Here is a 121896-nt window from a genome sequence, read left to right on the forward strand (position 1 = left end):
TTATATATATATTTTTATCTCCATGTATCAGCTATCCATATCTATCTATCCATCCATCCAGTGGCATAACAAAAGGGCTCCAGGCCCCCTGAAAAAAAAAAGAAATCTTTGGAGGGCCCAGTGTGCACAGCTGTTCCCACCTGCACTGCCCTGCCTGCTCACGCAGTGACACACACAAATATTTAAAGAAGAAAAGCAGCTGGGATGGGGGAAATGTTATGCTATAGAGGAAGCTGACCCAGACGTCCAGACCCCCCTATCCCCCAGGCCACCCCACAACTGTGAGATCTGCTCTGCTTCCTCTATAGTTATGCCACTGTTTGTATTTATCTATCAATACTGAAATTAGGTCCCTTTTGTGTAGAACTAATCCCAGCATTCTTTGTCATACAAATAAAAACAAAACTGCCTGGGTTTGTGTCCCTATCAGACAGCAGCCAAGTATCTCCCATACTAGGGGAGTTCATAGTGTTTGTTGTCAGGGACTGGGGCAAAAGAGCTTCTGTGGGGACCAATACTTTTTAAAGCAACTCTGCTGTTGTAAATGAAGTACAACTCCCAGCATCCCCAACAGCCATAATCTGTCATTGAATTCTGAGATTTGCAGTTCAGCCACATCAGGCTCTGCTCTCTGGTGCCAACAAAGAGTGATGCATGGAGGGGGCTCAGTTTAGCCCTGTCCCAAGATAGCTCTTTACCCATTTAGCCACAGTCTTTATCTCCCACCCCTGAGGAATTATGTGCCGTGTTCTAATCCACACTATAGGAAATCTCAGGATCAAGTATTATAGAAAGTGTTTGCTCCCTCCTTTTTCATTTGCGCAAATTTTCAGCTATGAGAGCATGAGTAGAGTCAAATCCCTTCCTAAACATTTCCCTGAGGATGGTCAGCATTATCCTCTATGTCATACGGATCAGCAAAGATTTGCATTCTCTGCCCCTCTGTAAAAGAAAGAAAACAAGCCGGATTACATCAAGTCTCGATTCCTGCATCTAGAACTCACCAGATAAGCCCACTCTTATCCCCCATAGTTTGCATGCTAATGCACTGAACAACACATTAACATATTTGTAATTTCAGAAGCCTTAATTAACCTCCGTTATCTTGGTGCATCTTGTCTCAGCTATTATGTGCTGCATGCAATGCCACTTTTTAATCTTTCTTTAATTTGCCGAAAAATCATACTATTAATATGATTACAGTCCCCCATAGTAATTTTCATACAGAGTTGATCAAACCCTAAAGTGCAAAATACACCAAGAACATGAAAAGAGATGCATTACATCGATTACAATGAAATGTAATGAACTTGGGGAGAGTACAGCACTGCAGTTAGAGTATATGGGACCATGATAGTTGCAGTGTCAGTACCCACACTTGTTGTTGTCTATATGTGTTTTGTGGTCACAACCTCAATGCTCCCCCGCCTAATGGTTTAAAATTTAGTGGTTGAGCACAACTTTCCCCTTTTTTGCTATACTTTATACAGGAGCAGTGGCCGGCTCCATGTTGTAGCTCTCACCCTTCCCAGCTACAGTCAGGTGATCCCAGTGGAGCTAATAAAAGGGCAACCATTTGGGGGTTTTAACCTTGAAAGCAAGAAAGTTGCAGGTAAAACTTAGTCCCTTTGCTAAACATATATTGAAGCAGTAGAATTCTTAATGAATCACATAAGTCAGTGGCTGGCCAGAAGGGATGACTTTGACATAGTTGGCCAGCTTGAAGTAAATTGCAATGTATGGACAAACAATCCCTGTTTTGTTTAAAGGGGAGGGCATTTCTTAGTAGCTTAATGCACATAATGTCTTAAAGTCCTATATATTGATAATGGGTGAGTGCAGAGGATCTCTTGTTGTTGTCTATATGTATTTTGTGGTCACAACCTCATTGCACCCCCGCCTAATGGTTTATAGGCAGTTGGGGGATGTTCTTTTTTCCCATAAAAACAATCAACGCACCAGAGGTCACCCCTTTAGATTAGAGGAAAGGAGCTTCCATTTGAAGCAGCGTAGGTGGTTTTTCACGGTGAGGGCAGTTAGGTTGTGGAATGCCCTTCCTAGTGATGTGGTAATGGCAGATTCTGTTAATGCCTTTAAGAGGGGCCTGGATGAGTTCTTGATCAATCAGAATATCCAAGGCTATTGTGATACTGATATCTACAGTTAGTACTAGTGGTTGTAATTATAGTTTATGTATGTGAGTGTATAGATTGGTAGGTGTGGGTTGGGTGTGCTGGGTTTACTTGGATGGGTTGAACTTGATGGACACTGGTCTTTTTTCAACCCTATGTAACTATGTAAAATGTAGTGGTTGAGCACAACTTTCCCCTTCAGTACCCACAGTACCTTCCCTCTTTTTATACCCCACCCAATGACTGAACACTGAGCCACACTTGGGAAGAGACTAATGTATTAACATTCCCTTTAACATAACATGTATAAATCCCATGACTTATTGTTACAAAACCGTCTTTACTACAAACATTAAAAAATCCTTAATAATTCACCAATCTTCCAGGAGTACTGACCCTGGGCCAGGTTATGAAGCCTGTGTCCTGCCTTCTCTCCAAGATACCCTCCAAGATTATCCACCTTCCTCCAAAACCCCAGGCCTACCAATTTACCCCTTACCAACTTGCCGTTTTAATTACTCATGTGGCTCAGAGTCAAGCCACCCTATGCCTACTGCAACATAGGTCAACTCTGCATCTTGTAGGGAGGAGGGAGGGACATTGTTTCCCTGCCATTTGTCCCGCAACCTTGGAGGAATTGGTAAGATCAACTTCCCACCACCCTTAGGTACTTGTGCCAGGAATCCCACGGCCAGTCCTATTCTGCAAAAGAGAAAACAACTAATGGGTGGAGGGCCCTGCCTTCTAGCACTCTCATGCCCTGCTTTCCTCCTTTGCTCATTGGACCCCACTAATAGTAAAGGAAAGCTGGGGTCCCCATACACTAGGGGAATAGGGAAAATATCTTACAATATAATCATTTTATTTTCTAGTTACGCTTAGGGCCCTTGACAACTACCCTGTATCAGTAATGAGTTTGCAGATAAATACAAGGTTATACAAAAATAGAAAAAATCCGTAGCTGCAGTGCAAGAAGGGAATCCCTGCTCTGAAGGCCAAGTGATTGGCTAAGTGATGAATAAATGAAATTTACAAGGATAAAAGTGGTTAATGGGTTTTGATCATGACTACAGGTCCATTAGGGGCAGAAGACTTGTTGCCTTAGTCATTAGTGGCTACAGGGTCAGGTTATTGCATCCTATTTGTGAGTAGCCATGTATACGAAGAGTCAAAGTTTCCAGGAATGTATGGGTGCTCTTTGTAACCCCTTGTAGGACAGGTGCCTGTAGAGTAACATAGAGCTTTGTGCAGGGGATTGTACAAGGTTTGACTCTATAACCCATAGCAGCCAATTTACAGATAGATAACAATGGTTTAGTAAAGTCAAAATGCAGAAAACAAATATCTGATTGGTTGGCTTTGGCCACTGAACCAAAACACATTTTCCCATTTATTAAACAATAGACAAATATCTCTGTGGTATCTTATTGGAAATGATGCTCATCTGTTTGGAATATGATATAGAATGATTTATCTCTCTCTTTGTTATATGATTGATGCTGATGGCTCTCTATTATCCTGTCAGTTGTTAGCTGAGAGCTGGTGACTGCTCTGTGTTTCTTGTTCACATCAGGTTAAGATATTCAGTTACCCTTGTATTTAATGACAAATGATAGCTGTTTGTCATAATGGCTGGTGATGAGAGCCAGAAGCTTTTTCTTTCCCAAACAGGTAAGTGGTCACCTACATCCTCCGTTGTTGTACTATAACCTGCAGCAACCATCACAAAAGCAGCTGCTGAGAGCTGTAGCTGAGCAACATCTGGAGTCCCACCACATAGCCATCACTGCCTAATAATCCAGCTAAAATCTGCGCAAGAGGATTGTACAAGATTAGCAAAAAGAATAAAACATAAGTAGAAGGCGGCTTCTCTTTTCTTTAAAACAAATGTTTTCATAAGATTCTTTTCCCTCGGTATAATCATATTGCATGAGTGCTGCTCAGCATTTGCAAATGTTATTAGTTTTTCCATATTTTACATAGCCCCATGCCACGGTCGACTTGATCTAATAAAACAAAGCAGTGCTGTCACTTTGTTGTGCGCCTTCCAACCAAGGCAGAAGTAAACAGGCATCAGTTAATGTACACAGAATGAAATGTGTGGCTAAAGGTTGCTCTTCTTCTTGGTGGAATGTGCGTGCAGTCTAGGGCAATGGAACACTGGGGCAATTCAGGGCATTTGTTCCTGCAGTGATGTCCAGCTCTTCTGGTAGGTGTCACATTACTTGCATTTGTCCCTCATTTATTCCAGTAGCAATTGCCTGGACCTCTGGGTGCAGCAGTGGGTCTGGCAACTGTTGATCAAAAAAGTGTAGTTGTAATTTTTTGGGCAACAATTAAGGGTGCAGTGAGAGGTCTGGTAGTGATTCTCACCAGCTGAATGACATTTGCTTGGGTAACAAAACTCCCTGGATTGTCCCTTGTGCCATTGCCTTTAAAGAGTAAAGTACGGTTTATCTGGAATGAAAGGTACCCCTTTCTATAATATGGAGCACGATACCTTCTGGTACTAAAGCATTTAACTGTTTAAAAATAGAATTGTTTAGCCATCAGCATGGATTCCTGCTAGATTGGCCAAGTATAAGTTACAGTACTGTCTCATTACAGCAAAAGGCAAATCAATCAAAAACATTAAATCATTTGTTTAACTAGGACACTATGGGAAAATGCGGCTGGTTCTATGGATAATCCCATACCTGTACAACTGATGGAAAATTATTATTCTCTAGAGCTCTGTACATGGAAGAAGTGCTCTTTTAAGGTGACCACACACGTGGAGATTTTTGATCTTTCGTGCGACCATCGGGCTGAATCGTCAGATATGGAGGTAGAAACAATAGGATTTCTACCTCCTGCCGATTCAGCCCTGAAGGTAGATTTTGCTCAGGCACCTTTAATGGCGCCCGATCAAAATCTTTTAACCCCCCCAATCAGCGAGTCGTCCGATATCCACAGCCTTTTGCGATATTGGCCGCCTCGCCGAGTTATCATACACATAAACTTGCTAAGATCATGTAGAAGTCAATGGCTGATGTCTCTTCCCTTCCCTGGAGGATCCTTCTATTGTTTTGAAACTTTAGAGATTTCAGATTTTTGACTCTGTTTTTTTGTGCAACAATTCGAAAAAATCTCAGGCAATGTCAGATGTTCGTGGAAATGAGTATTCAAAATTTTTAAAATAAAAAAAATGAGAAATGTTAGTTAATGTGCCTCTTATGCTATCCCTGCCACTTTGTAGAGCATTACAGTATCTTATACCAGTATGGGATCCATTATCCAGGAACCCCTTATCCAGAAAGCTCTAAATTACGGGAAGGCCATGTCATATAGACTCCATTTTAATCAAATAATTAAATTTTTTTTTTTAATGATTTCCTAATCCTATGTATTGGGGGCAAAACAATTCTATTGGTTTTATTTAATGTTTAAATGACTTTTTAGTAGGTGTAAGTCATGGAGATCCAAATTATAGAAAGATCCCTTATCCAGAAAACCCCAGGTCCAGAGCATTATAGTTAACAGGTCCCATACCTGCATAGATAGATGATTCTTTTTTATGACAATGACTTATAGCACTTTATCTATGTTAGTCAAGCAGTTGATAGAAAACTGTATCTCTGAGGGTATGACATTGAATGTCTCCTGATGGTATTTTCTTCCTTGAATGTTAGTTATGACTTTTTTTATGACTTGAATGTTAGTTATGTTAGAATGACTTCTAACTTCAAGATAATCAGCAGCAACAGGACTACAATGCCCAGCACCCTGCAGTAGTCAGAAGTACAAGGTTCATCTTAGCATTAGCCGGAGTGCCCAAGGATATAATCCAGATAAAAGTTGTGAGAGAGGATTGAACAAGATTATAGAAAAAAGAAAATTAATCAGTTTAGGATAAGATACATTTCCTTTATAAAAAAAACAAACTGGAATTCACTCACGTGTTCTTGTTGTAACCCATATAATTCTGGTTTACCATAATAAACATACCAACATGCTCTGCATGTATGTATATTCTATATTGCCCCAATAGTGGGTAAGGACAGGTAAGAACTGCAAGCTACAAAAAATAAAAGCTTCTCACCTTGTTGTTTGACATTAAGGACAGCTGATGAAACACGGGTTTAGTACATTGATAAAAAGAAAAATCTGATTACTTGATATGAGTTACCAGACTGAGGAAATCCCAGAAGAAGCCAAGTGGAATCCCAAGGGATCATGGGACAATCTATAGACATCCTCTCCAGGGTGGTCCTACATGCTCAGATCAGCAGGCAATACCAATGCTGTGTATGTGTAGATATTATACAATGGAATGCTTATGTTGATACAGGTATGGGATCCCTTATCCGGAAACCTGTTATCCAGAAAGTTCTGAATTACGTAAAGGCTATCTTCCATAGACTCCGTTATAAGCAAATAATTCTAATTTTTAAAAAAGATTTCCTTTTTCTCTGTAACAATAACACAGTACCTGTACTTGATCCCAACTGTGATAGAATTAATCCTTATTAGAGGCAAAAGAATCATTTTGGGTTTAAATGATGTTTAAATGACTTTTTAGTAGACTTAAAGTATGGAGATCCAAATTACGGAAAGATCCCTTATCCGGAAAGCCCCAGGTCCTGAGTATTCTGGATAACATGTCCTATACCTGTATTATTTATGGTATCTGTCTGCACAGGCTGTGAAAAACCAAGAGGTAGGATTTTACAGCCCTATTTGGCTGGCAATGCCCCTAACACAATAAGAGAGCTTGAGGCTAAAATAGTAATATACTGTATTCATCTGTTAATGACAACTACAAAGTGAAAATAAAAAACAGCATCACTAACAGTCCTATAAAAGTGCCCATGGGATTACAAGAAGTGCATAAAAGGAAATAAGCAGCATTATTAATCTAATGTAACACCGAAAACAAAGCTCAGACCATGGATATATGTATTGATTAGCGCTAGCAAGTCTTTGCACAATGAGCTGTTTACGCTAGCTATGTAAGTAGGTTTGTACTTATATCCTTTGTTTATACATGCCTAGTAACCTTTGATTTTAGTCAAGTTCCCACATAAATAAATATACTTTATAAATAGTAGGGTGAGTAATAGGAACGTAATATATTAATAATATACTATGGATAGGTTGCTCAGAAAAATGTATATCTGTATTGATTAGCGCTAGCAAGTCTTTGCACAATGAGCTGACTGTTTACACTAACTGTGTAAGGAGGTTTGTATTTATATCCTTTGTTTATACATGCCTAGTAACGTTTGATTTTAGTCAAGTTCCCGCATAAATAAATATACCTTATAAATAGTAGGGCGAGTAATAGGAACGTAATATATTAATAACATACTATGGATAGGTTGCTCAGAAAAATGTACAGAGAAAATCCCAAATGTTTCACTAAAGTAGTGTTGGGATTAAAAGATGGCTTTAATAAGGAAAAGAGTTATAACCCCTTTCTCCCCTTGCATGTATTTTGTGCTGCCCCAATGCCTTCTACTTCTTTCCAGCAATGGGATTCTAACTGACTGTATAACAGGAAGGGAAAAAAATAATATTCTCACTTTGCAAGTTTTATTGCTTCCTAGGGGGAAAAGTAGTCTATTGTGCTCCATAATGAACTATGAAATGTATTTCTAGTCAGGCAGCAGCACCTAGCAATGTCCTAGTATGACATAAACCCATGGCTACTACAGTGCTGCAGCTCAATGCATTTCGTACTCTTATTGTGTTGTGTGCATTTCTGTTAATTAAGTTAATTAAGTGATCCAATGTTCATAAAAACATTCTGAGCGTCCCTGCTCTGGTCTATCCTTCCACTACACGATGGCTAATAGAACTGAGCAGAGATGTATCAAGAGACACTTCCTGCATCTATAAAACCCAGCTTTTGCATTTCTGTCTGGCCCAGGTTAAACAGCAGGAGGCGCTAATGTTGCGCAGTGTAAAACTACTAATATAATGAAAAAAAAAATGTAAAATTGTAAAGTGCTCAGAAGAGCATTCTGAACAATTTACATAAAATTACATGTTTGGGTCCCTACCTCCTACTTTATGTTACCCTTGTCTTAAAGGGGACCTGTCTCTCATATAAAAAGCTGTATGATAAAAGTCCTTTTTTAAATTAAACATGAAACACAAATTCTTTTTTTGGGTTTCAAGGCAGGGCAGGCAGTTACTTTTACTTTCCATTCAGCACTTCCTAGATATCACTGCATTCCTTGCATTCCCTGTCCCTTCTCACTGTCTAATTGTGTAGCCTGCGCATGGACATAGACTTCAGGTTCAGTGCATACACAAGATTTTGGGATAATACAAAGCGTGTCTTAATAATAATGTTCACAGAATGGAGCCTGCCTATTTGTTGTAACTGTGAATCTTAAGACTGAAGGAAATAAGATTTATATCATTTATATAAAGTAAGAAAGTATCATATATATTATATAGAGTATGTTTATTCAGCCTGGCTAGCACAACAGAAAAGAATGTATCCATAATGAGGAGTTTCTTATACATGGACTTACTTACAAGTCCATGCATAAGGAACAATGAAAATAATGGCAGACTGGGTGTACTTTTTGCTTCTTCCTACAGTGATATCCTATGATAAGTTCAAGTATGAGAAGCACAATATTCTAGATTACTTTCTAAAAGGAACACTGCTGAGTTTCTGTAGGAAAAAACTGTGGGTCCTGAGCTACCCCCAGTAGTTGCATACAGTTGTAGCAATAGTCCAACTGCCTTAGACTGAGATGGAAATGGTGTAGGGCTGTATTGTCCAACTTATTACATGTAGAAGGCCAATTAAATTAATATGATGATGTCATAAAGTTAATTCTATGGACTCTTTTGAAAAGAGTGGGGACCATAAAAATCCTTTGGAAAGCCACATTCTGGCCCATGAGCCTCCAGTTGGACAGCCCTGGTGTAAGGCATTATAGTTTGGGTCGTTGTCATGAGGTTTTCTTTAATTATAGCATATAAAGATGTAGGTTTGTACGTTTATACTATCATGGCTCTCCCAAGGAACCTCTGGTATCATTAACACTAGCAGTGGGGGTATAGTAGAAATGCCCTGCTGCTTTTTTTTCCCACTCTAAATACAGCAAATTCCTCAGCTGAGCACTAAAGGTTATGAAACTACAAATATATCAAGCCGTCTATAGATAGTCACAAATACATTAATGCTTTTAGGGCCAGAAATATACATCACACAATGATGCAGAATCTACCACTGGGAAAATGCATTACTGTATGGAACAGTTGCCACCAGGGGTATGGCATATAGGGATGGTTACAATGGTTAGATATAGCTGCATGTACAAATATAACTACCGCCTAATGGATATATTATAGCCCCCTTAATAAGGGTCTAAGTAATAACTGTACCAAAGTATGCTGTTAAGCAGGCAGGCACACAGAGGATGGCTTAGAACATGTTATAGATAAACATACAACCTTTAGCTGTTGTGGTGAGGGCTTTCAATGACTTTGCAATGGAACAAAAGCTCAGTTTGATGGTGAAGCAAATAAAACTTAGAAATGCACAGACATGTTTTGACCACTGACATTTTTACATTTAAAAATATGGGCTTCGACAACAGGCAGGCAATATGTGGCCCTTGATATGCTGCTGAGCTACAAGCATCCAACCAACCAACAGTATAACAAATAAGAAATGTGCCCTAACTACAGTAAATAGCACCCTCTGCGCAATGTGCACCCTCGCAGTGAGATCTGTACCAGTAGAGATGTAATGATTGGACCAAGGCAGCCATAACAGAATAAGGTCAGGTTCTGCCCTCTCAGGTGGTAGAATGGTCTGTAATAAAGAGTAAGATCCACCTAACTCTGAGTGGTTTACAAGCCATGTAGATGTAATTATGTCCATAACTAGTATAATAGTAAGTAGCAGGCTAACCACAATGCTCAGCATAACCAACTATGTTATTATCACCTTCACTAAGAAGCCAGTAGTTAGTGAGCCCCATATGTATGCCTATATGCTCCTGCTACTGCCCAGTATACTGGGTAAATCAGGTGATATTATGGGCAAAGAATAAGAAGTTTTAGTGTAATTAGTAACCTCATGAATAATTAATTCATATAGGGTATGCAATATCACTTCCTGTAAGAAAGAATGAATGCTTTACTCTACTAACATATTTATTCTGTATTTTAGAGATAATATGTAGGCTTAGCATTAGCCTTTCAATGTTCCACTGGAGACAGTTCTTCCACTGGAAACAGCTCATATTGGCACTGCGATGACAGCAAAAGCAACAACAAGTTAATCATTCCCAATATATTACTCTGGCATAAAGAGCTGTTTACTAAAGTACAGAATGCTCAGAGCACGTCCATGCCATTTTATGATGTAATAGTTGCCAGTGCACAAAATTACTGTCTAATTGGCATAAGCCATGGACACGTTTCATGTTAAGTGGTGTTATTGATATTTTTTTATTCAATATATGTTAACACCACTTAACACTTCTGGACTCAAGGCATTATTGATGCCCATTACAGAGTTGCTGTCCTCTAAAGAGCTAAATTACTTCTGCTGAAATAAGATCTTGAAGGAAAAAGCAAGATCTACTGTACGTCCAAGGACTAAGAAGACCAAGAGCTAAAATATTTTAGAATCTAAACAAGGTACAGCTCTTCATGTAGTTTTATATGAACACTGGACCTACAGTATAGGTAATACGGAGACTGTCCAAGTTTAAAAACAATGTCCACCATATATTGTATGCTATTGACTGTAATTAGCTCTTCTTGGCTATTAGGGCTAAAAATATTGACAGTATAAAGTGCACACCTAATCTTTTGTAGGTTATTCCTATTTCAGTTCTGCAGGGAGTCGGATACCCTTAGTGCAATGTATATATTGGGTGGGTGCCAGATAACACCTAGCTTAATCGGGTGCAGGCAGGGCTTGGGTCCTGGTTTTTGCAGATCACATCTTGTAGACCAGCTTTTTCAGTTGCCCTCTAGCCTTCCTTTGGGTGAGGCCACTTCTATGTTTATGATGATGCTACATCTGTGTATCAGGGAGAGAAGGGAGTAGTGGGTAAAGTAAAGGGTCCAAGTAAGTATGGGTGTAGCTTGTGGCGGACCCATGTCACCATTTGCTTTAGGAATAGGAGATGTTAAATACAGATTTACAGGTTGACAAGATTATTACTATTTGGGGATTTAGCCTAATCCTGAATAATTTATGAAGCATTCTGCTGAATCCTAAACTGAATCTGAACCCTAATTTGCATAGGCAAAAAGGACAAGGAAGAGTTAAAAAGAACTGTGCATAGCACATTGAAAAAAATTATCAAAAAATCACCAAAAGTCACACAAAAATGAAATCATTTTTAAAAAATTAGATTTATTTAACTAAAATGGAGGCTATGCAAGAGGACCTACCCATAATTTTGGAGCTTTCAAGATAACAGGTTTCCAGCTAACAGATCCCAAACCTGTACTTTAAAGCCAACAGGCTTTTTTTTCTGCTGTGTTTTTTTGGGGGGCAAAATACATTGAAGTCAATAACTGTTTTTTTGCATTTTTTTTCCACGCAACATCCATTGAAGTCAATGGGCATTCTTTCTTAATGTCTTTTTTCTTACCAGGCTGTTTTCCTGGCAATGGCAAAATACAGAATTTCCCTGCAAATCCATACCTGATAAAACACTTCACCAATCACTAGTACTCAGGCCACAAAGGCCCGGGCCTAGGGCAGCATAAATTTTGGGGAAAAATTACTCACATATGGAGCACAGGTGACGGGGCGTGCAAAAATCCCTCCGAATGTGAGTGAAAAGAATGGGGCGGCCTTTGGGTACCTCAAACTGAAATCTAGCACTGCTAGTACTCACTATGCTACTTTAATAAATGGCCCTTTATATCTTCCAGCAAAATAAAATGAGGATGTTTATCCCCGTCGGCTTTTATACAATCGCTTGCCTGTTCCAGAGTTATACACACACTTCCATATTATTATCTAAAGACGGAAAGAAACTTGGATTAACTCCTGTTAATTAGCAATCATAGTCATGCATGCATACTTTAAATTGCAAACATCATTAATCTCATGGAGCAAATGGTACTTGTACTTTTCCCCAAAGCAGTAAGATTCTATGTGCTGCTCCTTCAGAATTACATGGCTCATCCAACATCTTAACAACAGGGAGAGAAAGGCATGAAAACAAACATACACTTAATATACCATATAGTGCAAATTTGAGCTTATATTTTTATAGCATAAAATATACGTGAGATCTTACCCTAGATTGTGAGTCCTGTTATAGTTGTAGGATAAAACTCTGCAATCCTGGAAGACCGGAGATTTGTGAAGACAAAGTCAATATATACGTATATAATACACAAGATGAATATCCTATAAATGATATCCTTATAAACGGTGCTTAATGTCATCAGTTATAATCAATGCTTAGTGATGTCATTTCTATCATGTGACTCGTTTAAACTTTTTAATTATAATAAATAAAGTACCCCCTGTTATAGGAGGAAATATGAGGATCTTAAAAGTCACCTTGGAGTGCCATGAACATGAACTTGGATTTTTATATAAAGAACTTATATAAAGAACTTATATTAAATATCCTAATTTTCCTATAGGAGGAACTCAAATTACTATATACATACATATATACATACATACACACACACACGTTTGCCCTCTGAATAATTATTTTGTCTGCATAGGAATTATGAAAGGACATGTGGTACAGTTTTCCTCACTGAATTGGTTTATTGTCATATTATCAGTAATCTTTTCTAACCTGGTCTGCAACTTTGCACCACTGACAGCCCCAAACCCCTTTCATAATCTGAGTAACAGGGCAATGCAGACAACAGAATACAACAGAGATATATAACCTTTTATTTAAAAGAAGGTCCTCAAAACCTGCCACTGTTGCTGGGAATATGCACTCCTCCACCATGTATATTTGCTTGGATTAACCTCAAAAGAGCAGTCGTGGCTTCTCAAATTCTCAGTTTGTAGATTCAACTTTAGTGATTACGAGTCAAGAGGATACATTAGCATTAAAGTTAGCAAATCCTCTCAAAGCAACTGACAGCAGCAGCTTTCCGCATGTTTCCTCATTGCACAGTCAATCTCACAGAAGGAAAAAAAACGCAGTTATACAAGATGTATCTGTGACATGGCAGCTGGTTTAAAAGATAAACTTTACGGGGTGCATTAGAAGGCTGTGCTTCAATCTGACATTAAAACGGGAAAAGCGTAATTCACTTGCTCAGTGTTTCAAGTGTGCATTTAAAGAGTAAGCTTACTTTGTCTGGGATTTAATAATCAAACTGGTAATGGCGCGATGTACACGCAATAAACATATGTGGGATCTATCTGTCAAGGTCAAACTCTACTAAAGATGATGTATTAGGTGCATGGGATGATAAGTGCATCAAAGTAAAAAATCCTATTGGTTTCAGCTTAGCCCTCTTTTCATTATTTCACAAATTTATCGGCCAAGCAATACCTTACAGAATGTGTTTTGTACAAGATAAAAACTGTTTAGATCATTTTTGCAGAAAATGTCACCCTGTTTATTGACCCAAATGAGGTCTGAAATAAAAAAGGGTTTGTTCATAGATTCAAAGGAGAAGACTCTCTTTGTAAACTTCCCTTCTCAAGAATTTTACCATGTAAAAGGTTTTGTTCAGAGACTCGAAAAAGAAGAATTTCAGGAAAGTTCTTGATAAGAGAAGTTTACAAACAGGGTTGGGTTGTAGGCAGCTATGCTGCAAGAGGGGAGGGTGTGCAATTAGGAGAGAGCAGGAGCAAGGGATGTTTTTACAGGGAAGGTTTAGCTCATACATGTAAAGGAGAAGACTAATAGTACCGAGAAGGGATGTTTTCAATCAGCAGAGGTAGTTACCTAGGGCAAAAGAGGGGAGGGCACAAATGAGAGAGAGAGAACAAAGAACATGTACAATGGAACAGTTTTGCTCAGAGACTCAAAGGAGAAGACTCTCCTAGTAAAATTCTTGAGAAGAGATGGTTACAATGGAAAGGTTTTTGCTCAGAGACTCAAAGGAGAAGACTCTCCTAGTAAAATTCTTGAGAAGAGATGGTTACAATGGAAAGGTTTTTGCTCAGACACTCAAAGGAGAAGACTCTCCTAGTAAAATTCTTGAGAAGAGATGGTTACAATGGAAAGGTTTTTGCTCAGAGACTCAAAGGAGAAGACTCTCCTAGTAAAATTCTTGAGAAGAGATGGTTACAATGGAAAGCTTTTTGCTCAGAGACTCAAAGGAGAAGACTCTCCTAGTAAAATTCTTGAGAAGAGATGGTTACAATGGAAAGGTTTTTGCTCAGAGACTCAAAGGAGAAGACTCTCCTAGTAAAATTCTTGAGAAGAGATGGTTACAATGGCAAGGTTTTTGCTCAGGGACTCAAAGGAGAAGACTCTTCTAGTAAAATTCTTGATGTTTACAATGGAAAGGTTTTTGCTCAGGGACTCAAAGGAAAAACGGTTTCAGGGCTGAAACGAAGGGTAAGCAGCAAAGGCAGTTGCCCAGGGTACAAGAGGTATGGTGTGTAATAATAAGAGGAAGGGAGCAAATTAAATTTACAGTGAATCAAAGGAGAAGACTCTTAGTAAAATTATTGAGATTGTATGTTAATGATAGAAATGTTTTTATTCAGGGATTCAAAGGGAAAATCCCCAACCATTGGCTCCTTGGTTGCTCCCCAACCCCTTGGATGTTGCTCTCAGTGCCCCCAAAGCAGGTAGTTATTTTTGAATTCCTGACTTGAAGGCAAGTTTTGGTTGAATAAAAACAAAATTTACTACCAAATAAAGCCCCCTGTAAGCTGATAGTGTGCATAGAGGCTCCCTAATAGCCAATCTTAGCCCTTATTTGGCTCCTCCATGAACTTTTATGGTGCTTGTGTTGCTCTGCAAGTATTTTTACATTTGACTGTGGCTCATGAGTAAGAAAAGTTGGAGCCCTGGTTTTTATTAATTACTAATCAGTCTTATATCATGACATTTATATTCTGTATATACAGTATATTTTGCATTGGTCTCTTAAGTCAGTAAGCAGCACAGAGCATGAGCAGTGAATCAGCAGAAAAGAAGATGGGGAGCCCTGGGGGTATCTTGGGGGCACAGATCTTCCCTGCTAAAGAGCTGTGGGTGCCTTGGGCTGGTACAGAAGCACAAAACATTATGTGCAACATTTCTGCCCTACCTCTTCAGTTAAATTTTAGTTTGCCTTTAAGGGCATCAGTGGAAACCATGATTCTGTAAACGTAGTGGCCCTCCAAGCATTCTCAGCCATATACTAAATATATATCATTTTGGCTGACCTACAGTCATATAAAAAAGCTACAGGGATGAGAGAGAAAACAACAGAAGTATGCACCTTAAAGGCATATTTAATAAAGTGCGTATTAATGCCAAAAAGCGTGAAATTAAATACATTTTACAAAAGCTGTGACATTTAAATCAGAAAGCCTATGGGTGCACTATACACCATAAAGAAAGCAAATTCCATTGCAGTGTAGGGGGAAAAAGAGGCTCAAGGGTAGAAAAATCTAATAAAGTTGCAAAAGAATTTGTGAACCATCACTTATCAACAATCTATTTAACCTCTGCTGTTGTTTGCTAATCTGTTTCACAAATATCTTTTAATCTTTTCTTACAGTTGTCTGCATATTTACCAGTGGATCTGGGAGTTCCACAACCAATATTCCATCTCCAAACAACGCACTCATGCTGTGAGTCACTGTCAGATTTCCCCTGCTCTAATTGGCTGATTCCAGCATGTGTCAGCAAGTTACAGTGCACTACTGATGCACAGCATGGCTGAAGCACAAAAATAAGTTAGGGTGAGGAAGCACTCTCATAAACAATTTATGTTTCTTTTTCTCAAGAAAACCTTCTTGTGAAAAAAGATTATTGCGCATACGCTATAGTTTAGTGCTTTTTTATAACAGCAACAGTTCCTTTAATATATTTCCTCTGCTTTTTTACATAAACTTTTATTTGCAGCTTTGCAGCTGTTTCAAAGTGTACTGAACATCCTGTGTTTAAACAGCGATGGTAAAAAGTAGAAAATTGTATTTTAATTAGAGCTTCATAAAGCGGAGTCCCTAGCGAGAATGCATTATGGTAGGGTTCTCAGTTGCACACCTTTATAACTAGCCAAGATATTGCTCCATGCATTAGAGATCTATTACAGCTGTGACAGAGGACAGTGTTATACTAAAGGGTTTTTCTTTAGGTGTGAAAATGATTCCTGCATCTGAGCAGCCAAAGGGCTGAGAGTTATGTATCAACCTCCAGTACATAAGCCCCCAAGCCATGTCCCTTTAAAAGTATATCATGAGGGTGTCTTGTCTGTCTATCTGCTCAAGTCAGATAAAAGCTGCTGCACTGGAATTTAATAAGATTACATTGATTTTTCAAAAATAAAAACTGCCAGAAATCTTTCAAACTAGTCTGACTGACATGAATAGACCTGATTAAAGTCTGCATTGTATGTGATGCCTATGCCTATGGTTTGCCCACCACCATAAACCCCCAGTTAACACGCTACACCCACTAATTACACCCCCCCCAATTGCACCCAAGAAACCTGCCTCTTTTGCCTACCCCTAGTTCTGGCCCTACTAAGGGCTGCTGATATGGCCTGCTAAGCTGGTCAATGACTTCTGCAGTCTGCAATCTGTAAGAGAAATTAAAAAAATATTTATAAAAATAACCCCTGTTCTTTGAATGCTGCCTACACACTTTTAGTGAGATCCTTTACTACAACGGAGACCCTTGTGGACTACCACTAAGAACAAGCAGAAATGTTTGGGACACCCAAACATTTGTACTTTTTGGGGGGTTGCTTAGCTTCCTGGCTTTACTCTCAATCAGTCCCTCAGTCAATCTCATAGTAGCTCCTTCTTCTCTTTGTTATGGCAAACTGTGTCCTCAGCAATTCTAAGGGCAAAGACACACAGCGCCACTTGTAGCATCTACTTGTTGTGGCTACTAAAATAGACAATGCTGATCATTTACTGATACTTGTCTCTACGGGTGTTTTAGCAGAGGCAATTATAAGTATTGACTATGGCAGGGTATTTTCTGGAGTTTAGTAGCCTTGAAAAAGTAGCTACTACTAGTAGCCCAGTGTGTCTTCACCCTAAGACCCTAGGAGTCCTACCACAGGCAAGTAGCCTTCCTACTCTGTATCATACTCAGAAAGGTAATATAAAACTTCTAATTATGGTTAATTACAGCCTTTCTGTGAAAAGTCAGGTCCAATCTCTTAGCCTGACCAGTGGAATGGCGTGTCTGACCCATCAGTTCCTTCCATAACACTCCAGCTTTCAGGGCCCAGCAGCAAAGTCCTTTTCAGAGAAAATGTTCTCAATTTAGTAGCATTTACTTTACACAATGTTTTACTCACCTTTTTGTTATCCTGAGTCAATGGAAGGAACCTGAATACATTTTCACTTGATAAAAATAAGCAGCATTCTTTATTAAGAAGCAAAACTCTTATACTGTGAGTCAGTGGGAGATGTGAAACACAGCAACCACACATTGACCAAGGCAGGTCACAATAACAATAAGCTCAAAAATGGCAATAAAACATGAAGTAGACAAAGCAGAAAGGTTGAACTCTGATCAGCTATAAGTCATATCCTTCAGCTTCTACCCACAATATGAAATAAAATATCTTGACCCCACTGAGTTCCTCTTTAAGGCAAAGCGTAACATTAATGATTTCAGAAAAACCAAGGGTCAGAAAAGAACATAAGGAATGTGAAGAAAACATTGATTTTATGATGTCTAAAGAATGCAACCAGAAGTAGTATGGGTAGAAAAAATACCATGTAAATCATTCTATTCTAGTGCTATTCCACTATAGAGGCCTAACAAATCATACATTTTGAAACCTTTCTTTATAGAAGCATATTGTGGGCATTCTGTCTGAAGTGTTCTGTTGATCCAATTTGTACTCTACCTTAAATCCGTTGTTTGTTATATAAGAAGCTTTGTCATTTCCTGAATAGGTACTTACAGCCTCAGAACATCAAGATCGGCTCTTGTGGAACTTTTCTTTGGCCTTGGGACTATTTAGATATTCTCCAAGTGATTGAAATGGCATCTATAAAGAAAAGTGGGACTTGGATGTTGCTCCAAAGTACTTGGATTAGACGTTGCTCCAATATAGGAACATATTTGCACTCTCTCAGTCTGTTATTAATCAGCTTTTCAGGACACTCAACCAATAACCTAGACCTCAGGCTTGTGCTCTTTGGCATATTCATTTTATGCCTTTGGCCAGAATTCTGTGCTGCTTTTATCAAGGGGCCACAATGTTCTTGCAGAACTGTGCTCAGTACAAGGAATGTGTGTGCTGATATAACTTTATCTCATCTCTCCTAAAACAACTACAGGCAGCTGGCACTTCCCCAGTCTTGTCATACATACAAACCCCTGAAACATTTTGGTCAGATTATGACATTTTTGCAATGTTGCCATAGCAATGTAGTTGCACAGACAGCGATATGTTTCCAATCTCAGAAAGAAAATGGCAATTTGGGATTTGTACAACAACCATTTCAAATGTCAAAATATAGTTAGGATGGATGTATTCATTTGAGACGGGCCACTCTGGAAATTAGAGAGCTTTAATAAGGCTGGAGATGATGTATCATAACTAACCTTCACAGTACCGAATATGTATATTGCTGGTCGTTTTGATTGCAGAGAAGATGCGTTATGGTTTAATGTTGCCAAAGTGCATATTAAACAAAGTGAACATCACGTTTTATCGGCTGATTCATGTTTATTACCTTTGGTTTAAGGCCCATTTGAATGCAGTTCAGCACTTGGACAAGCAAAGTGTCTAATACATTCTATCACAATTCATGGACTGAAATGAACAACAATATTAATTATGAGCCAAAGACACATATCACATGGAAATTTAGCAATGACACATTTTAGATAATACACCTTATGAACTCTTTTACAAAGGCCAGAAACATCCCAACTGGGGTTGCATGAACTGGAGGCGGGACTGGAACTGTATATTAACAAAAGAGTCAAGAAATGTCAGGCAATGCTTGTGCCTAAGGTCCCCATCACACTGACACATACTAGGGTACATTTCATGAGAAGCCAATTTACTAGTCTGTATGTTTCCAAACTTTGCTTAAATAATATATTGTTTAATAGAAGATACTGTAGTATCTGACAAAGCCACTGTGCCAGAGAAGCCAGCGCTCCAGTACCATTTCCCCATAGGAGTATGGTAGGTCAGTGTATTACCTATTGATCTGCGTGTCCCTAGATGACTCCTACAGCTCAGTTCATTCACATTCCGGAGGAACCTCCATTATCAAATCTCACCCATAGGTCGGTATAATGAATAGAATACAGGAGGGGCGCCAGAGTGAGCAGAAGAGTAATGCAAAGGTGGCATTTTTACAGCAGAAAGAAAAAAATTATTATAAAGAAAACAAAATAAGGGAAAAATGAAGGTTTTATTATAGTCATACAATGCCGCTTACAGGGCCAAAGGGTTCTGACCTAGCTATATTGGGGCCCAGATCTTGTAGAAAATATATGTTATTTAAGGATGTCCAACCTGCATGTCTATAATTAAATGTGGGGGTGGTCTTGTGATTCTGACTGGGAAATGTTCTCTAAATCTGTCCCTGGCAGCATTAATATGTGCAGTGTTATTCATTATTCTTGTGATGAATCGGTGATGACGATGATAGTGATGAAACTTCATTGCATTCCTTTAAGTAAACAAGCAGATATTTCCTCCATATTTCCCACCTCCCCCGCCCGCCACTTCTGTAGCACTCGCTATCACGATGAGCAGTTCATGTATCACAGCTATTAGATCATTTTTAAAGTCATAAACTTGAGTTCCTATAAGTGGAACTTAGCAGAGGGTTTGATTAATAAGTCTAATTACTCCGCAGCTCCATAACTGTTTCATTGCTTCTACGTGAAGAGACGAAGTTGAGAAGCCTGAAAGTGCGGCTCTAAACCAGCCAATTGCAAGGGAAAACTGGCTTACATACCTTTCTCTCCTCCAACTGTCCTCCAAGAATACAATGGGGCTTATTTATCAACTCTGGGCAAATCTGCACCTACGCAGTAAACCATAGCAACCAGTAATTAGCCGTAGGTAGAACCACTGTTTGACTGGTTACTGTGGGTCTATTAATGTGGCTGAATTACTAGGTTCTTAATTGCATAAGTGCAGTTTGCCCGCAGCCAGTTAGAAAGTAGCTTTGATCTACTGTATCTACTACTAAGTGAGAAAATTAAAGTAACAATATGATTGGTTGTTATGTTTAACTATACTATATCAGTTTAGCACATATATCAGTAAAACAGCCCTACCATCTCTTTTACTGGGGTCAGTGTTTACCTGAGAGCATGCTGTTACCCAGTCTCAGTGGGGCAAATGAGCCCAGCTCTGGTGCAGTTACCCATGGCAACCAATCAGCAATTAGTTTTAACCAGTCTACTGCAAGTGATACTAATTTTCTCTTTCTGTGGGTTACTGTATAGGTACAAATATGCCCAATGTTCTTAATGAGACCTACCGTTGCAGGATTAAAAGTTCTTAAAGTCTGCTATAGGAAGGAAAATGCAAGAAAATCTGATTGGTTGCAATGGGTTTCTGTAAAGGGGCAACTTTAAGTATCAACTACAGTACCTCACAGAAGGTTAATGATCAAATTAAGGAATATTGGCCTAGAACATAATATTTGTAATTGGATAGAGAACTGGCTGAAGGATAGAGTACAAAGAGTGGTGGTAAATGGAACATTTTCTAATTGGACCAGTGTGGTTAGTGGAGTACCGCAGGGGTCAGTCCTTGGTCCTTTGCTTTTTAACTTGTTTATTAATGACCTTGAGGTGGGCATAGACAGTACTGTTTCTATTTTTGCTGATGACACAAAATTGTGCAAAACTATAAGTTCCATGCAGGATGCTGCTGCTTTGCAGAGCGATTTGACAAAATTAGATAACTGGGCAGCAAACTGGAAAATGAGGTTCAATGTTGATAAGTGCAAAGTTATGCACTTTGGTAGAAATAATATAAACGCAAACTATCTACTGAATGGTAGTGTGTTGGAGGCATCCTTAATGGAGAAGGATCTAGGGGTTTTTGTTGATAACAAGTTGTCTAATGCCAGGCAGTGTCATTCTGTGGCTACTAAAGCAAATAAAGTGCTGTCTTGTATAAAAAAGGGCATTGACTCAAGGGATGAGAACATAATTTTGCCCCTTTATAGGTCCCTGGTAAGGCCTCACCTTGAGTATGCAGTGCAGTTTTGGGCTCCAGTCCTTAAGAAGGATATTAATGAGCTGGAGAGAGTGCAGAGACTGCAACTAAACTGGTTAAGGGGATGGAAGATTTTAACTATGAGGTGAGACTGTCAAGGTTGGGGTTGTTCTCTCTGGAAAAGAGGCGCTTGCGAGGGGACATGATTACTCTGTACAAGTACATTAGAGGGGATTATAGGCAGTTGGGGGATGTTCTTTTTTCCCATAAAAACAATCAGCGCACCAGAGGTCACCCCTTTAGATTAGAGGAAAGGAGCTTCCATATGAAGCAGCGTAGGTGGTTTTTCACGGTGAGGGCAGTGAGGTTGTGGAATGCCCTTCCTAGTGATGTGGTAATGGCAGATTCTGTTAATGCCTTTAAGAGGGGCCTGGATGAGTTCTTGATCAATCAGAATATCCAAGGCTATTGTGATACTAATATCTACAGTTAGTACTAGTGGTTGTATATATAGTTTATGTATGTGAGTGTATAGATTGGTAGGTGTGGGTTAAGTGTGCTGGGTTTACTTGGATGGGTTGAACTTGATGGACACTGGTCTTTTTTCAACCCTATGTAACTATGTAACTATGTAACTACTATGTAACTACCCATTCTTAGATCTCCTAAACAAAAATATTACTTCCCTCCTCAGCTTTGGATCCCATGCTTCCTAAATTCAATTTTTTGGATAACTTTGGTAATACCAACACCTTTCTTGGATATCCAAAATATAGATTATTATCTACCATTAGACCCTGAGCTGGTAGTCAGCAAGATGTCAACTTACCCCGTGTTGTTAGGTTGAAAATGATCCAGTCCTGGATTTTTTAAAAAACTTTAATTTCTCTTCGATAAAATGCCCATAGTGGATTATTATCACTTTAATGACATAGTTAGTTGATATCGCTGAGCCAATACATCACAGCAGCCCAGCAGACAAAGCATTGTCTGCCCCCCTCACCTCTTTACCTGGTCCTTAAAAACCTCTGGACAGAAAGACTGTAGCAATGAGACAATAGGTACAGTATTTATGTATATCAGAGTAAGGACACAGAAATGTCTCCCAGCTTTGAAGAAACCAAGTTTTGCCAAGATGTATAGTGGGGTTTATGAATGGTATACAATTATCTACTGTATTTGTTATAAGTGCATAATACTGGTCATCTTCCCATGTTTTGGGTCATAGAAAGATTCTGCTGGTTAGCCAGTATCCTCTACAGAACCCATTGGACCATGCAATATGACTGAACCACCTCTGGCTGCAACCTATGGTGACCTGTTATGAGCAAAAGCCGACGCTCTCGGATACTGCAGTGAAGCAACTGTGAGTTCTGATTGATTCTGGGAATCAAAGATCCTGTTTCTGAGCAAAATGCCAATAAATATGAAGTTTGCAGTCAAGTGATGATAATAATGCACCTTGATTATATTGTGTAAGCCGAGCTGCCTCCAGCCTGCCTCTTTCATTCAGAACATGACACCAATCTCCAGACATTAATGAATATACCAATATCCTCCCGTACCATTAAAGCATCTTTCTGAAGTTCCAGAGGTAGCTTTGGTGCAAAACACAGCAATAGATCCTGCTATATTATACAATAGGGAAGCGTTAAATATGCTGCAACTGCAAATAAAAATAAATAGACCCCCCCCCAACTAAGCCTCCCCTTCCAATATCTCCCCCTGCATTGCCCATTTCTATAGTTCGCCTACTAATTACAGATGCATAATCTGCAATCAGGACGCGTCATGACAAAACGCAGCTCTAATGAAGGCATTTATCTTGCGCCAGCTGCCATTTTGGTGACTCATTGCATCCTACTAATCCCCATAACACTTTGGTATTTTTTTTCCCAGACAGGGGCAGCATCCACACAATTAGCGGGGTGATAAATATTCCAGGGAAGGACAGACTGTGTTCTCCATAGCTTCTCCAGACAGACTCAGAACAAGTGACCCCTGGAGATACAAGTTTTTCTTTCCCCTCCGGCACAAGATTGGCTTTTAATAGCACATGAAGGTAGGAATATTGCTGTTCCAGATAACTCTGCAGCTGTCACAATAGAGAAGACTCGTCTGACAGGGAATTATCAGCACTTACAGTATCATGTAATCACATCAAAAGGAGATTCGCCTGCACCTTAGCTCCCCATTCCAGACCTCTCCTGCTATAATAATGGGGCAGTGCTTCTGAGAGCACAGATTAGTGAGAATAGCGCAGCCTGCCCAAATACACAGCTATAGCTCTAAATCCACCCTGAGGCATCGGCATTACACCAACGCACGCCCTGACCTGAAATGCCGTGTTAGACTGCACATCTCACAGACCAATTAACCCCTTCTCTCTTCATATCCTGTCTTTGAAAAGTATACAGATGCTGCCCTTGATCCAAAATGTATAATGCCACAATCACATCAAAGATAAAGCAGGTCTTAAACTCTAAAGCTGGCCATACACGTGGCGATCTGACGATGTTTCGTGCGACCATCGGTCGCACGAAACATTGTCAGATCCGCCACACACCATTCAGGGCTGAATCGGCAGGTAAGGAGGTAGAAACAATAGGATTTCTACCTCCTTCTGCCGATTCAGCGCTGAAGGGAGATTTTGGTCAGGCGCCTTCTATGGCGCCCGATCAAAATTTTCAAACGGGTCCGATCGGCGAGTCGGCCAATATCAGCAGCCTCCTGCGATATCGGTCGACTCGCCGACATTCCATACACGCACCGAATATCGTACGAAACGAGGTTTCGTACGATATTATCGGTGCGTGTATGGCCACCTTAAGTCAAAGATCTTCTGTTGAGGACTTTAAAAATCAAGTACTTTAATTTGAAGAGACACTTTCATCAATATGCCAAGATGCGGTATTATTTGTGTCTGAAAAACCTGCATTATACTAAATAAATTGTAAATTACAGCATCAAATCAACAAACAAACGGTATTGCGTGACAACATTGTATAATAAAGCAGTAGAATTCTTAAAGGGGTTGTAAATCCAACTATAACACTGTCCCACTGTCCCTATAATTGCTATAGAAGTTGCTAGAAAACTTAATTATAGATGCAAGAAAATTTACCAATGAGAATTCTACGGATCAAAAAACTTCACTATAAATGCAAAATAATCTGCCATTGAGAATGCTGATTCCCAGCACTATGTCGGGCATCTTGCTGTTATCTTACATATAGAGAGAATTATGTCATTTTTTTTTCTTCATTATATTACAATGGAATCAGACATGGGGATAAAGGAGAGACTTGTTCAGTGCTGGGAAACTGTACTTAATGCTCCCAACTCCAATTGCAGGAACAGAGAACAGGGAGCCAGATTTATACAAATCACCTGCGATTCTCATTGGAGGACTTTTTGCATCTTAAGAAGTCGCTGGCCCTGAAGATTTGGGAAAAAGTTTTGAAAACGTTTTATTGTCCAATATTGCTTTAAGAATACAAGAATTCTCATTGAAGGATATTTTGCATTTTGCAATGTCTTAAATCAGAAAGAAAGGTATAAACTAAGTAAGCTTTATCAGAAAGGTCTATGTAAATACAGCCATAAGCAGAAATGCTGCACTGACTTCTCTATGAAAAGATTTCTTGTGTTTGTAATTCCTGTGCCAGAGACACGCAGCTCTCTGCTGTCTCCTCTCTCCTGCTCCCCCCTCCCTCAAGAATGCTAAGAACTCACTCCCCCCCTTAGCAATGTGGATCTGAGCCAATCAGCAGAAGCTGACTCATAGTCTTACTAACTAAGCATGTTCACTTGGTCTGACTGTCTGTGCAAGAGTGAGGCATTATGGGAACTTTCTTTACACAGCTCAGCATTTTTTCTTCCTGTTTGGCTTCTGATCTTCTGAACAGGTGAAATATGGGGAGACTTAAGGGCACTATTGAGACAACTGAAGGTATGCCTGCAGCTTCGGATTAACTCTTTATTAGCCTTTCCTTCTCCTTTAATGTCCTATATATATTGATAATGGAGAAACTCTTGTCTCTGTCTTCATGAGTTTTTTTGTCACAGCCTCATTGCACCCCTGCCTAAAGGTGAGCACAACATTTTGCTATGGGAAAATCTTTACCTGAAAAACTTTTCCAGGATTCACATTTGAACAAAAGGGCACATTTAACCCTTTGCCTAGGAAAAACAGAATGAATGTCCCAGCCACTAAAAATGCAGAGTGTCAAAAAAGGTGAAATTCCCCTTTGGGGTTAAATGTAAATCTAAGTGAAAGTATTAATAGCAAAGTTTAACATATACCTGTACCCATAGCAACCAATCAGGCATCTGCTCTCAGAGGAAAAATCTACTCTAAAAATTCAGTCAGATAGGCAGTGATGGAAGCGGCGTGTCATGCCTGGATACACTCCCTTTAACCACCTGATCCCTATACATTTGTTCATTTCTACTCATTAAAATGACTTGGAAAGATACTATCATATAAAAGTGTTGGATTTGGCTGTATACAGTGTGCTTGGCAGGGCTGGATTTTGGGTCCTTACTGCCCTAGGGAATTGCCTGACTTTGGCTATTGGCGCAGGTGTGCTCTATTGGCTGCAATTTTTTTGTTTTGCATTTTATTTTCGTTTTACTTATAGGCACCCGAGGGCCACTCAAAGCTGGAAAGAGAATAGAGTTAGAAAAACTATAATTACATTTTGGAAACATTATGACTACTTGAATGCTGGAAATACTTTACTCTAGTACTCTAGTACACATGGGCAGTGCCGGATTTCTTATTCGGGAGCCCCGAGGCCGCCCACATTTGTCGCCCGCCGCCGCACATGCGCATACGGGGGGCGTTCACGAATGCACCTGTGCGGCGGGCGAAAAAAAGCCACCTGCATGTGCGACATTTAAACTCACATACGGAGCAGTGGAAAGAGGTCCCCATTGTTCCGTATGGGAGCAAAATTTCAAAATTTTGGTGCGGTGGGGCTTGCTGCCCCTAAATTAGGGCCTTGCCACAAATCCGGGCCTGCACATGGGCCTAGCCACAAGGATTCAGTCATGTGATTCTAACTCAGGCTCAAAAAAACTTTTGTGTTTGGTCCATGTGAGGTATACATAGTTACATAGGGTTGAAAAAAGACCAGTGTCCATCAAGTTCAACCCATCCAAGTAAACCCAGCACACACAACCAATCTATACACTCACATACATAAACTATATATACAACCACTAGTACTAACTGTAGAAATTAGTATCACAATAGCCTTGGATATTCTGATTGTTCAAGAACTCATCTAGGCCCCTCTTAAGGCATTAACAGAATCTGCCATTACCCCATCACTATGAAGGGCATTCCACAACCTCACTGCCCTCACCGTGAAAAACCACCTACACTGCTTCAAATGGAAGCCCCGTTCCTCTAATCTATAGGGGTGACCTCTGGTGCGTTGATTGTTTTTATGGGAAAAAAGAACATCCCCCATCTGCCTATAATCCCCTCTAATGTACTTGTACAGAGTAATCATGTCCCCTCGCAAGCGCCTCTTTTCCAAAGAAAACAACCCCAACCTCGACAGTCTAACCTCATAGCTTAAATCTTCCATCCCCTTAACCAGTTTAGTTGCACGTCTCTGCACTCTCTCCAGCTCATTAATATCCTTCTTAAGGACTGGAGCCCAAAACTGCACCGCATACTCAAGGTGAGGCCTTACCAGGGACCTAGAAAGAGGCAAAATTATGTTTTCATCCCTTGAGTCAATGCCCTTTTTTATACAAGACAGCACTTTATTTGCTGTAGTAGCCACAGAATGACACTGCCTGGAATTAGACAACTTGTTATCTACAAAAACCCCTAGATCCTTCTCCATTAAGGATGCCCCCAACACACTACCATTCAGTAGATAGTTCTCATTTATATTATTTCTACCAAAGTGCATAACTTTGCACTTATCAACATTGAACCTCATTTTCCAGTCTGCTGCCCAGTTATCTAATTTTGTCAAATCGCTCTGCAAAGCGGCAGCATCCTGCATGGAACTTATAGTTTTGCACAATTTTGTGTCATCAGCAAAAATAGAAACAGTACTGTCTATGCCCACCTCAAGGTCATTAATAAACAAGTTAAAAAGCAAAGGCCCAAGGACTGACCCCTGCGGTACTCCACTAACCACACTGGCCCAATTAGAAAATGTTCCATTTACAACCACTCTTTGTACTCTATCCTTCAGCCAGTTCTCTATCCAATTACAAATATTATGTTCTAGGCCAATATTCCTTAATTTGATTATTAACCTTCTGTGATAGGTAGATAATCAAAAGACCATTAAAAAAAACTCTTTGATCCTTCATGATTGTTTCGTTCCACAGATAAGCAGGGCAAAAAGCATAGATTTTTTTATGATTAAGACAACTAGCAAAAGTATGTTCAACACAAGCCCTATTCATTGAGCTCATAAACAGGGGGGTATACTGCCCCTATAATTTTTTGCTACCCTGTACAGAAACATACCATAAAATGATGCCAGCATACATATTTCCACAGGTGATCACTATAGTAGGGTATATCATCCCTTTAAAAGGACACTAAAACAACATTAAGCTTCAAAATATTGTTGGTTCTATTTTCCCTCTAGATAGGAAAGAAACTGCTGGAGTATTTTTCCACATGGAGAGTATTTTGTTGACTGATTTTTATTTACTATGTATGTCAAACAATATACATATCTGTGATATATAGCTAGACTACAAAGCCATTATCCCTTGTGTTACAAATACATGATTGCCTTATCAGCACAGTAGCACATATGGCACCTCCATAGATCTCACTGTGTTTAAGACAATGCGGAAGGTGTAGGCAAAACTGGGAATATTCATCACAAGTGTGATCACCGGCGATAATGACAGTGGACTGAATGTGGCCCACAGATATAAATGCTCCAAACCGTAATGTCTAACAGATACAAATCTCTGAAAAAAAATCAGACTAGGGTTAAATGAAACTAAAATCTCTTCTTTCAGTTATGTTTTTTCCAGGCATTATACCTAATGGCCTATACTGGGCATGGTACTGGAAAATATATATTAATATATATATATTAGTTAAAACCTTTAAAAGCAGTAGTTGCAGCAGGTTGTATTGAGGAAGGCTAACAAATCCATACTTTAGTTTACTTAATGCAGATAGGAGGCTGAGTGGACCTTGGGGCTGAGGACTGAGAAGGCATCACAAAAACAGAACTAGGGCAACATAAAATGTAAATAAAGCACTTTCTGTGCCTTAGTCAGGACTGAAGGATGCGTGGATGGAATGTATTGATGGCATGCTATGGTGTAATGCATGCACAGTAATGCATCCTTCAATATACTGTCAGAGGGATAGAGAAGGTCACAGAGCCAATCCCTTGGGGATCATGTATTTCCAGTAATTATTAAAATTTGCATACTCATATGGGTACTTCATTAATTGTGTTTTTGTAAGTACTTATTCAAAAGTGGAGAATGCAGGCATGATTTTTCTGGGGAACATTTTTAATTCTGCAGAATCAGAATCTTTAGGCAGATGATTCACAGTTACGCAAGAAACAATGTACTTCTTGAATGAATAGATAGATAGATAGATAGATAGATAGATAGATAGATAGATAGATAGATAGACAGATAGATAGATAGACAGATAGATAGATGATTGATAGATAGATAGATAGATGATTGATAGATAGATAGATAGATAGATAGATGAGATAGATAGACAGATAGATAGATGATAGATAGATAGATAGATAGATGAGATAGATAGACAGATAGATAGATGATAGACAGATAGATAGATAGAGATAGATAGATAGATAGATAGATAGATGATAGACAGATAGATAGATAGATAGATAAATAGACAGATAGATAGATGATAGATAGCTAGATAGATAGATAGACATAGATAGATAGACACAGATAGATAGATAGATATTTAAGATCTACAGTTAGTTAGTTGGTATAGATATTGGTATATATGAGCATATAGATAGGTTTGTATGAGTGTGTATGTATATATATGTGCACTGTGTACATTTGGAGGGGTTAAACTAAATGGATAATTCAATATCTTACATGGAAACCTAGTATCAAAAAAAACTCAACTATTGGAAGGCCATTTCCCATAGAGTCCAATTGAAGCAAATAATTTAAATTCTTAAATTGATTGCCTTTTCTCGGTAATAAATAATAAAACTTGTTCTTGATGGTAACTAAGCTGCATGAATCCTATTGGGTTTATTTAATACTAAACTATTTGTTAGCAGACTTGGTGATTTGGTATGGTGATCCAAATAACGGAAAGATCCCTTATCTGGGAAACCCCAGGTCCCATGCATTCCAAATAATAGATTCCACACCTGTATATAGATTGGTGTGATTTTGGTGTGCCCTCTGTGTGCTATCCTTATTGAGAGCCCCGGCTGTATTCAGTATTTAAATGACAGTGATTATATAGTCTAGTTATCCTTCAGCAATCGAGCCTGTCCCACCTCCTAATCACTGCTTCTACTCACCCTTCTGTGCTCTTCTCCTTCTTTCTTATCTCTTGACAGTGACACACAGTGAAATTCAGCATTGCACAGCCAAATGTTTCAGACTAAATTACATGGCTGCTTGGTTTTTCTGCATATATACACAATATTATTAATATTTAGCCACATACACAGCCCTTTGCAGAAGCATAAAATGTAAGAGGATAATGTATTGCAAAGACAAATATTCAGTTTTTATTGCCAAGTTGAAAACACATTTCTGCCCCAGGAGATGTAATGTATTTAATAACATAGTAATATTTGTATGAAATTTCGTAGTAAGGTTTAAATGAGAACTAAAGTTAGCATCACTGGCAGGGTGGGCCAATTTGTTGAAGCAGGCACAAAAATGCCAGCTTGGAACTCTGCCATCTTAGTCCCTACTTTAATGTAGCCCATGGGGAGCTCCAAATGGGTAAATGTGCAATATAGTAATTTGTTGGACCTTCCTGTATCTGGGACCATGGAGGAAGATGGCGGTGTGGCAGATTTTCTGACTTTCTTTCTCCAGACTTTGCACTGCATTGAGAATGCTTAGTGCCTATTCTTTTAATGAAGAGAGTACTACGGCTGGGTAATTTCTTGCTCTAAAGAGGAAAACCCTGAAACTAAATTTACTTTCTGGAAGTTAAAAAAACAGGTATGACCAGAATCTCTAGGACCATAATGATTGAATGCAATAAACTTGTTATAAAGTAGCATCTTTTACCCATGTCTGCTGTGTGTAATGAGATAGGGATAAACTTTGCTCATGTTACTATATAAACCCCTTTATAACTTCTTAGATACGAAATGGAACTACCACTGGTCTTATCTACTGTGGGGACCAGTTTGGACCATTTTGGTGGGTATTGCTGCCCGACAGGTCATGGGTTCCTGGGGGCTGGGGAGGAAAATGATGCCCCTCTATCTCTCCTGCTGCAGCAGCTGCACATATAATATATATACAATATAGTTTTATCTTGCAAGGCTGTGCCAAACAGTCTGGAGGGGGAAAGTCGGAGCTGGGAAGTACCACTGTGCTGGGCCCCTGTGGGCAGGCAGCCTGATTGGGCCTAATAGGTTTAATCTGCCAAAGGCTAAGTAAGACCTTCCCAGCTAGCTTCGCCCCTTTTGGGGTCCACAAAGTGAGACTGTTCCAGCTATATTGGAACATTTGGGGGTTATGTTAAAGTAAAGTCTTTGCTGCTGTTACACACACACTGCTATATATAAACAGGGTAAAGAATTTAGCGCAACAAGAGTTTCTGTATTTTATTTGCTGTTAGCATCCTGTGTAGCTTATGCAATAAAAATTTTAATTAATCTACATTAATCTATTTAAAATGTATTCAGGAGGGGGCAGTACAGATAGACCCTGCACTACAGCAGCATTAGACAGAGCACGTATTTAAGAGCCATGTGCAATGGACATATGCTGAACGCATTTACATGTTTGTTTGTATTCCAAGCCTTTTGGCTTACTTGCATCCTATGTATCAAGCAGCAAATTTCAAACAAAGTTATGGCTGAGATTTGTAAAATAACAACGGATACAGGTCTCTGTCTCCTAATATTCCCTAGGGGGCTCGTTGCCTTGGGAATCATATGTAAAACCAACAAATAACAAATTAGCATCGGGGCATAATGACTAGTCAGCGTAACTTCCAACAACTACACCATGGCTACAGCTCTCCTGGGGAAGTTTGCTCTTTCCAGTGATCTATTTACCATTGGCACCACCTGTGGTCCTGGCACTTTGTCATTACTTGCACTTCCTGGAATGAAGCAACTGCTGGCTCATTGCCCCATGCTCGGCGCTAGCATTCTCTATGCCATCTTGCCATTGCAGCCATGTCGGAAAGGCATAAGCACAGTATTCCTGACACTGAAATATCCAATATCCCATCTTAAGGTTTCCTGGTTATTTCCCCATCACATTACAAACTACATTACCCTTTATGTTTTTTTTGTTATTCTCTTATCCAAAAAGACATTAGGTTCGTCTATTGGGGGGTTGACAAAATCTTGTCATTTAGTTACAGGGAGCACCCAATATTTCACCCTATGTCTTTGCACCAGTACAGCAACATAAGCGTAAGGGACCATCTTAGCACCTATGAACTGCGTGTGCAGCAACATAATTGTAAGAGGCCCCTGAACCGTTCCTGCCATTTTCTTCCTTAACCCTCCCGGGGCTCTGCAGCAGCACACATATGGGGCATATTTATTAAAATTGGAGACAAACATCACTGATGATGTTTCTCATAGCAACCAATCAGATCTTTGATTTTGTTTTTTTAAATGTAGGTGACCGTTCAAATCTAATTGCTGATTTGTTGCTATGGGCAATATCCCCAGTGATGTTTGTCTCCAGTGTTAATAAATACACCCCACAGTGTACAAAAGGAACACCCATAGTGGCATACGTCTTCAATAGTGGTGAAAATGTACCCCTGTATTGTGCAACGATTGTACCTAGCGGAGAGCAGTAAGCCTCCAAACTTCATTGTGGCTAAAAAAAAAGGCAAATTGCATAGATTAAAGCACAGTTCCTATTTGCAGCTTCTATTCCCCCGTGTCCTGAGACTGCAAGCACACAGCTGAAAAGTAAGTGTGAAAAATACTCTGGAGGGGAATTATGGAATCCTTTCAAATATTTATCAGCTAGAATCCGATTCTAAAACTGATAATCTCTGAAATGAGTCTGGGAGATGGCTTTATGCGATAGTAAATACTAGGGCCTCCATAGTTAATTGCCCTTAGTGAGTTAACTTGCATTGCCTTCGTGCTTTATATCGCTATGTTTCCTTTTAAGGGTCCGCCAATCTGTTATGTATAAATAGTAACCATAGAGCGCCTCGCTGCTCAGATTCATGGAGAACATACACCGTATGGAAATGTTCAAATTGTACTAGATATGGGGGTTACAGGCATTATCGCTATTTATCTTGAAATATGTTATTTTTATCTCAGATCCTAAGAGCATGATCAACAAGCACCATTACTATTATAGTTATTACTGCTTCCGAGGCTTGTTCTGTATATCTAGCTATAAACAGGGGCATAGTCTATGGAAAGCGGATATTTTAAGACCACTGCATACACGGACACAGAGATAATGAAGGGAGTTTATCACGGTTATTGCTATGTTTAGAATGCAAGGACCATTTAAATGTTAGTATGATCCATATCTTGTTTCTTCGCTGATGCCTAATTTGGAAAAGAGCACTGTGTACCTGAGCAGTTTTAAATCTACTTGTAATTGGAATAATTAAGATTTTAGCCCTTGTAGATGTGTGTGATTTGTGGTGCAACCTATCTTGTGCTGCAGCAAGTTCCAGATTATAATGGCTCTGCTGCTGCAGCCAATAGCTTTAGTTTTGTTTTAGCAATAGGTTTGTTTTACATGTAATATTTAGTTATTAATTAGGCCACCTTAAACTCTGGGGGTCATTTAACAATGCCCTAAAGGCACTCATTTAGCTGCACCTAGGGTTGCCACATTTTTTGTGGCCCCTTTCCAGCTGATGATGTAAGGTGGGGCAGGGCTGACAAATGGGCAGGGCTATAAGGCAGAGGGATCAGAGCTTTGAAACTATCAGTAAAACTGGAGGGAGCTGCAGGGGAAGCATTAATGAGCAGGAAGGAAGGGGAGTGGGGAAGTGGGATGGAGGAGAGTGGGGATGGAAATTGGGCGGGCCACAGGCAGAACATAACGGGATTATAAATTTACCGGCAAGTACATTTGTAATACCAGCCCCGGCCGACGCACCATAGGGTCACAAGACACAAGACAATTTTAGTGTAGGAGAATACTGGATGATATGCTGTGGGTGGGCTGTAAAATGGGATGTTGACATCAGTGGGTGGATTGAAGGTGTTCATAGGAGAGTGATGACGTCAACATGTGAAATCATGACGTCTGCGGGTGAACCGTGGGGCAGAATTTCAGTGTATCACATTGTTGGTAAATTTGTAATACCTGCCCCAGCCTTTGTAGGTGTTTTACTGTCATCAATAGGCCCAGCAGCCCTTGATTCAGAAAAGGAGGCAGAAGAAAAGTCGCAGGGCCAAGTGCAAATATACAGAAGTGCACAAAGCACATATTGATGCAAGTACCTTTAATAAATGGTGTTTTACATGCAACTGACTGTGGGGAATTTTATGGGCCTGTAACTGCACTTGCCGTTGTAAATTGAAACTGACTTGCACCTAATAAATCGCACGCTAACATGAACATCAGCTTGCTGGAAATAATGCAATTCCCACACATACTGATGCCAGAAAAGCACTACCAGCTGGAAAGAGTCCAGAGACGAGCCACTAGATGGGTAATATCAAGGTTGGGGTTGTTTTCTCTGGAGAAATGGCTCTAGCGAGGGGACATGATTACTCTGTACAAGTACATTAGAGGGGATTATAGACAGATAAGGGGTGCACTTTTTTCCCATAAAAATGATCAACGCACCAGAGGTCACCCCTATAGATTAGAGGAACGGAGCTTCCATTTGAAGCAGCGTAGGTGGTTTTTCACGGTGAGGGCAGTGAGGTTGGGGAATACCCTTCCTAGAGATGTGGTAATGGCAGACTCTGTTAATGCCTATAAGAGGGGCACAAGCATTATGTACAATGTAACAGGCAACGTATATACAGGTGTAGGACCTGTTATCCAGAATACTGGACCTGAGGACCTGAGATTTTAAGGTCTTTGATAAGGGGTCTTTCCATAATTTGGATCTCCTTACCTTAAATCTACTGAAAAATTATTTAAACATAAAATACACCCAACAGGGTTGTTTTTTTTCCAATAAAGATTAATTACAGTATATCTTAGCTGGGATCAAGTACAAGGTACTGTTTTATTATTACAGAGAAAAATCATTTTCAAGAATTTGAATTATTTGATTATAATAGAGTCTGTGGGAGATAGCCTTAAAGTAATTTGCAGCTTTCTGGATAATGGGTTTCCGGATAACGGGTCCCATACCATATTTTTTTTTTTTTTACGTAGACGAGTATAATGATATGTCTGTATTACAAAAGTAGCATTTAAGAAGACCAGGATATGATTCAGGAACACAACATGCCCTTTATCAAACCACAAAAAAATTAGAAAAAGGCCAACAAAACCACATTCTTTCTATGGAGAGTAGCAGGAAATGACTTCATAGCAAATCTCCTAAAAGGGGTGAAATGCATATAATATACTCATGTGCCAAGTGAAGTTATATTTTTTGCATGTTACAGGTACCATTCTAAAAGAGATGAAATACATATAATATACATGTTTTGACCTCTGTAAATCACACGTAAGTTGTGGTAAATGCGATTTAATGGGAGCCCACTATTATATAATTCAGGAAGGAGGAGGGCTGCATTGTGGGTAAATAAAATGGCCTTTTGCGTTCATTTTTATCAGTGATGGTTGAATCTATTCTGTTTTTGGTTTGCCAAATGTTCATGAAACAGTGAAAATTTGTGAAAGACATTGAAGTCAAGAGGCGTTTTTTCACGGTTAAGCTGCAGTGACTTTTTTTCAGCGCACACTTTGGAGTCAGGGGCGTTTTTTTCCAGCAAAACCAGGCGAAAAACTTTGCTCATCACTAATCTTTATAACTAGCGCATTGTACTTGTGTTCATAAACCAGTCCAATGGTGATTGCCATGCTGAAATCACTGAAAAAAATGACTCTCGATATGTGACAGTGGGTTTCAGAGGGCATAGTAGTTTTGTTATAGTGACTCTGCAAGCAGAAAGCTTCTACCAGTACTTCAAAACAGATAGAGAGGAATGCCAATGCACAAAATGCCTTTTTACTATCTGAGAAAACATATAAACAGAATATAAACAGTATCTGCTTATAAAGTTTGCCTCTATACCATCTTACTAGCTCTACCAGATGCTGTGTGTTGCAGTTTAATAGAATCACAGGTTGAGTATTCCTGTATAAAACACTGGACTTTTTTTTCTATCCCTGAGTTGGTTCTCTGCTGCCTGTGAATTGTGCCTTTATTTTCCAGAAGAATAAAGTGCCGTCCGCTGTGTTGAGATACAGAAATAATAGGGGCATTTGGCGATGTGAACTCTGCTGTAATGAATACACTAATATAGTGATTATGGTTTCCAGTCCCAGTCTTTTCTAATTTAATTGTGTGGAGGAAGAATACACGTTCTAGTGAATGATCTCCCAGTTCACTGGACTATTATAATGGAAACGGCGCTTTCAAACCTCAGCGACCAGGAAAAAAAAAAAGAGAATGTTAAATAGGCTTCATAAAGACAGAACTCCCTTGAATTGTTTTATGCAATCAAAAGAATGATGAATAGGCTAATCGCAGCGTGAGGAAAGTAGAGAATGTACGTACCTCAGCCATGGAAAAATTAAAAAAAAGCCTAAGTCTGTGATTTACATTTTCTGCCTTGTTTTGTCTGAACATTTTTTTAAGCATTTTGAACATGTAAATTAGCCTGACTGTATGCCAGGGATTGGGCCAAGTCACCTGACTGCTGCATGGTGTATATATACACACACAGGGCTTGGAAATGTGCAGAACAATCGGATCCGCTGAGAATACTCCAGAGTTCAAAGGAGCACATTTACATACTGCAGAACCGCGCGGTGGAACCTTGTCACATTGCAAATACTGACACATCTGAGCAGGGAACAAAAAGAACTTTCAGCTGCTCCATAACTTGGGGTCACCGATCCCCAGCCTGGTATGGTTAGCAGAACCTAACTGCTGACATTTCACTCTGCTAAATTAAATAAAAGTAGAAAGGTGCTCCTCATACCGAGGCTTGTTTGGCTGCCAGGACTCATTTACTAACATGGACAAAGTGCATTGACCGGGGTGCAACCCAATCAGAGATTTGTTTACATTGTTCTGCAGTACATAAAGCAAAGCATATGCCTGATTGGTGGTTATGGTTATTGCACTGAAGCAAATGAGACACTACAGGTTAATAGTAGGGAGACTATGTAGTCACAAACTTACTTACTGTAGGGGCAGTTATTAACCGCACTGTACTTACAGCTCTGCAAAGTTACCTATGGCCAGTTCACTAAAACTCACATTTATTAAAGGTACTTGCATCAACATGTGCTCCTGTTCTGAATTAAGAGCAGTTGCTCCTATTGATGCAGGATATAGCTCCAGGTTTCCTACAGCATCCCGCATAAATTTCCGCAGTGCAGTTCTGCCTAAAAATATCCATAAAATCTACCCCAATATTTAATAAAAGTCACAAAGTTTGCCCGAGTGCAGTAACCCATAGCAGCCATTCAGATGACCAAGTAATGTTACCTGCTAATTGGTTGCTATGGGCACCTGGGCAAACTTGTGTTATTAGGGACCAAGTAATTCAACTGCTGCCAGAATAGATCTGCTGGTTATTCTATGGTTCCCCCAGCAGGTTACCTCCATGGATGCATCTAACTTTATAAATGAGCCCCACTCTATTCTAGGGTATATGCAGTATGCCCTAGTGCAGTGATCCCCAAACAGTGGCTCAGGGCCAACATGTTTCTCCCCAACCCCTTGGATGTTGCTCTCACTGCCCCCAAACCAGGTAGTTATTTTTGAATTCCTGACTTGGGGGCAAATTTTGGTTGAATAAAAAGATTTACTACCAAATAAAGCCTCCTGTAAGCTGATAGTGTGCATAGAGGCTGCCTAATAGCCAATCACAGCCCTTATTTGGCACCTCTATGAACTTTTATGATGCTTGTGTTGCTCTCCAAGTCTTATTACTAGTGATGAGCGAATCTGTCCCGTTTCGCTTCACCATAAAAAAAGTGCTCCCAAACCAGGTAATTATTTTTGAATTCCTGACTTGGTGGCAAGTTTTGGTTGAATAAAAACATGATTTCCTACCAAATAAAGCCCCTGTAAGCTGATAGGGTGCATAGAGGCTCCCTAATAGCCAATCTTAGCCCTTATTTGGCACCTCCATGAACTTTTATGATGCTTGTGTTGCTCTCCAAGTCTTTTTACATTTGAATGTGGCTCTCGAATAAGAAACGTTGGGGACCCCTGCCCTAGTTAGTAATGCTGCCATTCCCAGACAAGGATTAAAATGACTCCAGTGTGTGCCCTGGATCAGGGACGGACTGGGGGGTGCAGGGCCCACTGGAGCTCCTGCCCCAGGGGCCCTAAAGGTGCCCCCACTGGCCACGTCCCCTAACCCCCCCTCGCAGGGGCCCCCACCTGGCGTCCTCCCCGACCGTGCGTAAATTTAACGCGTCGGGAGGAACGGTCGGACAGAGGGAGTGCAGCAAGGGTCGGGTCTGGGCCACGGGGGCCCACTAGTGCCGGGGCCCACCGGGATTTTTCCCGGTGTCCCGGCGGCCCAGTCCGACCCTGCCCTGGATCACCAGAATCATGAAAGGGATCCCCAGAACCATAAAGCCGGTTACTCGGTTCAGCCTAAAAGCACATCTGAGTATATATTTTGTTTTCATTTGACCCTGGTGCAAAATCTATCCATGGACCATGACTTAGTGTAAGCATTTATCCGCCAGAGATCCAGCATTGTACTTGAAAACAACATACTTCAGGGCATTATATAATTGCAAACATTTCTACCTTGACCACATTTCTCATTTGTGAAGCTAAAATGGAAAAGAGCTATAGTACAATATGAATAACACAGAGATATAAAGAACCATTATTGTAAAAATAAATAAATAAGAAATGAAAAGGTTATACAAACTGTCACCTGGCATATTCATCCATAATCAAACCCATCTCCGTTACACCGCAGTCACCTCTACCATGGCAACATCATTAACCTTTGTGCAAAATTCTAAATGAAAGAGGAGGTCTCTTCTTCCCATCAGATCAGTAACACGGCGCTTCCCTGTGTTAACCATTCAATGGGTGATCCCTGATTTGTAGAGTAGACAATGGGCTGGCGGCTTCGCACTGTAAATGAAAAAGGGATCAGGCAGCCGAAAGCTTCAGAGAGGCAAAGTCAGAGAGGCTATAGCAGGGTCTTTGGGGCTTCATTTATTTGTTCACATATTTAAAAAAAAAAAGCACTGAAGTAAAGGTCACCTGCCTCAGAATTTCAATGTGAATGTTAGTTTCAGAGTTGCATTTAAACATATGATCGATATCCAAACGTTTGTCAGAAGAAGACTAAAATCTGACCGTGTATGGCCAGCTTTAGCTAATCTTAAACTACATTACTTCACACTCCATATTCTCTTCTGAACTTCACCTCACCTCTCGCCCCCCCCATCTCATTCCATTCCTTCTTCTCTAGAGCTTCATCTCTGAAATCCCCTATCGCAACCTTTCAGTCTCTTCTCTCTTAACTGTCAAATGCTCCCTAAATACCCACCTATTTAAAGGATCCCTATTGACGTACCCTGGATTATGAGACGTCAGCAAAACATATAGAATGATCTACTGTCACCAATTCTTTTCAACAACCTTGTGTCAGTTATTCTACATCCCTTTAATTGTAAGTTCTTGTGAGCAGCAACCTCTAATTTAACTATTGTATTTTGGTACATTATTGTAAGTTTGCTATAAACCTAGGTTCCATATACCCTGACTCTATAGACATAAATCATACTGATGGAAATTCCACCAATTCACCAGGTTATTGTGAAAAGCTTTACTGAGACTCAACTCAACTTAGGGGTGAAATGACGCAGCCACAACTTTGGTGTGAATCGGGGCGAAATCATGTACAACTGCATGCAAAATTGTAGTACCGTATATACTCGAGTATAAGCCTAGTTTTCCAGCACTCAAAATGTGCTTAAAAAGGAATCCTCGGCTTATACTCGAGCCCCCGCCCCATGTGTCGCCCGAACACTCTCACTCTTAATCCCACCAACTAGTACCGCTGCATGCAGGCGTGCTTATGCCAAACCCCCCCCCCTGCGTCGACAGGCATCCCCGTGCGTCGCCGGAACACTTTCGGTTGTGCACGCATGTACGCATGTTTTTTCTTTGCAATTTTGCACAGTTTATGGTGGATACACCAGAGGGGGTAAGTGTGACATGATGTCAGCTGGCTGTGGTAGACTACTGCCAGGCAGCAATGGAGCCCTAATACAGGTATGGGATAACTTATCCAGAAACCTGTTATCCAGAAAGTTTTGAATTACGGAAAGGCCATCTCCCATAGACTCCATTATAAACAAATAATTCAATTCAAATGACTGAAAGATCCCTTATCCAGAAAACCCCAGATCCCGAGCATTCTGGATAACAGGTCCCATACTACTTTTCAAGCCACATGGGTGCAGAACCCTTTTTATGTAGCCATACCACAGGTTTGAGGAGAAATACATCCCTTCTTAAAGGACAAGGAAAGGTGGATGCACTTGGGGTGCCAACATGTCAGGCCATACACAGTAGAAATTAGAATTAATAGAGGTGGTACCCGCATTTAACTCACCTTTGCTTGTCCATTAAAAAGGGAAATATACTGTATATGACCTTTTAAATGGTTGTAGTATGGCTACATAAAGAGTTTTGCACCTGTATTGTTTAAGTAGAATTGGGACTCATGAACATGAAGCCTCACTCGGTTGTGCCCCTGGGGCAAGTGTGCACACAGTTTTAGTCTCCGATACGAGAATCAAATCAAAACTTTACACACCAGGCTTGTTTAATGTCACATAGTAAGGTGCGATATACATCGATAATGTTCAGCGCCAGAAAAACGCAATAGCAGGTTTACTAAAGTACAAGCACTTTTATCATTGCAAATTTTCTGGTGCACATATATATTATCGCCTATTATTGCATTAATGCTGTGTAAATTGTCTCGCAAGGTTAACTAAAGATTATAGCCAGAATTGTTGCCAAATATAGACAATATAGTCACCAATTTTTATGCCCACTGGTGTTATGTGAAACAAAGCCAGAAATTGTATATTGGGAAAGTTAGTAGAAAATGTGTGATTGCACTGGGGAAGATTGATACTTATAAATGTATTACTAGTGAATTATCTAAGAATTATTAATATAATGTAAAAATAATTGCTTCCTGATATTACTTCATTGGCTATAATTATATTTAATGTTACATTCATAAATTTCTAATAAATATTATTTTATATAAACTATATATTAGTGTGGCCACTGCCAGTGGTGCCAAAAAATCTGCAAGATTTAAAGCAAATGATGCAGTTAAAATAAATGAGCGCCACAAATCTCACAACTCCAGAAATAACAGTGAAACTAACTGCTCGGCTCGCATAAATAACACCACTTATCACAAGACAAAGTTGTCACATCGCACTTTAGTAAACATGAGAGTGGCTTTATTTTTGTTGGAAGAAGATTCACAGCAATAATAGACAATTATAGACAATTTTTACAAATTTTAGTAAATGGACACCATCATTTCCTACATCCTCACTATGCCAAACCCTGTCAGAAACTACACCAAACTACACAAACCCCAACACCAAATCATTCTCATTGTCTCAGTGTTTTCTTCTGGTATAGGAAACACAATAAATATCATTCCATCCTTTGTAAGTCGTAATTTCAGGGCTGGATTTACACAAAGGCCAAAGATCCCATAGCTTACTGAAGCAGTTATTACTTTCGACATTTCCTAACATTACATTTAATATTTTATGTCAGTACATGTCAAATTAATTTTCTGTGGGAATGACTGCAGTGCATGACTTGGGAAAGACTGTAAAGCTGATAACAAAGGTAGCATTTCTGTAAATTGTGCTTTGTTAAGGGTAATATAGCCAACTGCTCAGAGGTAAATCTGTCCGTGCCTAAGTTCAGACGCTGTACAGACTGGAACAACAGTCCCTGGCAGCTCCCACAGTACACAGTCTCCTTAGATTACTAGGAATAAAATGGAGCCAAATTATGCAGTGGGTTTATCTGTAGAAACTTCTATTCAGGAGAGACCATAGAATTGTGTTCTCTGCTGCTGGGAATGCTGCTTTTTTGAATCAACTTCTAAAAAAAATAATTTCTGATAAATCACCCTCCTATGGCAGTGGCCAAAGAAGACATAAAAGAAAGTAGCAGAGCCGCCTGATTTAAAGTATTTACGCCATTCAATATTTATGCTGTAAAATAGGAAAATGGATAGCGTTTGCATGAAAGGAGAACAGGGCCTGTGTGTTGGTACATAAATAAGCTATCACACTCCGAGCGGTGTATATAGAGTTTGCTGAAACTAGTCATTTGGTTGTAAAACCAAGGCTAAAAAACATCATCGGGGAAAGGCACTCGGAATGACAGGGGCTGCAGTTTTCCCATTAATAAATATGCAATTTATGCAGGTTTTAAAGGAAGCGCGGTGCGACGCCGGGGTATAAATATGGCCCATTTCTATCACAGGAATAAAATGTCACAGTGAGCAAAATATAAACAGAGAGCGAACATGGCAATGAACATGAGCCCCTCAAATAGTGAAGGAGTCGGTGTGATGTGACTCATAAACCCTTCATGGCTGCTTTTACAGATGACTTGGCATAAAATTAATGGTGAGCAAAGGTGATAATGCACACAATTTATTTCTTTGACTGCAAAGGTATATATATTTCCATTTTTCCGAAAGGGGAGCAGACTGAGTGCCGATCCATCTACAAAGAAAGTCAACCTGTATCGGAATGTTATTTTATTTTACAATGTTGTATTAGAGGGTACTTTATGCATGGCATTGCCAGTGTGTGAATGACATTTAATGAATGAATTTAAATGAATTTCTAAAGATGTCCCTGGTGGCATTTCATACACGATGTATAGAGGTGCACAGTCTGGAAGTGACACCAAGGGATTTAGCCATAGGAGCTTCATAAACTCAGATTTTTTGGTAAAATTCTGTCCCCTCAATATTTGACTCAATATTTGGACCTCTATTTGGAAAAAGTTGAACAATGATGCTTTAGGAAATAGAGTGCAGTTAGGCACTACAGATCTCTATGTTTCATCACATGCTGTTTATGATGGGGTAAAGATTAAGTATAAGTATGTAAGTATAACTTTATTTATAAAGCACTACAAGGATATGCAGAGCTGTACAATCTTCCAGTGTACAAAAGTATATACAGGGAAGACATGTATAATAATAAATACAATAAATAAGTATAAATACAGCCAAACAGAGCTTACTGTTTAAATGAGTTTAATGTTCTTCCCCTACAAGTGCTATTAATCTAGTTAATAGGCAGAAGCCTTTTTGAATCTAATTGAATCTTATTTACATAGCTTTTTAGTGGCCCATGTAAGTAACTTCCTGTTAAACTTTAATATAGTGATTAGAAAGAGGTGGTAGTTCTTCTTTGACCTTCATCTTCTGACCCAGGAGGACCCTAGTGTCAACATGGCCCAGTAAAGAGTTCTTCTCTAGAGAGACAACACTTCCAGAGTAGGTTGGGGAACAGGGACCCTGTGAATGAGGTTTAGTCGGATAACAGGACTAGCATTTATCAAGAGTAAGTTATAGCTAGAAAGAGCAGCTTTGTGCTCCACCAAAAGATTGTAGCTGGAGGTTACTCTCCACATTAGTGGACATTAGTGGCCTAAAGTGAAGGGACCACAGTACTGAATTTAGATTTAGGGGCAAACTTATTATAGTGTGTAAGCTTATATCCAACATTGACCCGGTGCCATTCTGTGCCAACACAAGGTGTGTTCTGAACCATTCACCCTTAAAAATTTCTCTGTTGGCTTGGGACAAATGCTACTCAAGGACCCATAAGTAAATTTGTGGTTCAAGGCAGGGACTTAACCACAAAATAACTCCCAGTTAACTCAAGGATACTGTATTGGTTCATCTGGGGTCCATATCTAAAATGTTATTTAGGGGGCTGTTTTTTATCTTTATTGTAATGGTTGCTAGGATCAATCAGATGCAGCTGAAATTCTGTGTCCCAGTTTTAATGGAAAGGTATGGGTTAGCCATGTGTTCCAAACCCTTTCCTTTTTGCTTTTTGTGGTTAGTATTCGATGCTCAGGAACATTGAAGGAGGAATTGCAGGCTTGTCGTACAATAAGTGCCATGCCACCAGGACAAACAAAAGAGAAGTTCTGATCTAAACACTGTAATTAATCTTTTAGCTATGAGAATGACCACATAATTAAATGAGTACTGGAGCACTGTGCTATATTTAAAAATAGATGAAAAACAAGCCCTTAATATGGGAGAAGTTGACAGGGTCTTAAGTCCGCGCTTGTACAGAAAATGCAGCCCAAGCTCCCTGAAGTAATGTTGCACTAGACAAATTATAACAATTCTTAAGGAATAGGCCATTTTCTGTTTAATCAAGGACATCCCTCGTGAAACCTCCTTCACATTATGAGTAGTAATTAGGATAAATTGTCTCAATTAGAAGGTACAGAAATTTTTGCTGGGAGATATTTTCGTCCCTTTTACATTTTGCTTTTATACGAAGCATTAGATTGTCTGGGCCATTCAGTTCAAGTATCTTCCCTGTCATTAGGCAGAGAAGAAGTGCTGCCTGATATTGCCACTTAATTCCAGTCTTGCATTAGGGCATGACTCTGAAGTTGCTTTGAGGCTGTGAGCTGAGGGATGTGGCCTTTACCCATGCTTGAGTGGAGATACAAATAGCAACTCCAAGCTCTACACACACACACCAGCGTATATGGGGAGGATGAGCAGAAAATAACACTTTGGAACGCCTGTGGGTTTCAGGAACATAAGCACAAAGATAAAGATTTCCTGTGTAAGTGAAAGGTTTGAAATTCAAAAATAACCCTAGACAGACCTTTTCATCCCCTTAGGCATCTACTTATAAACACCCTTACATATAAACAGGCTTGGGTACACTTACACAGTACCATTTGATTTGTTAGTCAAAAAGAAAATGGGCTCAGATTAAGGCTCCTACATAGTCTATTCAATAGAAAAAAAATGTAATCCAAAATTGAAGGCCATAGGGGATTTATCACAGAATTTAGCTACATTATGAGAGCCATTTTCGTTACTAGTGGACCAAATATCATATATACCAATTGTTTTGGGGGCATATTCTTTTTTAAATGGTTATGGTAAATACGAAATAGAATATGCCTCTACGCAGTCTGGGTGGCCACAAAAATGTCTAGGAGGGTCACATACTCCTTATGGATTTAAGTGAGCAACAGTGCTCTATAGAAATACAATTAGAAGTAATTTATAGACTACAATGAAACAATAAGCCCGTTTGGCCATATTATTATGACATATGGTGAAACATGTGTTTGTTTTAGACATGGTAGAATCCTTGCACACCATGCACATTGATAAATTTATATCCGGATGTCCTTTTATATTTGTGTGTGCACTGGAGTTTGCTGTGTATACCCAATACATCAGAAATGCTGTCAATATGCCATAATGTCAGGAATAGTCGTGATAGCAGTAATAATATGAAAATTAAATAGTGATTCTTCTGAGAATAACACATATAAAAAGGCCACCATTGCACTGTCCATGCAGATTCATGCCACCAGCACCAGGTATTCACCCTGCCCTATGACAGAAATGTCCTTGTTTGCACAAATGCTCATATGCATGTTCTAATTTGTACCTTTTAGGCTCCAATTTAGATAAACACTTAAGATGTTACAGATACAGAGCAACTTTTTAAGTGGTCTTCATATTTTTGGCTTTCAGATTATTAGACTTCATTCTTTCTCTCTCTCTGGCACCTGTTAAAATAAAAACAAAGTAGCTGAAAACAATTGTCAAAACCTGGGACACAGACTGAATCTATGGCATCTATTATGCAGAATGCTTGGGGCCCACACTTTTCCAGATAAGGGGTGATTTTTATCTCTATACCTTAAGTCTCATAAAAGTCACTTACAAACATTAAATAAACCCAATAGGATTTGCTTTGCCACCAATATTCATGCAGCTTAGTTATCATCACGTATAATGTACTGTTTTATTATTACAGAGAAAATGGAAATAGTTCAAAAGAAATAGAACTGTTTTATTAAAATAAAAACTGACAGATGGCTTCCTGTATTTCACACTTTTCTGGATATCGGGTTTCCAGATTAGAGATCCCGTACCTGTACCAGGTCTTAGGTTCAAACCCAGCAACGAACAAAGTTGGTAATGCCTAACAAAGATATTCCATATAAGGGAATTAATCTTCAATTTATTGCACAGTAAGGTGCTAAATCTAATCCACAGAAACAGCTTTTGTATTTTGGTCCTCTCCAAAGTGTCTATTTTGACTGAAAACTAAAAAAAAAAAAGTTTTTCCATCCCCGCTTTATAAGGTGTACCTGCCATCCTAGAAAAGGAAGAGCTATATTTAGACATTTGAGAAATGGAAAATACAAGGCTTGTGCTAAATTAAGCACATCCATATTGGAGAACATATAAAATGTGATAATACTCAGAGGGTTCTTGGAAAGCAATTACACACGTGCTGAGTGAAGTTCGTTTGTTGAGATGTGCCTGGCAGGCCCTGGAAACACATGCCAACCTCTATGTATATGCTTGCCATGTGTTTCTATGAAGCAACTTATAAACATGCTGAATGTGGAAACAAGTGGCGCTTCTTTAACCCCCAAGAGCCTCACACACATATGTACATGGCACCAGAAACACCACTGGACAGTTCCAGAGTTCTTGTGCTGGTTTCAAGGGGGCCACGCATGCCACCAATGTCCCACATATATCACTGCATGATCCACCTCCTGCCCGCTCCCAGCACTCACACCCTGATGCCCTTGCCCCACTGCTCCCTGATGCTCAGTTATCACTCTACCCCTGACCATCATCACCTTGTGAACACATACACATGGGGTGGAGTGAGGGACTGGCCAGTTTTCCTGGGTGCCCAGCTGGCCTTGCCTGGCACTAAATAAAAGCTGCAAAGTTTGCACCAGGACTAGTAAGCCAACCATGCCACCTGTTTACAAGGAAGGTCCAAATGATTGTTATAAGTTAATAGACCCGTTACAAAGGTTATTGCATCGTTTTGCTCAATACGTAGCTACGTTTCTATTTATATATATCTACCATATTACTGAGCCTTTTGTTCATCACTGAAATGCCACATCTAAATGTTTTTGATACTTTAATCTAATGATTCCCTGCAAAGCGCTTTTTTATTCTGTTTTCATTACATGCCAGATGACACTATTTGAATAGAATTGCACTAGCGGCTCCATGCTCTGAGCATTTATTTCAGTGGCTGAGCAAATAATCACCCTGGATCACAGATTGATACAATGCATATAGAAAGGTGTGCACAAAAACAACTGCACATTTGCATGCTTATAAATATTTATGCAGTGATATCTTATTCCTAAACAGAACGGTTACAGCTATTGATGGATGAGTAGATCTTCCATTTCATTGCCCATTGTATACATAAGACACTTATCCACTACAGTTAATATACCTGCTCATTCAGCGCTGAAGCCTTATTGCCTCTGACTGGTTAAGCAAGTTAATATGCCTAGTAATATAATTTGTGTGCATAATGGGTTCAGTTTAATTCATGCATGTATGGGGGTGAGCAGGAAAGGGAGTTTTACTGCTAATTAAAAGAACCTTTCCTGAAGTCAATTAGAAGGTACAAAGTATCAGTTGAATATCTAAGGCTGTATTTTTTAATTATTATTATCATCATGATAAAGTATTATCCCCTATTGCTAGGGACCTGGGGATTTCTGCAATTTGGATAACCAGGCTACTTAAAATATTTAAACATTTGAAAACTAAATAGGATTGCTTTGCCATTAACATGGATTTATACTTGCTTAGTTCAGTACAAGGTACTGGGCATCATTTACAGAAGGGGACCCAACCTTTTTAACCTGTGAGCAACATATAAATAAAAAAAAAAGTCAGGGAGCAACACAAGCATGAAAGTTCCTGGTGGTGACCAAAAAGGCTGTAATTGGTTATTCTGTAGCCCCTATGTGGAGAGGCAAACTACAGGAGGCCCTGTTTGGTAGTACCCATGGTCTTTATGCCTCCAAGTTAGAAATTCAAGAATGAAGACCTGCTTTGAGGCCACTGGGAGCAACATCAAAAAGGGTGGTGAGCAACATGTTGCTCACGAGCCACGTTGGGGATCACTGATTTGCAGACACCCCGACACAAGTACCAGACAACTATGTGGCACAAGAGCACACCCCTAAGTGCTTGTTTAAAAATCTTCTTGCCTCTGGGGTTTCACTGTGCTTTGACTCTTGCGGATAGAAAATCCCCCTTCTCAGGTGCAGAGCACAGTGTCGTCCAGAGCCATAAAGTAATGCTGCCCAGGGCATGCCCCCACCCCAGATTTACCACTCCGCTCATCTCCGGCAAAACTCTCACTCTTTCCCCTCCTTCATCCTCCACCCTTGCTCCTACCAAAATGTTCGTAACCAATCCTGCCCCTGCTTCCCCCTTACCTGCAGGAGCGTCAGAACCAGGTGTAGCCGTGCAGAAGAGATATGTGCCTATCCCCCCCCCCATCACCATTGCACCCTAGGTATGTGCCTCTTCCGCCCACCCTTAGTTCCAGCCCTGGTGTCATCATCAGCATCTGAATGATGCAGATTGTGACCCTTTTTTTGCATTTTGTACCTTGCGCTGCACATAGTAAATGACATCTATTATCTTATTATTATAGACATAAAATTCAGTAAAAAAATAGGAATATGTTTTATAATATGTTCAGTTAATCATGCTGAAGATCATCTGGCACTGCAATTGTGCAGGCAGTGGCATATCTTCATTTTGCTGGGCCCCCCTCCAAGTCATGTTACTGCAACCCCCTCCTCCCACTCCCATGAGTAAATAGATCTGGCAGAATGGTTGCAGGTAGGAGGGAGGGTGCCTGTGGCATGCAGGTCCTTTCTGGGCCCCTATTCCACCCTGTCTCCTTGCAGGTTAATGTTCACACCAAGAGCTTAGATGGCCCTCCATACAGCTAAGAGCCAGCAGCTGCTTATAAATGCTTTAGCCTCCTCATAGACACAGAACAAGAATATAATACATTTGGCAAACTCTTCACAAAGAGCTTAAGTGCTTTTCTAGAAAAAAAAAAATCTTGTAACAGGCAATATTATTCCTCACAGCGAGGGACCTGATGATATTTAGAAAAGGTAAAAAAAAAAAAAGAAATAAAAGCAGTAACAGTTAATTTGTAGATGTTGAAACCAACTGATCTAAGCACCAGTTATGTTATCTGTGAAAGCTGTCATTTTAATGGCAATAGAAGCTCCTCCAATTACTATGTCGATACACCGGGGAGACGAGGAATTAGAATAAAATGCCTCAAAGAAGGCAAAAAGAAAAGGATATTCTCCGCCTCTGAATCTAGGATGTAAATAACTCGTTATGTAATAACGTTCGACACTGTTAAGGAAAACACATTACATTTGCTCCACTCTTAGATTTTGCTGTTAACCGCTTTCTATCTAAAACAATAACTTCCCTGCCACCCACATAGCGTATGATGCGGAACAAATGTAGGAGTGTGTCCCTTTAAATGCACCGGTGTCATGGAAACCTTGGTTAAATTTATTTCAGGGATTATACAACATATGCTAAAAAGATTTTTGAAAAAAAAGCTTCAGCATTCTAAAGGCAGGTGCATTATTCAAAGTGAGATATTGTTTGTCACTTTGAAAGGATTTATTATTCATTACACTTCATTGGACTTTTAAATAGGGTCTGTCCCTGCCCTAAGGTCCTCAACTGACTAGGATTTAGGAATTTAGGACTGGGATGTCGAGGTTTAGATATGGGATCTGTTATCCGGAAACCCATTATCCAGAAAGCTCAGAATTATGAATAGATCTCTGCTATCGTGGGCAACTAACTGCTCCAAAGTGGCTTTCCACCGGCAACAATTGGTCGCAAAGTCGCGCAAAGTTTCCTCCTGCAGGCAACTTCGAGTGACTTCGGAAAACAAAGCATTGTGAAGGGTTTGCCACCGGGTGACTATTGTTGCCAGTGGAAAGCCATTTTGGAGCATTTAGTTGCCCACGACTGAACCACTCTGTGGGTCCTTACCCTTAAACAGTTCCTTGTATTTGATTCCAACTAAGATATAATTAATCAATTATTGGAGGCAAAACAATCCTGTTGGGTTTATTCAATGTTTTATTGTTTTTTTTTTCAGACTTAAGGTATAGCGATCAAAATTACGGAAAGACCCTTTATCCAGAACACCCTAGGTCCCAAGCATTCTGGATAATAGATCATATGCCTGTATTTACAAAGATAACTGCTCATAACTAAAGGTAAATCCAATTTCTTGCCAAGTATACCTTTCCCTGCTCCTGACCCTATCACCCCACTGGCCCCTTCTCAATATCCAAGTATGGTGTACTTTTTTGACTTGCAATATGGCAAAACATTTTGGGGGGAAAATACATGTTGATTTTGTACAATAATAAATAAACTTCTCTCCCAGTAAGAGGAGTATTCATGGACATCTCATGGCCTTATATTCCAGTACACACAGACACTATTTGGCTGGTGTTTTTCTTACTACGGCTCCTGCTTAAGCTTTACATTTTGCTCTTACAAGGGCTGCTTTACACACATAGGTTGGCTGGTTGACTTCTCTAATTGCAGCCTGCTTTGACCCTTTGTCAGATCATCCTATGATTTACAGACTTAGGTGCTAAATTGTCCAAATGCAGTTACCAAGAGCAACCAATCAGGAACTTACTTTCCTTGTCCAACATTTAGCAGACTGATCAAAACTACAACATTGTAATAACTGATTGGTAGGTATTAGAATAAGAACTTGTGCTATTTTATTTGTGCTGGTCCATCCAGGTCATGATATACCAGCGTTCCCCAACCAGTGGCTCGTGAGCAACATGTTGCTCCCCAACCCCTTGGATGTTGCTCCCAGTGGCCTCAAAGCAGGTGCTTATTTTTGAATTTCTGGTAAGGAGGCAAGTTTTGGTTGCATAAAAACCAAGTATAATGCCAAACAGAGCCTTCGGTAGGCTGCCAGTCCACATAGGGGCTATTAAGTAGCCAATTAATGCTTTTATTGGCACCACCAGGAACCTTTTTCATGCTTGTGTTGCTCCCCAACACTTTTTCCCTTTAAATGTGGCTCACGGTATAAAAGGTTGAGGATCCCTGTGATATACACGATCTAGTAATGATAAGTCTAAGGGCAATGGCACTTGAGATCGGAGATTGGCACAGAAGCTCCTAAAAATACCTTTCAATCCAGATTAGTTATAATTGCTTTACTTAACAGGCGCGTGTTAAGTTCATCCTCACTTGTAGCATTATTTTCTAGACTTCCTTACCCTAATCAGTCTGTTAAGTATCAAAGGTTTATTCATCCTAAGACCCCTGCAGAGGCCCCTTTACCTTCTTTGAACTCACACCACCCACACTGGCCCCTGATCATGGTAGTTATGTGCAGGTCAGGATAAACTCAACCAGCAATGACCCTTAACCCACAAACGTTTAACCCACTCCCAACCATAACTTGCAAAGCCTTATCCTGCACCCAATGCAAACCATAACCTCTGTGCACTTCTCTGGTTCCAAGGCTATTTTCCTTGCAGAGGAGGGGTGTACTTCCCATGTCTGAATTGCGCCCAAACCATACCCGAAGTGGTCTCCCAAATTTCAACTCAAAAGCGCAGTCCCAAGTGTTTTGGGTCAACCTACACATCACTAGTCCATGGCTCACAATTTGGAGCTGACAATTAGGAGCTCGTTCGGCTGAAGCCAATATGGTCCTGTCTTCTACTGCGCATACGTCAGCAATCGCTGCAATTCAAATAATTCTTGCAGTGTGCAAAAAATTTTTCCTTTGTGCAAATGAAATGTATCCTTTGCAAACATGCAAAATTAGCAGCCCATCCACTAGCAGAAATTTTTTTTGGCAGTCCAGATTGTATGTAATAAAAGTTCTTACCAACAAAGTAGTTGTGTTGATCAATCTGATCAAAGAGTTTGAGCTCACATAGAAGGCATATTTGATCAATTTCCCAGTTTCCAATAGGCTGCAAATACACACGCTACCTTGCTTGCTCTGGGACCATCACATATGCAGTACAATAAAATATCTGACTTTGCTCTCCTGCACATGTCCTTGTCAAGGACCATTGTAATGAACCCCTAAGAAACTGATCATACATGGCGGCACAGACACTTTATGTAGGAGGTACCCCAGAAGAGTTTTTCACCAAGAGACACCCCCTGGTGAATATGCCTTTCCTTGTCCTTTAAAAGGTCTTTACAAATGTGCTATGTGCAATTAAAATTGCCAATGTATTAACTGCCTAATGAAAAATATTATACTGCAAAATGCAAATTTTAATTTTTATTAATGCAAGTATTTTTTCGATTTCTGATTTTTATTACATTTCCCCACTGGCCTGTTCCAAAGGGAAGGAGCCTTTAAGGGATGACATTTTACCGCCGTGCAGTTTTCCACTGAGCTCAAAAAGAGACAAAAATAATATCACCGGCAAAGCAATTAGGATGATTTACATCTAACGAGCTTGGATTTACTTTCACAGCAAAGTGAAAAACGATTACAGAATGTTGTTTAATGGAAGGCTTTTTATTACTACTCCAATTACCCTTAATAAAAGTTGGAAAATAACTGATTATGTGGGGTCATTATAAGAAAAATGCATATTGGGGCAAGTAATATATAGATTTACTACAATGGGAATAACGCCCGCACTCACACATTAGTATTAACTGTGTATTGAAATGTGACATAATGCACTGGTTCTAAGTGAAGCCGATATCTAAAGGTCCCCATACACGGGCTGACTATATCGTGTATGGGCAGAACAGAGCAGCCTGGCCAACCGATATCTGGCCTGAAATTGGCCAGATCTCGATCGGGCAGGTTAGAAAATCCAGTCGGATCGGGGACCGCATCGGCTCGTTGATGCGGTCCCCGAACCGACTGCCCCATAACCACAAATGTAATCCGATCGTTTGGCCCTGGGGATTATTTTTTTTTAAGTTTCTTGCTACCCGATATCGCCCACCCGTAGGTGGGGATATCGGGTGAAGATCCGCTCGTTTGGCGACATCGCCAAGCAAGCGCATCTTATAGTGTATGGGCCCCTTAACCCTGAGATGCAATCAGCCCCCATCATTCCAAGTGTTTCACATAAGCTGCCCTCATTATCAACTGAACAGGGCTCTGCTGATTTAGGCACCCAAGTGGCCAAAACACTTATTAGTTGCTATAGGACTGCTCCTGGGCAAACTTGAATGACTAAATACTTACCCCCATATGTAATAAAAAGCACTAACCTTTTATTACGTATGGGGTATTTAGTCAGGTTGTGATCCTGTAGCTGGGGCAGCCATTCAGGTGGCCACTCAGGTCTTTGTCTGCTTGGGAAAAGGATGTAGACTGACCTACTATCCAATATAGTGGTTATACTGCAAATGTATGCATAATGTAGAATTTATGTACTGCAACTCCAATACAGTTTGTGGTGTTTTAAATCAGAAAGACTATCTCCCATATGTAATAAAAGACACAAGTTTGCCCAGTATCAGTCACCCAGAGCAACCAATAAGATGTTTGCTTTTAAACAAGTGACCAGTAATTGCTAAGGCTAATTGGTAGCTATGGGTTACTGCTCCTGGGCAAACTTAGTGACTTTTATTACATAAACTCCTATAGGAGATGCAGTGTGTAAAGTGCACTTCCAAACACAATCACCATATTTTTTACCCATACTGCAATGTTTTTTCCTCTGGAATTCCAGCATTGTTGCGGTCACCAGGGGGAGCTGTGTCTGATGCAACTGTGGGCAATGTGTCAAAACGGATGCAGTTTTGCTGGCACTTCAAAGCAAATTGGATGCAATTGTGTTGGCAAAGTCATTTCCAGTTTTCGGCGTGAGAGTGATGTGTGTGCCTGATCCTTTTGGCGCATCTGCGCTGTGCCTATTGATGCCACTGATCACTGGGACCCTGAGGCCATTGCCTGGATCAGAGGTGCTGGTAGCCCCAGAGTTCCACTACATCAATAGGCCAACAGCACTTCATTTGGAACAGAGGGCAGGCAATGGTGTTGAGGCAACTATACGAAAGTGAAAGTAGCATTTACTGAGTACCTTTACTGATTGGGATTTTTTATGTGAGGGACTGATTTTTATACTACTAGGGATTCTGCAGCTCAGCAACACTCTTCAAGGGTAAGGGTGTCAGCGACCCTATTTGTCTATACATTTTCTATGCACTTCCTGGGTACACTTAACCCTGGTGTTGCTGATTTTCAGTTGAGCCAAAAGCCTGCCATTAAGTCTTAATTAAAAATATTGAAAAACAAAATAGAAAATAGATACCCTTTCATTCCTTAATTAACTATGGAACAACTTACAGTGTACTTTGTTTCCCTAATTTACTCTGTTATCCTGTGTATTAGCTGTAGCTATGCTGTGGTATAGTGATGTGCCTGGCCCTTCAGCAATGTGATTATGTACAATACAGGGAGAACCACAAGTTATATGGGTACAGGGGCACAGGGGAAATCTGCCTCGGCTCAGTGAGATGCTTTAAGACAGATGTTAGTGTAAGGTAGAAAGTTGCTGATATCAGGAGCAGTATGAGAACTGGGCCTAAAGTGAGATGAAGCAGAAGAACAGAGAATGGCTGATAGATCACAGGGGACATAAAGCTTGCGGAACAGAAGAGGAAAAGACAAGATTAAAGTGGATAAAAGAGAACAAGTACAGTAGATGAGGGCACAGCCTTGAAGCTGAGGGTGACTGTGGGTTATTCATTATAAAGGTATGGTAAGACACAGACAGGGAATATGAGATTTTGGAAAGCCATTAAGGTTAGTGTTCCAACAGAACCCTCTGTTTAAGAGTTAAGCCAGAGGCAAATATTTCAGAAAAAGGGAGAAATGTTAGTGACATATAAAATACAGAGATGGCTTGTACTGCTCTTGGTTGCTGTGGAAGGCAACGGAAGGGTATGAGGTGCAAGCACTTAGATAGACAGACAGTAATAAATAGATAGATAGATAGATAGATAGATAGATAGATAGATAGATAGATTAGTTGCCATGATTTTTAAAAATTCAATCATGGCGACTAATAGCAGTGGTTCCAAGTCCTATTTGGAAAGTACAAGTCACTTCGATGGAAATATGCAATACAGCCCATACTGCTATTGTTCACGCTGTGGTGATTAATTGGGTTCGGGATCAGTTCCACTGAACACTTTGGACATCGGAAAATTCTAATCCTGCAAACAATGCTGCAATTCAGTTAAAAATTCTGTATTCAGTATGGATCATTTACAAACACATCGACAGTGTTGGTGCTCTAAAATGGACACAATAAAAAGTATATATTGCAACTAAAATATAAATACAAACATGCTCCTGCACTTTCTACATGGTTGCCAATGTGTCCATCCTCTCTGGATGAATGGTGCACAATTGTGCCTATTGACACAAGGAACCACTGGAACTACTACCACCCTGATCAAGGAGGTAACTTCAGTGAATCAGATGTAACTGCTGTTTTGAAGATGTCCTCTGGTACAATGACAATCTGTCTAACCAGACAAAATTTGTTCTGCTGATGCCTATCCTCAGCACATGGCAGCCCCCAGTCTTGCATAAAACTGTACGAAAAAAATGCCTTCTATATACAGTATAAAGCTAAGCATAGGCATGATAAAATCAACTCAATTTGCATGGATGCCAAACAAGTAGAGCTTTGCCCAATGTTACCATCTACATGCTGTGCCCAATAGGGCTAATCCAATAGTTTAGCTGCTTTTGGGAAAGGTTATGATAAGCAGATGTTATAAACAGGGCATCATTTCACTGTGCAAGGAACACTGGCTTGGAAAAAAAAATGTTGGGTCTCATTTAAAAAAGGTGTGATTTTGTTGCTTTTTTGAGTGCTCAGTTGCTATCTTCATGCTTTCGCTATCAATATTGCCAAAATTAGCAAACGAAGAAATGTTCGACACAATGCACACAAAAGAAATGAAGTAATTTGCCACTTCAGATATTATCAGCTTGTGTACACAATTAATTACTGCACCTCAAGATGTGTTTTACAAAGCAAATAAAGCTGTTTTTTGTTCATACTGGCAACAGTTTATAGAATGAATAGAATATTCCCCTTTTACTAGAGAAGACATGCTTTTCTGACCTGGGTGTGAATTCATCTCAATACATACAGTATAGCCACTTCATCCCTAGTTGTGACTGGTGCTGACAAGATTTGGATATCTATCTATCTATCTATCTATCTATCATCTATCTATCTATGGTATCTATCTATCTATATCATTTTTCATGCACAATGATTGTCATTTATGTATAGGATGTAAAGCTTTACAGTCCTATAAAATAAGGACCAGTTTTTGACCTGTTATCCAGAAACCTATTATCTAAAATGCTCAAAAAGACGGCAATGCCATTTCTTTAGTTTCCTATTAAATAGAAAAAAACAATATTCATTTTTAGGAGATTCGTTTTTCCTCTGTAATAGCAAGACAATTGTGAATGCAAGTGCAGTGTGCAAGTGTAATTTTGCACTCAAATATAATTTTTTTTTTTGATAAAGGTGCGTTTTCCATATAATTCCAGTATAACTGTGCCATTACTCTGTCCCTGCCACAAACATCCTTGAACCATGGGCAAATTGAATCTAGCACTTTTAGAGACTGATTTACTGGGCACACCTGTGAATCTATTGCCACAACCCACTAGGGGAACCCTGGGTTCTTTAACATCATCAGAGGAGGCAAAATGGACACATGTGGAATAACCCACTAGAACCCTTGAGCTACTACCAGGTCCAGGGCAGTGGTAGTTCCAGGGTTACCCAGCAGCATCAGAAGAGGCAGAATGGACATGTGGAAGTGCAGGAGTGTGTTTTGACAAAAAAAAAATCCTATTGGTTTCCCAATGTATAAATGGTGCTTCACAGAAAGACACCTTATCCAAAAACCTCCAGGTCCTGAGTATTCCAGATAACAGATCCTATACATCTGCAATTGTTGACCAAATACCAAAAGAGTTAATTCTGGTTTATGGAAGAGTAATATATATTTTTTCATATTCTTCTTTCTAGCACATTATCCAGTGACTAGGGGCAATCTATGTGTATAGTGCAGATCCAAAACACTCCCGAACAGACCCCAGTATTCTACTGCCAAAAGCAATTTCGTAAGATTTTAATGGAATTTCTAACAAGAAAACATTTCTAAGCTCAAGCAAATTTTCCAAGATATCCAGAGTCAAAACCATAATTTTATGCAGACTGGCACATACATTGATCTGTAGACAGCAATATATTTATGCTAAGTTAGAAGTAAAGAATGTAATAAAACTCCCTTGAAGATGACTATGGACTATTCAGAATAAAACTCCCCCAGGCAAGTGGATACTGCATGCAAATTTCAGCGTGTGATGAAATGGGTGGGAAAGCAAGTCTGGGTACCCCTGAGTACATAGGATCCCCTAAGAGAAATTAGTTCATTAGATATGGAAGTATGATTTTTGTACTGTGAATAATTAGTATATTACACTACAAATTCTGCAGACTTGGAATATCTTTTTTTAGATTTCTCTGGAAAGTAAAGTCAAATGCAGAAAAATGAGCACGGAGGATTCCCAAGAGGAACATTAGCAAGCATCACAACAAACACAAACGGACAGCTGATAGATGTAAATAGAATTGCAGAATTCCCCAGAGGAGGCATCAAAGGCACCAAGGAAGGGGAGTCCTTAATAGAAATGAGAAGGCAACATATGTAGAGTGTTGCCTGTATTTACTGGCCTAGTGAGCATGAAGTACACAGCAAAGATACCGCATAGGAAGGAAGGACTCAAGTGAACAACTCAAAAGGGTAAAGATCAGAAGAACACTCAAGCAAATTGACAGTTCTGCATGGCGTGGACATTTCTGAAGAACTATATCATGCTCCATAGGTTACAGAAATAGACAGTGTTGCAGTTGATATGTGTCTTGAATACTGGAGGCCGATGCATTTGTAATGGCACACTGCAACCATTTTTAATGCAAAGGACAAGGTGCCAAGATGACACAAGCGTTAAGGTCTACGTTTGCTGCTCTAGGGATGTACTAGTGTTGGGCCCCCTGTGCTAGTAGTTGCAGAGAGTATAGATGGGGTGCCTACCTTTGGGTGTTCCACACTGCCCGATGTAGTGGGAGAGTTAGCATAGACTCATTAGTAATATCTACTAATAAGGGGGCTGTATTTAGGCTCCCCCTCAAGAAAATCGTGGGATGAAGGTCCAGAGACTGAGATCCAGTAGAGTAGGATTAGCCAGTGCTACAGATAGATCTTATTTTGATCTTTTGATTTTGATCCTTACATACAGGTTAACAGGCCCCTGATAATACTGGCCATAATGTGTGTTAAGACGGCCATACACGGGCCGATTTGGCAGCTTATCTGCCTGTGTATGGGCACCAACGATGGGCCTCCCCGACTGACATCTGACCTGAAATCGGGCAGATCTTGATTGGGCAGGTTTGATTTTTCCATTGGATTGGGGACCGCATTGACTTGTTCAGTTGGACCCCGAATCGATGGCGCCTATGGACCTTTGGCCAAACAATATAATTAGCCTGATATCGTCCAGTCATAGGTGGGCATATCGGGAGAAGATCCGCTTGCTAGTCAAACGAGCAGATCTTACAGTGTATGGCCACCTTTAAAGGGGAAGGAAAGGCAAAGTCACTTGGGGGTGCCAAAATGTTAAGCACCCCCAAGTGACTTTAACCGCTTACCTTGTACCCCGGGCTGGTGCCCCTGTTAGGAGAAAATAGCACCAGCCCGGGGTACCTGGAGCGCAGCACTTCCTCCTTCCGCCTTCCACTTCCTAAACTGCCGGTGGCCGGGCATGCACAGTAGAGCGAAAAAGCCGACTTAAATGTTTAAGTTCGGCTTTTCACTCTACTGCGCATGCGCGCGCAGCGAAGCCGGAAGGAGGAAGCGCCGGCAGCTACCCCGGGCTGGTGCTGTTTTCTCCTGACAGCGGCACCAGCCCGGGGTAAAAGTTAGGCGGTTAAAGTCACTTGGGGGTGCCTAACATTTTGGCACCCCCAAGTGACTTTACCTTTCTTTTTCCTTTAATGTAATAGGTACCTTAGGCACTGGGGCAAGCACTGATACAGGAGCTTCAGAAGATCATTGTGCCCAGGGGACACATATAGGCCACTGCCTTCAGACTGATATATCTTTATTCTTTTACAACACAGATTTCCCTACACTGCAGAGCATAGTAGCACAGGTAATGTCCCAGTGCAACCAGCATTGTTTATAAATGTAATGCTACTGTTGCACATCTGGGGAGGGGTGGGAGCAAAATAAAGTTATATTTTTGAAAAGTGATAGGTATAGCACTTATTAGCAGTTACATGATAGGTACAGGCTTGCTTTTCTAATGTAGCACTCTCAGTAAAACACGTTAGGATTGATGCAAGCTCTGTAAACAAAGGGAGATACGCCTGCAAATCCAATTATTATTGCAATCAAATCCCAGGTTAAATTCACAACAGAGCATTACTATTTAGCGTTTGATACATGCTGTAATCAATAGCTGTATATGTTGCCATAGCCTGGGGATAGATCTTGTTTTGGACTTTATTACACCACTGAATATCCATGCCTATCAAAAGGAATCAATGCCTCTTATTTTACCCAGCACAAGGTTATTTAAACATTACTGGCCCACTCCGACTGGGTATATAAAGCACTGGCTGATGGGTAGCACTGGCAGTTTAGCTACATACAGCAGTAGTCACAGCTTGCACTCTAAGAACCCCTGACAGCTTCATTGCCCTGTGACTAATGAGTTTGCCTGAAGGCTGTTCTAAACAAGGTGCACTGGAGTTTTTCTGGCCTGTGTTATTTAGATTAGGGAGACTCATTAGAAATATGGTTTTGGAGCAATATATTACACTGGGGTTTCATTGCAGCTCTATAATATCACTGTCGATATGGCTACTGAGGAATGTGCCCAGTTCACTTTCATAAAAATAAATCACTGATCAGAATTAAAAAAATTATATATCCTTATCTACAATTTATTTTTGGGGTAACAAAAAGGGGACATATTCTTGTGTTCTCCACATTTGCGTTTATATATATCACTGGAAGCTGCCATATAGTTTTCCCTGCCAGAAGCATTCACCAAAGAACAGAAAAGAAGGACTAATCTAACAATGATACTCCCTTGAGGGCCACTCAATTCCAAAGTAATTACATGGTCAAATGAAGCAAGAATTCTGTCTTTGGCCACTGAAAGATGCAGTTTTGCTACCAGGGAGCAGTTTGGAAGTCAGAATACAAGAGGAATAGTAAAGGGCTTGAATGTGGTCTTTTCCCAATATTCTGAATTGGTCTTCTTTTTGATCCAAGGACCAATCGGATCAGCCCATAGCTGGGGACATAGCCAAACAAGCAGACAATTTATATTTTATGTATAACTTCTGCTATAAAGGACCAATGATAGTACCTTTGATTTTGAACCTTGCTGATACTTCTTCTCCCCCCTCCCATTTATTAAAGAGTTAAGGTCCCCATACACGGACCGATCCGCTCGCTTGACGATGTCAGGCGGATCTTCTCCTGATATCCCCACCTACGGGTGGGCGATATCGGGAGAATCCAGGATAATTCGATCGTTTGGCCCTGGGGCCAAACGATCGAATTATAACGATGGATATAGGAAAAGACGGTCCAGGGACCGCATTAACGAGCCGATGCGGTCCCCAATCCAACTACATTTTTTAACCTGCCCGATCGAGATCTGGCCGATTTCGGGCCAGATATCGGTCAAGCAGGCCCATCGGTAGTGCCCATACATGGGCTGATTAGCTGCCGAATTGGTCTAAGGGACAGCTAGAATTGACCCGTGTATGGGGACCTATTATGAGCCTAATTATCATCTTTCTTGCAGATAAAAAGGAGATCAATAACTGCTCCCACAATTGCTCTGAACAACCAAGGAGGCAGAATCAAGTATAAAAGGACAGTTGCCTCTAGTCTAATTGAATGGGAACAGTAAAGAGGGTGCATAGTTCAGAGTTTATGTGGAATATGGGTATATACTGCCCACCGGAAACAGAAAAGAAAAAAGCTGAATATAATGTAATCGGTGCTGTAGTTTTTGTTATATGGTGAAGCTCCTCTTCACTATTGGCTGTTCTGATTGTTTTGGCTATCTGCCTAAATGAGCAGAAATAAGAAAGGCGCCCGTACTAAGTACAGGCAAGTAGGCAGCCCCTCAGGGTGTAACTTACAGTGTTGCTGTTAACAGGAAGAATAGCACCCAAAAGTTCCAACTGTATTCTAAAAGCTAAATCTGTGCCCAAACTGGGCTAACAGCAATATATTACTACCCTACCAATTACATTGTATCTTTGTTTATAGTTGAAGCTTTTTAAGACTGGCGATACAGAGCTTAGTCAGTAAACAGCCATAGGAACACTTGGGAACCATTTGGTTTAAATGAGGAATTTAATATGTGTTTCCTGTTAGAATGTTCTTGTCCCATTATACATTCTCTGCAATGAGCATTTTTTATAACATATTAATAGCCTTAGGTTTTTATGTGTCGCTCTCTTTAGACAGGTGGAATTCTGAACTGAAAAAGACCAGGGACGGGTAACTTACTCCCTTATTTCCTTAACAATAGGGTTAGAAAGCTTGAACTGAATTTATGTACGTTTTTCTTAAAGGGGTTGTTCACCTTTGACTTAACTTTTAGTATAATAGAAAGTAATATTCTGAGGCAATTTGCACTTGGTCTTCATTTTTTATATGTGGTATTTTAATTAGTATACTTTTGGTTCAGCAACTCTCCAGTTTGGCATTTTAGAAGCTATCTGGTTACTAGGGTCCAAATTACCTTAGCAACGAGGGAGCCTGAATATAAAGATAAGTCATAAACTAGTAAATAACAATAACACTGCAATTGTAGTAAGACAGGGGCCTCTAGTCTGATGGTTATCTGGCTTCACGGAGCAAGTTTTTTGGCTGCAGGGGTCAGTGGCCCCCACTTGGAACCTGTAAAGTGTGAAGGCGGCAAATAATTAAAAAAATGATAAGAAATAAATAAAGACCAACTGAAAAGATGTTTAGAACAGGCCATTCTATAGCATAGTAAAAGTTAACCTAAAGGTAAACCACACCTTTAACCCTATTAGTTACAATTGTATTTCAAATTATTATCTTCCTACAGCTAGCAAGGGACCTTGGTACAGGGCTGATAATTAAATTCCGATGTTAATTGCACTGGTTTCTGAGCTGCCACGTAGCTACTGTTTGTATTAATTACTAATCAGCCTTATATTGTGACATTTATAGTCTACATATACAGTATATTGTGCATCGGTCCCTAAGAAGATGGGAACCTATTGGCAGCATCTTCAGAGGCACAGATCTTCCCTTCAAAAAAGGGTTTCAAGGAGCTGGATAAGTACCGGTAAGTGAAGGAATACAGGGTTATGGGCAATTGCTCTTAGTACAAGTTGATCCAGGGACTGGTCCAATTGCCATCCAAATTAGAGAGGCTTCAGAAAGGTTTTTTGTCTTCCTCTTGATCAAATAGCAGTTAGGTAGGTTATGTATATAGGCTTATAAGGTTGAGCTTGATGGAAGTGTCTTTTGTTCAACCTTACTTACTTTGTTACTATGCTGTGGTTGCCCTGGGCTTGTACAGAAGCACAAAACATAATGAACATTTCTGCCTTACTTCTTTACTTAGGCTTTCATTTTCCTTTAAAGCTTTTGTATCTTATTTAGTCCAAAGCCACCATTGCTGACACAGGTGCTGCTAGAGCCTACAATAACATTCTTGACAACTCTGTGCTTTCTACTTTGTAGCAACAGATTGAAGAAGGGTAATAACTTTGTATAGAAAGGATGGTCCATGCAGAATTGGTAAGCAAAAATGAGAAACCCAACTTGCCTGCATACAGCCCTGACCTTCACCCAACTCAACCCCTGAGAGATGAATTTGAATGTCAACTGCAAGCCAGACCTGAGCCCCAACATCAGCAACTAACCTCTTATGTATAAATGGAAACAAATCCCACAATGTTCCAACGCCTAGTAGAAAGTATTCCCCAGAGTAGGTATATCTAACAGCAGAGAGAGAACCAATTTCACATACTATTCCCCATACAGTCTATGTGAGTGCCACCAGGAATTGATTGCAAGTCTCGCTCTCAATGTGTTATCAGTGAAGTAATAAACTAGTGCCATTGTGCTTCCACCAATGACAAGCTTTACAAGTGCCTGCTGACAGCACAAAACAGGCGTGATCATGATTTAAAAAGATCAGAATACAATGGACTTGACGTTCTACAGAGATGTGGGTTTATACATTGAAACTTTACTTATGAAGGGGAATAAGTTTTTCCAGCCTATGTGCCCTGCACTATGAACTGGAATAAATGCTTGATGCCATCTGGTAGCAGATGTAGCTCTAAAGGTGGCAAGCAGCTTTGGCAAGTATTTAGATGAAAGCAGATTACAGAAAGGAAAAAGATTGCCCCACGCTCTACATCTATCTCATAATCACACATCTTATTGCATACAGTTTTATTTTTTTTCAAGCATTATGACAAAATCTCTTTAGAGGGTCGGGGAAGAAGCCTTCCAATCCGGCTGCTAAAAGAGAGAAGAAAAAAAAAAAGAAGGCTTCAAAGACACAGGAAATCTGTTTATTTTGTAAAATAAAACCTCCCGCTGAAGGAAAAAGCTGCGTGTTCCCCCTGTTCCTCCGGCCCATCTTCCCTTTTAGACAGCATATTAATTTCTAAGTCAATAACAGTGGCTTTCATTAGTGTATTGAATAGCAGAATCAATAGTATTTACCCTCCTTAACAACAGACTCCTCTGGCAGAAAGCGAAGCACTTGAGCCCTGGCAGTTCATGAAGTCAGAATAGGGCACAAGAGACCAACAAAGCTGTTACAGAAAGCATAACATTATAACCAGAGCAGTCAGACAGACAGACACCAGGTTAAGCGTTTTATACTTCTATGATTTGGCAAACTGAGACAGAAAAAGGGATCAAAACTTAGCATGAAAGGCCTGGTATTTTTAATTGCCATATTATTTTATCATAGAACGCTAATCGCAGCAGAACTGCTTTGTAAACTCCGCCACGACAAATAATGTAAAATTCAGCAAGCACCAAGCTTAAACACTGGGAAGGAATCTCAGCTACAAAGGGTTTCCCCTGCTGAATAGCGAGATGCACAGACAGCTGCAGTTAATGTACACCGCCGTTATCTGCAGAAACAATACTGTAAAGGGCATTGGCAGAGATTATTCCAGCCTATCAGCCGGAGCTTCCACTGGAAAGTGGAAAAGCATGATATTTACCCATCGCATTCTTTCCCAGCAATTTCCAACAGAAAAAGCCTGGACAACAAGACATTGCTTTCTTATCAGGGGTTGCATAAGGCAACCTGCGAAATGGCGCTTAGGCAGGTCAGTTTGCCTTTAAATCAGATTTCCATTACCAGGCAACGATGAGGCTTTAGGCACAAAACATTACACATTTATTTATCTCAGACGTGTTACAATAAAAGGCAACATTTAAGGAGATTCTAGTTAAAAATGTGGTTAATAAAAATGAGCCTTAAATAATTGAGCAGCTTTGTAATAACGTCGTAGGCATAATGGGATGAGACATGTTCGGCAATAGATGTGATAAAGTTTTAGCACTGGGCACTAATTTAGAAGGCATGACTAAGTAGGCAGTGGGGGGTGTATGGGGACTTCGGTATGTTGGATAAGCAGGGCAAGGCATGCCATCCTTCTCTTGGGACAAAGCTGTCACAGTTGCCACATGTCCCCGCCAATTCCAGTGCAAATTGGAGGTTGGAAGGATTAGAAATAAAAAAGGTGGGTTACACTAACACAAAGACTGATGGCTGCTTTTCAACCTATAATTTGTCAGTCTAACAGAGTGGCGTGTATGAGTGTGCGGCGTGCGCTTCTCAGCAAGGTCAGAACAGGAGACTTCCCAGCAAGGCACCAGCCGGAGGAGGAAAAGGGTGGAGGGAAACCCTCTCACTGCCTCCAAATAAAATTAAAAAAGCTATGGATGCTGTTTCAAGAGCACAAGCAGCTAAGAGGGATGCCGGGAGTTTGCGAAAGTGCAGATTCGACCTCAGACTCAGCTCTGTGAACTGCAGAGAAGAAGAAAGGAGAAATTCTCCTCTGAACATCAGACATACTCTTCCATAGAACACTCTGTTCAAAGCTCATCTCGATCAGATAGACAAAGATTATATTTACTCCGTCGCACTTCAAAGCCTTGTCACATGTGCCAACGTATATTGGATCCGTTATTAGGGAAAAGCACTTAGCCTTTTAGCGACTGTCCCACCACTGCCACATTTATCATTTTCATTTATATTAACTTTGCAAATGCATGCCCAGAAAGCCAAAGTTCCATAACAAAGGGCACAGAATACAATGCATTTCTCCTAGGGGCAAATTATAGCAGCAATATCATTACTGTTTGCAATGAAGGACAATGCTGTGAACAAAAGAAAATCAAAATGATAAGATACTAGCTCCCTCTCATGCCAGAGCATGTAATTAATATGGCAAATAGTAAGTCTGGGGAAACCAGAATACGTTTGGAGTTGTCATAAACAAACATCTAAAAACATATACTTTGCCTTGATTCTCTTTTATGGGAATATTTTATTTGTAATGACTTGATGATGAGACATGGCTGGCGGGTAACAGAGCAGCAAGTAGGAGACGTCATAGAGCTTTCCTTGCTCAAGGTTAATGCCTTCACTACTTACATTGTAATTTAGTGTGTAACCAGGCTTGCCTACTGTGCTAGTATAATGGCTTTGGAATATACAGGTACTTGTGCCATTTATATGGCACAGTAGTCAGTGGCTAAAATGTGTAAATGTATTTTGTAGAAGAATTTTCAATGCACTTTAGATTGCAAACTTTTGGAAACAGGGCCCTTAGAGCATATTTTTATTGCAACCCTTGTTTGTAAAATCAACTTAAAGTTGAAGGTATGAAAATGGCAGTATGCATATCACCTAGCAAAAGCCATAAAGGCGCTAATAAAGGCACCAGCCTCAGGTCTCACTGACTTGGGAATGCACTGAACCATTTATTTGCATGCTGTCTGAGTGCATTCTCACATAGGCCACTGGCAGTGAGCAGCATGTACACACACCACCACCAGGTTCTACAGATTCATGCCCTTTGCTCTTATTTTAGGGAACTTCTGCCTTGTTCACACAGTCCTGACAATCTTGTTGTTCCTTGCTTAAATCAAAAGGGACCTTTTCCTCATGTATTTAAACTTAACTAGAACCATGAACCAACAGGTAACATTATATTTTGCTTGGTAGCAAGGGCAACTAAACCTGTTTAGTGGTGTCTAGTTTGTACAAGAGAACCCAAACCATCAACCTTTCATTGGATCAACACTTAAAAAATATATATTAAAGGAGAAGTAAAGGTTAAACTATAGGTTGGTGCCAATGCGTTGGATATCCCCTAGGGAGTGAAACAGCTAGTGGCTCAGGGCAGTGCACACTTCCCATAAAAATAACACTGGCCTAGGTTACTTTCTTGAAGAATGCCATACTGAATTCACATTACCAAAATGTTTAGGTGCATACACAGTATAGTACTTTTGGTGAGTTTATTATACTTTGCATTCACCTGCCTAGTGCAAATGAATTTCCATATTGGCTACAGACATTATTATTGCTATACAAACAGCTGAAAAATGTACAGTAGTATAGAAAGGCTGTCCTAGCCTATACTCACTGTTGCTTTTTTTTTTTTTTTGCCCTATTTAACTTGAATTACTGCCCCCAGGGCTATACTGCAGCTAATTTATATAAACCATCTAGTTATTTCCAAAGAAAAAACAATTCTTGCAAAGTAACAGCACATTATATTTATACGCATGTCAAACTCTTTCATTTTTGGTGTTAACCCAAGATTTTGACAAGCCCTACCATACTGATCAAAAGATATAATAGAGACAGGCTTGGACTGGGATTTAAAGTAGGCCCCGGCTTTTAAAGTACACATAGACCCAAACAGGCATCTTACAGCAGCACCACTGGCATTTGCCAGAATACAGATTGCCAGTCTGGGCCTGAATACAGAGCATGCTATTGAATATAAATATCGTATTTCCCCTATACACCCTGCTGTAAGGAATAATTTGGCCTCTGATGAAAGACCCTTGCATGGGGCTGAAACACACTGAGTTAGCGCTTACGTTTGGATTAAAACCATTTTAGGATTTGAGAGTTCTTTGCAACATATCCCTAGGACTAACACACGGCAAAAGACCATTTTTTGAGGCAGCAAATGTACCAATTTGTTACTGTTTTCTACATCTTAATGAAAACGGTGGGTGACATTTGGAAAGCTGTTTCAGTTGTAAATTCTGTGCCGCCAAGGAAGGCCAGGGGAAAAAAAGCTAAATGACGGTAGTACAGACTTGGATTCTTTAGAACACTGATTTCTGTAGCAGATAAGTTATCCAAAGGAAGAAGACATGCAGTGAATATAATGAAGCCCTCACTGGGGCAGCACAGAGCTCCTAATGCATCCCACCAGCAGAATTACAGTTTTCTAGGCAAATTCTAAATCCTTCCTGCTTTCCAAGGGCTCTGCACATGTCAATAAAAGCATGCAAAAATGCTGTCTCAGCTCTTTAAAACCAGTGAAAGTCAAGAATCCTATCTGAGCAAAGCAAATGGTAATAATGCCTGGGAAATATCAGCATTTCTCACCTTATTCCACCAAGAAAATATTAATTGCTCTCCAGTAGAAACAGGGTTATACAAAGGCAAACACACATGCAAAATTAAACTTTTTCTTTTAATTTTGTTTAGGGGATAAAAGGAAACCCCTTTCTTTGCATTATAACTACAGCGATTAATTCAGTCATTGAGAAAAGAAAAAAAAAATAGCAAAGTAGTTTAAGTGTAGGAGAAGCAGTAAATGTACAAACGGCAAACTTTGGCAATTACACACTGTCAAGAAAAGGGGAGAGTAAGAAAGCAAAATATTAATTTAAATGAAAAATAAAGCAAAGCTTTGTAGTTGGCCAGATTTCCCCAGGGGGCAGAGAGTCAATGCTTATCAGAGCTCCTCAGAAGAGAGAATTTTGATTAATATCAGGGCCATCTGACTCAGTCTATTAAACCCCGAAGGAAAGTCTTCAGATAGAAAAGATAGGTCTTTGATTAATAATTCTTCCATATTGTCATTCCAAGCGTTAGCAAACAGTATGGCACATCCATCCGGCTGATGCAGAAACTTGCAGAGGAGGTTGGGAGCCCCAGGTCTTTTACAGGAAGACAGGGAGTCCCCAAACAATATACTACTCATGGCACCTAAAGCCAAAAGAAAGGAAGCCTTCCTTAAAGGTAACTACATACTTGCACAAAAGGAAGGGCACTCACAAATTATGCATTCAAAATTAAAATGAAGCAAACAAATGTCCAATCCAGTTCTTCCATTACCTCCTCTGCATCTGGGATACATACAGAATTAAACAGTAAGCAATGACAAATGCAAATGACCACCCCCCCTTGGGGATTCTGCTGGGGGCCTTTTCTCATCCATGAGAGCAGTAGAGAACGCTTTGCTTTGTTGATGAGAGTTTTAAGGAAAGCAGAATGAAAAGAATGTATGCTTATATCTATTCCGGCTCACTTGGTCTAGCTGGACACTCTGGGGAGCAAGTGCTAATGGTTATATCATTTTGAAGATGATGCAGTTTAAGCTTCAGTGCTTTAGTATTGGTCCATCCATGAAACATTTTATTTTCGTTCCCATATCTTTTAAGTGATTTATCACGGTCTTTATGGCAAATCAGACACCTTGAGCTGCCATTTTCCTAATGTTCATAATCAGCCTTCTAGAGTATTCTTTGTGGTCAACGGGCTTCACATCCATTGCTGTGGCCTTTATACGAGATTCATCCTTTTAAACAAAAATACACTGGTTAAAGACTAAAAATGAAGACATTTAAAGACCAACTTAAAGCTTTACAAAAAAAAATAAGCTAGAAAACAAGGGTTCCTATCGGCTCATAACAAGGTCAGAGTAAAACAAACATTATACATTCAGCAATAGTTATAAGAATATCTGCAAAGATCGTTTTTCACTCTGTCTTAGCCTAATTAACCTTGAACATTTTCTTCTAGGTGTATCTAAAAGAGCAAATAGACATACTCCTCCAAATCTCCCCAGGTCACTGTTCTAGGCCACCATTACAATATGGTACGGTAACCAGCTTAAAGTTATAGCAGTCCCCCGACAGAGTCATGCCTCAATAGGTCACTGTGTGGAATAGAGTAAGGGTCATTTCCCTGCTGCTGCATCCCCACTAAACCCACTTTTTCCCAAGGGTTCTGCCTTGAGTCAAACACAACACAGCATTGTGCTCCTTTGATGTACCACAGTCGGTGTCAGTGTAGAGATAAAAGCTAACACACATCATGCCTCCACCTGTTTTTGCAGGAGGTGGAATCTGCTCCACCAATTTAATCTGAAATTTTACACAAGCAATACAGCAAGTCATCCAAAGAAGCAAAGTTCCTGGTTTCTTGCACTCTGCCAGCTCATGCGCTTTCTTCTGTTCAGACGGTTTAGTATCTGTCAAGCCTTGGAATATATTTACTGTCTCCAAAATTCCTGCTTGGATTAATAAACTTAGGAGACGTTAAGTACCTATTAACCTAATATCTTAAAACTTTAGCATATTCTGCATTATGCATGCTGAATAAAATGCAGTCTAGTACCTTCTGACTTCTTAATGTTGTACAATTTATTAATCAAATTTTATGATTCTTTAGAAATGTAATAAATACTCAAGGCCACTTTACACCCACATAGAATTCTGCCACTACCACACAGGAGTTAAATTAACTGAGCACATCCTTAGAAGGACAAGGAAAGTCTTAATAACTGGTCTCCAGTTGTTAAACATCCTTAAACGATTAGAACCACTAATCTCAGAGCCCAGGCTGGTTCCACTGTTGGCTTAAAAAATTCCCTGACCCAGGGAACTACTCTAGTAAGTAACATGCAACCATCTTGTTTCCCGCAAATATGTGCAGCAGAGCAGAGTTCAGTGTATAACTTCCAAATTTTCAAGGTGCAGAATATAAGGCATTTTGTTTATTTGCTAGATTTATTGTTGAGGTATGGAATTACCCAGATTTTTGTGGAACCTGGGGTTTTTTCAGATAAGGGGGATCACCTAACCTTAAGTCAACTAAAAAAAAGCATTTCAACATTAAACAAACTCAATAGTACTGTTCTGCCACAAATGTATGGAGTTTAAACAGTATCTTCTGCTTCTTGGTAACTAATTAGTATAGCATAGCAATAAGTATCAAAAACATTATTTGCTTAAAATGGACCATGATATAAGGCCTTCTCTCATGGTTCCTTCTTGTAATTTGCAGTTTTGTATACCTGTAGAAGCAAAGGCCATCAATACAATATATTGGGAAAGGGGTCTAAATCAAAGGATCAATATGTAAGCCTTTGGACTATTTCATTATTTTAGATAATTAAAAAATGCCAACATATTCCATAGAGACAAACAGAACATAATGGATATGAGAACACAGTTTATGAGAGCTTACAACCTTGCAGTTGAGGCATAATAGTACCTATGCAATTGTTTAGGTGCTTCCATGCATCCAACACAAAATGCTCTGACATTTCTTCCAGTATGTGGTTGCTGGTGAATCAGAAGACATGCTGTCTGTACTGCATTTTACCATAAGTTGCTGTCCTATGGTTACTCAAGCAAAGCATCATAAAGTGCAAAAACACAAAAATAAAATGAAGCCTCCAAAATGAGTGAGTGCAGCAAAGACCACTGAGGGAATGTTTGGTTATTACAAGTAAACTAAAAGGGAGTGAACAGTATAAGTAGAATATACTTACATTGTATGTCTCTAGCTTAACTCGAATCCTAAACGTGTAAGAACGGAAGTTGGCATTCTGAAACACCTCATCATAGGCTTGCTCGTTCTGCAAGTAGAGCAGAGAAATGTTTCCGTTAAAGGACATATCAGCCAGCAGAAAGCTCCCTCAGTCCGGGACCTAATTGCACCTTTAAACTTGTCAAAATAGCTCAGCAGTCATGAGAAAAAAAAAAAAAGTCCTTTCCTCTCTCCCCAGAAGGAATTTATTCAACAAAGAATGTGCTCGCTGTAAGTGTGGACACCCACAGACTACTTTTAAATGAAAAGCAGCAGAGAGCATTTTTTTTGCTGGAGAGATGAGGAAAAGCAGTTAGCATTCTGATAAATAGAGACAAAACCTTCAAGATGTGAAAAAGGCTTGTTAGAATCACTTATACTCAATAGCCTCTGCTTGCTTCTATAAACAGATATTCATGCTATAAACTGGGCTCTAGTCCTTACACAGCAACGGAACAAGGCATCTGTCTGGGTTTTTACACAAGATTGTTTATCAACAAATATGGTGGAGCAGTGAAGGTAACTTCAGAAACCTTTGCTTTCCCAACACAATTGCCTTTTAATCTGCATCTATCTACATACAGAGAAGGGTGACAAAAATAAAACCCCATCTGCATTCATCTTTTACATTTTAATAGCTGATTCAGCAAAATTTTAAATTCTAATAGGCGATTAAAAAAAGAAAAATCATAATGCATTAGACTCCTGTTACAATCAGAGTGCAGTGCCTTCTCTAAAGAAGACAAATTGCGAACAAGCCTTTCTATTGCAGACATGTTTATGTACTTTTAGTACAATGCATTAGAAAAGGCTCTGAATCCACCTTTGTACAGGTATGGGATCCCTTATCTGGAAATTGTTATCCAGAAAGCAGGAATTTCAGGAAGGCCATATTCCACAGAATCTATTTTGAGCACATAATTATAATGGCTTTGATTTTTTTTTTCTATAATATTAAAGCTCCAGGAAAGCATATTGCTGGCAAAACAATCCAATTGGGTTCATGTTTAAATGTTTTTTTAGTGGACTTAAAGGAATACTGTAAAATACAAAAGCTTCTCCAGCAGAATCCTGCATTAAAAATCTGTTTTTTAAAAAAATGCAAACAGATTTTTTTTTATTTAATTTTGAAATTTCACATGATGCTTGTCATATTTTTCATTTCCCAGGGCGCCGCAGCCATGTGACCTGCGCTCTGATAAACTTCAGTTACACTTTACTGCTGCGCTGCAAAAGTTGGAGTGATATCACCCTCCTCCCAGCAGCCGATCAGCAGAACAATGGGAAGGGAGCAAGATAGCAGCTCCCAGTAGGTATCAGAATAGCACTCAATAGTAAGAAATCCAAGTCTGGCTTGGGACTCCTCCAGTTACATGGGAGTAGGAGAAAGAATAGGTTATCTGAAAAGAGTTCTAATGTGTAGCGCCGGCTCCTCCTAAAAGCTCAGACTCAGACACAATGCACTGAGATGGCTACACACCAATATTACAACTAAAAAGAAATACATTTGTTGGTTTAAGAACACCATTTTAAATGGTAGAGTGAATTATTTTCTTTGCCATGACGACATTATCCCTTTAATGTATGAACCACAATTATAGACCCCTTTATCCAAAGTATTCTAGATAATAGATCCCATACTTGTAGCTGCGCAAATTGAAGTTTTAAGATGGAAAGGAATGCCCGTCCTGGCCATAAATATTGCACAGTACTAGGTTAGCAGAAGTTCATCATTTGACAGTGTTTACCCTTTATACTGTGGATAAGCCTCATGTCCCATAAACCCTAACAGGAAAACCTGAAGCCCTTCAGTTGGGGCTCAAATAAATCAGCTGAGGGGTTGTTGTGGTAGGACAGGATTTGCCAGAGAACATTATTTAGTACAAATCACTTTTGGTGGAACATCTACCTAACAGGCCTGAGTCCATACAGACACAGTGAAGAATTAGGTGCAGTTTGCATTACCCGATACAGATGTTCTAGAGGCTGCACCATAGAAAACTGCAGTGTTTTGAAAAATATAAAAAGGCGTTGTCCTCTGGATATGCTGAAAATGACAGGCAACAGTTGCTTAAATTGAGTTATGTTTTCCTTTTAACGGTGAAGACAAAGTGAAAAACTGCACACGCAATTAGTTGCAGAGACTAACACAGTTCTCTATGGTGGGAAAGTCGCTGCAATTAGTCGCCACAACAGACTTTTAAAAAAAAAAAAAGTCAAGGCGACTAATCGCCCCATGTGTCTTTGCCCTTAAAAGGTATAGTTTGGTATTACCCCTTTTAATCTACAGCTAAAGAGTACATGGATCAGAACGGTGTCTTTTTTAAATTAATCTTTAAATGAAATCATGATTTGCTTTCCTGCACACAGATTTTTATTTTTCCATGCTGATCTCTGTCTTCCCTGTGGTTATAGGCTAATATAAAATGGAGGCTGTTTTTGCAATGCTTCTAAAAGGTGTAATGTAAGGTAACACATTGCTTTATCCTTTAAATCCATTCTCACAACCATCTCCTGTTAGGCTCTAAAACCTCAGTTTTGCCATTAAGGGATAAATCTGCACATTCATGCTTAATCCACTAATATTTACAATTTTATATGTGGTTCTGCAATTTACCTTCTCCTTAAGTTCACCAAGATAAGTTGCATTCTGGCCCAGAATACTCTCTGCTGATTCTTGGAAGCAGGTAATCCACTGATTCTCCCCAAAGTCTGCGATGTTAGCCTGCAAAACGTATAACAATATAGGAATGTATATTTTTATTTATATAGCACTACTTATATGCACTACTTTAATACAACAAACAATGGGTCATTACAATAAAACATTAATACAAATTCTGATAATAAATACAGTTATGGTTGCATTAAGGATTCCATAGAGCTAAGTGTCAAAATTATAAGAGAATGGAGGTCCCTGCCCCACAGAGCTTACAATCTAAATGAGCATAGTAGCTTCAATCAATAACTTTGCCAGTGATGAGCAGCAACATATAGCAAGTGCCAGGCAGTAAGCCTCCATGACATTTTTAAGGGCTGGCATAGAGCACTTTAATAGCAGCTTACAGGAAAAGCATGTTTAAAGGGTTCATTGACATGGCATTGAATTTCAAGATAATTTGCTATGAACCTATTTTTAGTGGGTTTTGAAAAATTTGAATGCTTTGTTCTGCAGCTTCCAGGTTTGAACTTTCAATTGCTATCTTGCAGCTAGGCTTATGTTTTAATAGCAACCAGGCAGAAGTTTTAAAGTCAGAATGGCTGAATAAATGTGTGTGGGGAGGGAACTGAACCCTTGCTCTCCATGTGCTTTTGGTTGCAGTGAGCCATAACAAGCAGACAGCCTTGTTTGCCTAAATAACTAAAACTACTGCATTTTACATACTGAACTTACTGTAGAAGCCCAGTTTTTAGCAGCCTTCAAATTTGTCTATTTGACCTTCCCATCTTGGGATTTTATTATGTTGTCTTTTGCATGCCTGTGGCACTACACATGCTCAATGCTCTGGGCTGCTGATAATTTCCAATAACCCCTAAGCTTAGCTCATCAACACGAGCAGAAATGTTATAGTAGACTACGAAACAGAGCTGATTCTTCATGAAGATATAGTAACTGATAGTAGGCCAGAGCCTGTATATTAGCAGAAAAGATGGGTCGCTAATGAGGGATTCTTTGGAGGCAGATATTCACTGCTAAAGGTGCAGTAAAAAGCCCAAAACAAAGTATGAACTAAAAAATACAATAAAAAAATTAGATAACTGAAACATGTTCATGGCAGAGCTGCATCTTTAATAGGATGAGACTGCAACAGACATAACACACGTAACACATACATACGTAGCACTGCATTTAAAGCACCATTCACATCAGGCTAATAGAAAGCTGCACTTCTTTCTTACTACAGATTTGAGAAAGGCAAAAAGTTAACATTTTTACCAATAGACTGTTATTTTAGATTCCACAAGAATCAACTGGCATTTCAGATCATTAGAGATTTGAAGACATTAAACAGCTTGATTGTAAGCCGGCCCAGCTGCCGAGGGCTGATGACTATAACAAGCCTGAGAGAAGAAAGGACTGCTCTACCAGTAGGTCAGGGCCAACGAGCACTTGTATGGAACTGGTGATACTGCATGTTGGGAACTGGCAGCCTTTCACAGAAGCTACAATTATGTTACCACTCCAACATATAAATTCATTTCAGGTCTGCTTCTAAGGCAAGAGCCACTGATGCAGTAGGATTAGCCGGCTTCTGTGAGAAGACTTAATACAGGCCTTGCCCAAATCGCTAATCTCAGTTTGTAAGTGCAACTTATTTTCATTATGTTTAGTTTGTCTCTGCACTCAAAGCAATGCATGAAAACTCCATTAACAGGAATACTTCTTATAGCCTGATACTGCAACAACAAATTATAAAATAAAATTGTTGGAAATATATGACTGCCTCTGTGCCTTTGATAATTTAACAGCACAAACACAATATGGACAGCTGTACTAATATAGAGTGGATTCACTTTTTGTGGTATTTCTACAAGTACAAAGACTTCTCTGAGAAAAAACTTGGCAAGAGATTTGAGCTGTAGAATATTTTTTGGATAAATGACAAAGTGAGTGAGGAACATTTAACTGCATCATACACTAGTTATTATGTGCTGCAATTGATTTTTTACCTTAAATTTCAAGCTGTACACTGCAATTATACAATGCTGTAACTACCATAAAGTAAATAGAGGCCACCCATTAAACAGCGATGGTGAAACGTATTCATAAAAAGTAAGAGGGCAGTAGAGAGAACTGTATGTATGTATTAACATTAGCAATAGTCTCATTTAGGATCCCTAGTTGCCCATTACTAACAGTTTAAAACGTTAGGGTGCTGGGGGGGGGGGCAAAGAATGTTGAAAAGGGAGACACAGATGAATATGCAAGGAACAAATAGAGATTAAAGCAACATGGAAGACCAATGTTAAATGGCATGGTAGATTTATGCAGGCACTTTACTATATCCTAGACCCAATATATCAGTGCCTTAGATCCCATTCCAAGAGACCATACTCTTACACAACTCAGACAAAGAAAGATTCCATTTGCTAAGACTAATTATCAGGCCAGTGGACATTACTCCAAAATAGCTTAGCTGAGTTAGCCCCAGCACTACAGATCCACATTATATCCAAAGGTCTGCAAGCTCTCCCCTCCACCCCACAAATGATATAGCAAGATTACAGGGCCTTAATATCAGAAAATCTCTGCAGCTGGCCATACACATTAAAACACCCCTTTTAGGAAGTTGCCAAATGATTTTTGCAGGACTTGGCTACCCTAGTTATGGACCAAACAGAGCTTTTTTTTTTATCTGGCCTCCAAGACAAGTATCGATTCACAACAGGAGCCTTTGTAGGCTCATCAGGGGAGAATTGCCTCAGTGGATACCCGACTGAATTTTCAAACCTACCCAGCAAAACTGGACATTGGTTGGGAAGGCTGTCTTTTGGCCCATATAGCCAAAAAGTCAATAAGATGGCAGTCAATGCCAGCCTGTGTATGGTTAGATGTAAATGTTTTTTGTTGAGGCGTTCCATGGAAGATAACCATCTCAGAACAACTATAACGTTCAAGTTAGGTAGGAACCAGTGGGATGCAAAGTCTGACTCTTACGGTATAGCAGGAACTCCCAGCCCTTCCCGGTCTTCACCGACGTCCTTTTGGGGCCCCGGAACTTTCTGCTGCGGTCCAAGCTGGGGTCCTGCAAACTTTCAGAGTCCAGACAAAATACCAGGTACCAGCAAGGCTAATGCAGAATCGTAGTCGGGGCACAGGCAAAGGTCGAGGCAGGTAGCAAGAATCGTAGTCGGGGTACAGGCAAAGGTCGAGGCAGGTAGCAAGAATCGTAGTCAGGGTACAGGCAAGGTCAAAACCGGAACAACAATCAAAACGCTTGAGCAGGTACTGATTAATAACCAGAAGCCAGCTTGGGCAATGAAACACTGAAGGAAGGGGTTTAAATAGCAGCTTTTGGCGCCAAAACAAAAAGGAACCGGAAGAACTAAAAACCTGCACAAAGATGGCGCCCAAAGCTTCAAGGCGCACGACTGCGCATGTCAGCACGTCATCGCATGCACAGTAACGCCGCGCCGTCCCCACCGAACCCGGAAGTGTGAGCCCTTACCAGAGCGCATCTGCCGGCCCGCGCGAACTAAGGTAGGAGAACGCACCGGCCCGGCAGAGCGCCTTACAGCAACATACTGTTTTATGTAAACTTGGTTTCAAATGGATATTGTGGCAAAACCAAACTAAAAGTGTTAGATATGGGGGAAAAAAATTGTTTACAGCTAGGCTCAGTTGCAAGTTGATTCAACCAACAACAGAGCTGGCTGATTCTTTTAAGCGTTGTATAAACTTGACACAGAAAATCAGTGTTCACTGCTGGCAAAAAAAAAAAAAGATACATTAAACCTATTTCCACAGAGGCTTGTTACAGTGGAAAATGAAAGCTAATTGTAGCCAGAGTAAAATGACTAGTCTGTTACACCTTTGGTTTGCATGTTTATTGCACTGGAGACAATTTCAGTTTCTTTAAAATAGTGGACCGGTGCCATGGCAAGACCAGATGGCTGACCATAGTGCCACCTGGATATATATATATATATATATATATATATATATATATATATATATATATATATATATATATATATATATATATATATATATATATATATATATATATATATATATATATATATATATATATATATGGACTTCTAAAAATGGTACTGCTCAAAAACATCAATATCGCTTTAAAGGCAATACAGAGAAGCCTGTTACATTACAATCTAAGTCTACTCCAAAACATTAAAAAATTATACGTACGCACCACACAAATCTACATGCATAACGAATATCCCTACATTTCCTTTGGTTATTTAGGTTTAGTTTGGCCATTAACAGATTTCTTAGAAGGGGCTGTAATAGCACCTTTTTACTTACTGAAAGGATGAGACGATATTTGTAGTTTGGAAATTCTTTGTCACATTTTTCACAGCGGAAAAGCCCGTTCTGTTGATCTATCACCTTTTTGTTGCAGTCTTGTGAAGGGCATGCCTGATAAAGACAGTTTTCCTTTCGAAGATACACAATTGTAGCAACGCTAGTGAAATAATCTGCCTGAAATATTGAAAGAGAATTAGCTAAATCTGTGACAATTTAATGGGTCTTGGAGATACTAATGCAATAAGACTGCACAAAACAAATACATATAAAAGGTCAAAAATAACTTTCTTTTCATAAACCTTTATTCTCCAGTGCCTGCATCCTATACAGAATCTGCTCCTGGGCTCCATTAACTAAAATGAACTAGTACAACAGACCATTTCTCAGAAACTAATTGCATCACTTTCCCAGGCTGTACAGTGTCCACAATGCAAAACTGAATGGATCGGATTCCCTCTATTGTTGCATTAAGGATAATAACACACCATTGCAACTCATATGTTGACAAACATGCAAAAAAGGTTTTAATCCTATTCTATTATAAAGCTAATTCTAGGTGCTTCCAAAACGATACAAATAAATATTTTCATTTTAGATTGAATTAGAAACACAATTCAATTTACCAAAATACTGTTTAAAAGGACCCCCTAAAAAAATAATCTTATTTAAGAGAAGACCTTGCAATTTGCCACAGGCTGTTTTTTGAGCAGTTGGAAAGGTAGAGGTCATTGCTGTCACGTGGTTCATACATTTTTTTGCTTGTGCTAGCAGAGGCACACAATGCTGCTGAGCCTTATTAAACATCAGGTTTTTCAGTGGAATCAGCCATGATTGCTTAATAAAAAAGTTAACCTCAGCCAAAAATAACAAAACCATGACCCTCCACTGGACAAAAAAAGGGATCCATACAGTTTGGTTTACAAAAGAATAACATGTGAACAAAGCTTCTCTCAGGCACAGGAATACGACAGGTATGGGACCTGATATGCAGAATGCTCGGGACCTGGGGTTTTACGGATAAGGGATCTTTTCGTAATTTGGATCTCCTTAATTTAAGCCTGCTAAAAATCATTTAAATATTGAATAAACCCAATAGCCTTGTTCTGCCGGGTCCCAAGTATTCTGGCTTAGAGGTCACATAATTGTACTAACTTCATAATGCTATTTTAAAGGTTGCAGAATATTCTGAAAATTGCTGACAACAGCGTTTAAAATGATCACTGCTTGTGAGTGACATAACCAAGGTAATACCTGGTATACTAATCTCTCTCTCTTTCCCATAACACAAAGCAACAGAAAATTCTATGCGCTTAAAGGAGAGCAAAACCCCCCTGGATACAAAAGCCTCGCTCAACTGCCCTCACCAATCTCTTCCCCGCACAGCCTATTTCATAGAAAAATTCCCCAATTTGAACAAATGAAAAAAAAATGCAGCGCAAAATGGCAGAGATTGCAAGCACCATCTTCACTCCCTTCCAATCCTCTTAGTGTCTTTTCGCCAACACTGAGCCTGCAGAAGTTTGCACTGTTAAAGCGGATTCCGCACTAGCTCCAACGGCGCACGCTCCAGCAAAAGAGACATGAACAGGATCGGAAGGGAGTGAAGATGACGCTTGCAATCTCTGCCATGCTGCTCTGCATTTTAATTTCATTTGTTCTTCCCAATGAAGGGCAGTTGAGAAGGGCTTTTGTACTCAGGGGGGTTTAGATCTATCCATCAATTAGTCAGTGCTATCTATATAAGTTGATTTTTTTTGCTCAGGTAAGGATTCAGCGTTTCATCCATAAAAGGAAAAGTAGTTTAGACATTAAAATCTTACCTTTTCACCATGCCCAAGGTTTTCAGTTTTCACTTCTAACAATGACTTCCAATTTGTGTTTCCACCTCCTGTTCCACCACGAGATTCAGAGATAGATGTTCCTTCTACAACTTGCCCCTCAGAGTCGAACCTTGGAGAGAAAAAACAATGATTCCTTCAATGTCAAAAAAACATGATTCCTTCAATGTCCTTTCACTGCTTAAATAAACCTAGGTCTGTTGTGAAGATATCAATTGGTATGGACACCTAAGCAAAATATGGGATGGTTACAGAAAAGCAAGGACAGACACCTTCACATTACCTTTCGATTTAGATCCTTGCATACCCAAACAGAGCAGTCTGTCAGGCAGTTGCATTATGAACTGTAGAAATGATCTTCCCCTTATTAAACAGGTGTCAAATTTTTTAATAGAAATGTAAATTTTTGTAGCAGTTCGATTTCGTAGCATTTCTTGTGACAAATTAAAATCATTTTGATACAAAAAGTGACTGCACTGTATAAACAAATTAAATGTTTTACTTCAAACACTGATAAGCTGTTTTAACAATTGCAAAATTTTGCACTAAAAAAAAAAAACAATCATCCGATCAAAATCTTTTAACCTGGCAGATTGACTAGTCGACCGATATCTGCAGCCTTTTGATATAACAGTTGCCTCATCGAGCCGCCATATACACACTGAATACCGCACGAAACAAGGTTTCATACGATATTATCGGTGCATGTATGGCTAAGCGATTATAATTCAATCCAAATAGCCTGGAGAGTACACATGTTCTTCAGTGCAACAGTGTAATTTATTGAGATATCACTGCACTACATGTTTTGGCTAACAGCCTTCCTCAGGTGCATATAAGAGTGACATTAGCAAACAGAATACCTAACACCCCACCAACAAGTTCCACCAGCTCCATAGTGTGGCCAGGTGTATAGATTATCATGAAAAGGAGATTTTGTGATTACTCACCGTTAAATCCTTTTCTCTTAGGACGTCTGTGGGACACAGGGACCATGGGGTATAGTATCTACCAGCAGGAGGCAGGACACTAGAAGAGGAAGAAGAGGAAAAGGCCCCTCCTCCCTGCTACTATACCCCCTGTAGCTTCCTTAGAGCGCCAGTTTTGTCAACAAAGAAAGAGACAGTATAACTTAACTATCTACATAAGCAGAAAACTTTCCAGAGGAACCGTTTCAGGGGGGGAAGCCCTGTGTCCCACAGACGTCCTAAGAGAAAAGGATTTAACGGTGAGTAATCACAAAATCTCCTTTTCTCTTACAGGTGTCTGTGGGACACAGGGACCATGGGGACATACCAAAGCTGCCCCAACAGAAGAAAGGGTGGGAGAAACGGTTTTAGGTAACTGCGGCTTGCAGCACCTTTCTCCCGAAATGAGCATCAGATGCCGCAAAAATCTCAAATCTGTAAAATTTAGTGAAGGAATGAATGGAGGACCCTGTTTCTAAAGGCCCAAGAGGTGCTAATTCCCCGAGTCGAGTGAGCCCTGAGATGAAGGGGCGGCTGTTTGCCTCTGGCAATGTATGCTCTGCGGATGGCTTCCCTAATCCAACGGGATAAGGTAGCCCTGGAGGCCGGAAAACCCTTTTGGGTGCCAGCGGGCACAATGAAGAGAGCTGAGGACTGGCGAATGTCCTTGGTGCGGTGGAGGTAGAACTTTAACGCCCGGACCGGGTCCAAGGCGTGCAAGGCTACTTCCTTAGGCGAGGAAGGCTTAGGACAAAAGGACGGAATAGTGATGTCCTGGTTGATGTGAAAGGAAGAGCCGACCTTAGGCACGAAGGAAGGCAAGGTTCTGAGGACCGCCCGGTCTTCATGGAATACGAGGTATGGCTGGAGATGCGACAGAGCCGAGATCTCAGACACCCTGCGAGCTGAAGAGATGGCTAGGAGAAAGACTGTTTTCCAGGTGAGCCATGCCAAAGGTATGCTACCCAGGGGCTCGAATGGGGGCCCCTGAAGAACTGTGAGAACTAGGTTAAGGTCCCATGGAGGGATGGGATCGCGAAAGGGAGGACGAAGTCGAGAGACTCCCTGTAAGAAGGTGGCTATGTCCGGTAGGGTGGCCAGGCGACGTTGGAAGAGGACGGATAGTGCCGAGATCTGGGATTTAAGGGATCCCAGTGAGAGACCCTTGGAAAGCCCCGACTGAAGGAAGGAGAGGAGGCGGGGTAAGGAGAAGGTCTGGAAGGAATAGCCCTCCGTGTCGCACCAATCCTTAAATATCCTCCAAACACGGTGGTAGGTTCTGGAGGAAACCGGCCTACGGGCGGCCATCATGGTGCGGATGACCTCGGGAGAGAAACCCTTGCGTTTGAGCACTAGGGACTCAAGAGCCAGGCCGTCAAATTCAGGAATGCCGGATCCGGGTGGTGGATCGGGCCTTGGGAGAGAAGGTCGGGAACCAGGGGAAGGTTCCAGGGTTCGGCCCTGCTGAGAGCAACCAGCTCGGAGAACCAGGCCCCTTTTGGCCAAAAGGGGGCCACTAGGATCACCGGGTTGGAACCGGCCTTGATCTTCTTGATGACTCTGGGCAGAAGAGGAAGCGGGGGGAATACGTAAGCCAGAGGGAAGTCCCAACTGGCCGTGAGAGCATCCGCTGCCAGAGCTAGAGGGTCGCGGCACCTGGCCATGAATTGGGGGACTTGCCGGTTCAGGCGAGATGCCATGAGGTCTACGCTCGGGAGACCCCAACGATCGACGATGTCCTGAAAGATACTTGGACTTAGGGCCCACTCTCCTGGGTCGAGCTGCTGCCGGCTGAGGTAATCGGCTTGCCAGTTCTCGAGACCCGGGATGTAGACTGCTGTCAGCCGGGAGTCCTGGGCCTCCGCCCAGGTCAGAATAAGGCTGACCTCCCTGAGAGCTTGACGGCTTCGGGTTCCGCCAACCGTGGTGGCGTTGTCGGATTGTACCTTGATGGCCTGTCCCCGAAGAAGGTGTTGCCAGTGCAATAGAGCCAGACGGACTGCCCGGATCTCCAGGACGTTGATGGGAAGGAGAGCTTCGGTCTTCGACCAGGTCCCCTGAGCTGAGAGGTGGTCCAGAACTGCTCCCCAACCCTTGAGGCTGGCATCCGTGGTCAGAAGGCGCCAGTGAGGTTCCTGGAGGGGGCGCCCCCTGGCAAGGTGAGGTGTGTTGAGCCACCATGCAAGAGAAGTCTTCGTCTTGGGGAGGATCTGGATTCTCTGGGACAGACTGGTGCGTGTCCACTGATCCAGGATGTTCCACTGAAGGTCGCGCAGATGAAACTGTGCGAAGGGCACGGCTTCTATGGACGACACCATGGACCCCAGTACCTGCATGGCAAAACGGATGGATGGGCCCTGTGATTGGATCAGCCGACGCGTCAAGTCCTGAATTTGGGAGATCTTTTCCGGGGGGAGGAACACCCTCTGCTGGGCTGTGTCGAAGATCATGCCCAGGAAGGGCATTCGACGGGATGGAGTGAGTCGTGATTTCTCCAAGTTGATCTTCCAACCCAGGGAAGTTAGGGTTGAAGTGACCAGTTCCAATTGGGATGTCGCAGCCGACTGGGATGGCGCCTTGAGAAGAAGGTCGTCCAGATATGGGGTGATTGACACCCCTTGAGCCCTGAGAGACGCTGCTACCGCTGCCATGATCTTGGTAAAAATGCGAGGTGCCGAGGTGAGCCCGAAGGGAAGAGCCGTGAACTGGAAGTGGAGGTTCTTGACCGCAATCTTAAGTATTTCCAATGGGGAGGGAAAATGGGGACGTGGAGGTAAGCGTCCTTTATGTCTAGCGCCACTAGGTATTCGTTGTGACCCATGGCCGCAATGACTGACCTGAGTGATTCCATTTTGAACCGAGAGAAGCGAAGGAAAGTGTTGAGCTTCTTGAGGTCTAGGATGGGTCGAAAGGACCCGTCTCGTTTTGGAACGAGAAAGAGATTGGAATAATATCCCCGGAACCTCTCCTCGGAAGGCACCTGCATGATCACTCTCTCGTCCAGGAGGTCTTGTATGATGGCGAGAAATGCGGACTGTTTGGGAGGGTCCTGAGAGAGCCGGGACATGAAGAACCGGCTCGGAGGGGTAGCAAGAAACTCGAGACGGTAGCCGAAGGATACCACTCGGTGTACCCAGGGATCGGAAGTAAGACGAAGCCAGGCCTCGCGGAACTGGCGAAGCCTGCCTCCTACGGGAGAAGGACTGCCCGGGGGTAGTCATGTGGAAGAGGACTTGTCGGTGGGCTTGGATTGGGGACGCCTACCTTGCCAGGAGTATTTGGTCCGCGCTTGGAACCTGGGTTTTCCCGCGGGGTTCTGCGTGGAGGAGTCCCTGGAGGAAGAGACCTTGGAGCCCCTGGGGCGAAAAAAGCGACCCCTGCGAAAGGAAGGGCGAGTCCGAGGCTGGGGAAGGAAGGTGCTCTTCCCCCCAGTGGCTTGGCTGATTATCTTGTCGAGTTCTGGCCCAAATAGGAGCTTGCCCTTAAAGGGGAGAATGGTGAGGGACTTCTTAGAGGACATGTCAGCGGACCAGAGCTTGAGCCAGAGGGAACGGCGTGCCGCTACAGCCAGGGCTGAGGTACGACTGATGGCCTGGGCTGAGTCCAGGGAAGCTTCGCATAGGTACTCGTTGGCGTCACGAATTTGGGAGGCTAAGAGGGACAATTCCTGTCTGGAAGAGCCCGAGGAGATGGCTTCTAAGAGCGAATTGGACCAGGTCTGAACTGCCCGGGAAACCCAGGCCGAGGCCAAGGTGGGACGGAGGCTTTCTCCAGCTGAAGTAAATGTTGCTCTGAGGAAACCCTCCATCTTTTTATCCATCGGATCCTTAAAGGAGGAGGAATCCGGGACAGGAAGGGCGGTGTTCTTGGATAAGCGGGACACCGGAGCGTCTACCAAAGGAGGGGTAGACCATTTCTCCAGGGTCTCTTGTGGAAAGGGATACGAGCGTTGGAAACGCCGTGAGGTCTGGAATCGCCTCTCAGGGTGATCCCACTCCGCTTGGATAAGGGAGTCCAATTGATCATGGGGAGGAAAAACCGAGGCGGTCTTTTTCTGACGCTTGAAGAGAGAGGCAGAAGACTCTAGAGAGGATTCTGGAGTCTTGAGGTCAAGGCAGGTCATTACTGAAGCAATGAGAGCCTCAATGGCCTCTGGTGACGATCTAGATGCGTCCTCCGGGTCGTCTGGCCCGTCGGAGGAAATTTCCCCCTCGCTTAGGGAGTGGTCCTCCCAAGTAGCCGAGGCGTGGTGAGACTCTGAGTCGCTGTAGTCATCCAAGCGGAGTAAGGCTTGCCGCTTGAGGGACTTAGGAGGATGAGGTTCCTCCCTATCTAACCTGTCCAGTAGCTTATCAAGGCAGGCTGCAAGCTTGGGAATGCCGGTGGAAAGCTGGGCCGCCCATAAGGGAGGATCCTGTTGGGAAGAGGGAGCTTGCGCTTGAGCATCCAGAGCCAGTGCTGGAGTAGGGTCCCCCCCCGCTAATTCTGAACTGGGGGGCAATGGCACGTCCGGAGCCTGGGACTGGGTCTCAGCCGGAATTTTGGAGCAAGAGGAACAAAGAGGTTCCTTTCTTCCAGATGGAAGACGTTTGCAGCATCTGGCGCATGCTAGGTATTTTACCTTAGAGGAGCTAGAAGCCCCCCTGGAAAAGGGGCCTTCTGGAATGCCTTCTGCCATGACAGAAAAGGAGCAAGACAAGCAGTCCTACAATGGTCAGCAGATAAACGCAAAAAAGACAGGCAGGCTTTAATGCAAGTCAATGCAAGGGAGATAGAGGAATTCCCCCTCCTTACACCTTAGGATAACTTTTTTTTTTTTTTTTTTTTTTTTATATAAAAAGGTGTAAGGGAATATATGAGGCGATTAGGCACAGATATAATTCAATACATAAGTAATTGTATGCTTCCCAAGCAGAAAATACCCTCACATAACTCAGCAAGTAATACAGTCCCCTCAACCCTGGAGGGGTTACCCGATCAGACAGACCCAACCGCGCTAAAAGCCCAGCCTTGCCCTCCTGAAATTCCCCTAATAGTGCCCCCTCTGCCAATGATACCGTCCCTGTGTCCGGAGAGCCAAGGAGAGCCCCTGAGGATGCGACCGTTCAGGATGGAGAGCGGAGCAGAATGGCGCGAAGGAGGAAAGTGCGCGAACAGGGGCGCACAAAAAAATGGCGGCGCGTAGTGACGTCATCCGGAAGGGACGGTGGAACGCATGGGGCCGCGGTGGAACGCATGGGGACCGGCAGAGGGACCGTGAAGGTACTGAGGCGAGGGGGGCTGTTTAGGTAGGCTGGCAGGCTGAGCAGGCAGGCTGGGAGCTGAACTGACCTGGGTGCAGCTGAGAAGGAGGAAGCGCCGGACAGCGTCTGCACTCACAGGTAGAGGCAGGGAATCTGTGTGGCCCGCTCAGAGAGTCTTACTGGCCCCGGTGCTTGAGTCCCACGTAGGGGGAAGCCTGTGGAGGGAACTGCAGTAGGCCCTATAGGTCGACCCCTGGTGCCAGAATAATCTGGCCGCAGACTTCAGAGAGCTGTAAGATCCTGTCTCCTGAGGACACTAGAAAAAACTGGCGCTCTAAGGAAGCTACAGGGGGTATAGTAGCAGGGAGGAGGGGCCTTTTCCTCTTCTTCCTCTTCTAGTGTCCTGCCTCCTGCTGGTAGATACTATACCCCATGGTCCCTGTGTCCCACAGACACCTGTAAGAGAAAAGAAAGTGTACTGCCATCTAGTGGCCTACCTTTAAATGGCACCTTAGTAATCACTAGAGGTGCCTGATACCCTAATGCCAGTGCTCTGATCCCTAACATTTTAAACCCCCCCCCCATTATTATACCTTTAGTTCTCCTTCAGGTTAATACTATTTACCTTAGAGAGAAAGCTTAACCAGAAAGACTTTTACATAGCATATAATACTATAGGTACATATGCACAGATTCAAATGCAAAACACTAGAAATGCAGGTAATTGCAAGTCAGAAATTTACATGCACCATTTATCTGACATTTTGTTTTGCTTCAATGCAGGGAAATGTCAGTTGTAAAAGGCAATAATCATAAAATATCTCGTTCTAAAGGTGCAAACTGCAGGACAACTCTCGTGTTTGTATTTGTGTAATTGAATAAATGCGTGATTTTCCTTAACAACCTTTGTTTTATTACAGATATAAATGTGTCAGATATAAGTGAGAGACTGTATGAAAGAGTTACAGTTGGTTAGGTTATTATTCTTTCACACAAAAAATGCCTTACTGCAGATGATGGATGAACACTATGTATGATGTATTTAGCATTGATACAGTGCCCACTAGTGCACAGATGAAAGAACTGCAATATAAGATGACAAACTGGATGGTGTTTGGCTTTAAATCACTTAGTAGGCCACACAAAAAGAATAAAAAAAGGAGGAAAAAAACCAGAAAGAAGCCATACCATGCACGGAGTTTGAATGCTTCAGGAATATCAGGATTGATCATTACAGTGCTAGACGATAAGACTGAAAGTGATCGCCCTCCAAAGTCGGAAAGCCTTGCTCCTTTGATTGCAACAACAGGTTGTCGGGATCCATCAAATTTATCTGCCTATTGTGAAATATGAAACATTATCAGTTGTTAACAATAGGAAGAAGTTCTTAAAGTCAATCTGAGCTTAGAATATTCACAATATTCTATATTCGCACAGACGCAGCCCAGATATTGGACAGACAGTTTAAACTATGCAGAGAAATAGAATGCATTTTTCAGAAGACGTATTTGAGCAAAAAGGTACATAAAATGCTGTCAACTACTATCACATATTGTTAAAGGGATTAAAGCTGCACCCTGTTTAGGATTTCAGATTTACCACTACTAATATGAATGTTGATTAGACATAATGGCTAAAGCAAATGTAAATTGAAAGAGTGCTCAGAAGACACAATGGGTATTTGTTCAATACATCATGTTTGGTTTTTGGAATGTGGAAATGTGGGAGGCATTTTCCACTAATTTGTTTCGTCATACTTTCAAACCATGCCTTACATTTGAAGTGACTACAAAACAATGATGTAAACATAATTAAAAGGTGTACCAGTGTAATTGCAGAAACTTACATCTTCACCCCACAGAGTTGTTGAGACCACTTTACCAGATGAATCCATTAAATTAATGTTTCTCTTAGAAACTTCTCTGTTGTTAGATCTTATTGTGACCTTGGTTACCTCTTCAGCGTTTTTGCATATCCCTATGATATCTGTAGGTCAAATGTAAAAATGTTAGTATAAGAAAGCAACAGACAAGGAAGAAAATAATCCTAGTAATTAAGTCTATACAGACCTAATACAGTATCTTTATTCTTGCTTTCTAATTCACCAATGGGTACAAATTCAAACTGCACCATTGGGACATCAGCAGAGTCATCACAGGGAATAACAGACGTCTCACTGTTGAAAGTCATCTCATAGTCGTTCTTCACAGAGGTGTACTGCTTGTTAGCAATTTTTAGTGTGCCTTTGGAGAAGTAATACACCTAGGCAGATGGAGAATGCAAGGTCATAATAAAGTAGCAGAGAGTCTAAGTCTTTCACTTCTCAAGTAAGGGGGAAAAAACAAAGAAAATTACCTTGTTGACTTCAATAAGGGAAAAGAACTTGTCAGCTTGCTCATTGAAAGCTGTAGCTCGGATCTCACCCTGTAGAAAAATAAAGGCAGCAGTGAACTGACCTATATTGCAATGTCAGACTACAAAGATTTACTACATTGGAGCTCAACCTTAAAATGTTTTTATAGAGATGGCAAGGAAGTGAGAATTCCAGACAATACAGTGATGCCTGGTCGGCTCAGTGCAAGTCTCATTAACACTTGGCACATGATGAAAACTATAGTCTGGTGTTTCTCTTATTAGCTGGTATAACAGAATGACCATGTAACTTCTATTTACACACACTTGCATCCCATGTATGAAGATATTGTGCCTCGTTAATGACAATGTAGATGACTTACTAATTAGCTTAAGACAGCACGTGATGTGTGGGCTATGAAATAGTTAGTACCTAATTGATGACAAAGATGTCACCACTTGCATTCGCTGCCCAGGCTCCGAGATGACTCATCCACCCCCTCTTTACCCAGGGCAAGGAGAGCTAATTATTTGATAACAGATTTGTTCTTGCATCAGAGAAACAACATCTGCACAGAAAAACATTTTAGTCACTGCGTTCTTTTGCGAGTGACCAAGAATAGAAAGAATGACGAGTCCTGCCCTACTCAAATCATTAAGAAGGTTAGAAGGGCAAAACAAAAGCTAGCAGTCTGCCTCTGAAGCAGGGGAACATTCGCAGGCAGCTTTGGAAATTGAGAAAAGGAGCTGTAGCTGCCAATGCCTGAACTCACTCGTGAGAATATCCCTCCCTGCATCAAAACAAATTCTGGTCCGACTAGCACAGTTAAAATGCTGTAGTATAACTTGATAACTGAGAATTAAATAAACAGCTAGTTCCACTAGGGACACAGCAATGCGGTCTGAGTACTGACAGCGGATCTAATCTGCAAAGGGTAGAGATGAGCAAACGCGGCTTATTCGGCTTGGCCGAAATATTCACAAAATGTGAACGTGCAATTTTTTACATACATGACTTTTTCTTTACTTTTTTCTCACTTCAAATACAGTAAAGGCTATGGGCATTTTTCCCTGGAAATTTTTAGTTGCGACAAATCTTTGCAGCAAAAAATTGGCAACAGTGAAATGAGGAATTTCGCAGCAAATCCATGCATGGCCACAAAAATTTGCTTATTGATAAACTGAACTAAATTATACAAAGGTATGTGTATGAAGTGGAGGTTAAAGGGGTGGTTCACGTTTAAGTAACTATTAGTACATTTTGAATTGTCTTTTTCTTCAGACTCTTTTCAGCTTCATATTCAGCCCCTCTCCTATTAATTTTCAAGTTTCAAATTGAAACCACTGGCCATTTGCTAGGACATTTAAAACCTTAGCAAACAGAAATTGAATTGTTGAAATTCTAAATTGGAGAGTTGCTGAACTATAAGCTAAATAATTAACGCAGAAAATAAAGTCAAGACCAATTGCAAATCGTCATAGAATATCAAGCTCTACACCATACTATAAGTTAATTTTAAGTTGAACAACCCCTTTAAGTGTAGTTACTGACTATGCACGCAAAGATACTGCTTGATTGCAGAACAGAATAGCACTATATATTAATCATGAGTGGGCGTAAAAACAGCTATGCAAATGAAGGTTTTTATCTAAATTACCAAAAGTTGCTTTTTATTAAATCTGCAAAACAAATTTAGTATTATTGTTCTATTTAAGAATTATTTTTACCAGTTACAACCCCAAAAAATAATTTCTGTGGATTATTTTCGGTGTTAATTTTTTAAATTATGACTAGAGGTTCAAATTTATTTGATAAAAACTAAAATAATCACTGAAAAACAGCCTGTAAGAATTCTAATGGCTATAACCTTTCCAGTCTGATTTTGAAATGACATCTATGATATGGAAAAGGCTAAATCACTTTAGAAATCCATATCACATGAGAGAGTAAAAGAAACAAATTAGCACAGCCTGCTTACACTCTCATCCACCATCTCAATTGAAAATAGCTTCCCTTCCCCTCGGGAGTTGCTCCATGTGCGGATCTGACCTTTATTGGTAACTCTAGCACGAACAGTCCACCTTAAAAAGACAGAAATGTTAGTGTTTATTAGCAGTAAAATGACAATATTCTTAATCAGGGTTTAGACCCTTTTTATTTGCACTTTTTCATTTTTATGAACAGGGCAAGCCTCCAAATGAGCTTGGGCAATGAGACAGGCAAACAAAGGAGGCAGAAAGCTTGCTCAGGAAATGACTTGCTGGCAAGGTACTGTCTATGCAGAGAGTCAAGCGCTTTCCAGAGGCAGTAAGTGTGTTGTACCACAGGAAGCTTTTACAAACTCTAGCACAGCCAACAAATCAAATCAATTGCTTGCAGTACGCAAAAGATCCCTATTATCCCGTAGCATAATGCAGCCTCCTTGGAAAGAAAATTCAATACTTTAAACAAGGTTTACACTGAAACAACCATTGTGGAAATTGTCTAATGTGCAGATAATACCTCCTATTTTAATGTAATGCTAGGAAATAAATGGTCAGAGTGGGTCATGTGTTCCTAACTGCAATAATCTGTGCTAATGTACAGGGAACAAGGATAAGCATGAATATGAAACGTGTTTGCAAAGAAAAAAAATGAATAAAAGCAAAGTAGTTAACAGTGTAACAAATATATCTTCTAGCCTAGCTACAGTGCCAAGACTACATTGTTGCAAAATGATGTACACATGTTAATGGGTGTGGGTTAAATCAGGCCCACAAAAGAGTGAAGCTTCATTATTAAAAGTGTTTTATAGTATGAAATGGAACTGGTGAAATGACTCCAATATTTCATTGTACACAATTAATGCAATTGTCGGTTGGTAGACTTTTTAATTACAGTTCTTACTTAAAATGCCTGTGAAAATGTATATGCAAATTATTGTTAAGTACACAGGCTGAAGGACAGGAATACAAAGCAATGTGAAAAAAAGAACACATTTTTCCATATTCCAGATTAAATTGATTAAAAACATTCCTTTTCTGTAAAACAGATTATATGCAAAAACAATTCAATATAATGCAAATAAAAGTTTAACCCTTGAGGAGAACGGCACTTACTTGGACTGGTAAGGATTGAGACTTGCAATAGGCACTACCTTGGACTGAGAGCCCCCAGGTGTGTTTACAACACTTCCCCCCCCAAACAATTTAGATGCTCCTCTGTTCATTGATGGAGGAGGAGGAGCTGTGGGAAGAAAAAAAATCCATAGCAAACTCTTAGGGATGATTACAAAGTAAAACAGAGTACTTAAAGATGTAGAACTATTAGACACACATAACAAAAGTGCACTGGTCAACCCTCCAGTCAGAAACCGCATAAGCTTTTATGTCTCCATAATACATTGAAGTAAAAATAACTAAAGAGCCCACAAGGCCCAAGAGGAATCATGCAGATAAAATAAAGAGCTATCCAGGGGCCTAGCAGAGGAAGATTAGATAGCATACTCACATACACAGTAAGGCTGCCTGCAATGCAGATAATTATGGGGAATTCAGCTTAGAAAGGGCCACTGTATATCTCTGGATGTTTAACCACAAGGCTTCCACAGCCTTAGCATGTAGCCTTTACACTTAAGGGCTCTGGCACACGGGGAGATTAGTTGCCCGCGACAAAACTCCCTGTTCGCAGGCGACTAATCTCCCCGAGTTGCCTTACCCTGCCATCCCACCAGCGAAAATGTAAATCGCCGGTGGGATGGCACATGCAGCTGCGCGATTTTGCGCAAATCGCCTAGAAAGCCTCGCGAGGCAACTTCGGCGATATGCGCCGCCGCGTGTGCCATCCCACTGGCGATTTACATTTTCGCCGGTGGGATGGCAGGGTAAGGCAACTCGGGGAGATTAGTCGCCCGCGTACAGGGAGTTTTGTCGCGGGCGACTAATCTCCCCATGTGCCAGAGCCCTAAAGGGACAGTATATGCCACTTTTCAACATGAGCTGAATGAACAGGGCTTGTGCTGAACATGCTCTTTGCCTATTGTCTGGAATTAAGAATCTATAGTTGCTGTTATTTATGGTACTGAACAAGAAATATGAAGCCAGTTTCACTTTGGAATCATGAAGTGACAGCAAGTACTAAAGAACCTTAGAGGAGGTGATAAAACAGAAACCCCCTGATAATAAGCTGCTCAAAGACTGCTGCTTAAAGAAGGGAGGGGTTTTTTGTTAAAGGAAAGATTGGGAGCTTTAAGCGAATTGTCCTGTTTATAAAAGGTAATACAATGAAAATAGACCAAGTTTCAATATAAGTGCTTTATAATGGCAACATTTTTAAATAAAATGACATTTAAATTTATAAAGTGATCACTTTTAGCAAAGGATGTAAACATAGCACACAAACATAGCACTATATACAGAATAATCAAGGTAATTTCCATAGAGAATGACCATTTTTTAAGTTTGCCCCAAAGCTTCCATTTACAGGTGCAGCTAACATCCTGCAATACAAAACATGGCGGAATACTAAAGTTGGTTTGTAAGAATGGCCATTGATTATTAAGTAAAAATATTAAAGAACTAGGCCAGCCACAACCCTAGTTTTGGAGTTGCCCCCATTTGATGCGAGGCAAAGCCCTTCAACAATGAAGCTGTGTAGGGTGCCAAGTGATCACAGGCCAAATTCAGAAACTTTCCATTAAGATTATAGTAGTACTTTAAATGCATTGCCTACTTTAAATGCCTTTCACTGCTAGCCACATGGAAATCCTGAACAAAGAAGCAATCATTTAATGTATTTTTTTGTAGTAGGGCGGAACACATACAATTCTGCTAACAGATACGGACCTTGTTGCCATACAACAGCAGAACAATACTTTACAATACACTTTTACTACAAAAAAAATTTTCATGTGTATACAAGTTAACAGCAGAGTACAAAATCTGCAAATAACCCAAAATTGCATTCAACACTCTCCTCACTAATTCTTCCAGCCCCCCAGTACTGACTGAAATGATGTCTGGGTACTTTCCAAAGTAGAAATTGTACAGTTCATTTTACAGAATAAAGGAGAACATTTTTCACATTACATTTAGGCTTACCTGAAATGTTCTGTGGTTTGCTAGGCGGTGGGGCTGAAGCTGGAGCAGGTGCAGCAGGCTGTGGTGGTCCTTGCCCTGAAAAATATCAACTCTTTGTAAAACCATACCAGATGGCAGATGACAAACATTCCCTGTATAGTAAACACATTCTAAAAATGTACTTCCAGCACAAGCAATAATGACAAGTGAGTTGTAACGTAGAACAGGCAGTAAGAATGAATATAGGCTACAAGGTCCTTTATGAGAAGTCTCCTATCAAAAGTAGCATTCATTTATAGCAACATTAGACACTCTCACATTCAGGTTCAGTATATGACACCTGCAATAAATATTCAGTTCTCCAAATGAACACACTAGTACATGGAGGAGATGCTCCTAAGACTGGCTTGCAACATACAAAAATACAGACAGCACTATACTGCTGAATGGACCTAACCTGATGGCACGTTAAAAACAAGCAGCTCTCCTGTAGCCAAAGCACCATTTCCCACAATGCCTTGCACCCTAGTTAGCCTCACCCTCACGTCTGTTACCTACAGAACATGTACAGCATTGTAGGAATGGGAATCCTGGCGTAAAAGAGTCAACCGAAAAGCTTTTGTTGGTTTGAGTTCAGAGCAAGTAGCAAAAGCAAAGTAAGGAGCAAATTTCATTCAGTTGCTGTAACATTTGTAGATAACCAAGATCATTTGAAATATTTTAATTAATGCATACTGGAAAATTGCTTAGAATTACATTTTCTTTCATTATGCAAGACAAATTTGGGGGTGAACTTGACCTTTTAATATAGCCATTAAGTCTATATCTTCCCTATAAGTATAATATTTCAAACCTTGGCTATTCACTTATGATCTAAATTCTATACTTTAATAATAATAAAAATTTAGTCTTAATCATTATCGATTGTTGCCACATGAAAATGACTCAACAGTGAAGCCACCCTAAAATGTACGTCACATTCTATTTCAAAGGTAACAACTTAAAATGATACATTTCTGTAACACAAGGAAGCAGATGGCTTTGAATAACAGATGTAGCAATATGCAGACAGCACAGTCGCAGATGAGTTATCGTGGGGTTCAAAATCAATACATAATCACATTCGTTCAACTGCCAAGAACAGTAGCAGGAATACGGACCGGTAAACAAATAAAACTCACAGCACGAATCTGACAATTCTATCAAACGTGTAAATGAGGTTAATGGACCTAATAATTTTTCTGAACAGGTGGCAAATATCTTGAGTCACTAAAGGCTTGCAGGGTAGAGGCTCTATTGCTAAAGATTTTATGGTTTCAGGGTGGTGACACAAAGATAAATACTTTTCCTAAATCCGTAAAAGAAATTAAAAATTCTATTTGTGCTGAACCCAGAGTACTACTGTTAACTTGCAAGATATAACACATAACTGGATTTTAACCTTTACTGGAAACCTCCAACCAACATTATGAACAGTAGGTCTCAGTTCTAGCCAGAGTTTGGTACAAGATAGAATCATTCCCACCTAAAGACTAGAATGGTCTACATACTTTTGCATGCACTTAAATGAGTTTATCACAGGCCTAAGCCTTTAAGATATGGGTTTTAGGGCTTGAGTTTGCCAGCTGCACATGTAACATTTTGCTTTCTGATTTAGACAAACATACAAGTACAATTCCCATTCAGACATGCAAAATGTACAGTTTCATCCCCTCCTGCAAAGTTTACTTCTCCTAATATAGCTAACTTACAGAGTAAGTATGTTAAATTGATATTAAATTACATAAATAAGGCATACACAAAGATGAATAGCAGCACAAAAGGTTTAATGGTGGGAAAATGTAGTTTACAGACCACAGTGCCAATAATAGCAAAGCCTTGATGGTTCTAAAGGTAGCCCTTTAACAGCAATGTTAAAAAAAGAGCCTTGAAAGACAAAAAAGAGCAAGAAAGCCCCTATAAAATATAAAACTTAGAATAGCCACTGTATTGAAGGGACAATTCCCCTTAAGTGAACTATTAGTATGCTATAAGATGACTGGTTCTTAGCAACTTTTTAATTTTTTTTTTTTTTTATTTTGTTTTGAATTCTTTTTTCTCCAACTTTCTAGATTGTCCTTGGCAGCTAAAAAAAATAACTATTGTAATTTGAGGCTACAACTTTACTGATAAAAAGCCATAAAGTAAATTAAAAATAAAAACAGCAAAATGGCAAATTATCCTTGAATATCACTGTAACCAAGCTAGTCTAATTCAAAAGGATTCTGTCACAAGAAATGTTTGTTTTTAAACGTATCAGTTAATAGTGCTCCTTTAGAAGAGTCCTGCACTGAAATCTATTTTTCAAAAGAGCAAACTCATTTTAAAATGAAATATAAAAAAATCTAACACATGGCTGGACATGTTAGTTTCCAAAATGCCCCATGTTTCTATGCTGCACCTTTGGATTCAAAGCACTGCTGGTAGAGAAACTGTCCTGAATTTTAGCAAAATGGAAAACGGGCAAAACTACCCATACTACCTCCCATTACTTTAGGGTAATGGCAAACCAATCTGCACTACCAGAAAATACCCTTGGACTGGTGTCTGCGGGAATCTCAAAGAGCAAAAACACATGAACTGAGGAACTGGCTTAAAATTTTTTAAAACTTTTGCAATTCATATTTTTTACTGCATGTAATTGTTGAAAAAAAAAATGATACTGACCAAGAACAATGATTTGAGATCCTAAATACATTAAACAGTGAGAAGCAGAGTGTAAAGACAGCCCACCTATTAGCTGGGGATAAGTTATCCCCAGTTACATTATATACAGTGACAGTCAAATTGTTCTTGGCAACTTAGATCCCCGCTTACCATTCAGGTTACCTGAAGCCTGGAGAAGATTTTAGTATTGTATAGGTCAAAATGAATTCAGAAAACATTTGCATTGCTAAAAATGAACCCATTCCCTATCTTTTATCTAGTAGTAGATATAAAAACTGAACCCAAGCTGCAGCAATATAAGATAGGCAAGTCCTAGCATGACTTGGAAAATAACATTGAGTAGGAGAAAATAGCTGTCTCAAAGCAGTTCTATTGTGCAGTGCTGCTGTTACTAAAGGCACCAGTATTACAACTAATATGAAATATAAATACATTTATTGGTTCCTGAATAAAATTTAAAATAGTAGAATTATTTGCAATGCACAAGTGTATGTTAACTGTTAAAAACTATACCATAAAAATCATGACAAAATCCCTTTAAAGGTGAACTACTCATTTAAATACATAGTGTGCCTTTGTAATTTAACAATTTTGGGCACAAAATCTGGTATGGAATGACTTCTTAGAAAATACTTTTTCGGTTTGTTGGACATGTTTGGTAATTTAATATGGTCCTTTTAGATACATCTGTAGAGTATATCTTACACCCACAATATTTAAAAGTGATTTCACACGATTTCAAACATGGCGGCATTTCAGTAATGTAAGCTTTCATGGCTCATGTGACAAGACATGAGCCAAGTAGAAGTAAAAATAGCTTCTAAAACAAGAGATCATCATGATGGTTTTAAAACCATAAATTTGCAGCAGCATATCTGGTGTAAAATGCCATTATTAGTTTACCTGTTTTCATTTCCACATTCTTGAATTTTAATTTGCTGTTATAAAATGTAACCTTGGAGTACATTTCTGCAAGCTTCCCACAAAGTCATTTTTAACGGCGCCAAATATCACACAAGCTTACAGTAACAACCAAATATGGTTTCCCCTTATAGAACAAATAAGGAAATAGAGATACCCAAAAGCTAAATAAGACACACAGCTAATGATTCTCCTCAAAGTACAATGTATAAAAATGCTGTCATGTTCTTGGGGTTCACTGAGCCTGGCAGTCAAAAGATTTGTTTGGTTAGACAATAACTTTATTCTTACTTTTTATTACCAATCTGTCTATTTAAGCGCTCTCATCTTCCAGGTGGTCGATAAAACAACTTTTTTGGCTAGGGTGAATTGGACCCTATGCTGAAACTCAGAACTGGAAAGCTGCTGAGCAAAAAGCTATAAATAAAAAATAAAACATGAAGACAAATTGCTGTTTTAGACTCTTACTCTCTACATCACACTACATTAATTGACCCATTTAAACACTGTGCATTATGCGGATATTTTGGTTGTCCAAAATACAGAAGTTGCAGAGATGTATAGTAGCAAACTTTTTCTTTTAACTTAATGTCAGCAATTGACAAACAAAATGCATGGCTTAATTTATTGCCTTAATTTGGTATTTAAAAAAGGTGCTAAGAAACAAATGGTAATATCCACAGTATCTATATATCCTGAAACTAGGAAAAATGGTCATATCTACACGTACCATCATTATAAGGATGTGGATTGCCAATCTTCCCCTTAACTAAATCAGCAGATTTCAGAACTTCCATCTCCATCACAATGATGACTCTCCTAGAGAAAAAGGTAAGGCAAAACGTAAAACATGGGAAGACACTGCAACTCCTATCCTATTAACAACTCCCCAAGCGTTTAACATTTACAACGCAAATACAATGGATGCAGACATTTGACTGTTTTTGGCACTCCATACACTTGCATTGTTTTGCTACATGTAACAAAGCTGTGAAAAGATGAGAGGATGGGAAGAGAAACTACAGAGGAAATTTATGGAAAATGTGGTTGCAGTGTTAAGAGGCAGCATCATCTGAAAAGTTTAGGATAAATACAAAAGGAGGGTTTAGTTTCCTTAAGTAACTAGAGCATAAGCACTGCATAAATGATCATTACAACAGAAATGTGGCGAAATTGTCAGTTTTATTTGTATTTAATTCTTATATCTTCTTTGCAAATCACCTGAAATGTCTTTCTTGCAACTGTCTTATATGGCAAAAGTTTTCAGGCTACAGCTGTGTAAAGAGTATAACTGAGCTCGCTCACTCACTGAGCTCAAAACTTAAGTGTTCATCCTTCAGAAAATCTTGCTGCCCGTAGCTGACAAAATGCCTAAAAATAACTTTCCATAGCAGAGCCTTACATTTTGTTTTGTCCATGTAAATAGAATAGCATGGATATGCTTCTTACTACATTCTAGTGCCATAGCACATTTCACCTAATATGGACATTTCAGTGCACTTGATTTAGAGATATTTTAAGAATTTTATCGTCTGTAGAAAGATCAATTTCCAACAGGCAACAAAACACCTCTGTCACCAAGAACTGACAGATTTCACCAGCTTCTAAAAGAAATGAGCAGAAAAAAAAGAAGTACAGGCATGGATATGCAACATAGTAACAAAACCAAAAAGCCCCATTACCTTCCATCTTTCAGATTATTTACAATAAACCGTGACACTTGACATATACAGTTTGTGGCAAGAAGATTGTTATCCACAAGGAAGTTCAGCTGGGTAGCCAACATAAAAGCTGTAATGGATAAAAAAAAAATTGTAAAAGCAATGAGACAACTTTAACGCTAATGTGTGTCAAATTAAAGATTTTTTATTTATAGCCAGAGAGTTATCATTTATCACAAAACCCACATCACAAAATCCATTTTGCATTTAGCTTGTGTGTATTAACCAGGCAGCAATTTTAAAAGTTGAATCCAAAGAGCAGCCTTTTTATCAGTACCCTGATCATCTTTGGCAGTTGGAGGGATTCTCGAAGTTGCAGATCTTTACTTTGGATAAGGTGACTGCTGCTGCCATTTGTGCTTCACATTTGGCCAACATTTAATTTATCAGCTTTGACCTGACTGCAATCCATTTTATATGGGTTAAATTAGTGTTATTGGGGTCTGATCAAGTTGGCTAGACCACATCATTGATACAAATATACAGCATGTGAAATACAGCAAACTCAGAAGTTTTACAACTATTTTCATGCAAGGTCATTGTCAGACCAAGCAATTAGCAACCCTAAAGAGTTAAAATACTAGTCCACTTTTAAGTTAACTGTTGATATGTTAAAAGTATAATTTTTGATTTCCCATTATGCTTTAAACTTTCAGAAAGGGATCTCTGCCCCCGGCAGACAAACTCTTGATTTTACTAATAATTCTCTCTATACAGGTTTTCTCCCCTATTTATCTTCTAGTTTTGCCTTAAACCACTACCTGGTTGATAGCGTAAACTGGACCCTAGCAACCAGATATCTACATTGTGCTACAAGCTTGCTAACACTTTAAGCAAAAGAATTAAATGAATGTAATGTACTTCATAAAACTTCACAAAACATCAGGGCTGTGGAGTCGGAGTCGAGGAGTCGGAGGCAATTTAGGGTACCTGGAGTCGGAGTCCTACTAAATTTAAATTTGAATTAAAAAAAAAATAAAGCAAGTTTAAATGTCCCAATTCACAAACAGTCATAATTAATTACTTCTCTGCTATAAGAATAAAGCCCAATGCACGCAGTGCATAAACAAACACGTTGAGTGACCATGAAGCTTTTCATTGACTGTATGCTTCACTCAATGGGACGTAACGCACAGTTACGGTGCGGCAGCTCCACTGCGTCGTGTTCCTCTGTTACAGGGAACACAATGCCCACTGGGAACCCAGCCTAACTCTCACTGATAACTAATTAAGTAAAAAAAAATTGCAGGACTAGAAATACTTGTATACGTGAAGGGAATGGATAGTCAATAGTTTAAAGGAACAGTAACACCAAAAAATTAAAGTGTTTTAAAGTAATTGAAATATAATGTACTGTTGCCCTGCACTGGTACAGCTGGGGTGTTTGCTACAGAAACCCTACTATAGTTTATATAAATACCCCGCTGTGTAGCCCCGGGGGCAGCCATTCCTGCACCGGTACAGCTGGGGTGTTTGCTACAGAAACCCTACTATAGTTTATATAAATACCCCGCTGTGTAGCACCGGGGGCAGCCATTCCTGCACTAGTACAGCTGGGGTGTTTGCTACAGAAACCCTACTATAGTTTATATAAATGCCCCGCTGTGTAGCCCCGGGGGCAGCCATTCCTGCACTGGTACAGCTGGGGTGTTTGCTACAGAAACCCTACTATAGTTTATATAAATACCTCGCTGTGTAGCCCCGGGGGCAGCCATTCAAGCTGGAAAAAAGAAGAAAAGGCACAGGTTACATAGCAGATAACAGATAAGACACCATTGTATTCTACAGGGTTTATCTGTTAGCTGCTATGTAACCTGTGCCTTTTCTTCTTTTGAATTGCTGCCCCTATGGCTACACACCAGGGTTTATATAAACTCTAGTAATGTTTCTGAAGCAAACACAAAAAACTTTTACCAGTGCAGGGCAGCAGTACATTATAGTTTAATTTCTTTGAAATATATACATTTTTTGGTGTTACTGTTCCTTTAAGACTGAAGCTTTAAAAAAAAAAAAAACAAAACTGCTGTAATTCAGCTGTAATGTTAGCTTAAACTTTAAACATCAGTTTAGTTGCGTTTTAAGTGCCCCTGCCCCTTCCTGGATGTATAAAATACATTAGCATATTAAAAGCAGAGGAGTCGGAGTCATGGAGTCGGAAGTTTAAGAAACTGAGGAGTCGGAGTCGAAGAATTTATCTACCGACTCCACAGCCCTGCAAAACATACATGATTCACAGCACAGTGCATATACAGTTACAGTGGCTTGCAAAAGTATCCGGCCCCCTTGAACTGTTCCACATTTTGTCACATTACAGCCACAAACATGAATCTGTATAAACAATGTCTGCAAATGTCTTGGAGGAATGGGGGAAGTGTCATGATTCTAACCCATGCTGTTAGATTATAAACAATCTTAGGGGGATTAACAAATGTAGGCATTTTGCTCTACAACTGCAACTAATAAGTAATTATGCCCTGACTCTAAGTAAATTTATTCACCATCAGGTGATCCATACCTTAGGTATCTTCCCCATGCAGTGTTAATATAAAAATCATGCACATAGGGCAATTTGTGAAGGCAAAGACTTGGGCAAAAAAGGCACAAACTCATCCTTTATTAACCTCTATGAGAATATGATGTGGGATTAAAAGTCTGGTTCAAGTTCTGGCACTTTCATCCAAACCTCCCACAAAACAATCAATGGAAGGTGATTTTTACTCACCCCTAAAGACTCAGGGTATAGTCCAAAATTCAACCACCTATTAGCACACAGACACAGGGCAGCCAGAAGGCACACATGTAAGATGGTGACAAAGCAGAGGCTTTCTGGAGAAGTATGCTAAAACACTATAGGAGCCATGCCTGGATACAAGTGATTTATGTTGGAAGAAACATACCAGTTGCATGCAAATAATTTTTGCAGAATATAAATTTGTTCCCAAAGTCTAAGCCAGGGATCCCCAACCTTTCTTGTGAGCCACAGTCAAATGTAAAAAGACTTTGAGAGCAACTCAAGCATCATAAAAGTTCATGGAGGTGCCAAATAAGGGCAAAGATTGCCTATTGGGTAGCCTCTATGCACACTATCAGCTTACAGGAGGCTTTGGTAGTAAATGTTTTTATTCAACCAAAACTTGCCTCCCAGTCAGGAATTCAAAAATAACTACCTGGTTTGGGTCACTGAGAGCAACATCCAATGGGTTGGGGAGCAACATGTTGCTCACAAGAGCCACTGGTTGGGGATCACTGGTCCAAACTATACAAATGTTAAATATGTTTTTAACTGTGCAGAAATAGATACATTACTAACAAGAAAGGGTATTCAAGCCATCACTCATTAAAAGGCGGTAACGTGGAGGACCATTCCCAGTGTTGATTGAGCGGATATTCTAGAAGAGAAAAAAAATCCAAATAAAAAAATTACTGATCAGACCTGCCCGACAACTGCCTAATAATTTATGGAAATATTATCAATATAAAAGGGGATTCTAAACATTTGGAAAAAGCTTAAATAAGATACATACAATTACTTGCAGAGTTGGCTTGCAAGAAGAATCGCCCCCCAATATAGCCTGAAAAAAAAACAAAAAAAAACCATAAGTCTCTATAATGGTTCCTGCATTAAAATAAATTAATTATGTGTATGAAAATAGTTACAATTTATAGTGGGGTATATTTAAAAAAAACCAGAAAAGATTTGAAGCATTATCTAAATCAGGGATCCTCAAACTATGGCCTGTGGGCCAAATCCGGCCACCCAGGGTAATTCACCCCACCCCCCGCTAAGTCATCACCCCTGGCAGCAGAGGGAGAGGACTCAACGGGGAGAGGGACGGGGGAGCTGAGGGAGGACGGCCGGCGCTGGCAGAGAGAGGACTCAGCGGGGAGTGGGACAGGGGGACCTGGGAAGATGGACGGAGGGGAAGGAGCTGGAAGAGGGAGGACTCAGCAGGCAGAGGGAGGGTACACGGACAGAGTGCGGGAGTGGTGGGGGGTGCTGGAAGAGAATGCAGGAGTGGGCAATAGTTTGCCCGGGGGGGCAGTATAGTACTTTGTACTTGATGCCAACTAAGATATAATCAATCCTTATTGGAGCCAAAACAACCCTATTGGGGTTAATTACTGTTTAAATTATTTTTTGGCAGACTTAAAGGAGAATGCAAGTTAAAATTTAAAAAGCATACTGCCCAATATTCCTCCTATTGTTTAGTAAAAACGCCACACTTTTGGCTCACCTAATCAAATATTTACTCAGTCACACTTACTTCACATTTTCTACAACAGGCAGCCATCTCTAAAAAGGTATTCTCCCTTCCTTTCCCTCCTTGCTTCACACTGCACATGTGTTTCATTCCCTCCCCCCTGCCAGATCCATTTCTGATTGGCTGGTGGGTATGTGTAGCTCAGAACAGGAGACATGATCAAATTACACACATGCTCAGAGAATAGGAAGGCTGCCGCTGGCAGCCTACAGGAAGGGGAGAGAGATTTCAGTGATGTCACTGTAGTCTTCACACTGCTGTAGGCTGCCAGCACCATATCTCAGAGAAGCAAGCAGGGATCTGGGAATTTAGATATGCAGGAAGTACTTAAAAAGAATGCCTTTTTAATTTATATTAACCTTTCATTGTCCTTTAAGGTAGGAGATCCGAATTACAGAAAGACCCCTTATCCGGAAAACCCCAGGTCCCAAGCATTCTGGATAATGGGTCCTATACCTGTACAATGTTATAAGAAATTCAGGAGGAATTTAAAGTAAATATTGGTGCTCTCTAAGCACCTGATAACAGGTACCCATGGTCCACCCCAGTATGCCATCATAAAAACTGCATCCATGCATTAAGGTTTCCATTTCATTTTGATCCAGGGAACCCTTAATTCTAAGTAGTGAAGTGATTGCATTTGTTTTAAGGCCAATAAATGCCGCCTTGCTCAATGCATGTGTGCCCCTAACAGAAATGACTTTTAAATAAACGAGGTTTTGTAGAGTCTCCGAGTTGGCAGATAGTTAATAAATCCCATACTCAGGTAACTGGAGGTAAAGAATTATGTTACAAAACATGTTGGCTGCTGTGTGTTATAATGCAACGGCAGTGCAGCCTTAAAGGAACAGTAACATCAAAAAATTAAAGTGTTTTAAAGTAATTAAAATATAATATGCCGTTGCTCTGCAAAAAACTGGTGTTTTTGCTACAGAAAAGCTACTATATAAATAAGCTGCTGTGTAGCCATGGGGGCAGCCATTCAAGCTGGAAAAAAGGCACAGGTTACATAGCAGATAACTAGTAGATAAGCCCCATATAATGGGGGTTTATCTGTTATCTGCTAAGTAACCTGTGCCTTTTCTCCTTTGAATGGCTGCCCCCATGGCTACACAGCAGCTTACTTATATAAACTATAGTAGTCTTTCTGAGGCAAACACACCAGTTGTAGCAGCAATGCAGGGCAACAGTACATTATATTGTTATTACTTTTATACACTTTTTTTGGTGTAACTGTTCCTTTAATCTACAAGGAGTTTGTATGTTCTCTGTGTGCCCACACATATTCCCTCCAATACACCAAAACCATACAGGTAAAATGAATCAAAATGTGCAATAGGGACCTTAGACTGTAAGCTCCACTGGGGCAGAGATTGATGTATATTCTCTGTATAGCACTGTGGCATATATCAGCACTACATAAAGGGCTACAATTATAGTTACTGGATTTCCTCTATACAGTAGGAAGATTACAACCTTTCCACCCAATTCTAAAATACATTTATTCACATTTCCTAATGCATGGAAGGCCGTTGTTATACCCAAGGTACTGACAGGTTAGTAGTATAGTGGCACTACAGAATTGACCATAGTTACACAGATAAGGACAAGGTATAGCCTCTTCTTGTCTGGGAGATAAAATAATCAACATTTAAACTTCTGCGTAATATTACGGTTGCTGTCACTGGGCCAGTACAGTTCCGCCCTTGCTTACCGAGATAGCCCCCTCGCTGAGGACTGGAAGTGCCATGCTGCTGTTCCCCCGGTAGAAGAGTGCAGCCAAGTCACACTACAGGCTCCTTGTGTGCGCAACACTCTTACCCGCCCGCTTGCCTTCTACCAACACTCAACCTACTGGCGCCAAATTCCACGCACTGGAACGTAGGGACCGGCGACGCGCTTGCATCATCAGCCCTGAGCCGAGAGACAGAAAGAACGTTCGCCCTTGTTTAGTGCTGGCAAATGTTTCCGCGGAATAAGTGCCAATCATACTAATGTAGGTCAATACACCCTTTCAAAAACGAACGTCTCACTTTATGCTATTAAAAACAAATCCCGTATATTTCCTGCCAAAAAGGGCACAGTGACTGGCCTGCCAATAACAAGGATGGCGGCCAAGGTTCACAGTTTAGCGCAATATTATTGGCTGCCTGGGTGACGACATCGTGGCGCCAATACAATCCTGCAATGTTATAAAGAAAGAAGCGCGCGTAAAGCGGTGAGTGAGAGAGTTGTGGGTTTTGAGACCAGCTTAATGTGGAAGAGATCAGTGTGGAGGGTACAAGAACGAACATTTGGTTCATTTCCCTACACTGAATGCGGATATAGTTAGAGCTGTCAACCGGACTTAAGCCAATTGCCTGACACCCCACCTCCCCCGTCAAACTGAATGGCTCTTCACAATCCCACTTCTACGGGTAGACTATTACCATGAGTGTCTCAGGCCCCGCCCCTCCTTATTAGAAAACGCGCTTTTTGGTTGGGTATGGGATGTACGCGGGAATAGTTGATTATACTAGTTCCCTGTGCTGCGTAACATGGCCCTGCACATATAGACTTGTGTATGGATCAACTGTCACTGCTTTATATGTATGTAACACTTGTTTGGCTATGATATGGCAAAACCCAGGCTAGTGATAGGTATAGAGCATGTGTTACATGCGACCTTAATACACAGGAGTGGGCCTCCGCTATATGGGAGGTAGTAATGGAGCTGAGGGTGTAGTTGAACTACAACTGAATAGAGCTTGTGTGGTGCAGATGGAATAATGGACGCCAGAAAGGTTCTTGCTCATGAACTATAGTACAATTTATTGGACAAAGGCACAACTTGGTGCAGCAGGGTATACTCACAGACACAGCAGTATAGAATGTGTGATCACCGTGGAAGATACAAGGGTGACACTTAGGCACAGAATAACCCACTTGGAGGATGCACAGAGGATTAGTTGACACCTGAGATATAGACCTTTCAGAAGGGAGTGTTCCGGCCGACTGTGGTCCAGGGGAGAGCTCCTAACACTGGTACCTGGCGTCTAATAAAACCGGTCCCTAAAGAACGACTACAGAGCCGGGGTAGGCTAAACCCTTTTTACAACTCCTGGTTGGGGCTATTAAACTGCCCTTGCTAAATAGACTGACTACAATCACCTCTCCTAGAGGGTGCTATAATTAAAACTGTCTGCGCTGGCTAGTTCTCATTCACGGGGCCCTGTCCCCGACTTACAATTAAGTAAGTAAGTTCTCCTTACTGGGGCCAATGCCTCAGGCTCAGTGACAGGAGCCTTTAGACACCAACAGCCAAAGAGGAAGACACTTCCTTGTGCAAGACACTATATAGTCTGCACAAGGGGAGTGGTCAACCTTGGCTAAACCTATAGGGGGTAGCCTAATAACTGTAATCTGAGTGTAGAGGGCTCTGCCCTATTACAGCACAGATAAGATATAGATATGGGATAACACCATAGGGAGCTTAACCCTATGGGTTCCTACATGTACAATGCCTCTGATGAGGTAAGCAATTAAAGCTTTGCAGTGTATATATTACAGATACAATAAATCCATATTTAATGCCTTTAGATAACAAGACGATTCCACAAAAGTTTGTTGGTTTCTGAGTTACTTCTTCCAGGAAAACTGCCTTTTAATAGAATGTACTTTCACCCATTACTTACACAAACTATTTATATATATAATATTATTTGCTTCTTTTTGGTCAGTAAGACCTAGTCAAATTTGATATCAGCCTGGTGTTTGTGATGAGTGGATTTACAAAATGCAACCCAAACCCAACTGTATGCCACTATTTAGAATTACCTGAAGAAGACAACTGCTTTTCATATGTATGCCCTTTCTCTGGCTACAATGCTTACAGAAAAAAGGGTTGGATTGATTCTGTGGAGCAAAACTATGGGGTAACCCAAACCTAAGGTTCTGAGAGTCCATGGTATGAAGAAGCCAGTTGTTTACATCTTAAAGGGGACATATAGGATAAGTGGTAAAATGTAATTTTGTAGGCAATTATGAATAATATCCGGTGCTGGTTTCCCTTTGGGCTAAACATTAATCCTATCTGTAACAATGGCCCCTTTATTGGAGCTCCCTATAGATCCTCTCAGGTCCCTGTCTGTGTTTCAAATGAGGGGTGGGCGTGTCCTAACGGTCCCTGCCAGAAGCACAGTAAGAGGGGGAGAGCCAATCACAGCCCTGCAGTCACACAAGCAAAGACAGGCTTCAGTTCCCTATCAGGTCAGCCTAGCTGCTGATTGGTTCCTATCCTACAGTGCAGTGTATGAGGGCCGCCGGCTCCCCAGCTCATCCAGAGAATTCAGCCAGCAGGAAGTGTAACAGATGGGCGGGGCTAGTGGGGTTTGGTGGAATTTCTCAATAAATCAGTCTGAAATACAACTTTTTTAAGCACATTCCTTCTATATCTAGAGGAGTATAATTCTCTGGTACATTCATTATTTTTATAGGATATGTCTCCTTTAAAGAAAATGTAAACTAATTTTACACCTAAGTTCTACGGCAAGATGCATTTTGAGCCCCTGATTTCTGAACCTTCGAAAATATGTCCTGTTTTGTAGGGCCGCTATTCTTCAGCAGCTCACACTGATAACTGTATTGTTTACCTATGGTGTTATATATTCAGGCAGCTGAAGAACAGTTGGTGGTGACGATATTATTTTTAGATGTACATGCCTTTTTCTTTTTATGCAGCCTTTCTTCTCCCTAATGGAACATCCAGTGCAAGAGTGGCAAGATCAAGCCCAAAGCATATGGGCACATCTTACCTCATCTGAGAAAGAGAAGTTTTCTTCTATTGCAGACCTTGATGAGATATTTCAGGCTTGTTTATCACATCTCCAGTAAGTTAATTTTAGTGAGTACCAAGAAGTAATGCAATGCTAACATATATCACACTATGAAATTCAAACCACTCCTAGCTCTATATTCAATGTACATGTCTTTTTATTAAAAGCAGTGTTTTCAGACTTTTAAATACTATAGTACAGGTATGTAACACGTTATTCAGAATGGTTGGGATTTGGGGGTTTTCTGGATAAATGGTCTTTCTATAATTTGGATCTCCATACCTTACAGGAAAAGGAAATGTATTTTGGCATTTTATTCCCAATAGATAAGCCAAAATAGTGCAAGCTAGAACACTATATTTATTCTTATTCAACCCTAGAAGCTCCTTCAGTCCGTTTAAAATAGCAGCTGCCATTTTAGTTTGGTCTCAATAATTTCCGTGCTGCAGCTCTAGCTGCTGGTAGCACAGATTACACAGCAAAGGTGGAAGGCGAGCAAGTTCAGATAGGAGGGGAAGCAGGAGAGAGGAGAGAACTGCGCAGACTCGTGCCATGCCCTGAAGGATTTTTCTGAGGCAGGAAGTCTGATACCGAAGTACATGTGTACACATAAGAAGAAAATAAATCCTGTGTTTCTTTTGATAAAGGACTCTGTGTAGTGTTTCTGTGATTGCTATTATTATAGAAAAAAAGGAAATTAAAAAAATCTGAATTATTTAATTAAAATGGAGTCTGTCACTATGGCAGACGGCCTTTCCTTAATTCTGACCTTTCTGGCTAATGGGTTTCTGGATATTGGATCACATACCTTTACTTGCTTAACAGCGAAGTTCACATTTAAATTTACTTTTAATGTGTTATAAATGTATCTATTAGCAAATTTCAGTTGATCTTCAATTTTTTTTATAGTTTTTGAAAAGTAAATATGCTTTTTTGATCTTGCAAAATAAAATGCTAACTGGTTGTCAGGGTTACTTACCTGACTACTTCAAAAACGGTGCTCTGTAAAACTACATGCACCTCAAATTGCTTCCTACAAAAGTCCTCACTCACTGGAACATTCACTGCAAAATTCCAAACTGTTTTTGGAAGCAAAAGCAGCTCAAGAAGAACAGTTTTTTTTTATGAGCAAACAGCTGTAACAAAAGCCTTATACAGATATCCCCAGCCTTTTTATGTAAAAAGTGTTGGTGAGCCAAACAGGCACAAAAAAGTTCTTTGGAGATGCCAGATATGGGCTTTAATTGGCTATTGGTTGCCCCATGTGAACTGCTGGCTTGCAGGAGGCTCTGCTTGGAGAAAAACTGTGTCTCTGTGCTACCAAAACTTGTTGCCAAGCCAGAAATGTAAAAATGGGCACCTGCTTTGAGGCCACTGGGAGCAACATCAAAGGGGGTGGTGAGCAACATGTTGCTCACGAGCCACTGGTTGGGGATCGCTGGCCTAATATGACGAGGTCTGGATAGATTTTGCTTGCCTGGCCACACAAAAGCACTTGCGGCGTAATGGAATCAGTTCCCACCAACCATATTCCAACATCTATTGGAAAGCCAGGTTTAAGAGTTTTGGTAATGAATAATAAAGGAATAAGCGTTGAGACCCTCTGTCCACAAATACCTTACTTAATTTGTACTCTGGCTCCCAGCTCATTGCAACAGTTGCCTTGCCTTTCTTCCACAGACAGGATGAAGAGCAGCTTATAGAGAGACTTTGCTGCAATGTAACTGTGGCCAAAGACCCTAATGCAGTACAGTTCTTCAAAGAAGAAGGGAACAAGAGGTTTGCTGAAAAGCAGTATGCAACTGCAGCGGGTTTATATTCCAAGGTAAACCTTCAGATTATAAGTACACAATGTGTATTACAAAGGATGTATTACCATTCAAATATTTTTATATTATGTTTTACTTTTTTTCTTATTTTACAGAGTAGATCAATATTTGGGTTCTAAAAGCCTAGTCCATCACCTAGAATTCTCTGTAAAACAGAGATTTCAAAAAAATATTATGTTAATAAAAATATAAATGATGACATTTATGTTTTTATTAAAATAATATTTTTTATAAATCTCTGTTTTCCAGCGTAACTTTTTTTGAGATTTTTTTTTTTATGCTGAATTTGAGAATTCACATTAATCCAAGCGGTGGCAAAACAGTTCACAGGACTACGTGGCAGATTAATCAAAATGTGAGATTAAAGGTCACCACAGAAAAATTCACCCAGTTGCTATTTATTCTTGTGGGATTTTTAGAAGTGTATTTATCAAATGGTGAACTCTAACATTCCCCCATTGATAAATATGCTTCTAAAAATCCCATATAAATGAATAAAAAGTGGGTAAACTTTTCTGTGGTGGACTCTCTCTCAATTTGATAAATTTGCCCCAATGTGTTATATAATAGCTTGCTTGCTGTCTTGAATAAATAGAAAAAGTAGCAGTTACTAATGTGATGATTATTTGTTTGTAATGTAACCATTAACATTTTTCAGAAATGAGCATTTGTTTTATTGTAGACGATAGAAGTTGGCATGTTCCAACCGAACCGTACTGTGCTGCAACATGATGTTACACCCACATTACTTTTGCACAGCCGTGCACACAAAGCTAACTCAGTGCCTGAATAAGCCACGGGCATTGTTATGTTGATGAAGATATATGGGCCAAAATGCAGGCTATCCGATAGTTCAGGATAATTGGCCCAGTATTTGTGCAGTTATCAGTTATAGCCATACACTTTTAGCAGTGTCTCTGCAGCAAGGGTGCTACATAAAGGTTAGAAGCACACTCTTATGAGGAAAAGAATTTAAACATACTTTGAGCAGGGAAAGGTTTATCCTGTTCAGCGATAGGTGACCCTAGTTTTCTTCTTGCCAAAATTTCACAAGGCGCCCAGCATAGTAAAGTGAATTCACCAATATGTGTTTCCTTTAAGATAGGAAATACTTATATGATGTATGTGTTTTGCTAAATGTTAAGATGGGCACTCTTATAATAGAATAAACTGCCTTTAGGTGGAAGAATCACATCTGCCTTTAGGTGGAAGAATCTTTTGCAATATACTTGCTGGGATCTGCATTAAGGCAGGCATCAAGACATTTACTACTCCCAGGATGCATACTATGATAAAACATCTAAATCTGAAAACATTCAGTTTGCAAGATAAATCATTTGCTACAAAAGTATATGTTTTACATACAATTTTTTAATGTGAAATTGTCTATTGCAGGCAATCTCCCATGCCAAATCTGGTTCTGAAGCATTGGCAGTATGCTTTGCAAACAGATCAGCAGCTCTGTTTTACCTTGGTCAGTATTCAGTAAGTATTACTTCATTTTTGCCTTTGAGGGATCCGAAGGGCAGATGTATTACATACTTCCTAACTGCATCTCTTGAACTGTTCTTAAATATCTTAAAATGTATATCCATTCCCAAGTACATCCCCTCTGGGAAGAGATTGACAGCAACTAAAGCGAAATCTTTAATCCTGTGTTACCCTAAATGTTAAATTTATTGGATTAGAAACCCAAGCAATTGGGTCACTAGATGCTCACAGTATGTGATTACACTAGGCTGCAGAAATTTGCTTCTAAAAATAGGTTTACTATAGCACTAAAGGGTTAATGGAAATGTAACAGCTATTTATAGGGGCAGATATATGAATATATTGTTATACCTTCCCTAGCTTGTTGCAGAAGATGACTATGCATGTAGCAGCTGAGAATGTATAGTTACGGGACTGCAGTTCTGAATTTACAATAAAGAGTCAATTGCCTGTCATAGACAATTAGTTTGCCATTTCTTTTTATAATGATAATGTTGTCATTCAGGTGAGTTTGACACAAGGTGATTATGAGCACTTTGTTGGCCAGTCAGTTAATATCTCAATAGGCAAAGCTCTCAAAATTGCCCTGTTTGTTATTGCCTTTTCCCCTAAAAAACTAACAACCACACGTCAAGAGAAGGGGGTTTGGTAAGGGTAAGTTAGACCGATTTGGCAGCTAATCGGCAGAATAGGAGAAGTAAAAACAGATAGTTTTAAAGTGAGGAAGCACTGGAGATTTATTTTCTGAAAACAGTGGAAAGTGGATGACAAAACTAGTTTGCAGCACTACAAAAAAATAGCATAAAAAAATAAGAAGGTGGAAAACACAAGAGAGAAAAAATATATAATAAGTTATATAATTAAATATAAAAAACAGTGGTAATATTTTATAGATTTATTGTCTATTGAATAAATGGATAGGTCTCAATTGCTTGTTACTGTATTACAAAAGCTGCAATAGAGGAAGGCAGTATAAGACAAAGAGATGAGCTCCGTGCAGCTTACATGTTTGGTACCCATGTGTTATATCAGTTATGCAGGACAGTAATGCAGGCAGGCTGTTAACACTTACCCATCTTTATTTCTTACACACACACAGAGACTAGCTTGCCGGTCTCCTCCTACTATTTTACAAGGCTGCAACATTTTAACATCCTTCAAAAGCATATAACATTTATAAAAGCAGCTGCCAGTTCAAACAGTGTGCATTATATATATACAGGTATAGGGCCCGTTATCCATAATGCTCGGGACCAAGGGTATTCCGGATAAGGGGTCTTTCCATATTTTGGATCTCCATACCTTAAGTCTACTAAAAAATCAGTAAAACATTAATTAAACCCAAGAGGATGGTTTTGCCTCCAATAAGGATTATTTATATCTTAGTTGGGATCAATTACAAGGTACTGTTTTATTACTACAGAGAAAAAAGAAAATCAGTTTTAAAATTCTGAATTATTTGATTAAAATGGAGTCTATGGGAGACGGGCTTTCCGTAATTCGGAGCTTTCTGGATAATGGGTTTCCGGATAAGGGATCCCATACCTGTACAAGTATGGGACCTGTTATCCAGAATGCTTGGGACCTGGGGTTTTCTGGGTAAGGGATCTTTCTGTAATTTGGATCTCCATAATTTAAGTCTGCTAAAAAAACATTTAAATACTGAATAAACCCAACATGCTTGTTTTGCCTCCAATAAGGATTAATCTTTGTTGGAATCAAGTACAAGGTACTGTTTTATAATTGCAGAGAAAAAGGAAATCATTTTTAAAACTTAGAATTATAATGGAGTCTATAGGAGATGGGCTTTCCATAATTCAGAACTTTCTGGATAACAGGTTTCCGAATAAGGGGTCCAATACCTGTACTGTCAGTCAGTTTGTGTATGTGAATGGCAGCATATTTTTGGCCTCCAGCAAATCCATTTCCATTTGCCATCCCAACTCCACAACTTTTTGTAAAGTAACTGTATCTGGTTCCATAAGCAACATCTTTTGTAGTTTTTTTCATTAAGTTGGTCTGTAATCATTTCATCTTGCAAGGGCCCAGATTTGCAGGGGGACTGCTAGGTGTCGTACCTCAGCAACATAATGACGTATAAGTTCCCTTTCAGCCTGACAGCACTTGAAAAACCTAACTCTGGCCACAAAAGCATTTGGGGCAGGTTTAAAATAATTGTACAGTGCCTGTACTGCAGCAGTGTATGAGGAATCTGCTCCTAGAGTTGTGAAAATGTGATATGCCTTAGAGCACAGGGAGTTAAGTAGCAGGGCCCTTTTCCTCTCAGGGGAGGTCCCATCCAGGCCAGATGCCAGTAAGTAGATAGAAAACTGTTCATACCAGAGATCCCAAGGTGCTCCAGGGTTCTGCATTTTTTAGGGGGTTACATAGAGGGTTGAGTTGTCTTCGTCGCCAGTGTTATATCAGTGATGCATTACTGTAATGCAGACAGACTATTGACAGTTGACCATCTTTATTCCTTACGCACACAGAGACTAGATTCTCAGTATCCTACCACTGTTTACCAAGGCTGCAACATTCTAACATCCTTCAAAAGCATTTAACTTTATAAAACATAACACAGCTTGTGCAAATTCATAACACCTTATCTATATGAAATCCCTTGTTGTCTGTGTGACTGTGGAAAACTGTTTCCTTGTCTCCAGGTATGCCTGGAGGATATTCAGCATGCACAAGACCATGGGTATCCTGAGCGACTAAGGAACAAAATTCTTCAGAGAAAGGCTGAATGCTTTCAGAGACTGAGAAAGCCATCCTCATGTGACCCCAAATTAGAATGTGTTGAGACTGTTAAGCCTAAAAAAGAGCCTCAAACGTCTACTGAAAGACTAAAAGAAATGGCGCTGGACAGGAATCCTCACATAACAAATGCCTCCTGTGCTTTGCACCTTAACTTTGACACTCGCAAAGGACGCCATTTATTGGCATCTCAGAACATTGAGCAAGGGGAGGTCCTAATCTGGGAAGAAGCCTTTGCTAGTGTCATTATTCCAGAGAGAAAACAATGGAGAAAGGAAATAAAATGGGATACCAGAATTACAGCTTGTGATCATTACTGTCACTACTGCTTGAATAGAGTCATAGCTTCCCTGCCCTGTCAGTATTGCAGTTTTGCCAGATACTGTAGTCAGGAGTGTATGGATAAGGCCTGGAGAAGTTACCACTATATCGAGTGTTCAATGGGTGACCTGTTACTTGCTCTGGGGATGTTTTGCCACACAGCACTTAGGGCAGTTCTTGTAGCAGGCTGCAGGCTCTTTTCTCAGTCGTTAGAGCAGACTGGGTCTGCAGATGCCACTGATAAAACTAAAGTCTGCAATAGCAAAAATACCTATCATGAAAAGTATTGCAGTTCCTACCAGTCTGTAGTCAATCTACTCCCGCACACTGAAAATCACCCGGCTGAGAGAAAGTTTCTCTGTGGACTCACTGCTGCAGCTTTGTACAAAAAACTGTGCTTGATAATGGCAAAGGATTTGGTGAGTTCCACATCACAGACAGAGAAATCCTTGACAAAAGAGTCCGGTACTATTGAAGACTGGTCCTCTGTGAGGCAATTCCTTGGTCCAACAGTACTCCGTCATATGCTGCAGCTCTATTGTAATGCACAAGCAGTGACAGCGCTCCAAGAGAATGAAGATGGTATATCAATTCATATGGGATAATTTGGTTTTCTATCCACTGTTTTTTCCTTATTAGGGGTTACTTCAATTTGCTAAAACAAATAGGACCAAAAACTTAAAGAGGTCAATTACTCAGCCAGCCAATAACTACCTCATTGACTGTCAACTAAGCAGCTAGACTTTTTAGCCATTGGTAGGCACACACACACATGGTACTGTAAGATAGCAATTGCCTACACAATTCAGTGCCTGTACTTTGTAGTAGTTTACACTGCTTTGTATTCTAGTTGTAGTACAGGTATGGGGCCTGTTATCCAGAATGCTCAGAACCTGGTGCTTTCCAGATAAGGGATCTTTTTGTAATTTGTATCTCCATTTTTAATTGATAAACATGGAGATTTATTCTGCAGAAACCATTACTATATAGAAGCTTTCTCCCTTTGCTTAACATAGCAGCTGCCATTTTAGGTAGCTTTCTGCCTGCAACTGTAGCCGTTAGAGCTGAGATCACACATTTCTAAGGGAGGGGGGAGGGAGTTCTTAGCATTCTAGTTGGAGGGGGAGCATGAGAGGGGAGAGAGAAGAGAACTGCGCAGACTCTGGCCACGGGAATTAAGGATGTTTCTGAGAGAGGAAGTCAGACACTGGAACATCATGTTTACAAAAAAAGACAAGAAATCCTGTGTTTCTTTTGATAGAGGACTCAGTGCAGCATTACTGTAAGTGCTTATGGCTGTATTTACAGTACATAGACCTTTCTGATAAAGCTTACTTAGTTTTTACCTTTCCTTCTCCTTTAAGGATAACAAGTTTCCAGATAACGGATACCATACTTGTACTGGTTTCTTTTCCAATGATCAACAAATACTTGCAACCCAATTGGAAGAGAACCCTTAGAGAACCCCCAAAATATGTATTCCTTGATGTCACCTGAAACAGATGTGTAACTATCTGATGCCATACAGTTTGATTTCAAACTTTATTGAGCATTTACTGAGGATTAATGGTATTTTTGTTTTCAGAGAGCAGTTTGTCGCTTGTGAAGAGCAACAAGAGCATTCGTCTTGCCACTGCAGTATTTCCTGTGCTGAGCCTGCTAAATCATTCCTGTGACCCCAATACCACTGTGTCATTTACGGGAAGGTTCGTTACGGTCAGAGCTAATAGGCCAATTAGGAGAGACGAGGAAGTGACACACTGCTATGGTTAGTAATTTGGGATGCCTGTGGCAGGTGTTCAGGGGCCTGTAGTGGGTGTGACTTTCCATATTACCATCAATAAACAAGGCAATTGCATTAAAAAGTTAAATTCTGGAGTGTTTTATAGACTGCATATAAAAACAAAACACTGACTCTCCTTTAGAAATGCATATAGGTGTGGGTGTAGATGTATTCTTGACTCAGTGGGCTAATACTGTGCAGTTGGATTATGCCCTGTAGTGACGTGAGTTCTTATATTTCATATGTATGTGCAATTTGCATTTGTGAAGTGAACTGTTTATTAGGGAACTATTATATTACAGTACATGAAAAACTACACTACATTCGATACCATATTTTGCTTATGAATTTTCATTGTTTTGACACAGTGATCTACTGTTAACTAGGAAATGGTTAAAACAATTTACCTATACGACAGGTCCCCACAAATTAAGAATGGATGTGGCTGAGAGGCAACAGTTACTGAAGGATCAATATTTTTTTGTGTGCCAGTGTAAAGCATGTACGGAGGAGTTGAAAGGGAAAAAAACTCATGGATTTTTCTGTCCGCTGTGCAAAGCCCAGTTAGAGGTAAATATCTCATGTATTTATTTTTTTTTAATGTTGTGTGCGTGTTTGCCCTTACAAAGATATTCTTGATTTCTGTAGGGTGAGGAGGCATTATACTGTACTGGTGCAAGATGTACTTATACTGCGTCACAGACCCAGTTAACCTCAAGGCTGAATCAGCTTGGGAACCATATTCAAATAGCTAAGGTACAGCTGCAGGACAACAAGACAGGTAAGCTGCAAGGGTGTTTCTGCTGCCTGAGTCAGCCTTAACGCTCTATGGTTAGGGAGAGAACTGTTAATGCATCAGTGCAGTTGTGTTTTCACTAAAAGAGCTACATTTTCTCTTAAAGTTGTTATTGGTAGCTATTTGCTGCCCGTGGTGCCATCTGAGGTTCTGAACTTGCCTTATGCCAGAAAATTATGAAATATGCTTTAGCTGTGGTGGCTGCATCTCTCTGGAAGTTCAGCAGCTTTATGGCAATAAATAACTTTTATTTGCCTCTTTTTGGCCATCCCTTCTCTCTTAGGGCACCATGCAGCATGCTTCTTATGTGCAGAGCTGGGCACAGGAGTGGGGAATGTATGAACAATAGATGATTCCTTCCAGCATTAAGCAAACCTTGGTGCAATGAGCACATTTTAGATTTAATGTTGTGATATACAGCAGCTCTATCATTGAAGTACTTTGAAACATCAGTTGCTTTCTTTGGGCTTTAGTGCAAGTGTACATTTTTGAAAATTGGGATCCCGAGAACCAACTGAGAAATAGCACCCAGTTACAGTTATGTCACTGCACACTTAACTATAAAGCATAAATGCATAAATAGATTTGTTATTCAAAAACATACCTTAGTCCCTGCATTCTGTCTGATCTCTGGGTCAAGGCATTTCAACAGAACTTTTGAGCTTGCCAACCATTCAAGCATGTTTTGTATTTATATATTTATGCAAACTCTTTGTACCATCATACTGTTGATATTCGCACTCATATCATCAGATTGACAATTTAAGCTGTATTGATACCAGTACTTTGTTTATTTATCTAATGTATTAACAGCAAACTCTGCTCCACTGATTATTATTATATATGCCGTAATGAATCCATTTTTAGTCTTTATATAGTTTAGTTAGTTGAACTTCCCATGGTTGCTAAACCATAGCTGCCAGGGCATTGTAATAGTTATAGAGGATCATGTTGGACATCTCCTAACCAAACTAGTTCTCTAGCTGCTTATGCATTTCTATGTTTGCCAACCAAAATTTGTTTTTGGATGCTGGAATTAGTTTCTCAACAGAAGGACATCAATTGTTAGGAAGCAAATGAAATACAGGTATGGGATGCCTTATCCAGAAACCCATTATCCAATTGAGAAGGCCATCACCCGTAAACTCCTTTATAAGTAAATAATTCACATTTTTAAAAAGATTGCCTTTTTCTCTGTAATAATAAAACCATACCATGAACTTGATCCCAGCTGAGCCACAAAAATCATATTGATGATAAAACAATCCTATTGGGATTATTTCATGTTTACATGTTTTTAAGCAGACTTGAAAAATTACTGAAAAATTCCTTATCCAGAAAACCTCAGGTCCCAAGCATTCTGGTGCAGGATCATGTGTCCCACAGGAGCCTTGGCTTTGCTATGTTTTACCGAGTAGCAGTGAAACAAATATATTTTGTGCAATTTAGTGCCATAATATATGTTTGAAATAGTGAGTTGGCTATACTTTCAGAAAATAAAACATTATCCATAGCATCTGGCATTAAAAATAATTTAAACATTTTTGGATTGGTTCAAACTACTGAGTGGTCCGCTTTCTGAAACATAATTAGTGGCACATTGTAGATCATCATATATACTCTTTATTTTGTAGCCCACAAAAGTTCACTTATTTGTGCAGAAAGTATATATTAAGTATATGGAGAGTCTGTTTGTGTCCAAGAAACTCTTTATGACTAAGGTTTTGAGACAGATGTCTTCCTTCATTCAGAGTCTTACTGAAAGGAGGAATAATAGAAAGTTCATTGGGCCTTCAAGAATTGTATACAAACTCAGGAGTCATTCAAGAAGGAACTCTTGAGTGTTACAATGTTATGAAGGAAATTAAAATAACACAGGATTCTAAAGCATGAAGCTCAAGTGGAAATAAAGTGGAAAGAATATATTGGCTCTTATTGTGCAGAGAATAGAGCATTGTGTGGCACAGGTAATATTAGGTTCTTAATACAGTGAAGAGAAGCACTAGATTTCTGAATCAGACGTAGCCTCAAGGAACAGAAGAGAGAATCCTTAAGGAATTCATCATTCTGAAAAATCATACAGACTGTGCTATTCGTCTGTCTATATGCTGAAGCTGAACCGCAGGCCTATTCTATTTTAGTCACAGCCAAATATTACAAGTAAGACTCCCAGTTCTGCCTTCCTACTGAGATATTTAAGACAGTTTTGGGTAGTTGTTAGTAGTACTGGTAATGCATAACCAAATGTTTCAGGAGGTTTCTGATATTTTTTGGTTCTGACATTTTGTCACTGTGCCATTTAACATTTGTTAGGCTTAAAGTTTTTCTAGAGAAATTTTTTAATCTGTAGGGTTGGAACCAGTAGTGGGTGGGGGGGTTTTCCTGTAGTAGCAAAATAGTTATGTGAACTGCATTACTAGTACAATCTTTTTCAAGTAGCTGTAGCAACGGAATTAATGCCCAACATCACCCTTTTAAAGCATATTCTTTTCAGGGATGCCACACTTTTTTTAGATTGTTCCATTGCATTGCACTTATTAAAACACCAGTGATCCTATAACCCATATGCCTCTCACTACCAACTTGCTAGTGGGTAAGGATTAAGAAAAATATTCTGTATACAATAAACTTTCAAAATAGTATTCTTCTGTAGATTTCCTCTTGGGCAGCCAACCACAGTCCCCATTTAACCTTAAAATATTAACTAAGCTCCAAAATAACACATTTCTCCTAATAAAGATGTTCTCATTGGGGTAGACAGAGTAGGGGACCCAGATCATGCAGTTCTTTTTATGCTATTGTCTCTGATGTTATATAGTCTAATGTTAGGCCGTATTATGGAGTTAGAGGGACATAGTTAGCTGTACACACAGAGGCATATTTATCATAATGTGTAAGCCAACATCACCGGTGATGTTGCCTATAGCAACCAATCAGCAATAAGATTTAAATAGTCACCTACAATTTAATAAAACAAAAGTAAAGGTCTGATTTGTTGCCAGGATTCGGTTTGGGATTTGGCCAAGATTCTGCCTTTTTTAGCAGGATTTGGATTCGACCGAATCCATGCTCCTGGCCCAACTGAATCTGAATCCTTTGTGACAACGGAAGTTGAATTTTTTTTGCCATGTGCTGCATGCGAGGCAGTCTTTAACCCTTCTGTATTCTAATTTATATATGCAAATTAGGGTTCGGTTCAGATTAGGAGTCTTTTACGAAGGTTTCTGAGTTCGGCCGGATTCGAAAATAGTGGATTCAGTGCATCCCTAACTAAAATACAGGGCAAGAGTTTGCTCTGTAACTTAGTTCAAGTGACCATATCATTTTGCTTTTTAGGGAAAAATAATTTGCTGTAACCCCTTAATGATGCTGACGAGAGGAAAGTAGAATTTTCCATAACAGCAGGAATGCAAGTGTGATAAATGTACTGTAATAATGTAGCATATGTGTGAGAAAAGGCCTTGGCAAATTTTAGAAAAATAAGGCTTGTAATAGTTAGGCCTGCATTCAAGATTAAGAATCAATATTATTTAAAAATATAGGTTTTACCCATGTTATCTCTTCTTAAACTCTTATTTTTATAACATATTAACATTTTCATAATTGATATTAAATTATTTCAATACTATTATTTAAATGATTCTATTTGCTGCCTTTGGTAACCTGCTTGCTCTTGTTAGAGCCATTTTCAATCTTTCTGTGAGAAATCATTTAGGAGAATAAACCGTGACTGGTTATCATTGTGTTGTTTCCTGTCAGATAATGCTAAAATGACGTTGATGTCCTGTTTATCAGAAGCGGAGTGTTTTCTCTCCCAGGATCACCTGCTGTTGGGGGAGATCATGGATCATCTGGCTCAGGCTGAAGCTTCTGATGGTAATGTTGTGTTTATGGTGTAACCTGTTGCAATCACTCATTCAGAAAGCTTCCTCAAAAGTTTGCTCAAATTTTTTTTTTTTTTTTGTTTTAGAATTATTAAATCTGAGAAGGCACATCTTATATTTTTTTTTTCATCTCTTTATATTTTGATTTTTGTCTGTGTAGGCAATTGGAAAGCAGCTGCAGGACATCTTAGAAAGAGCATCAGCATAGTTAAAGTCCATTATGGCTCCTCCAGTATGGAACTTGGACATGAACTCTTTAAGCTGGCTCAGATCCTATTTAATGGGTAAGAAAATGGTAGAATATTTTTTGTTGGGTGTGACAGTGACGGTGAATAATAAGTAACTCAATATAATACAATTTTTTTCCCTACTTAGGTTTGAGGTGCCTGATGCAATGAGAACTATCATGGAGGCTCAGAAAGTTCTGTCGATGCACTATGGACCTGATCACAATCTAGTGCAAGAGTTGAAAACTATGGAGGAATGTCTGTTACAGTTCCATGGTTATCCTAGAAAGTAACTAACGTTCCCTTCTCAAACCAAGAGGAATGATATGGAAGAACGTAAGAGGAGGACCTGTTACTGTAAATCAGAGTTTATAGTAGATGCCATAATATTATTTGCTTAACTAGTTTCTGTTTATAAGTTATCCTCCAGCCTTTTGCATCTGTTGCATTAGTGCTCGGGAACTCCCATAACAGTCACAGAGTAATGTATCTGTGTTCCAACTGCTGGGGGACTAAGTCTAACTAATTAGAAGCTTGCTCATTGCACTTTATTTATGATATGCATGTCCCTGTTCTGTCATTATTTTAATAAATATCACAGATGTGAAACTCTGCTCCTTTTTCTGCTAGGGAAGGAATCAGGGGAGAAACCGTTGGTGAGCAGTACGTACAAATGCTTTTTATTTGTTCTGACATAAAGCAGATGAGGAGAGTACCGTAAGGGGCACTGTCACTTTGAAAGGGCACAGCAGAGCAATGAAATGGAATGGAGAGCAAGAAAAAGGGCATGGACGCAGGGTTTAGAACACCAAATAGCACCATCTGTTGGTCATAAATAGTGCTTCTGTCTATGTATGATTTTTCAACTGAGGAAATTAATAAGGCAGCTTCAGTATATATATATATATATTTATATATGAATTGGTGCCAAAAGGGCTGTTTTACATAGATTAAGTTCCCTCCCATGTATTACAATGCAGGGTTCTTA

The 121896-nt window shown here is 40.1% G+C and overlaps 2 protein-coding genes across 5 annotated transcripts; one reads left to right on the forward strand and one right to left on the reverse strand.

The window, feature by feature from the left end:
- Positions 1-67798: 67798 nt before the first annotated feature.
- Positions 67799-104863, reverse strand: rpa1 (replication protein A1). The gene is made up of 17 exons (NM_001015732.1): positions 104718-104863; positions 102266-102313; positions 102052-102130; positions 98703-98811; positions 97751-97839; positions 93415-93489; positions 91435-91561; positions 90315-90417; positions 88339-88407; positions 88053-88245; positions 87830-87969; positions 87172-87320; positions 79755-79884; positions 77932-78108; positions 73558-73665; positions 70903-70989; positions 67799-68922 (listed from the first exon to the last, which is right to left on the reverse strand). Exons 1-17 carry the CDS (start codon positions 104751-104753, stop codon positions 68812-68814), a joined length of 1830 nt encoding a protein of 609 aa, NP_001015732.1. The 5' UTR covers positions 104754-104863; the 3' UTR covers positions 67799-68811.
- A 164-nt stretch (positions 104864-105027) lies between these two features.
- smyd4 (SET and MYND domain containing 4) lies at positions 105028-121517 on the forward strand. Of its 4 annotated transcripts, none has more exons than XM_012957238.3 (11): positions 105028-105221; positions 107723-107871; positions 109498-109642; positions 111042-111131; positions 113804-114800; positions 115804-115986; positions 116420-116571; positions 116650-116782; positions 120557-120673; positions 120842-120965; positions 121057-121517. In XM_012957238.3, exons 2-11 carry the CDS (start codon positions 107738-107740, stop codon positions 121199-121201), a joined length of 2220 nt encoding a protein of 739 aa, XP_012812692.1. In that variant the 5' UTR covers positions 105028-105221; positions 107723-107737; the 3' UTR covers positions 121202-121517.
- Positions 121518-121896: the final 379 nt, after the last annotated feature.

Source organism: Xenopus tropicalis, chromosome 2 (genome assembly GCF_000004195.4).
Source record: "Xenopus tropicalis strain Nigerian chromosome 2, UCB_Xtro_10.0, whole genome shotgun sequence".
In the NCBI taxonomy this organism is placed as follows: Eukaryota; Metazoa; Chordata; class Amphibia; order Anura; family Pipidae; genus Xenopus; species Xenopus tropicalis.

Coding starts and splice junctions, on each gene's coding strand:
- smyd4 (XM_012957236.3), top strand. CDS start 105,494: ATGTACGCGGGAATAGTTGATTATACTAGTTCCCTGTGCTGCGTAACA. Junction 107,872..109,497: donor GCTTGTTTATCACATCTCCA/GTAAGTTAATTT, acceptor TTTCTTCCACAG/ACAGGATGAAGAGCAGCTTA. Junction 115,987..116,419: donor GGAAGTGACACACTGCTATG/GTTAGTAATTTG, acceptor CCTATACGACAG/GTCCCCACAAATTAAGAATG.
- rpa1 (NM_001015732.1), bottom strand. CDS start 104,753: ATGGCACTTCCAGTCCTCAGCGAGGGGGCTATCTCG. Junction 102,131..102,265: donor AGCCAACTCTGCAAGTAATT/GTATGTATCTTA, acceptor TTTCTCTTCTAG/AATATCCGCTCAATCAACAC. Junction 93,490..97,750: donor TCCACATCCTTATAATGATG/GTACGTGTAGAT, acceptor GATATTTTTCAG/GGCAAGGACCACCACAGCCT.